The sequence below is a fragment of the Rhinatrema bivittatum genome, chromosome 18 (assembly GCF_901001135.1).
Source record: "Rhinatrema bivittatum chromosome 18, aRhiBiv1.1, whole genome shotgun sequence".
Classification (NCBI taxonomy): domain Eukaryota; kingdom Metazoa; phylum Chordata; class Amphibia; order Gymnophiona; family Rhinatrematidae; genus Rhinatrema; species Rhinatrema bivittatum.
In genome coordinates, this window is record NC_042632.1 from 59,524,837 (window position 1) to 59,646,732 (window position 121,896).

A 121,896-nucleotide genomic window follows, 5' to 3' on the forward strand; every position below is an offset into this window, starting at 1 on the left:
TACACGGTAGTCTATTATAAAATATCCATGATCAGGGTTCCCATATACCTCCTGTAGTGAGAAACTGCTCCCGTCCTGCTTTTCTTTTCTACCCATTCCCTGCAGATATTTGTAGTTTGTTTCCTAAGCAAGTCCCAGCATGCAATGGGATAAAAACCAGAAGGGGCTCAGTCTCTTCCCATAGAACTGAAGCAACATGAAACTTTCACCAGGGGTGTTATGTAAGAGAGAAAAGCAAAAGTACTTGCTCCAATTAACTTTTCAAGTGCTCCCCAAATAAAATAATCTTTTAAAAGTGCTGAAAATGACCCCATAGGAAAAGAGCTGTGTAACTGCAGCAACACTCTGGCCAGCCTGATGACATATATTTGGATTTGATGTCTGCCAGCAGTAAATAAAAGGAAGGTGTTTATTGTAATGAGCAGGCATGGGCCAGTCTGTGGGTGTGGTGAAGAGCATTAATGAAGCATTTATGGTGACATCTGGCATCCCAACTCATTGATATTTGGGATTTCACCATGGTCAAGCCATGCAGGTTACTCCAGGTCCTTCTTGGAAGCCCAGTGCAGCCATGCTACTGCAGTTAGGGTCATAACCATTGTTCCATGCAGGTTACTCCAGTGCCTTCTTGGAAGCCCAGTGCAGCCATGCTACTGCAGTTAGGGTCATAACCATTGTTCCATGCAGGTTACTCCAGTGCCTTCTTGGAAGCCCAGTGCAGCCATGCTACTGCAGTTAGGGTCATAACCATTGTTCCATGCAGGTTACTCCAGTGCCTTCTTGGAAGCCCAGTGCAGCCATGCTACTGCAGTTAGGGTCATAACCATTGTTTCATGCAGGTTTCCCAGTGCCTTCCTGGAAGCCCAGTGCAGCCATGCTACTGCAGTTAGGGTCATAACCATTGTTCCATGCAGGTTTCCCAGTGCCTTCTTGGAAGCCCAGTGCAGCCATGCTACTGCAGTTAGGGTCATAACCATTGTTCCATGCAGGTTTCCCAGTGCCTTCCTGGAAGCCCAGTGCAGCCATGCTACTGCAGCTAGGGTCATAACCATTGTTCCATGCAGGTTTCCCAGTGCCTTCCTGGAAGCCCAGTGCAGCCATGCTACTGCAGCTAGGGTCATAACCATTGTTCCATGCAGGTTTCCCAGTGCCTTCCTGGAAGCCCAGTGCAGCCATGCTACTGCAGTTAGGGTCATAACCATTGTTCCATGCAGGTTACTCCAGTGCCTTCTTGGAAGCCCAGTGCAGCCATGCTACTGCAGTTAGGGTCATAACCATTGTTCCATGCAGGTTTCCCAGTGCCTTCTTGGAAGCCCAGTGCAGCCATGCTACTGCAGTTAGGGTCATAACCATTGTTCCATGCAGGTTTCCCAGTGCCTTCTTGGAAGCCCAGTGCAGCCATGCTACTGCAGTTAGGGTCATAACCATTGTTCCATGCAGGTTTCCCAGTGCCTTCTTGGAAGCTTGATGCTTTTCTTTCAGACTGTGATGAATATCCTTTTTTGCCAAAATCAACTCTTACAACCATTAAAATTTAGGGTTGTTTTTTTTTGCCATTTCCTCTCCATAGGTAAGAAGAATGTTTGTTATGACCCTATCAGTAGTGACAAGACAGGACTGAGCTTCCAAGAAAGCACTGAGGTAGCCAGCAGTGATTATGACCCTAACAGCAATATCAAAACTGCATAGAGGTTCCAAGAAGGCACTGGGGTGACCTGCATAGCTTGACCATGGTGAAACCCCAAATGTCAATAAGGATGGTAATAAGACATGGAAGTAGACCTGTGTGTTGAATTTAGTGCTGGTCTTGTAAGAAAGATGACTAAACCTAACATGATCTCCAGTGAAGGTGGTATAAGCTTGTATTTTGGCATATTCTTTTAAGACTGGTATGGAGGGCAAGTTCAGGAAAATAAAAAGGAAGTGGGGAGCTGGTGTTGGGTTGAGTATGGGAATAATACAGTGGTCATTTTATGTGATATTACATTTTGCACATTATAAAGAGTGAATATCTGTGTATTCTTCTCTGTTCGTATTCCATGGACATTTGCTTCATTCCCAACCTCTGTTACTACTGCAGCACAATTCTCTAAGATAAAAATCATATACTGTCCAGAATGCATAATACCTCCCCAAGAAGCTGAACATGGGGCCTGCTATAGCTTTATCTGTAGTATTAAACCTCTCAGGTTCCTGCTGAAGTTTTGTCCATGGTGCCAAAGCTCTCTGCCTTATTGTCACTCTACACATGATGCTGAGCTGTTTTGCCTGTTGGTCTTCTGTCCATGGTGCTGAAGCTCTATGCAGCATTTTATATTCCCTTCACAGTGTACACCAACGGATTACATTCAGGTACTGGAGGTATTTCCTCTCCCCACAGGCTTACAATCTAATTTTGTACCTGAGGCAATGGAGGATAAAGTGACTTGCCCAAGGTCTCAAGGAGCGACAGTGGGAGTTGAACCCTGGTTTCCCTGGATGGTAGCACACTGCTCTAACCACTAGGCTACTTCTCCATGCCTGATACAGTACCCATGATGCTGAGCTGTCTGTCCTTCTGTCCATGGTGTTGAAACTAACATTTGACACACTACCCATGATGCTTGCCATATTGATTTTCTTGCCATGGTACTGTACTATTTGTAAAGGTCTGAACTCTAATGATAAAAAACATTTCTCAGAGAAAGAATGAATCCAAGTCACACATCTAACTACAGCCCTCAGCCAGAGAGCAGAAAGATTATGGAAATGAAAAGTAAATAAATAGTGATGCTGAAGATGTAATTCCAATAAGCGGATTTTCAAAATTAGCCATTTGCAAAAGTAGATGAAAAAGTGTTAAATTTTGTGGGAGGAAAGGAATCTGTTAAAGCACACCAAGGCGTCTGTGCAAGAACATTCATTCACATATGGGTTTTATTATTATTTTCCAATAGAATTGCTTCATGTTTTTAAGAAGGTTAATTTGCTATTGTGCTGGTAAACAAGCTAGCTGGAAAGGGGCCAGTGTGACTCAAAAACAGGCACAGAGCAAGCAAAGAAGCAACAAAACATTTTCCAGTTATGACAGGGAGACAAGAGGCACTAGCCAGACTGTGTTTTTTTAAAATCTAAAGTGCACCTAGTTTCCAAAGCTGTGACATTGCCAGTTCCTGCAGATACCACACCAGATAGCACCATGAAATATTCTTCCCTCTGAGACTGAAGGGTTAAGATTAATGTATTTCTTGTTTTGAACATTTCCAGCCAGATGTATGACCCAGAGTGCTTTGCCACAAATTCTTTGGCAGTCACCCATGATACCTCTCTCCTGGTTATTAAAGGCTTCCAGGAGTAAAGTGAACAAAGGGCCACAGAAGTCAACATTAGCCTTGAGATGGGCAATTAGAATTCCAGTGCAGAAAATTAATATGCACATATACCATTGCAATCAACATTGTGCTGGTCAGAATTAGTTTGGCATGAAGATATCTCTTTCCTGTAGAAGGTTGAACCCTCTGGTTTAGAGTTTGAGAAGTTGTCTTTAGTTCTCTGCTCACTATACTATTCAACTCAGAGTCAGGAGAAGTCATTGGACACAAATTTAAACCTCTTTACCTTATCTTGACCATTATTTTGCCAAATGTATTAAGGTAGGAATAATAATAATTTGCCTTTTCCCTTGTCCATCTGGAAACTTCCATGAAGAGTTGCTGCTAGAAATGAAAGTTCTTGTAGACTAGTGGTTAGACCAAGTGGTTACTAGCCAGGAGACATCTGTCAATAGATTGTAATATTTCCCATTACCACATGCACCCACTTAAGAACATAAGAATATGCCATGCTGGGTCAGACCAAGGGTCCATAAAGCCCAGCATCCTGTTTCCAACAGAGGCCAAAACCAGGTCACAAGAACCTGGCAAGAACCCAAAACACTAAGAAGATCCCATGCTACTGATGCCAGTAATAGCAGTGGCTATTCCCTAATCAATTTGATTAATAGCAGTTTTTTACTTCTCCTCCAAGAACTTATCCAAACCTTTTTTAAACCCAGCTATACTAACTGCACTAACCACATCCTCTGGCAACAAATTCCAGAGCTTTATTGTGCATTGAGTGAAAAAGAATTTTCTCCGATGTGACATTGCCAATTCCTGCAGATACCACACCAGATAGAACCATGAAATATTCTTCCTTCTGAGACTGAAGGGTTAAGATTAATGTATTTCTTGTTTTGAACATTTCCGGCCAGATGTATGTCCCAGAGTGCTTTGCCACAAATTATTTGGCAGTCACCCATGATACTTGCTAACTTCATGTTGTTCTCCCTAGTCCTTCTATTATTCGAAAGTGTAAATAACCAAGTCACATCTACTCGTTCAAGACCTCTCATGATCTTAAACACCTCTATCATATCCCACCTCAGCCGTCTCTTCTCCAAGCTGAACAGCCCTAACCTCTTCAGTCTTTCCTCATAGAGTTTCCAGTGTCAGGGAGTATGAGCCCTTGAGCTGTGATGAGAATGGCATTGCCCAGCTGGTAACACAGCTGGGCCCCCACTGACAGTAGGCGGACTCACACTGACTGGGACAAGAACTAGACTTCACCTGTACCAGCCTCTTCCTCAGCAGGTTGAGCCCTTGGGTTCTGAGGCCAGCAGGACAGGCAAGAATTCAGAGAAGGGCAGAGATCAGTATACAGGCAATGCTTGGGCACAAAAGAGCAATGTGAAGGGCAGACAGGAAGAGGAATAGAGCAACAGCAAGGTTGACAGGAACAAGATGAAGGCAGAATGGGCTGGAGCAAGGTGGAAGCAGGAAAGAGGCAAAAGCAGGTCAAATAGGAACAAAGCACTGAGAGGATGAGCAACAGGCACTGCAAGCCCAGCACGGGATCTGTTGATGAGGCACTGACTGGAATCGCAGCTGGGCCTTAGTACCAAACCATGCTGATGTCATTATCTGTGGCCACTGCAGATTTAAATGCAGCCGAGTGGCCAAGCATGTGCCTAGGGACAGCATGTGGAAGTGCAGGGAATGGTGTCGGAGCGGTGTCCATGCTGCTGGAGCTGAATTCAGCATCATAGAGTAAGTAGGCTGGTTGCAGGGCTTTCCCACAACCAGCCCCTCGTTACATCCAAAACTAGCAAAGCCATTTTCTTTCCAGTATATCTGCTTTCACCATGTTCATTGAAGTTTGGGTTTTAACCATGATCGGTTATCCCAATGTTAGCAGCAGTCCATGTAGGTTACACCTTGGCTAACCCCATGCCTTGTGGTCATGCTTTCATTGGCCTTTCTCTTTTCATAAGAAAAGATCCTCTGTGTTATCCCATAACTTTGTAAAGTATATACCATTTTTACATTCAGCAGGAAAGCATTCTAGGTATCTCACGACTCTGTGAAAAACTATTTTCTGACCTTGTTTCTGATTCTACCCCTTTGGAACATCATCTCATGTTTATGTTTATTAGAATTTATGGATCATCTATAAAAACTAGGCGATGTACATGTCAATATTTATACTAATCACAGAAAAATTAAAATACATGAAAATCAATAACACAAACCAAAACCAAACAAACAGAGTAGCTACTGCTCCCAGAAAATGAAAAACACTGCTACATAAATGTCTGCAGCATAGACTTAAAGGTCTTTGAGCACTCCATGACCCTCAAAGACCTTCAGAAGGGAATGTCAGTTTGGGGTAGCAACAGAAAAACTCCTTTCTCTGGTCTCAGCAGGTCACACTATTTTAGGAGAGGGAACATCCAGATTTAGAGGGTAAGTGCCCATTGGTTGTGCAAAAGCTATCATCTAATTGACGAGAGACAGAATGAAAATGTCTCTGACCAAGATGACTGAACATGAATGAAAACTGAATGTCAGCAGTATAAATTCTGTATCCCATATGGAAACCCACTAGCAATATGCAAATTGGTACCACATAGAGGTTAAAGAGCAACAGAGAAAGGGCAGAGCCCTGCAGGACTCCAGTGGGCACAGATTGCATTTTTGCCAATCCAAACTTGATGAGAACAGTTGGCAAGATATGACTCAAACCAATTCAGAAGAATCTCTGAAATACTGTATTCTCTTAGAAGAGAATTGAATGCTCTACAGTGTCAAAGGCAGCCAAGATATCAAGTAAAACTAACACATATCTCTGGCAGCCATCGTTATCTCTTCTACATGAAGAGAACAATAAAGTTTCTGTAATTGGGGATTTTTGAAACTTGAATTGGGAAGAGTCAAGAATCTGATATTCAGCCAAAAAATCATTCAGTTGTTACAAAACAAGGTGTTCCAAGAGTTTAGCTGAAAAAGGCAGAGCTGAGATTGGCTACAACTTTTTTCACTAAAAAGATTTGCTTCTAGTGCATTATTAATAGCGTTCAGGTATTTGCATGTCTATCATATGCCTTCAATCTCTCTTCTTCTTTCCTCTAGGGTAGATATATTTAGGTCCTTAATTCTCATCTCATACTGCTTTTGGTGAAGACCCCCACACCATTTCTGTTGCTTTTCTCTGATCCATATTCAGACTAACTTTCAGATGTGACTGAAGGTGGCCATCTGTCTACCAGCCAAAGCCTCACTGTGCATGCACCTGGTCTGAGGAAGAAGGTGTTACGTTTCCGTGGACCCTTAGGCGATAGTGTCTCACTGCCACAGATGGAATCCCTGCCAAAGGACAGTCAGGAACTTCACTTGAATCCAACCATCTTACCCTGAGTGTTGATGGCTGGCAGGGCTTCAGAAGTCCCGGAGTAAGAGCAAATCCAGAAAGCAGGTGAATGGTCAGCAGACGGCAAGCAGCAAGCCCAGAAACCAGGCAATGGGTCAAGACAGGTGGGAAACAGCAAGTCCAGAAGGCCAGGTCAGAACCAAACTGAAGACAAAACAAGATCAGGGACACCAGGAACACATGGCACAAGGGAGACTCACAAGGCACGGACAGGGAGCAACTAGAAGACAAGGGGAGCATGAGAAAGACAGCAATGCTGAGAAACTGGAGCAGCAAAGAAGAGCAGACTCACAGGAAGCCCGTTGCTGAGGTGAAGAGCAGTGGGAGAAATGGCCCTTTAAGTAATTGCTGCTGCTGACGCCTTCCCTGGAATTTCCAATGGCAGCACATAAATTCGGGAGTCGGCGTCATGCTCGCTGCTGCTATCGGCGGCGGCGGGAGAGCACCAGGACTGGGTGCATTCTAACAGTACCTCCCCCTCAAGATCCCCTTCCCTGCCTCCTAGATCTGAGATTAGATGGAAAACTTGATGAAATCCATCGATAAATTGAGGGGCTTGACAGGTGCTGGTCCTACTGATTCTTCTCATCTTTCTTCCTTTCTTGAAAATTCAGTGGAAGAAGCTGTTGTATCGTCTACCTTAATTGTCACCTGTGCCCTGGACTCTGATCGGGACTTTATTTTGAAAATGTTTTCCGTAAGAGAGATATTTCTTTCTTAGGATTAAAGATTTGTATGTTCCCAGATGTGCTAAAGTAACACAGTCTAAAAGGAAACGGTTTCTCCTTATGCATTCCTGCTGTTAGTTTGGGTGCTTTTTCTGGCAATATTTTCCCTGTAAATGTGTTGTTAAATATGTTGTTTTTTTTTATCCCTTCCAGCTTAATCTTTTACTTATTGATAAAATCAGACAGGATACTGCAGCCCCCATATCCAGCCCATAATTATCTGAGTTTGATGCATATACTTTTGTAGACTCTAGCCCTTAATATAATTCGGCCTTTTTTCCTTTTCATATAATTTATTATATTTCCTCTCATAACTCTATTGGAATCCCTTTTTTTGTGGTCTGACAGTGTACTATTGGGATCCTATATTTCCTATTACGTTAATTTCTTATATTATTTGATCTCTTTGTATCATTTCTTGTCAAGTCGTATTAACTTGTTAACTGATCAAAATGATAAATAAAGAGTTAAAAAAAATTGAGGGGCTTGAATGTTGCTGGTGGGCTTCCAAGAATTCTCCTCAGAGCCATAACCTTTCCAGGCAATGAGGTATTGAAATTCTTTCCTTACTCTCCTGATATCAAGGATCTCGTCCACCTCATACTATATGTCATCTTCAAGAGATGGAGATCATGGCGGCTGTCTAGATGGCCAAGACAAAACAGCAGGCTTGAGGAGAAATACATAGAATGTGTTATAAATTCGAAGTGTGGGTGGTAGTTTGAGCTTATATGCCAAATTTCCTATCTGTCAAACTACTTGAAAAGTTCCCACAAAATGAAGAGCGAATTTTAGTGAAGGCATTCACAATCGGAGGTTGTGGGTACTTATCCACACAAGTTCCCCTGGCCGGAATTGCAGAGCAGAACGTCGTTTTTTTATCAGCCTGTTTTTTGAATTGAGCAGTAGCCTGTTCCAGGAGTTGCTGTGTGGTCTGCCAGAGATTGTGTAGTTCTTGACTAGTGAGACTAGTGGCAGGGCAAGTTGATGGCATAGCTATTCGCATTGGTACCTGAGGATGTCGTCCAAACATTAGGTAGAAAGGCGAGGCCCCCGCAGCTTGGTTAACATGATTATTGAGGTACAGCTCTGTCTCAGAAAGCAAGGAGGACCAGTTATCCTGACGTTGGGTCACATAACATCGCAGAAAAGGTTTGAGCAATTGGTTGATGCGTCCTGCTAATCTGTTTGACTAGGGGTAGTGAGCCGAGGAGAAATCAAGGTGGATTCCAAACTTCTTGCATAAGCCCCTCCAGTAACAGGCAGTAAACTGGACCCCATGTCATGAGGGAGACTGGAACACATGATGGACAAACAACTGTGCTAACTCCGGGGTGGAGGGCAGTCCAAGTAGAGCAACGAAATGGGCTGTTTTTGAGAACCTGTCTATGGTACCCAAATTGTATCATTTCTTTTAGAAGGGGGAAGGTCTGTGATAAAGTCAGTAGCAAGGTGGGTCCAGGACTCCTCAGGGGCCAGTAAAGGTTGGAGTAGATCCCAGGGTCAAGCCTGAAAGCTCTTATTAGCTACACATGTAGGACAAGATTCCACATATTGTTTAGTATCTTTTTCCCACTGAGGCCACCAATAGTGTTGGAAAAGGAGCCCTGGATGACTGGCAATACATGAGTCATGGGCCCACAGGAGGACCCATTCTCGCAAACATTTGGGATCTGCTGTCTTCCCCACGGGGGGCCATCAAAGTGGCGTTTGGAGTGGTGAGGGAGCACCAGGACCAGATAAGTCCCATGGCTGGGGCACGTTCTAAAAGAAGGAAAGCAGTATGAACCAAAGATTCACCTCAGGGGCAGAACTCTGGCCACATACTGTATTCTGGGGTCCAGCAGTTCTATATCACACCTTCCCTGTAAGGATTCTTGCCACTGCTTCTCTGTCCTGCAGGTGGTGCTTGAACTGCTTTGAGCTGCTTCAACTGTTTAGTTCTCCCAGCTCTGTGCTCCTCACTCCACCCTTGCCTCCATCTTATTCTCTGTATAGGCCTGTACTTATATTATACTTATACTGAGGCAGTCTCAGCAGTCAGTGCCAAATCTTGGTCCTACCTTCCAATCCTTGCACTCTAGCTCTGTTCCTGTATCCAGAAGATTGCGTTATCTGCAGCTTATATCTTCAGCGCTCCTACTTGTTCTCCTATCTGGGTTCCTGGATTGCTGGTTTGTTCCTGCTTCATATCTCTTATTCCCTGTTTGGCTGGGGTCTAACCCTGCTTTTCATGCCTTGTTGGCCACCAGCACCAGAGGGCTCAATCCGAAGGGAAGGTAGCTGGCTTAGGCAGAAGTCTCTCTCTCTCTCTCTATCTGTGGTGGCCTGATTTGACTCCCCTGGCACTCAGCCGCTTGTTCCTGGGGCAACTCACAGACAAGCACAGTCAGAATCCCAGGGCTACGTACGAGGCAGTGAGTGACACCTCTCACCGTCAGCCAGCATTCACGTGCATGGAAGGTCCTGCATCTTCAGGCCTCAGCTGTGGCCCCATATCTTCTCATCTTCCACAATTAGATTGGAAGGATAGGCAGGAGATAATTGTTTAAATACATAAAGAAGTGTTGAAGAGCTCAGTTTAGACTGCAAACACACAGCTCCTAAGCATAAGCCTTTCCCCTCTTGGAAAATGATAATACAGGGCCAAACAGGTGGTTTGGAAGAGTGAGCGACAGATACAGAGATAAATATATTCAAAGCCGCTAATCTTCAGCTTCGGCCATATTTGAAGAAGTAGAACAGAAAATGAAACAACCTACAATACAATGAATTGCGGATTTGGCAAAGCAAATGAGGAAAGTGGATGTGGTACCTGAGTCTATCCTACTCGATGCAAAGGAATAGAAAACCCTTCTGCTTTTCTCTCGGGCCCTTCAGACATCGAGGAGGAATCCACCTGCTGCAGTTCTGCATTCACCAGGCTTAGCCCCATGACCTGAAGTTACAAAATGCAGAGAAGGACAGATGGACTGCAAAGCTGGGTAGGTGCATTGCCTGCCTCCCACAGGACCATGAAGGAAAGATGGGGAAACCTTCCAATCTACCACTAGGGCAGAAAATGGAGCTCCTGGCATTGTGTGTGCCGGGAGGCACTGAGGTCTGCTCCTGCCTCAGAGCCTCCCTCTCCAACCAGCCAAGCGGAAATCTCATTACAGCCACCACAATAGCACAGGGCTAAGGCTGGCTAATGGGAGCAGCCAGTTACAGCAGCCAGGACTGGTGCTGGGGAGCAGCAAACAGATGGAGGTCACTGTCAGACGTGGCTTCCTTTTCCTTCAGCAAACTGAAGCACCTCCAAGTTCAAAGTCATGGATTTTAGGAGCACCTGTGGTCAGAAAGGGAAATCATGTAGTGATTGTTTAGTGAGTGCTGACAGCTGGAAAGTAGAGAGCACAGATAAGGGTCAACCGAGATTTCTGTGTCTATGTGAAAGGATTTTTTTCATTTTGAATGAGCAGTGTTCCTATATTTCAGGGTCGGGGCCCTGCTGAATCACAAACTCACAGGAGGAAGGAAGGAGAGGAGGAGGAGCGGACGAGCCCGAGCTGATAGGGATCTTCAGAGACAGAGAGAAAGCAGCTCTTCAGGCTCTATCAGCCAGCAAACCTTATAGCACAATAGTCTAATCAAAAGGCAATTAATTTACTGATACTGGAAGAGAGTGGCAGGTCAGCCCAACAGAGGGGTCGAGCCACAGGAAGAATCAATCAGGATAGAAAAGAAGCAGACGGCAGAACTAGAAAAGCACATGCAATGCCTGAACCAGACTTCACAAACGTCCTTCAGAAAATCCATCTGAAGAGGACACGGCACTCCTGGAAAAGGGGCGAGGAGAGAGGGGCATAAAATCAGGGATGGGGAGGGAACTATCGGTCCCCCAGCACCAGGTTACCCTGAGAAATTGGCTGTCCTAGCAGGTTCTGAGGCTTCCAATGAGATTGAGGCAAATTGATGGAGGATGTATTAAATAGTCTGTGAATGTGACCCCTAAAAGGGAACGGACAATCTACATGCGCCCTGTCTCTTACACACCTCCAGTTTCCAGCAGGACACTGGGAAAGGAGGATTCATGTTGGCAGTTCTTATATCTCTTTATATTAAGTAATTTATATCCCCAAAGAATCCACATCCCAATGCACTCATACGAAGATTCACCTCCCCATCGTTGTGTGCAGTGGGATCCACACCCTCCAGCACTGGGGCCAGGATTCATGCTCCCAGTCTCCCTTCATAATGCTTTTCTGTGAAGTGCCAATCAGCTATGAATGAAAAAACCGCAATTTGCCAATGCTTAATTACAACTTAGCAATGCAAAGTCAACACAGTTAGAGTGGTGGGAGATATGCAAAGTCGCATCAGGCTTTTGGCACTTTCTTATACACACAAAAAGCAGACAGCTTGGAGCATAAGACGAATCTCCAAATATGATGCCAGTGGAGAGCAGGCTTTCCAAGGTTTGCATAATTCCTTTGCAGCGTGGGCTGCATCTTGGCACACAGCTACTGAAGCCAGCAGCAGATACAGCCAAAAGGAGTTTACATCCTGCTGTGGAGCTACTCTCTGTCTACCATGTACTCCAGGTCTAGGCTCATCTTGGTTCCTAATGCCTTACAGTATGCCAAGTCACCAGGCCTCCCTCTTCTTTATGCAAGGATTACCTCAGTACAGGCCAGTGACCCCTACTGGAAGCAACCAACAAGATCTGCATTCTCCTTTTACAGAGGAAATAGCAAGCTTGGTACTTCCTTCAGAAAGGAAATGGAATAGTCTGACACTCCCTGGTCTGTGTTCTCTAACGACCCATCATTAATACCTCCGCGTGTGTATAAGAAAGTGCCAAAAGCCTGATGCGACTTTGCATATCTCCCACCACTCTAACTGTGTTGACTTTGCATTGCTAAGTTGTAATTATGTGTATATATATGCATGCATTTTGGGTGTGTGAATACTTGTGTGTATGTATATGTGCATGCACGTTTGTGTGTTCGGTGGGGAGTGTGTGTATATGTGCATGTGAATAACTGTGTGTGTATATATGTGCATGCATATTTGGGTGTGTGTGTATATGACAATGTGTGTTTGTGTGCATGAATACCTGTGTGTGTATATGTGCATGCACATGTAAGAACATAAGAAATTGCCATGCTGGATCAGACAAAGGGTCCATCAAGCCCAGCATCCTGTTTCCAACAGAGGCCAAACCAGGCCACAAGAATCTGGCAATTATCCAAACACTAAGAAGATTCCATGCTACTGAAGCAATTAATAGCAGTGGCTATTCCCTAAGTGAACTTGATTAATAGCCGTTAATGGACTTCTCCTCCAAGAACGTATCCAAACCTTTTTTGAACCCAACTACACTAACTGCACTAACCACATCCTCAGACAAGAAATTCCAGAGCTTAATTGTGCATTGAGTGAAAAAGAATTTTCTCCGATTAGTCTTAAACGTGCTACTTGCTAACTTCATGGCTAACTACATCTACCGGGTCACCTTTATCCACATGTTTATTAACCCCTTCAAAAAAATGAAGCAGATTTGTTAGGCAAGACTTCTCTTGAGTAAATCCATGTTGACTGTATTCCATGTCTTTCTATATACTCTATGAGTTTGATCTTTAGAATAGTTTCCACTATTTTTCCCAGCACTGAAGTCAGGCTCACTGATCTATAGATCACCCCTGGAGCCCTTTTTAAACATTGGGGTTACATTGGCCACTCTCCAGTCTTCAGGTACAATGGATGATTTTAATGATAAGTTACAAATTTTAACTAACAGATCAGACATTTCATTTTTTAGTTCCTTCAGTAACCTAGGATGCATGCCATCTGGTCCAGGTGATTTGCTACTCTTTAATTTGTCAATCTGGCCTACTACATCTTCCAGGTTCACAGAGATTTGGTTTAGTTTGTCTGACTCATCACCCTTGAAAACCATCTCCGGAACTGGTATCTCTCCTACATCCTCATTAGTAAACATGGAAGCAAAGAATTCATTTAGTCTTTCTGCAATGGCCTTATCTTCCCTAAGAGCCCCTTTAACCCCTCGGTCATCTAACGGCCCAACAGATTCCCTCACAGGTTTCTTGCTTTGGTTAAGAGCCTTTTCCATAGCTGGCACCATACTTTGGAACTCCCTTCCAAATGTTTTAAGACAAATCTCTAATCATAAAGAATTTTAAAAATCATTAAAAACACATTTGTTTAAAGAGGCATTTGCAGATATTGAACAGAACAAACAATAAAATAAAATAATAGTCATTGTCATACAACAAACTATTAATGTTACTTCATTTGAAACTCTATTATTATTTTATTTGTTTTTCTTGACTATCTCTTGTTTTTTAAAATTTAAGCATAGGAGATATATATGGTGACATGAGAATAGGGATTAAATCATGAATTGTATTTTTCTCTAACAGCTACTGTTTATTTATTTTTACTTTCTTTTATTTTAAAAATAGTTTTAGTAATTTAATTAATATACTTTATAATTATTTGATATTTTGTGAACCGTTTTGGTATAAAAATGCTTTTAAATAAAAATAAAAGATATATTTTTTAAAGTTTTTATTATGAGTTTTTGCTTCTACGGCCAACTTCATTTCAAACTCTCTCTTCGCCTGTCTTATCAATGTTTTACACTTTGTGTGTGTTAGGAGGGGAGTATGTATGTAAATGTGCATGCACATTTGTGTGTGTGCGCGTGTATATATGTGCATGCACGTTTGTGTGTGTGCCATGAATAAAGTGCTGCATATATTTGTTATGCAGTATATAAATGCTTAATGATATCTGTACACACCTCAACAGCATGTTCACTTTAGTCTGCACTCTGGCCTGGTCAGTAGAGAGGGCAGAGGGGCAGGAAGGGTGGTGATGTAAGGACAGGTTCTGGCTCTCGCTTTCTCATGCATACATGAAATTAGTCTCCCTTCTTTTTTAACTCTGTGCACCAGCCCCACAGCCTATGCACAGACTCCAGTCTACCAGTTTATTAAACATTCCCCTGTCACAGACAGTTAGAAGAAATCAATTAACAAGACAGCAGTGTGGTGCGAGAGCGCCAGCGAACCTCCCTCCCCACAGTGCCCCCGAGAGTCCGCCAGCCCTGCAATGCCAACTCAGAGCTGTAGCCATGTCCTGTGGAGCTGCAGTGACAGCTACAGACAGTGCAACTTATTTATCGCCCTGTTAGAACCTGCATGATCACTGCCCCTGAGAAGTCATACACTCAAATTTAATTAGCCCCCATTCCAGCTGCCTGGCTCGTTACATCTCCACGGGTATGGGCAATGAGATTTAATCCTCTTTCTGATGCACAGTCTCCAAGTGCAAGCCTTAGAGCAGGATCCCTAGTAGCAACCATAATACCAGTAATGTCTCATTAGATGCACTGCATTAACCCTCTGCTACAAGGTTTTTAAACACGTTTTATTATATTTTAACTGCCATTCCTACTAATAGATGAATTCATTTGCAATGCTGGGACCAAAACTGGAAGCTCCAGCAGGAACGCCCTCCCAGAAGAGGTAGTGAGGAGAAGGACGGAGATGGAATATAAAAGGGCACAGAGGATTCTTAGTGGCTAAATGCTGGAGACGAAGAGACTGGGGTAACCTGCACAGAGCAACAAAAACAAAACACCAAAGATTGCCTGATCCCTTGGGTCTTTTTCTGCAGACTATCGGCCACTCTCCTTGGGCATGATTTAGTATTGGCCTGCAGCCAAATGAGGGCCCATGGTAAAAAGAGGCACTAGGGACACTAGCGCGTCCCTAGTGCCTCTTTTTTGACAGGAGCGGCGGCTGTCAGCAAGTTTGACAGCCGACTCAATTTTTCTGGCTTCGGTTCTCGAGCCCGCTGACAGCCACGGGTTCAGAAACCGGACGCTGGCAAAATAGAGCGCCTGTTTTTCAACCTGCGAGCCACGGGCCGACTTAAAATTTTTTTAATATTTAATTATTTTTTACTTTTGGGACCTCTGACTTAATATCGCCATGATATTAAGTCTGAGGGTGCACAGAAAAGCAGTCTTTACTGCTTTTCTGTGCACTTTCCCGGTGCTGGCAGAAACTAGCGCCTACCTTTGGGCAGGTGTTAATTTCTGAAAGTAAAATGTGCGGGAATAACTAATTGGGCCATCAACATGCATTTGCATGCTGCGGGCGCTATTAGTTTTGGGGGCGGTTGGATGCGTGTTTTCGACGCGCTATTACCCCTTACTGAATAAGGGATAAAGCTAGCGCGTCGAAAACACGCATCCAAATGCCGGCTAACAGTATCGGCCTGTAAGTTACTAGGAGGGAAACGTCCAGCAGCAGGAGCAGAGCGAAACCTTGAAGCCGGAATTGGATGAATTAGCAGCAAGAGCAGAGCAGGAATTTTGGATCAGAAATGTCTGTGTTTAGAGAAGGAGTCAGTCACGGCAGCAGAAGCCTTTGCTTTCAGAGACACATCTTCAGGGTAGTCTCTCCAAATAGGTTAGTTTTGTGCATCCCATAACAGGAATGAAGGTCACTTGTAAACCAGGGCTAGGGGTGTGCAGGCTAAAATATTGTTTCATTTTATTTTGTGATGGAGAGGGTTCAGATTGAAATTTGTTTCACTGGAGGGCTTTTTTCATGTGCTATTACTGCATAGTGTGCACTATTTGCTGAAACAAAGAAAGTCTGAATTTTGGCAGGATATTTTTTTGTTTCATTTGAAAAGCCAAATGAGTGTTTCACTGCGTTTTCTCATTTTGTTTTCAAACGAATGCACATCCCTTATGACAAAGTTCATAAGATGTAATACATATAAGAAACATCCTAAGGAATACTTGGAAGTTCTTAATAACCTGGCCAATGGTGCTAAGAGAATTGGAACGATTTCTGTATCTTTCTACCATGTTTTCTTGGTTTCAGAGTGCAGCTCCTTGCAGTTCATAAGCTGTGGGGAGTGGCCCATGGCTCAGGGGAAAAGCTGCTGGAGAACAGAGGAGTCTGGAATCTGGCTGTGCTGAACAAAAACTTTTATTACTTAAAGAAACCAACAGCAAATCCTGCTTACCTTAGCAGTACTTGAAAGACAAACATAGTAGTGGAGCACAGGATTTGGTGAGAGAGGTAACGGTGGTGGGGCCGCTTGGCAATAGTGATCATAATACGATCAAATTTGATTTAATGACTGGAAGAGGAACAGTGTGCAAATCCATGGCTAAACTTTCAAAAGGGAAACTTTGATAAAATGAGAAAAATTGTTAGAAAAAATGGAAAAGAGCAGCTACAAAGGTAAAAAAATGTCCTAGAGGCGTGGTCATTGTTAAAAAATACCACCCTAGAAGCACAGTCCAGATGTATTCCACACATTAAAAAAGGTGGAAAGGCGGCAAAACGATTACCGGCATGGTTAAAAGGGGAGGTGAAAGAAGCTATTTTAGCCAAAAGATCTTCATTCAAAAATTGGAAGAAGGATCCAACAGAAGAAAATAGGATAAAGCATAAACATTGGCAAGTTAAATGTAAGACATTGATAAGACAGGCTAAGAGAATTTGAAAAGAAGTTGGCCGTAGAGGCAAAAACTCACAGTAAAAACTTTTTAAAATATATCCGAAGCAGAAAGCCTGTGAGGGAGTCAGTTGGACCGTTACATGATCAAGGAGTTAAAGGGGCACTTAGAGAAGATAAGGCCATCGTGGAAAGATTAAATGATTTCTTTGCTTCGGTGTTTACTGAAGAAGATGTTGGGGAGGTACCCGTACTGGAGAAGGGTTTCATGGGTAATGATGCAGATGGACTGAACCAAATCATGATGAACCTAGAAGATGTGGTAGGCCTGATTGACAAACTGAAGAGTAGTAAATCACCTGGACCGGATGGTATACACCCCAGAGCTCTGAAGAAACTAAAAAATGAAATTTCAGACCTATTAGTAAAGATTTGTAACCTATCATTAAAATCATCCATTGTACCTGAAGACTGGAGGATAGCTAATGTAACCCCAATATTTAAAAAGGGCTCCAGGGGCGATCTGGGAAACTACAGACCGGTTAACCTGACTTCACTGCCAGGAAAAAGAGTGGAAAGTGTTCTAAACATCAAAATCACAGAACATATAGAAAGACATGGTTTAATGGAACAAAGTCAGCATGGCTTTACCCAGGGCAAGTCTTGCCTCACAAATCTGCTTCACTTTTTTGAAGGAGTTAATAAACATGTGGATAAAGGTGAACCGGTAGATGTAGTGTACTTGGATTTTCAGAAGGTGTTTGACAAAGTTCCTCATGAGAGGCTTCTAGGAAAAGTAAAAAGTCATGGGATAGGAGGTGATGTCCTTTCATGGATTGCAAACTGGTTAAAAGACAGGAAACAGAGAGTAGGATTAAATGGGCAATTTTCTCAGTGGAAGGGAGTGGTCAGTGGAGTGCCTCAGGGATCTGTATTGGGACCTTTACTTTTCAATATATTTATAAATGGTCTGGAAAGAAATAAGACGAGTGAGGTAATCAAATTTGCAGATGATACAAAATTGTTCAGAGAAGTTAAATCACAAGCAGATTGTGATAAATTGCAGGAAGACCTTGTGAGACTGGAAAATTGGGCATCAAAATGGCAGATGAAATTTAATGTGGATAAGTGCAAGGTGATGCATATAGGGAAAAATAAGCCCTTGCTGTTACACAATGTTGGGTTCCATATTAGGTGCTACAACCCAAGAAAGATCTAGGTGTCATAGTGGATAACACATTGAAATCGTCAGACATCAAGCTAGGTTGAGAGAACATTGCCCAAATCTCATCTTGGAGTGAGTTTCCTCACTCTGAAGGCCAGCAAATCTTCACAAGAGACCACTGTTCTGTTCGTAGGTGTCACGTAGAATGTCAAAGTGGCCCCTAACCCCCTACACTCTTACCTAAACCCCACCTCGAGTTACTAGGTGGGCCTCCCATAGGGATACAAATACCTACCTATGGGCCATGACATTATGGCCAGTCTCTCTCTCTCAATTTGTGTATAAAACACACCCCTCTTGCTATCACATGCAGTACTTACCACATTTTGATAAATCCACCCCTTAATTTGGAAGATTTGGCTACAGTTGCACACACTTTGGTCAACTCATGCATGGACTCCTGTAATTCCTTTGTGTTCTGGATTAGTAAAGCAGAGACGCTCTCTTGCGATCTAAAGCTAGCAGGCTCGCTCCCGCTGACTCTTCACTGGCTGCCCGTACAGAACAGAACAGAACAATGCTTAGAACTCAAAGAGCTGGGCATTTCTTTATAGGCCTAGGACGTCGCTGCTTTCAAGCCAAGAATATCCTTTGAAGTTACCATCTGGCAGGGAGGTCAGGCTGAAATCTGGGATTCATTATTCAGAAGCAATGGACGGCATTTATGTCCTGCATTTATTAGCTTTTCTCTCTGGGTGCTAGTCAGCAGATTATTATTATTTTATTTCGTTATGTGATGGCTTTGTATGCTTTTATTAGTTGTGTACCACCTTGAACCGCTAAAGATGAGCAGCACAAAATGTTAGTTGGAAATGAAAAGCAGAACTAAAGTAAAATGCGATATTATTATTTAACAAGTAATACAGAAAAAACCCAGGACCTCAAATGCCGGTGCAAAGCTTTAACCTTTTTCCAAAGCATTAGAGCAGGGAGCGGGTATAGGCCAGACAGTGCCCGAGGCACCTTGGAGCCACTCTTCAACCTTTTAAAGCAGATTTTTTTTGGCATGTGTGATGACACAGCACAGGATAGGATGAGAGCAAAAAGCAGAGAACTGGAGCTCGGACAGCAGGAGTTAGCCGGAGAGCGTTTCAGAGCAAGTAAAGAGAAATCCGAGATGTTTCTCCAGACAGTAAGTGTCAGGCTCAGGGGGCAACAGAATGAACAGGGTAACTAAAGGGGCAGATGGGGCTGCCCAGTGCCAGGGAGTGTATGGCAGAGGTAGAGCAGGAAGCTGGCAGGATCCATCTCCAGGATGGCAAAACATAAAAGGAATCCATGAGCCATTAAGATGAAAAGGAAATGGCTTCAGTCTTTGTACATCAGCTGTGGACCAGCTCTGAGCACTCCAGGAGCATCCAGGCGGGGAGAAGGATCTGGGCTGGGCAGGGTCTTCCTTCAGCCGTTATTCTATGCACGAAGGTCTGCAGAAGTTTGTGTTCTCTTGTCTCAACTGGCACATAGCCTCCTCCCTCCATGAAGGTCACAGGGAACCTGATGCTGGAAGATTATCGCATCTTTTATGCATCTAAAGGGAAGCAAGCTTTGACACTTTTTGGTTGACATTTTGGAGTCAATTAAGCATCGCTTTAATGGAAATGAGAACAGTAGCAACCGAGTGGATGTGGGGTCTTGTCCGAGCATTTCCCAAGTCTCCCCAGTGCCTTCCTCTGCTGCAGCAGGGAGCAAATTCAGAAGCCAGCTCTGCCCCTATAAGTGCCCTGCTCTGTTCAGAAAGCCATCCACCTAGCTCTAGAATTTCTAAAATCTTAGCAGAGCAATTTGCAATGTTGATGGTGTTTTAGGACACATTGCCTGTTGGAAACAATTTTGATGCATTTACATAATGACTTGCAAATTGCAGTGCAGTGAAGTAATGTGCCTTGAAAGGCTGTGAGAGAATGCTGGAAAGGGCTGGCTTTCTTACGCAAGGCTCTGCAGAGCTAGTGTGGACATGACCAAGTTGGAAGATGTGCCCTGTGGAGCCAGCAGGTATTAACCAACTTTTACCATGTACACCAGCACCTACCTCGATGGGAACTGCGCAGCCAGAATAGATAAGAGGAAGGAAAAAGAACCAAGAGGGTAGGAGAGACCTGAACCTTCCACAGAGTGAGAGGACCCCCTGCTGGGTGCATAAGACCCCCTTCCCCACGCTGACCCAATCATCCAATCACAGGGCTTGCCCACCTTTCTGCTCAGGTCTCTGCAGGCCCTCACACTCAGAACTCTGTCCGCACACAGCGGTGGCTCTGGCAGGCTGAGCATGTCCAGCGCTAAAGGAGAAATTGGTGCCTCAGAATGAAAGTCTGTTCAGCAATAGGATCTTCCAAAGCTTCACGAGACGCTCCAGGGTTTCAGATCGAGCACCTTCTCAGTTGATCAGTGTGATGCCAGATTCATCCATCAGTGGTCTGAACATTGCATGATAAAGATCCAGTGATCTTGATGACATAAGAAGGGACCCACTTGGGTCCAACCTCAAAACCTGTAGAAAATGCAGGGTCGTGCAGTGTAAATGAGTGCACAGGAGCCACAGGAGGAGTCTAGCATTCCACAGAGAGGTCAGGACTGAGACAGTCACTGGGCAATGTCCCATAAGCAGGTCTGCAGGACTGAGCCCTCTGGCATTGCAAGATGAAGACTCAGGCCAATCTCCTTCAATGAATCTTTTGTTGACTGCACCACCCACTCTGCCCAGACATTTGCCTAGAATCAGGGTCCTTGTTCGCCCTATGCCCCTCACCACTGAGTCTGGCCTTTTGTTTTGCAAAGACAACACTGCATCCAGAGCACTGCTGCAGCCTCCTCAGCCCCTTACTGAGGATTAGGATATCTACGTCAGTCACTGTAACTAACCCCGGTGCTGCAGCGCCATTTCAGCTGCTAAAGGCTTTTCCTCTGCTGTTGTAAATGTCAGATTTGGCTCAGCTGAAGGTCTTCATTCTGAATCCTCAGCCTACATCAGTGTTTCCCAACCTTTTCAAGTACAAGGCACACCTACATTCACAAAAACGTTGTATGACAGATCAGTCTCCACAGGGCACGCACCGCAGACATGGAGAGGACTCGCATGGTGAACAGAAGAGCTAGGGAAGCACTGAACACCCTACCAGTTTTCTCTTCCAAATTGTATAACAAAGGGAGAGAGAGGGCAGAGACACGCATGAACGTAGAAGGAGCCAGTTTCCTCTATGCACAAGTGCAGGACATCGGAGGTGTTTATATGATGCCAGAGCTCCTGCGCTGCTCCCAGCACTCAGCGAGCCACATCCAGTGCCCAGTGCTTGATCCCCCTGTCTGACTCAGCCTGGGGATAAGACAGAGGCTGGAAGAACTCAAAGACGGAGGTGCTGAGTGCACCGTGTGGCAAACAATACGGGGTCTGCTTATGCAAGCCCCTATCCTGCTCTTGGGAAGCAGACGCATGCCTGATTACACAGGCTCTCAGAAAGAAGCTCCTGCTGCAGCTCAGCCACAGAGGTGACCTCGATTCCGCTTGTGGAACCAAATCCTTTGCACTATGATGGATGGCGCAGGTGAGATCTGGGCCTTCAGCACTGCTAAGACTGTGAGAACAGCAAACATATGATGGTGCATGTTTCCCCCCCACACAGACAATCTGTGAAGGGATCTCAGTCTTATTTGCTATCAAACAGAATGACAGTCTCTGTGCACAAGAGCCCCGAGGGAAACGTGCTAGAGATCATGAACGGAGTGGAACAGGTAAAGGCAAATTGTTTACTCTTTGAAAAAGTACAAAGTCCAGGGGACACACAATGAAGTTACTGGGTGAGACATTTAAGGCAAATAGGAGAAAATAGTTTTTTTACTCAATGCATAATTAAAACTCTGGAATTCATTCCCGAAGGATGTGGTGAAAGCGGTTAGTATAGCTGGGTTTAAAAAAGGTTTGGACAAGTTCCTGGAGGAAAAGTCCATCAACTATTATTAAGGTGGACTTGGGAAAACTGACAGCTTATCCTTGGGATAAGCAGCATGAAATCTGAGATTTTGTGATCCTGCCAGGTACTTGTGATCTGGATTGGCCTCTGCTGGAAATAGGATACTGGGCTTGATGGTCTGACCCAGGAGAGCAAATGTTATGTTCTTATGTTCAGATCCCCAGGCACTGGGCTAACCCATATCAAATTCCTGCTGTAGCTTTGATTTGTAAGCACAGCCCTGCCCGCACATCATGCTAGACTCACGGATCAAAAACTGCACCCGCCTGTTCTTAGGCAGAATAGCTAAAAAGAGAGGAACAAGAACCAAGGAAGTGTCTGTGCCCTTCTCCTGCACTGCCCGGAAGAGACTGAGCCCATGCCTCATGCTCCCTCTGGCCATATTCAAATCCAGTTTCAACATTTTCAAAACTGCGTCTCTATAATAAAGACGCTTCTTACAGGCTCGAGCTTTTCATGCATGGAGCAGGGACTGTGTCTGACGAGGATCTGTACAGGCTAAGGGACCTGTACCAACTCCATCCTACTTGTGGGCCAGGGAGGGATCCGGACCCTTAGGCCCAGTGAGGGCACCATCTCGCACTCCTCACACCCCATTGTTTTCTTCTGTTTCACAGCATGTGCAAAGCTTTTGGAAAATGTATTTTCTGGCAGGACTATGACTTCACCTCTTTCCAAAGACACCTGAACTGCGAGTGAGAATGAGCCCTCCACGTGCACAAGCACAGTGCGCCCTGAGCGAATATGGAAGGTGAGGGCACCTCTTATCACATAAGAGCATCAATGCCTGCAGGACTGGAGGAGGAGGTCACAGTACGACTCCATTCCAGGCAGGGGCTTCGTGGAAGGCCTGAGGGGTCCTTTAGTGACCGCACCAACAGGGAGCGAGCAGGAGCATTTCCACAGGGAGGGCAATTAAAGAGATTTCAGAAAACCTTGTTTCACATATAAATGGCACTAAAATATGAAGCTTATGCAAAGAGGAATAAATCTGCAAAGTCAGGGCAGCGTGGACAATTCCAAAAGCTATAAAAACTCGGAGAACTCGGGATCCAGTGAGCTGGGATTGGTCAGCAAAACATTTCTGTCCTGGAACGGGTGAGTAAATGACCAGAACATGTTCTCTCCGCTCTATGACACTAGGAGGGTTTTAAAAATGGCATTTTGAGTTTTATTTACAATCCCACTATGGACAAGAAAAATATGAGACCCAAACTAAGAAATAATGACAAGTCCAAGCTGAACAGGCAGTCGGGTAGTGAGTATTGCACATTCTGGAAAGCAAGGAACTGAAACAATGGAGGCTATTCTGTTTCACTGCTTCAATTCACTTTTCTACACATTTTGTACTGCTCAAAGAAAAGTAAAGTAAGGCCTGACCCTACTGAGCTTCTGTAATTTCCCAAGCCAGGGCAAAATAATTTACTGCTCAAGGTGCAAAAAAGAATATTCAAATTCTGCAGAAAGTCCCTCCACTAGCAGGCAATCTGTGAATCTGGGAAAACCCCTCAGCACCAGTGCATGCAGCAGAGCTGCCACGCGAATCCAGTACGAAATCCTGGAAGCCAAAGAAGTCAAACCCCTCAGCACCAGTGCATGCAGCAGAGCTGCCACGCGAATCCAGTACGAAATCCTGGAAGCCAAAGAAGTCAAACCCCTCAGCACCAGTGCATGCAGCAGAGCTGCCACACGAATCCAGCACTAAAACCTGGAAGTCAAACCCCTCAGCACCAGTGCATGCAGCAGAGCTGCCACGCTAATCCAGCACTAAAACCTGGAAGTCAAAGAAGTCAAACCCCTCAGCACCAGTGCATGCAGCAGAGCTGCCACGCTAATCCAGCACTAAAACCTGGAAGTCAAACCCCTCAGCACCAGTGCATGCAGCAGAGCTGCCACGCTAATCCAGCACTAAAACCTGGAAGTCAAAGAAGTCAAACCCCTCAGCACCAGTGCATGCAGCAGAGCTGCCACGCTAATCCAGCACTAAAACCTGGAAGTCAAACCCCTCAGCACCAGTGCATGCAGCAGAGCTGCCACACGAATCCAGCACTAAAACCTGGAAGTCAAACCCCTCAGCACCAGTGCATGCAGCAGAGCTGCCACGCTAATCCAGCACTAAAACCTGGAAGTCAAACCCCTCAGCACCAGTGCATGCAGCAGAGCTGCCACGCTAATCCAGCACTAAAACCTGGAAGTCAAAGAAGTCAAACCCCTCAGCACCAGTGCATGCAGCAGAGCTGCCACGCTAATCCAGCACTAAAACCTGGAAGTCAAACCCCTCAGCACCAGTGCATGCAGCAGAGCTGCCACGCTAATCCAGCACTAAAACCTGGAAGTCAAACAAGGTAGGACAGCCCTGTCTGGCGGGTCCTGTCCCTTTATGCTCCGCCCTCTTTTTCTAATGCAATTGGGGGCAGGGAGATGTCCCTTTAAATGGAGAAGGAGCCCCCCCCCCTCCAGCTGGCCCATGGGCCACTGTGACTGCCAAGTGCCCCTGCCCACCTCAGCTTACAGCCTCATATGGGGAAAAAGTCAGGTTTTTTTTTCAAGCTATGTTTAGTCCATTTCTTCTACACCTGACCTTAAAATACTCCTGCAAGCATGGACTACTGGAACAATTTACCTGTGAGGCTTCCTGCAAAATTAAGAAGAAGCTGTAACTAGTACAAAATACACCCATAATGCAAGGGTCATGAGTAAGCTGAACGGAAGGCCAGGACTAGAGCCCATGGTAAGGGAGCTAGACCGACTGCCCCTACGTTCCCAGGCACTAGTTAAGCTGAGGACTTGCGTTCAGGACCGGAAGGATCCCATGGGAAAAAATTGGCAGAACTGGAACAATCTGGACTTGTGAATCCGCTGCTCCTGTGACGTTACCTAGCAGGAAACTCATTCCCTAGAGACGTTTGAAGACCTGGTATTTGCAGCAGGCTTTACTCAGCAGGGTGAAAGAGTAAGATTTTAGTAGCCTGGGGGAACAGATATATTAGAGCAATAATTGCAAGAGCCGTGGACATGCTGGAAGAGCGAGTCCCAGATGGAGTCCATGCTAGGGCTGGCCTTGCAGACAGCCTTTGATATAATTAAGCAGATGGCAGGGCCATTGCTATGCGTGGATTCCATCGGATGAAAGGCAGTCGATAGTTGGTACTAATTCAGAGCACAGTTTCTCCTGCTTCTTGAAGGAGAGGCAGCTGTCATGCTGGAGGAGCGAGGTTCACAGAGAGGGTGATGGTTGGAGATGCCATCACGGCTGGGATCTGGTCACAGAAACTCTCTTTTGCTCGGGTTCAGGCACAACTCGCTGTTTGCTGCAGAGTCTTGTTAGGTTCTAAGGACTGCAAGCTTTCTAACTGCTCTTTTGAACTCTTCCCCAAGGAATTGTATTGGTTTTATCTGCTTAGCAAGTTTTACTAGGATGTTGCTGTATTGTTTTTAATTATGTAAGACTGTGTTTTATCTGGTTTTCATCTATATTTTATTTCTTGGTTATGTTTTAGGGCTTAATCAATATTTTGTTTTTTTTATATTTCATAGGTGTCTGATTTTATGGATTGATCATATTGCTTTTTTTTTTATTTCTGGGTTCAATGGTTGTTTTTTGGGGATTCTTAACCATTTATCAGTATCCTTTTGTTGTTTATTATTCCTTTATGATTTTATTCTCTTTTTTTCCCCACCTTGAGTGAGGGAAAGATGATTACAAATCAAATAAGTTACACTGAATAGAATAATGTACTGGAAGGTAAGAGCTGTGGGTTCAAATTCTGCCACTCACAATTGTACATCACTTTATTTCCTGTTGCCTCAGCTACTCATTTTTAGATTGTAAACTCTCGCATTGTACTCAGGTGTAATCAGTTGTAGAGCCGCCCTGGATTATACAGATCTGAAGCAGTTTCTTCTGGCTTCTGCACACGGTGCCTAAATATTTGAAATATCACTTGTGAAGAATAATAGCAGTGTGCAGATAGCTGTGGAAGTCCTTCTCAACTTTAAAAGTTGGGGACCACTCAGAACAGGGTCAGGAGGGGGCTCAGAAGATCTATCTTTCAAGAGAGCTCCTACGCAACAGCCACAGTTTCCTTGGTCTCTGCTGTCAGAAAATAAATTCAAACAGATATTAGTCCTCACCAGCGGGATTTGAAATCTTTGGGGACCGTGTGCAGAAGCAAAGTGAAACTTCTGGAGGGTAAGCTGGATGTGTTTTCTTGATACCACATTTATGTAAGATTTCCAGGCTGAGAAGAGAAACTGCCCTAGGAAGGCTGGAGAAGCAGTGACTTCCACAAGATCCAAGCCCGGGCCATGCTCTTACTTACCTCTGAATCTTTAAATCAACTTTATCTGTCTAAGGAGTAACCCCTGCGATTCTCAGAGGCCAGGTCATGATTCTGCCAAGGCAAAGCAAGCGCCATAAGTCAGTACTTGTGAGGAATCCCTCTCCCACCTGTCATCTTTCACTTTCACCTAGGAGAGCCCCAGTGCCTGACGGGGCGAATTATGGAGACCCGCAGTGAAAGTCCAAAGCCAGGAGGAATTTGAACCTCATTATCTCATCCTGTTGATCAGAGCAGGATATGAATATGACAAACATAATCCATCTGCTGACAATGTGCACAGTGTGAGCAAAATATTCTTTCTGCAAGATTCCTTTCCCACCCTCTGGCAGACACACAGCTCTACCAATGCACCCCACTCCTGCCCTACAGCACCCCCTGCTATTCCAGTACTGAGACCCTCACGCACAGCTCTGCCAATGCACCTCACTCCTGCCCTGCAGCACCCCCTGCTATTCCAGTACTGAGACCCTCACACACAGCTCTACCAATGCACCCCACTCCTGTCCTGCAGCACCTCCTGCTATTCCAGTACTGAGACCCTCACACACAGCTCTACCAATGCACCCCACTCCTGTCCTGCAGCACCCCCTGCTATTCCAGTACTGAGACCCTCACACACAGCTCTACCAATGCACCCCACTCCTGCCCTGCAGCACCTCCTGCTATTCCAGTACTGAGACCCTCACACACAGCTCTGCCAATGCACCTCACTCCTGCCCTGCAGCACCCCCTGCTATTCCAGTATTGAGACCCTCACACACAGCTCTACCAATGCACCTCACTCCTGCCCTGCAGCACCCCCTGCTATTCCAGTATTGAGACCCTCACACACAGCTCTGCCCATGCACCTCCCTCCTGCCCTGCAGCACCCCCTGCTATTCCAGTACTGAGACCCCCACACACAGCTCTGCCCATGCACCTCACTCCTGCCCTTCAGGGCCCTCTGATGTTGCCAGAGAAGAGGATCTGTGAGCCTGGAGTTGAACGAGATGATACTAGAGTAATATTCTGTGACAATCAGTGAGTAACAAGGGCAGTGGGGGAGAACAGGTAGGAAAGAAGATTGCAGTATTAATTTTAGTAGAACTGAAGGGGTGGAAACCGGAAGCCAAACTGCAGAGCTGAGAGGAGGATGTGGGTGAATCTGCACTCAGAGGTCAGGCCAGTGAGGGGGAGCCACTCCTGGATCTCTTCTTGGAGCTGGCAGGGTTTGGAGTATTCAGAGAGGGGGCAGGACTTGGCTTTTCGTGGCCTCCTGCAGTCCCGATGTTGCCCTCAATACCATGCTGGCAAAATAAGAAAAATTGCCAGGGCCGAATATTAGGAGATATTTGGCTATTTAAATGGCTCCTGAATGTGGCTGAAGAGAGGCTGGGGGGGCTGTGCCAGGGCTGCCATCCATCTCCCCAGAGAAGGGAGCCCGGCAGGATCTCTCGCGCTCTCCCTGATTGATGATGTGTATTTTTGCTGTATTGATCTATTTGTTTGGACTTCTGGTAATTTCATTACTTTTATGAGACAGGTAAAAGAATCCGAGAGGAGATGTTTAAGTGTTTTTTGCCCCGTTGTGTTGCCACAGCAACACATCTTTCTGCTCTGCTTCCTAGCACTTAAAGCGCTATCCAAGATGAATAGATTACAGGGACTCAATTATCCCGCGACCCAGCTGGCACAGTTCATTTCAGGGATGGAAATGCTGAAAGCCCGTTTTGAATCTTTTCAGGCTGCCATTGCTGGGGTGTGGAGCCCCGGACCCAGGGTTCAGCTCAGGTCGCAGGCTCCGAACCCGCTGGGCGTGGAGAAGTGACAGCCAACGCATCGCGCGGGAAACCATTCCTTACGCCAGAGCCAGGGGTCTCCTCAACTTACTGCACGATATGGGGAAGGAGGATGCACCACACTGCTGACTCCCCCTCTCTGAAAGCCTTCCTAGTCCAGATGTGGTGTCCCTGATTGGCAGAGGGATTGCAACATCCTGTGCTGAGAGCAGAAGGCTTAGGGTAACCTGCACGGAGCAGCAGGTGCTACCACCCTTAAAAATAATAATTAAAGAAATGTTACAAAAGAAAACTTGCTGGACAGACTGGCTGGACCATCTTGGTCCTTATCCGTCTTCATTCACTATGTTATTATGAAAGGCAGCAAAGCGAGGGAGCAAACATCTGCATTAGCTTATGCTGATAAGGGCGACATGAGCGTCACTGTCTGAGCAGGAAGAGCACTGAGTGCAGAAGACGTCCTCTCTCCATCACGTCTGCCCTTCTTTACTCGCCGCTCTCGGCCATAAAGAGAAGCCCTGTGAACAGGGGTTTAGACCCAACCCTTTGCCGTAGCACTAATCCCACTACCGGATCTGGGTGATTGCACGGACGTTCCTAGGTAACGCTGCACACTTCCAAATAACTGCAGGTCTTTGCTGCTTCTGGAACCGCAGAAGTGTAAAGGAATTGGAAGATTTCATTTACCCCCTTCCACACCCAGTTTCACTGGATCTTAAGGTATTGATTCTGCTTCCTGCCCAATCACGCCAAGATGTCTCCGGCTCCTGAAGATGCTCAGGCATGGCCGAGCTACACAGACGAAGCTGTAAAGTCAGAACTGATCTCTGCAGAGCTGCTGCTTCTTCCAATCACTATTCTTATTCCTCTGGGTTCAGGTCCATCTCATCTGCCATTCTGCATGGTCAACCTGTTCAAGAATAATCCAGATGTGCTTCTGAGCACAACTTAAGGGTCTGATATTCCTTCATTGCTAACATCTTCTCAGTTGTAAACTCCCATAATAAATATCTCGGTGTTCACTTCCATAAGTCAAACGAGAGTTTAACTTTCATTAACTGGATTCCATTTCAGAGTAAACAAAAAAGTAATTTAGAAAAAAAAATTGCAAGCAAATAGATTATTTATTTATTTATTGTTTTTATATACCGACATTCGATCTGAGATATCACATCGGTTCACATTCAGGTACTGTAGATATAGCAGAAAGCCACAGATGGAGGTGTTCACACGAGATGCGGAGAGTTTAGGACACAGGAGGAAGGCTGGACTCTCCCAGTAGCGCCCAGCTCGCAGACCATACACAAGAGTTAGGAGATGGTACCACAGCTGCATTCTTTAATGACCTGAAGAGCAGCGATGGGGGAGGAAACCAAAGCAGAGCTACATAGAAGAGCTAGAGACTGCTTCAGCCATCTTCCAGGTTCTGCTCCAGCGTTAAGCTTTGCACTTTGCTACTGCTTGCAGAGCACAACTTAAACTGAGACTGCACCAGGATGCCATACAAACAGCCTGATCATGTCTGTATCTAATTGGCCTCTACAGACAAGAAATTAGTGGCATATTTCAAAGCACGGTAGGAAGCTAACAGGTAAGGATCTTCAAGGACTCGCCAGACATCTGCATAGATTATCATATTGGATATGCAGAATATTAAACATCAAACAGCCATGTAAAGACATTCAATCAGATGACGAAGGTGGACACTGCATTAATAAAATGAACCAATCGGCAATGCAAGAAGAGCTCTTTAAACCTGTCATGGAGTGTGAATCCTTAGCTGTGGCGGAACTGGCACTGCCCGGCTGGTGAACCAGCTAGGCCCCTACTGACAGTAGGCAGATATGCTCAAGGTGGGAGAGAAGCTACGGCTTCATCTGTACCAACGTCATCCCCTGCAGGTGGAGCTCTTAGGTTCTAAGGTTGGCAGGACTTAGGTGAGGGTCCTAAGGGAGCTGACTGCCCGTGTCAGGAAACAGGCCAAGGTCAGGGCTGGCGGAGATCAGGTGACATTCAGGCCAAGGTCAAGGCTGGCGGAGATCAGGTGACATTCAGACCAAGGTCAAGGCTGGCTGAGATCAGGTGACAACCAGGCCAAGGTCAGGGCAGGCGGAGATCAGGCAGCGTCAGGATCCAGGCAGAGGTCAAGATCCAAGTGGGCAGACAGATAGAAGGGGGGGGGGGGGGGAAAGAGAGAGAGGGAGGGAGGCAAGAGGCCAAGCAGGGGCACAAGGCAAGGGGTAGGACTGGAGCAAAACCAGGCGAGGAGCAGGAGTAACATGTACTGCAAGCAAAGCTTGGCAGGAGACCCGTTGATGAGGCGCTGGCTGGGAACATGGTCCGGGTTTAAATCCCAGGCCAGGGCTGACATTGGTGTGTGCCGCTCCTGCCTTTAAATCCAGGCCAGGGGCGTGCATAGATACCCAAGGGAAGCATGGTGGGGGTGGTGTCCAGGAGAGTATGATGGCGATGGCGATGCCACATGCAGGACTCGTGGCATCTTGGGGTGAGTGAGGCCGGTCGTGGAGCCATCCTGTGACTGGCCAGGCTTTCCAATATATTAGTGATCACTTCCCTCTGGAGTCAGTCTGGAATGGACTTGCCTGCTAGGAGATGACTGCAGGAAAGGGCCATCAGAAGCTGAAGCAAGTTAGGAGGTCTCCATGCAGGGCCGGCTTAATCATTATGCAAACTAAGCAGTCACCTAGGGTGGCAGCAGAAAAAAAACAGTAGTGCAGATTTGGTATGGCAGGTTTTCTATCTAGATTTTGAGTGACATTTTTGTAAGGTTTTGTATTACATTGCAACGTGCCTGGTAATGGAAGGAGTTTGTCTCACTATTACTGACAATTGACTTTGACATTTGTTTGTGTAGTACTAAGGGGAAGCCATTCAGAGATTACCTTTAGTCCGTGTGGCATAGATTACAAATCTATGTATTTCTTGATTTTGTTTTCAGACTACCAGCAAATATCAGATGCTGCATTCAGACTCTGTGACCTGATTTATGAAACATATTTATATTGTGTGTGTCTGATGTCTGGTTATGTTTGTACAGGATCATTCTGGGGAGGATGGTAGTGGGGTGATCTCAGGGGAGGAGCCAAGGTCCTGACAGGTAATTGGGGGGAGAGGGTGGCGAGCGAGGGGGCAGTACAAGGCTGAAGCACTGGCTCTGTCTCCATCAGAGGAAACAGTGCGTAGGCGTTTATTTAAGCAACCTAACTTCAGACGGAGGTGAAAAGCCACTGGATCTCTGTGCAGCTCCCCGTCTCAGGATGGACTGTGCATCTTTCAGCTTTAGGTTACTTTTCTGTACAAGCTGCCGTAGAATATAAAAACTGTGCTGTGATTTTTTCACCTTTATTGGATGCCACCAAGTAAACTTTGCTGCTGTTTTTCAGTGTGTGTTCACACCTCTTCCTTCTTACTGTCACACACTTCCTATCACTTTCACACCATGGAGCCATTATCTCCAACCGCAGTCACACAAAGCTCCAAGAATAGGAAGCAGGCAGAGAGATCCTGTCCCAGGACCTTGCTCTCTATCAGCAGAACACATTGAGGATTTTCACTAGCCAACCTTTTTCCAGGTTAATGGGCAGGCAGCCGTCATCCCACATGTCCAGCTCCCAGTGGTCAATCATCATACCTTCATCCCAAATTCCTCAGCTTTCTATTGTGTAAAACATCACCAAGAGCCGATCCTCCCTTCCAGGAAGTGTCTGTAGGACTGGAAGTCGCATTTCCCCCTCTCACCCCTTCATGCTAAAGGGATATTTTACTCTGGTCTTTTTCTTGTTTCAGGATTTGTACTTTTTGTGAATTAAGCTTTACATATATGCTGTTTTTGACTATTTTTGTAATGAACTGTGCGACTGAATTTTTTTAATGTTACATTGCTCTGAGCTTGTATGTATGGATTAACAATTCAAAAATGTAAATAAGCAGTCAGTCCACGTCTCCTCCAGACCCTACTAGATCTCTGGCCATCTCGCCCCTTCATCTTAGGTTTTCTTCTCTATCCCAAGCTCTTGGCCACTGAGTGAAGGGCACATCCCTTTCCGTGCATGTTCCTTGCTAAGCAACATCTGCTTTGCACCGCAGATAGACTCTCTACTCATCCCCAGTGCTGCTGATTTGCTGATGGTGCATTCTGTCTGGAGAGGGTTCAAGGCCTTCTCTGATTATGTTTGTAAGAGTTCACAATGAAACACAATTATATGTGCATGATGTTGATTGTTGCTTTTATATTTCTATGCAATTGTGGAAACTGACAATTATAGCCTTGCTGTTATTGGCTTTATGGAAGGGAATTACTTTGTGGAAAATGAGCGCTAATGAATTGCTCTTTCTGGGTGTTCAAAATGGTTTAATAACTTGAACAATTACAAGTAAATTTCTTGAGAAGTATTTGTAAAGCAGTGAAATAACTTCCATATAAATGTGCCAAAACCAATCTCTTTGTCAAATGAAAATTCATACAAACTTCTAGCAAGAGAATTGCAAATTCAACTTGTTCCCAAATTATTGCTCTGTATTTTGGTCCCATTACAAACAGAAGGGGGCTAGAAGGCAGGAAAGAGCCTGCAAAAACATTCTTGAAATTTCCATATTGCCAAATGCTCTTTTCTCTCAGCATAATCCTGTTGGCGGAAGGGACAAACCTAAATCAGAGAGCGGGGCTTGGTGAAAGCCTGCCCTGCCAGCTGGGAGTAACGCACATGGCTATGTGTGCAGAGGGAGCTGCACCTCTGGCGCTCCTGTGATTGTCTGTGAAGCAGGGTCCAACTGAGAAAATAAGCACAAGCACAGGTGCAGAATCGCTAACCAGATGATCTGCCTGACAGAGGGACGGACGGAGTCATACTTACATACTTTCAGCTGGCAGAGCCCCTGTCTCGCTAGGAAATCACCAGCAGCCTGATCACTAGTACAGCAAATATCCCCCCCAAATCATGTCTTTGTTCTCACTGAAGTGCTCCATGGGCAGGATAGATAAAGAGCCTGAACCTCACTTAGGCTTGGTAAATGCAGTCTTGAATTTGTTTTAACTGAATAAAGACAACTAGAAAGTGAAGGCCTGAGCCGAGCCAGAATTGGAGAAGTGTCTCTTCCTGTTCCCCCTACAGATGTGAGAGAAGCAAAGAGCTGCCGATAGCTTCTCTCAAACAGAATGAGCTTGGGCTGCCCCGCGCTCCAGGCTGATGCAGTCCTGTTACTACCCCAGTGCATGCAAGGGCGTTTTAGCTTGCATGCTTCCATTGCGCTCACTAGGGTGGGATGCGTGCATCCTGGATCAGAGCCACGTGGCAAGGCTGTCAGTATTACTTCCATTGGGAATGACATGCAGGGCACGCCAACAGGCCCATGCAATAAAAAAATGTGCATTCATAGAAACATAGAAACATAGAAATGACGGCAGAAGAAGACCAAATGGCCCATCCAGTCTGCCCAGCAAGCTTCCCTCATTTCTTCTCCCATACTTATCTGTTTCTCTTAGCTCTTGGTTCTAATTCCCTTCCACCCCCGCCATTAATGTAGAGAGCGGTGGAGGAGCTGCATCCAAGTGAAATATCTAGCTTGATTAGTTAGAGGTAGTAGGAGTAGTAACCGCCGCAATAAGCAAGCTACACCCATGCTTATTTGTTTTTACCCAGATTATGTTATACAGCCCTTATTGGTTGTTTATCTTCTCCCCTGCTGTTGAAGCAGAGAGCTATGCTGGATATGCATCGAAAGTGAAGTATCAGGCACATTTGGTTTGGGGTAGTAACCGCCGTGACAAGCCAGCTACTCCCCGCTTTGTGAGTGTGAATCCTTTTTTCTTCTCCCTGCCGTTGAAGTTATGCTGGATATGCGTGAAGTATCAGTTTTTCTTTTCCCCTGCCGTTGAAGCAGAGAGCTATGCTGGAAATTCGTGATGTATCAGTCTTTCTCCGATGCCGTTGAAGTAGAGAGCCATGCTGGATATGCGTCGAGAGTGAAGTATCAGGTACATTTGGTTTGGGGTAGTAACCGCCGTAACAAGCCAGCTACTCCCCGCTTTGTGAGTGCGAACCCTTTTTTCTTCTCCCCTGCCGTTTAAGCAGAGAGCTCTGCTGGATGTGTGAAGTAACAGTTTTTCTTTTCCCCTGCTGTTGAAGCAGAGAACTATGCTGGATATGCATTGAAAGTGAAGTATAAGAATGGAGTGATCAAGCTAGTTGAAAGGCATCAGGAATAGAGGTAAGGTGCATGTACTTCAAAAATCTGCATTTATTTGTGATAGTGGGACAGAATTTGGGAACTTTCCAGCAGAACCATTCACAATTTTCATGCTGGAAAACCTAGTGAAAGCTATGTGTCACCCCCTCGTGGTGGTCAAGGAGATAAAAGGGTCCAGCCCCTGCTCCCTTTCTTCTCTAATTTTGGATAGGTGAGAGACACACCATCCTGCCAGAGAAATCCTTTACCGATGCTAGCTGCGAGGATTGGGGGTAACTGTTACCCCACCTCTGAGCTGCAGAGACATTCCAGCGCTTAAAAGCAATTGGTTAGGCCTAGGGGATCTGCCCGCACAGGAGGGCCAATGACCTCATTGACAGGTGTAGGAGCTTTGCTTTTGTGCGAGGTTATAAATGCGGAAACATCCATGCTGCATCGGCTGTTAATTTTGCACACTCAAAATGCACGTTGAAGAGCAGGTAAAACTGTGTGGAAGTCACAGCGAACCTTACTGTATCGACCTGCAAGACATCTCTTCTTACTCAGGCACAGGAAGCAGGTGAGGGAATAATCCGTTTGGCCTTCCAACAGACAGTGCATGTTCTTATCTCCCTCTCAATCAAACGTAACTAGGACGTTGCAACTCAGATTCCGAAATCTACCTGGGTGAACTGAATCACAGCAAGATGGAGCTGTGCCCCATTAATCAGATATCACTCTCCCCCCTCAGACCTTCTCCGAACAATAGACAGGGAGCACTGCAAGACCTGGGACCTAGAGTCTCCCCTTTAAGATAATCCCTGTGCTTTATTCTCACTCATCAGCTGCTTCCAACTAATCCCAGAGACTCTGCTTGGCCATTCACTGAGCTTGGGTATTGAGAGGGCCGTTTGTGATTTAATGGGTCAGCACCCAGTTATATGGGCAATAAAAATATTTGTTCTTCAAATCAGAGCAAGGGCTGCACAGAATATAAAATGGGGCGAAAATATCATATAAAAGCATTGTCTGCCTTTAAGCACAGATTACACGAGACCACTCTCATTCATGCTTTGCAGAGTGGCTCTGAAATCTCAGCTCTTGCATCAGATAGCCCCTGAACCCCAGATTATCCCCCGCCATGACTGGAGGAAGGGTAGCATGCTGAGAAGGACACACATAGATCACAGATCATACGAGATCACTCTCATTCATGCTTTGGGTTTCTTGGCAGGACTCCCATGCCTGCATAAGCCCCCCCACCAACCAAGTCCCCTGCATGCCTGGCTTGCCCCCTTTATCTGTGCCCGCCTTCCTCCCAGGGGCCTGAAGGCCATGGGAATTTCTGCTCATTTACTCCGGCCTGCGAGAACGGCTGGCATCGAGCTTCAGCTAATGATGGCTCTCAGGGCAGACCCTGGCACTGCATTTCTGTACTGGGTGCAGCCTCTCCTCTGCATGGGGAGCTCACTGCCATGGATGATGGGAGTTGGGGGGCCTGGAATCAGGGCACTGGGCGAGAACATGGATTGATTAGGTTGCTTCAGCCTTTAAGGAGAGGGAAGAGAAAAAAATCAAGTTATTGGACAGGCGCCTTTTAGGAGCTGCGGTTTTAATTTATTTTCTTATATTTAGTCAATAGATTTTTTTTAAACAAGTTTATAAATTGATTTGCTCGACTGAAAAACAAGCAAAGCAATTTACCCTGTTTTTCTGTGCTATTTGTTTGAAGCCATGCTCTGCATATTCCTGAGGCTGTGAGACGGCTGCCCTGCACGGGGGTGACTGGGGGCCCTTCCAGACCTCGCCAATGCCCTCATGAAACACATTTACTAAAATATTTGCTTTCTGCGAGGTTCCAAGCAGCTCATCCACACCTTCTCTCTTCCCAATGCTCCAGTTTGTATTGAGAGCTTGCTATCTTATCACCCCCAGGAGCAGCTTTTTTGCCATCTACGTTGCTCCCAACACAATTTGCAAAATCTACACATCTTTGGAAAGTCAGATAGGGTAAGTGGAAGGCGAGGAGAAATTAAAAAAAACAGAAGGAAACAAAAATTCAAACAACTAAAGCTTCTTCAGTGGAAAGGAAGTTGCAGATTATGAAGCTGCATGAGGGGAGACTCGGGAAGGAAGTTTTCATGAAGAGCATTGGATGCCTGGAATGTCCTCCTTGAATGGGTTTGTGAAAACTAAAATGAGAACAGACTTGAAAACTTCTGAGATAAGCAGAAGCAGGACCGAGGTGCAGCACCGGCCATGAGGCAGAGGACAGGGTTACCCTGCAAATCACAGAGAGCAAGATTTGAAATGGCCCCCAGCAGACACAGAGCAGGCCAGCACAGGCTCTGAGCATGGGAGAAGGGTTCAGGAGGGGCTGCTGTGGGATTGGATCAGACTGGAAAAATCTTACTGGGTAAACTGGATGGGCCAATTTCATCTTTACCTGCTGTCATTTACTATGTTATATTTATTTTCAAATTTATTGACCACCTCTTCTAAATAGGCCATGAAACTATAAATACAAGTAAGACAAAGCACAAATGCAAATGTAAACACTAGGCAGAGTTACTTGGATTTCAGCCAGGCCTTTGACAGGGTTTTGGTTTCGCACAGAAGGCTTATAAATAAATTGTGCGCCCTTGGAATGGATCCTAGAGTGACTGAGTGGGAGGTGACAAAGGGGAGTGGTAAATGGCGATTTCTGAGGAGGCGGAGTTACTAGTAGTGCACTTTGGGGAATCGATCCTTGGACTGGTTCTTTTCAACATTACCAGTGGCCTCAAAGACAATAAATGCAGCAACATCAAAAACATGGCTTTGTTTAGAAGGCAGGGGTAAAGCCTGGGATAAGCACAGAGGATCCTTAGCTGTGGGGGAGTGAGAGGTTGTAGAGATTTTAAAGGTTTTCCTCTAGTTTACTCCACAAAAAAAAAAAAAAGTCAAATCTGTTGCAGTATAATGTTACCACTTTTATTTTGTAATGTAGCTACATGTGCAAGACCATACTTTGAGCAAACTCTCGTGAGTGTTTCCAAAATCTAGTACTTACAGTCAGACCTCTGTACATTCTAGATACAAGATCAGCAATACTTGTCTTAAATCATGATCATTTAACAGGTCAGCATGAGCTGTCCCAGTTATAAATTAGCTAATACAGCACAATTAAGAAAGGGTTATGGTTCAGATTGACCAATCATAGTTTCACTTCAACAACCTCTATCTTATGTCATTATATGAGCAGGTCAGCATGGCCTAAGTTCTAATTATAATTTATCTACAATGTAATATGTTTTGAAATGCTAAAAAAGTAGAAAATAAATAAATAGCATCCATCCAAGCAGGGCCTCTCTGTCTCTGTGATGCTGTGAGAGCTATGTACACTGCAGCCTCTCTCTCTGTGTGACAGTGAAAGCTGTGCATCTCTCTGTATGATGATGTGAGAGCTGTGTACACTGGGGCCACTCTTTGTTTAACAGTGAGAAACTGTGTACACTGGGTCCTCGTTCTCTCTTTGTTTGATAGTGTGAGACTGTATACACCGGGGCCACTCTCTCGTGTGACAGTGTAAGAACTGTGTACACTGGGTCCTCTCTGTGTGTGACGGTGTGAGTGCTGTGTATACTGGGGACACTCTCTCATGTGACAGTGTAAGAACTGTGTACACTGGGTCCTCTCTGTGAGTGCTGTGTATACTGGGGACACTCTCTCATGTGACAGTGTAAGAACTGTGTACACTGGGTCCTCTCTGTGTGTGACTGTGTGAGTGCTGTGTATACTGGGGACACTCTCTGTGTGACAATCTGAGAGCTGTGTACCTGGGGTCTCTCTCTGTATAATAGTGTGAGACTATGTACAGTGGGTCCTCTTTCTGTGTGACAGTGTAAGCACTCTGTATACTGGGGTATCTCTTTGTGTAATAGTGTGAGACTGTGTATACCATGGCCTCTGTCTGAATGTGCATGAGCTATCTACAGCAGGGCCTCTGTTTCTGTGTGACAGTGTGTGAGCCATATACACCGGGGCACCTCTCTCTGTGTGACAGTGTGTGAGCCGTGTACACCGGGGCACCTCTCTCTGTGTGACAGTGTGTGAGCCGTGTACACCGGGGCACCTCTCTCTGTGTGACAGTGTGTGAGGTGCGTAAACCTTTAGCAGAGGAAGAATGTGCAGGGCTGTGATTGATTTCTGTGCTTCAGCTGAGGGGATTAAAAGCAGCTTTCGCTCTCATTCTTTCGTTTATCGATTTACCTCCCAAATTCCTTCCACCTGCAGTGCTGACACTAGAGCAGAGGATAAGACAAACACATCCAGTGCTCTGATCCCAGAGAAGCAGAATACATCTGTTAGACTTTATCAGAGGGAAGTACGTCTGGTCTGGCTGTGCCCCTTCCTCTCACCCCCAGAGCTCCCTGTCCCACACTGGGAGGGGCTGCCTCCCTTCCTCTCACCCCCAGAGCTCCCTGTCCCACACTGGGAGGGGCTGCCTCCCTTCCTCTCACCCCCAGAGCTCCCTGTCCCACACTGGGAGGAGCTGCCTCCCTTCCTCTCACCCCCAGAGCTCCCTGTCCCACACTGGGAGGGGCTGCCTCCCTTCCTCTCACCCCCAGAGCTCCCTGTCCCACACTGGGAGGGGCTGCTCCCTTCCTCTCACCCCCAGAGCTCTCTGTCCCACACTGGGAGGGGCTGCCTCCCTTCCTCTCACCCCCAGAGCTCCCTGTCCCACACTGGGAGGGGCTGCTCCCTTCCTCTCACTCCCAGAGCTCCCTGTCCCACACTGGGAGGGGCTGCCTCCCTTCCTCTCACTCCCAGAGCTCCCTGTCCCACACTGGGAGGGGCTGTCTCCCTGTCCCACACTGGGAGGGGCTGTCTCCCTGTCCCACACTGGGAGGGGCTGCCTCCCTTCCTCTCACCCCCAGAGCTCCCTGTCCCACACTGGGAGGGGCTGCCTCCCTTCCTCTCACTCCCAGAGCTCCCTTTCCCACACTGGGAGGGGCTGTCCTCCCTGTCCCACACTGGGAGGGGCTGTCTCCCTGTCCCACACTGGGAGGGGCTGCCTCCCTTCCTCTCACCCCCAGAGCTCCCTGTCCCACACTGGGAGGGGCTGCCTCCCTTCCTCTCACTCCCAGAGCTCCCTGTCCCACACTGGGAGGAGCTGCCTCCCTTCCTCTCACCCCCAGAGCTCCCTGTCCCACACTGGGAGGGGCTGCCTCCCTGTCCCACACTGGGAGGGGCTGCCTCCCTGTCCCACACTGGGAGGGGCTGCCTCCCTGTCCCACACTGGGAGGGGCTGCCTCCCTGTCCCACACTGGGAGGGGCTGCCTCCCTGTCCCACACTGGGAGGGGCTGCCTCCCTGTCCCACACTGGGAGGGGCTGCCTCCCTGTCCCACACTGGGAGGGGCTGCCTCCCTGTCCCACACTGGGAGGGGCTGCCTCCCTTCCTCTCACCCCCAGAGCTCCCTGTCCCACACTGGGAGGGGCTGTCTCCCTGTCCCACACTGGGAGGGGCTGTCTCCCTGTCCCACACTGGGAGGGGCTGCCTCCCTTCCTCTCACCCCCAGAGCTCCCTGTCCCACACTGGGAGGGGCTGCCTCCCTTCCTCTCACCCCCAGAGCTCCCTGTCCCACACTGGGAGGGGCTGTCTCCCTGTCCCACACTGGGAGGAGCTGCCTCCCTTCCTCTCACCCCCAGAGCTCCCTGTCCCACACTGGGAGGGGCTGCCTCCCTTCCTCTCACTCCCAGAGCTCCCTGTCCCACACTGGGAGGGGCTGCCTCCCTTCCTCTCACTCCCAGAGCTCCCTGTCCCACACTGGGAGGAGCTGCCTCCCTTCCTCTCACCCCCAGAGCTCCCTGTCCCACACTGGGAGGGGCTGCCTCCCTTCCTCTCACCCCCAGAGCTCCCTGTCCCACTGTGACACTTTCTCTGGTCCGTACACCGTCTGCTTGCATCCGTTCCTGGATCCAAACCATGACCAAGCTTCCCTGGTCCCTTGGAAACTCAAATAGCAGTTTAAACGTATTTATCTTAAAAGTCCCCAGGTGGGATTTGAACCCTCACCACCTGGATGGAAGGCAGAGGCCTTCTCCACTGAGCCAGCAACTCACTTTCCAACCACTGGCTTCAGAAGTCCCTCTCACAGTCCATAGTTCAAAAGTCCGGCCCCACTGGGCCTAACTGCCGCCTCCCTCCGTAGCTCTGGGATCTCAACCCTTCCCCAGAGGTACAGCCACCCCCCGGCAGTCCTCCAGACAAAGTATCCTTGTTGTATGTCCAACAGCAGAAGTCCCCGCACTCACCTTCTCTCTGTGATAGTTGCGCAGTCCTTCACACGGTCGGGGAATGTCCAGCCTCGAAGTCTCCCAGAGCAGACAGGTAATCCCATCCTTCCTCCTCGGTCCCCCGCAGGAGACTGAGACTGCTCTGCTAGGGAGTCCTTTTTATCCTGTGGGAACTCCTCCTCCTCTGCCAGCTGATTGGCTCCAGGGAAGTCCCACCCTTAACCTCCCACACCTGTGGTTCTTCTGTCCTTGTAACATCCGGGGGAAGGAACCAAGGGACGTCTCTTGCCTGGTGTTGCTGTAATTTCCTTCCCCCCTTTCCCTTGAATCTTTGGTTCCTAGCTTTATTCTTCCTATCTAGTCTAGCATAGTGACCCAGTCACACCCACACTGGGAGGGGCTGCTCCCTTCCTCTCACTCCCAGAGCTCCCTGTCCCACACTGGGAGGGGCTGCTCCCTTCCTCTCACTCCCAGAGCTCCCTGTCCCACACTGGGAGGGGCTGCTCCCTTCCTCTCACTCCCAGAGCTCTCTGTCCCATACTGGGAGGGGCTTCTCCCTTCCTCTCACTCCCAGAGCTCTCTGTCCCACACTGGGAGGGGCTGCTCCCTTCCTCTCACTCCCAGAGCTCCCTGTCCCACACTGGGAGGGGCTGCTCCCTTCCTCTCACTCCCAGAGCTCTCTGTCCCACACTGGGAGGGGCTGTCTCCCTTCCTCTCACTCCCAGAGCTCCCTGTCCCACACTGGGAGGGGCTGCTCCCTTCCTCTCATTCCCAGAGCTCTCTGTCCCACACTGGGAGGGGCTGCTCCCTCTCACTCCCAGAGCTCTCTGTCCCACACTGGGAGCGCCTGTCTCCCTTCCTCTCACTCCCAGAGCTCTCTGTCCCACACTGGGAGGGGCTGCTCCCTTCCTCTCACTCCCAGAGCTCTCTGTCCCACACTGGGAGGGGCTGTCTCCCTTCCTCTCACTCCCAGAGCTCTCTGTCCCACACTGGGAGGGACTGCTCCCTTCCTCTTACTCCCAGAGCTCCCTGTTCCACACTGGGAGGGGCTGCTCCCTTCCTCTCACTCCCAGAGCTCCCTGTCCCACACTGGGAGGGGCTGCTCCCTTCCTCTCACTCCCAGAGCTCCCTGTCCCACACTGGGAGGGGCTGTCTCCCTTCCTCTTCTTTCTCACAAGGCAGACATCTGGCTTTTCATGCACCTGCACACCTGCTCCCTGGCCGCACTTCCATGAAAGGCTCAAGTCTTATTCCTCTGCACTTTCTTTTTTTCTCATATTCCTGATGTATGCTTCACCATAAAACAGTGAAAACGAGATGAAAGGTGAGGGACGGTAGATAAATGACTTCTATTATTCTCCCAATCAAATGAAACGCCACTCTATCTTCTCATTTGAATGATAATAAAACGCCGAGCGCTTTCCTCTTGCTATTGTGGGAAAGAGAAGCAGCTTCCTGAGCGCTGGCAGCAGATCGACCTTGGAAAGTCCTTCCCCAGCAGCCTGGAGAGACTGGAAAAACCAGTGGCAGATCAAGCCCTTCACTTAGGCATCAGGTGAGGAGCCTTCTTCTCTGTGACACCACCAGGAAGGTGGCTGCAGCTCTCCTCTGCTGCCCTGAGGGATCTCCTAGTGCAATAAAGGTGTGAAGCGGGAACAGGCGCACAGGGTCAAGTCTTTTGCCAAACAGAGCAGAAACAAATAACTTTAAACATCAATGAAGGATCAGAAGGCAATTCACCACCTTACTATAGGCAGCCTCAATATATTAATGACCTGTGATGGACAATAAGAGGGTGGTCCACACGGAGTGAGGTGCCCTGTATGATTGGACAGTCTGGCGCTGGTCCACAGGGAGCGAGTGGCTGCTTCTCTGTGATTGGATGGCCTGGCGCTGGACCACGGAGAGCGAGTGGCTACTTATCTTTGATTGGACGGCCTGGCGCTGGACCACGGAGAGCGAGTGGCTACTTATCTTTGATTGGACGGCCTGGCGCTGGACCACAGGGAGCAAGTGGCAGCTTCTCTGTGATTAGATGGACTGGTGCTAGACCACGGGGAGTGAGTGGCTGCTTCTCAGTGATTAGATGGACTGGTGCTAGACCACAGGGAGCGAGTGGCTGCTTCTCTGTGATTAGATGGACTGGTGCTAGACCACGGGGAGTGAGTGGCAGCTTCTCTGTGATTAGATGGACTGGTGCTAGACCACGGGGAGTGAGTGGCTGCTTCTCAGTGATTAGATGGACTGGTGCTAGACCACGGGGAGCGAGTGGCTGCTTCTCTGTGATTAGATGGACTGGTGCTAGACCACGGGGAGCGAGTGGCTGCTTCTCTGTGATTAGATGGACTGGTGCTAGACCACGGGGAGTGAGTGGCTGCTTCTCTGTGATTAGATGGACTGGTGCTAGACCACGGGGAGCGAGTGGCTGCTTCTCTGTGATTAGATGGACTGGTGCTAGATCATGGGGCGCGAGTGGCTGCTTCTGTATGATTGGGTAGCATGGTGCTGGGTTGGCACTGCAGGAATAAATGGATTTTGTGTTCCTCATTCTCTTCTGGGACAGTCCACTGAACTGTACTAATGAACTGTGGTCTCAGGCTCAGGTCCTTATACATCCCACCACTCCTTCCTGCAGACTGGGCTCTTAACCTATTATTTTTAGCTGCTATTCAAGTGCTTATCATTCCAGCAATCTCATCTGCGCCTGGCCCACTGTACCTTCCCTAGTGCCAAGCTCTTCCTCATACTAAACACTGCCCCATCTCATGTTCCCACTCCCAGCCCTAGCCCTGTAAGCCCTTTACACAAGGGATCTCAGAGAGGAGAGAAAGCCCTTTACTAGGCTTGACAACTGGCTCCAGGTTTTCAGGACAGTTTGATACGTTCTGGGTTTATCCCCAGAGGCTTGAGGTTCTGATTTCCCTATTGCATTCCCCAAGAAAAGCAAGATCAGGAGTCCCTGCATGCTGTCAGGCAAAAACAGGACTGGATCAGCCTGTCCTGAAAATCTGGAGCCAGCTGGCAACTCTACCCTTCACCAGACAGAGGGGAAAGCAGGACCCTCACAAATTCTGTGCTCTCTGTGGATAAAAACAAACAGTTACTTTTTCATGTCTGCTAGAACAGGAAGGTGCTGTGATACCTGCCACATTAATCTCTGTCCCACGCAGTCACCAGCTTCTGAATGTCACTGGCCAATCAACACTGCTCACAATTACTGATACCAGCATCTCTGCCCCATGTCAGAACCAGTCCAGGATACAAGTACCTGGCAATTACCCAAACACCAAGAAGATCCCATGCTACTGATGCAATTAATAGCAGTGGCTATTCCCTAAGTAAACTTGATTAATGACTTCTCCTCCAAGAACTTATCCAAACCTTTTTTGAACCAGGCTAAGCTAAATGCCTTAACCACATCCTCTGGCATGCTTTTATTAATCTTAAGCGAATCTCATGTACAGAGTGCAGAACATTTTGCTATTGTCTGATGATATGAGAAAATATGCTGTAATTTTAACCCTGTTAGAATTTTGGGGAACGTGCTGTTTTTATTTTTGTATTTAACAATTTTATATTTTAATCTGCTCTTACTATTGTCATATTACATTTTGTATGGTTTTATGATTTGGATTAGTTTTATCTTAAATGATGTATGTTGAAATGTGAGCTGTCTAGACCATTGGATTGTGCGGCTTATAAATTTTAAATTAAATTTAAATTAAAAATTCCAGAGATTAATTATGCTCTGCTCTGCCAACATCTGCCTCCAATTTTCTTGGTTAATCAGTCAGACAATATGACTGTTTTTTTTAAATCTGCATTTACTAGAATTGGTTTGCATGCAACTAAATATTCAAATATGAAGGTATTTGACTCTGGGTGTGAAAGATTTGTCTGATCTGATTTGTGGCCTCTCCATGTGCATCCCATTCCTTATCCAAACTGTAACCTTCCACCTCTTCCAGGGTCCCTCTTTTGAAATGCTCAGGTATATCTCACAACGAGCTCCTTTCTGGCATCCTCAGCCATAGAGAAGTCTCCTGGGGGTAAGAGTATTGGATGTGATCTCTCACCAACCATTCAGCTCTACAATCCCTCCCTCTCCCTCAGAGACCCCTGTGCTTGTCCCATGCTCTCTGGAATTCAGATCCTGTCCTTGTCTCCACCTCTTCCATGGAAAGCTGTTCCACACATCCACCACCCTCTCTGAAAAGAAATATTTTCTTAGATTACTCCTGAGTCCTGACTCTACCCCCTTTCACCCTCATCCCATGATCCCTCGTTCTAGAGTCTCCTTTCCATTGAAAGAGGCTCCCTCCTGTGCATGGATACCTTAGAGGTATTTCAATAACTCTGCCATATTTCCCCTATTCTGCCTTTCCTCAAGGGGGTACAGGTTTAACAGGGACAGATTTAAAGATCTCCGAGGGAGTGGTAGGGATTGCAAATCTGAATAGAAGCTGTAGATGACATGCAGACAAGACGAGCTGGTTGAGCTATTATTATGTTTCTAAGAAAGGTGATTGCTATTCTGCCTTTCAGCACGTCAGAGTGGATTACATTCAGGTACTGTAGATATGTGAGCTCAACGCTCCACTCTATGTGACCTCAGACCATGTGAGTTCAAAGCTCCACTCTATGTGACCTCAGACCATGTGAGTTCAAAGCTCCACTCTATGACCTCAGACCATGTGAGTTCAAAGCTCCACTCTATGTGACCTCAGACCATGTGAGTTCAAAGCTCTTCAGACCATGTGAGTTCAAAGCTCCACTCTATGACCTCAGACCATGTGAGTTCAAAGCTCCACTCTATGTGATTTCAGAATATGCGAGTTCAAAGCTCCTCAGAGCATGTGAGTTCAAAGCTCCACTCTATATGACCTCAGATCATGTGAGTTCAAAGCTCTTCAGACCATGTGAGTTCAAAGCTCCTCAGACCATGTGAGTTCAAAACTCCACTTTCTGTGATCTCAGCTTTATTCAGCATTTTGCCCCTCAGATACTAAAATAGGGGGAACCTTAATCTCCCTGTGTCTTAGCCCTAAACCCTGTCCCTGCCATGGACTCTCTGCTATTCCCAGGCAAGATATTATTATTTATAACTAAGTAAAGTAGAGAGACATGAGAAGAGGCCTCAATAGTGAAAAACTGCTTGTCTCACAACTCTGTTGGTCCAATATAAAGTATCACAGGCTACAGAGAGCGAGAGTGAGAACCTGCGGACCCAGAGGAAGCACTGCTGGAGTGCTGACCCTTCCCTCAGACCATAGCTGGAGTAACAACCCCTCCCTCAGTCCCAGTCTTGTCCCTCTGTCCATATCCTGAAGTACTGACCCCTTCTCTTCTCTGATATGGGGCCATTTCTCTGCACTTTCTCACACAAAGGAAGGACTTTGAGAGCTTGTAACACACAATATCCAACTTCTCAAAACAGTCAGCTGACGTCGAGAAACAGAAAAATTCATCCACATGCAACTTAGTCACAGTAGAAAATGATAGGTGAGCAAGGCAAACTCCTAAGTACATTAAAATGTAGTTCTCTGAAAGGAGCCAGTGATTAAGAGCTTGAACCTGCAGAGAGCTGAGAAAGTCCAGAGAAAGGGTGAGGGCGGTGTGCTGGAAGCTGCAGCCCTGTAGGGGAGCGCTGATCGCTTCCTTAACCCTATGCTCTCCAGCAGTCTCAGCTCTGGAGGGTGGGAGACAGAATCTCTAGCAAGCACTGTTCCAGAGAAGGATGTATGTGCTGTCCTCAGAGCCTCCAGAAGGAAAAATGGTTCCACCTGGCTGGCAACGTCCTACCAAACCTGCTGCTCCTTACTGGCTCTTCACCAATGCAAATTTGGATCTGTACAAGTTACTGCAATAAACATTTAATCAAAAACTGTAACAATAGTAGATAACAGCAGATAAAAATCAAAATGCCTCATCCAGTCTACCCAGAAAAGTGTTTAGAGCTGATACTGCTGCTACTCTCTGCAGTTTTCCCCTGTGCCTTCTATAAGGGTAGTAAATGCCGCTCCGTGCAGGTTACCCCATGCCTTCAATAAGGGTAGTAAATGCCACTCCATGCAGGTTACCCCATGCCTTCTATAAGGGTAGCAAATGCCGCTCCGTGCAGGTTACTCCCATGCCTTCTGTTAAGGGTAATAACTGCCACTCCATGCAGGTTACTCCCATGCCTTCTGTTAAGGGTAGTAAATACCACTCCGTGCAGGTTATCCCTGTGCCTTCTGTAAGGGTAGTAACTGCTGCTCCGTGCAGGTTACCCCATGGGTTCTGTTAAGGGTGGTACCTGCTGCTCTGTGCAGGTTACCCCCATGCCTTCTGTTAAGGGTAGTAACTGCCGCTCCATGCAGGTTACCCCATGCCTTCTGTTAAGGATAGTAACTGCTTCTCCGTGCAGGTTACCCCATGCCTTCTGTTAAGGGTAGTAACTGTTGCTCCATGCAGGTTACCCCATGCCTTCTGTTAAGGGCAGTAACTGCTGCTCCGTGCAGGTTACCCCATGCCTTCTGTAAGAGTAGTAACTGCTGTTACGTGCAGGTTACTCTATGCCTTCTGTAAGGGTAGTAACTGCTGCTCCGTGCAGGTTACCCCATTCCTTCTGTTAAGGTAGTAACTGCTGCTCCGTGCAGGTTACCCCATGCCTTCTGTTAAGTGTAGTGACTGCTGCTCCGTGCAGGTTACCCCCATGCCTTCTGTTAAGTGTAGTAACTGCCGCTCCGTGCAGCTTTAGGGGAAGGGAGTTTGGTGGAGAAACTTTCAGGCTGATGCAATATTGGCTCACATAAAACGTGCGCTCATGCTTGAGCATCCGCTCTCCTAACGTGCGCTCAGCACCTCTCCAGGCGCACAATGCATTATTTAAACAAGGGATTGCACTAAAACGGAGGCGCTAGGGAAAGGCAAAGTTGTGCATCCTTAGTGCCTCCTCAGCATCGGGCACTCAGGAGAGGGGACAGTCAGTGCGGGCGGGGAAAACGGACGCTCAATACATGCAATGGTTTCACCCGCTACCGGCACAAGATACACGGCCAGGACCGTCGACCTTCTGCATTTATATTGGGTGCCCAGGCTGCTTTCTGTGGTTTCTCCTACTTATAGTATTGCGAGGATACTAAGTGGAGGAATCACAGAAAGCAGGAATTGTCCTTTTTCTAATGAGCCCTTGAGCGCGGCCGACCTTTATCCCAGCCCTGGGCTGGCGTTAAATTTGCCGCATTACAATGGGCGCATTGACCGCGCGGGGAACGTTTTGACTCACGGGGATTAGCTGAAGCCTTATCTACATGGAACTTGCAGGTGATGAGCGCCATTAGCTACGCACTGGAGGTTTGGACGGGCTAATCCCCTTATTGCATCGCCCATCTGCTTATTTCCTGTAGATAAGACTATGCCGAGCTCATTATTGAAAAGGTGCTCTGGCATTTCAGATGTCTCTGGGACACTGCAGGATTTTATTTATTTGGATCTATAAACTGCTTTTCCATTGAATCATGCTCAAAGCAGAACCAGGGCTCCAGCAACCTCAGTACCTGCCTGACTGTCCAGGCAGCGCAGGGTGGGAGCAGCTGAGGTCCAAGATGGGTTGTGCTGACTTTTGGGAAAAGTCTCCCCAGTACCTGAGAGCTACAGACTGAACCCTTCCTGGCCAGGACTCGGTGCCTCACTCGTATTAACTGTGAATATCAAATGTTCATGCATTAATAAACGCGTTAATTCATGTGCGCCCGAGTGTGAGGAAGTGACAGAAGTTAGAAATATTCCTGTGATCTACTAATTGCCAAAATCAGTGGGACAAAAGCTGCCCCTAAATCTTATTTTGGAACAGAGTTGCAGAGGAGAAAGGACTGTTTTGTCCTCCCATCCCCCACTGCGGTGACTGACTAGCGGCTCCTGCGCGGTGCACTATTGCCATCTGCTGGACCCCAGGATGAGGCAGCTCCTCTGCAAGGATATAGAAAGCATGGAGATGATCCAGGGAGAGGCTTCCAAAAATGATGTCGCCCTATGACATGAGACGTAAGCGAGAGGCGTCTTAATCCCTCAAGCCTGTTTCAGAAGAAAGAATAAGAGAATCCAGGGGAGTAGAGTCAGGAGCAACCCAGAGAAGGTAGAGAGAAGGGCAACCAAAATGATAGAGGGAATGGAACAGGTCCCCTATGAGGAAAGGCTGAAGAGGTTAGGGCTGTTCAGCTTGGAGAAGAGACGGCTGAGGGGGGATATGATAGAGGTCTTTAAGATCATGAGAGGTCTTGAACGGGTAGATGTGAATCGGTTATTTACTCTTTCGGATAATAGAAGGACTAGGGGGCATTCCATGAAGTTAGCAAGTAGCACATTTAAGACTAATTGGAGAAAATTCTTTTTCACTCAACGCACAATAAAGCTCTGGAATTTGTTGCCAGAGGATGTGGTTAGTGCAGTTAGTGTAGCTGGGTTCAAAAAAGGTTTGGATAAGTTCTTGGAGGATAAGTCCATTAATGGCTATTAATCAAGTTGACTTAGGGAATAGCCACTGCTATTAATTGCATCAGTAGCATGGGTTCTTCTTAGTGTTTGGCTACTTGCCAGGTTCTTATGGCCTGGATTGGCCACTGTTGGAAACAGGATGCTGGGCTTGATGGACCCTTGGTCTGACCCAGTATGGCAATTTCTTATGTTCTTAGAAAGGGTTGTGGGTGCACGGAGTAGCTTCCGCGGGGTGGGGGCAGACAGAAAAACAGTAACAGATTTCAGTGAGGGTCATGATCAGGAAATTTGGATTAACATTTTATATGGATGCTGCCTTCAGATTCTTTTTCCATTTAATGAATCATTTGACAGGACCTTTTGGTTGTTCGTCACTAATGATTGGATGCATGCAGATCAGCAGAAATTAAACAGAAGTAAAACGGAGCTATTGTGTAGCTCTCCTATGCCAGTTTCAGTTCTGAGAGAGATTGTGTGTGTGCATATGTGTGTGAGAGAGTATGTGTGTGACACAGAGCAAAAGTGTGTGTGTTTATGCATGTGAGAGTGTTTTTGTGTGAGAATGTGTGTTTGTGAGCTTAGGTGTAAGAGAGAGTGTGTGTGGTAGCACATAAGGAGAGGAAGTGTGTGAGAGAGAATGAACATGTGTGTGATAGAGAGGGTGTGTGCATATTTATTTATTTAAAATTGTTTGTATACCACTTTTTCAATAAAAATTGGTCAAAACGGTTCACATACTGGAACATACACAATATAAAAATAGAAGAAAAATAAAGTAAAAATAGTTAAATGAAAATTAAAATAAAATAAAGCTAAGAACTAAACATCATCAAAATAACAATACAGCTCAAATCAAATATAAATACAGTTCACGGGTGTTGATGGAAGTGGAAAATCAGGTGCGTGTTTGTGTATTAAAGGCTTGTTGAAAGAGATATGTTTTTAGAGTTTTTTTGAATTCTTTTGTGTTTGAAATTTGTCGAAGTGTTCCAAATTAATGGGCCTGTGACAGAGAAAGCTCTTTTTCTGGTGATGTCTGACCTTGCAAGGTGGACCGAAGGGACATCTACCAGGTTTTTGTTCAGAGATCTTAAGTGTCTTGTAGGTTTATAAATACGCAAAGTGGAGCATAGGCAAGCTGATGAAGGATCTACGCCTGTAGAGTGCACATCTCTGTCTCTATCATTTGGGGTCCCCTCAGCAGTATCACTGCCAGGCCCGGCAGGGGGACATAAAGTTGGGATGCTACTGAGCCCAGAAGTGCAGGAGTTGGAGATGTCTCCTTCTGACCTGGATAAAGGAGGAGGGAATAGCCTCCCGCTGGGCCTCTCATGCCCGATATAGGGGGAGTCAGCCAGCTCCTGCCCGGGCTGGTCGGGAGAGAGCAGCCTCGGTTAGTGACGGGGCAGGGTGAGGCGGCCGCTCATCGCTCGGGGACCCAATGGCTCGTTGCTAGGTTCAGCTCCCATCCTAAAGAGTTTAAGCGCATGGGTACCTTTTGCACTGATTGTCAGAGATCCTCTGACTTTGCACAAATGAGCCAGGCGTCCAAACACAGATGCACCAACCCCCCCTCCTTTTGCAATGCGGCTGCCCTCCCCACCATCACCTTAGTGAAGGTGTGCGCAGCCTTTGCCAGCAGAAAGGAAGGCTCGAAACCAAAAATGTCCCCTTAGGACCAAGAAGCTCAGGAATGTCTGGTGCTCCGGCCCGATGGCTGCGTCTCTGTCAGGGCGAGAGATGCCTTGTGCACCGTCACTAGGATGAACCTCAGAGTTTCCATGCAATTACCTTCTTTAAATCCAATATCTCTTGAATTGGAGACGAGGGGGGGGGGAAGAAATAGGACGTTTACCTTAAAACTGACCTCCAGCCACTCTAAGCGTGTTCAGGCTCTGAGCCTACAAAGTCAGCAAGAGACAAAAGAGAAAATCTGAGCAGCGCCTGAAGCAACTCCCAATCCTATGCAATTTCTCCCTCTTCTAGAAGTGAAAAGGCCAATGCCCTATCAGAATCCTGCGACGTCTCGTGATCCACACCCCCTCGAAGGTTACCAGGGACGGCCTCCCTGCGGCATTTGCCTGCTGTGACTGACAAATGGGAGGCCAAGCAAGCGATCCCTTCGCCTTTGCAGGCCCTGGAATCCACCCAGGAGGAGGAGGATGGATCTGTACCGGAGCCCATAGGCCCAACCTTGCTCTCTCGGGGAAGCTTCTGCCCTCGGGGACAAGGGAGGAGAACGGACCATTGCCTCACCTCCCCCTCCAGAGACACCATAGGCCGAGGGGATGTTCCACTATGGGCAAGAGCTGTAGTAGTCAAATCACTTTGAACATCTAAACTGCGCTGACACAAATGGAGAGAGAGAGTGAGGACTGAATTTCTATCAGACAGAAGCCTCGCAGAGAGCAAGGCACTTGGACCTGTTCATCCCCGGCGCCCAGCTCTAGGCGGCCTCCTGCGCACACATCAAAGCTTACATGCACACAGGACGCAGGAAAATGTGCGCTTACAACCGCAACCTAGCCTTGAGCGCATAACTACAGACGCAAATATGTGCTCATATAGGACGTGGCCATATGCACACAAGTATCCGTGCAAATACGTGATCATATACCTGCACAAATACACGCTCAAGTCTAGGCCGCGGCCTTAAACGCACAGGTCCCCGCGCTTGCAGCTGTCACATGCCTGCGCCTACGCCTGCTGGAAAAGAAGCACTGCCATGGCCTTCCACGCAGCTCAACAAAGCCTGCCTGCACCTTCAGCGTGTTTAGGCCCGGATCCGTTCAACATCCAGCACCGAAAATCAAAGGCCTGAAGAGCTTCTCAGCAGCTCAGGCCTCTTGGCTGGCCAAGAATCCATGGAGACTGGGGCCAAGAGCCAGCATCTCACTAAACACGCTTTGTGCATAAGCAAATTAAAACCGGCAGAAGACGTCCAACCCCTCCTCAGTGCAAGGGCCTCTCTGCACCTCTGTGGGACAGGGACCTGCCGGTGATAATTGAGGAGGGGACTCCCCTGCCTCTCCCGCCGAGGCTGCTAGGGGAATCGAAAATGGCCGCCGTTTATGTGCTGACGGGGAAAGCCTCAGCGCTAGACCCCATCACCTGTGAGGCTTGTTCTACCGGTGCGGTCATGCTGGACGCAGACCCCCAAACACTTTTGTTGTATGCACGCGCTGTTCCTCACTACACCTGCGGCACCACCAGCACCTGAATAGCAAGCGGGGGAACAGTCCCTCAGCGCCATGGAGCCAACACCTGGACTCCTCCGCAGGCAGAGAAGCTGCTGAAAAACCCCATCGCTGAGCTCCCCGAGCTGCTGAGGTAGCCCTCGTCCCCCCTGGAACCCCGATGATGCACAGATTCCTCTATCGAGTTCCCTGTTCTCTTTTTTTTTTATTTTTCACTTTCTGAAAACAAATAAAGATTCATAGAAACCAATACTTTCCTTTGGTGCAGAGATTCAGGTTCCAGGATCGCAGGCCGCACAGCAAATCAGAAAAGAGCCAGACCACTGGCTCTATCCGTCTCCTTTTGCCAAACTTTAGTGACCCAGCTCAGGACAAACTGTATAAAAGGGACACTTCCCTGGCTCCACTGGACTTGCAGTGCAGAACTGCCAGCAGATTCCACTGTGGTTTCATGGGGGATGAGGGATCTGGACCAGCAGAAGTCCACCCTACCGACCTCCAGACCGAGCTATCAGAAGGGTCACAACCCCCTGTTTGTCTGCCTCAAACCAGAGCGATTGACTGCAGGTTTTACACCATCTGCCATGTGCTGGAGACAGAGAAATACTGAGGGACTGCAGGTGGCACACCGGGTTATGTACAGTGTCAGTGAGACTCTCTGTCTCCATCTGCTGGCAGGGAGGCAAAACCCAGGAGTCTGGACTGATCTGGGTAGGACCAGGGAAATCCGCTTTGCAAATTCTGCAGGTTCAAAGTAGCCAATGTGGCTACCTGAAAGTGACCATCACACAAACTCTCTCCCCAACTAACACAAGAAATAGAACTACACAGGGGAAAGGTTTATCACGTTGCTCCAGCTTTATCAATAAAAATCTCTCAGTATTTTCAACAGGAAACATGCCAGGACGAAGTGAAGCAACTGTCCCTACTCACAAAAAACACACAGACTGTGCAGACGCTTTTGTGCGCCTGGCGCTGGGAGTGTGAGCGTGCACGGGGCAGCGCAGAGAGGCTGAAGAGCACTTTGTACTCTTTCTAAGCAGGCATACATGGGGGAAGGTCTGACAGTGCCGACCCCAGCACCACACATTATAAATACCATCGGATGCATGTCCTATTTACAATCATGTGCCACAAGGTTGCCACATGCCCCCTGCTCCTCCTAGGGTAACTCTAATACAGCAGTTGGATAGAATCCAGACACGGAGCCCCTCCCCCCCAAAAATACTTTAAAAAAAATGCAAGTAATTACAATGCTAGGACCTGGAGGCATGGCTGACTAGGGCTACAGTGCTGGGGCCCATGGTTACTGTTGCACAGAGCTGGAAGCTTTTTCTGCTGCTATAAAGTTTGTGAAGCAGGGTCCATAGGCATGAGCAGCAGTCTCCTGGCATTAGCACCTAGGGAGCTCTCTCCAGGGTATGAGCAGCAGTCTCCTGGCATTAGCACCTAGGGAGCTCTCTCCAGGGTATGAGCAGCAGTCTCCTGGCATTAGCACCTAGGGAGCTCTCTCCAGGGTATGAGCAGCAGTCTCCTGGCATTAGCACCTAGGGAGCTCTCTCCAGGGTATGAGCAGCAGTCTCCTGGCATTAGCACCTAGGGAGCTCTCTCCAGGGTATGAGCAGCAGTCTCCTGGCATTAGCACCTAGGGAGCTCTCTCCAGGGTATGAGCAGCACAGTCTCTCAGTGTTAGTGCCTGAAGTTGCTCTCTCCAAGGCATGAGCAGCACAAACTGCTGGTATTAGTGTCTGTAGCTGCTCTTTCCAGGGTGTAAGCAGAACCATTTCCTGGCGTTAGTGTCTGGAGCTGCTCTCTCCAGGCTGTGAGCAGCGCAGTCTCCTGGTGTTAGTGCCTGAAGTTGCTCTCTCCAGGCTGTGAGCAGCGCAGTCTCCTGGTGTTAGTGCCTGGAGCTGCTCTCTCCAGGCTGTGAGCAGCGCAGTCTCCTGGTGTTAGTGCCTGAAGTTGCTCTCTCCAGGCTGTGAGCAGCGCAGTCTCCTGGTGTTAGTGCCTGAAGTTGCTCTCTCCAGGCTGTGAGCAGCGCAGTCTCCTGGTGTTAGTGCCTGAAGTTGCTCTGTCCAGGCTGTGAGCAGCGCAGTCTCCTGGTGTTAGTGCCTGAAGTTGCTCTGTCCAGGCTGTGAGCAGCGCAGTCTCCTGGTGTTAGTGCCTGAAGTTGCTCTGTCCAGGCTGTGAGCAGCGCAGTCTCCTGGTGTTAGTGCCTGAAGTTGCTCTGTCCAGGCTGTGAGCAGTGCAGTCTCCTGGTGTTAGTGCCTGAAGTTGCTCTGTCCAGGCTGTGAGCAGCGCAGTCTCTCAGCATTCGTGTCTGGGGTTGCTATCTTAAACATCACCAGTTAGCTTTCACTGCTTTAATATCACTCACTAGATTCTGAGCTAAACAGATACCAAAAATCTGCAAAAGAGAGTAATGAAATTAATAAAATTACATACAACCAGACCCAGAGCAAACCTTCTCTGCCCATTTCCCAGACTCAAAATACCAGACCCAGGAAGGGGGATCTGTGTGAGAAGTGTGGAGGTGGGAGAGAGGTTCTGTGTTAGGGTGGGGAGGTGGGAGAGGTGGACGTGGGATGAATGTTAGGATATGGAGGTCGGAGAGAGGATCCATGTCAGGGTGGGGAGGTGGGATGCATGTTAGGATAGGGGAGTGGGAGAGAGGTTCTGTGTCAGGGTGGGGAGGTGGGAGGTGTGTCAGGATAAGGAGGGAGGTGTGGACGTGGGATGCATGTTAGGATATGGAGGTGGGAGAGAGGTTCTGTGTCAGGGTGGGGAGGTGGGAGGTGTGTCAGGATAAGGAGGGAGGTGTGGACGTGGGATGCATGTTAGGATATGGAGGTGGGAGAGAGGTTCTGTGTCAGGGTGGGGAGGTGGGAGGTGTGTCAGGATAAGGAGGGAGGTGTGGACGTGGGATGCATGTTAGGATATGGAGGTGGGAGAGAGGATCTGTGTCAGGGTGGGGAGGTGGGAGAGAGGTTCTGTGTCAGGGTGGAGAGGTGGGATGCATGTTAGGATAGGGGCGTGGGAGAGAGTTTGAGAATGTATAGATGAAGGGGGCTGCGTGTCTGGGTCAGTGCAGGGTGGGGAGGATGTTTTAAGGCTGGGACTGTCTCTATGTCAGGGTGAGGAGGTGGGGTCTGGCTTTATGTGGGGGCAGATCTCTGAGGGTGGAGCTCTATACCTGTAGTAGTGCTATTGCCACGAAAATCCCGGCCACCACGATTAAATTATCCTGCAGCCACTTCTCAAACTGGCCCACGCAGCCTTTAGTGTAGATGTAAGTCTGCTGCTCCAGTTCCTGAGGAAAAGATGGAGAGGCACAGTGTGTGAGAGGTAAGCGATCGAACAGCGAGTGCACATGGGAGCTTTACAGGGGATATAGAGACACTGCAAGAGCCCTGAGTGCAATAAGGAAACCCTCCAGTAAAAGTGTTATTAAATTATTAGCCAACATCATTCAAGCAATCTCCTGCATGGGAGTGAGGTGTGGTCTCTGTCATTCCCCGCCCCCTATACCGAATGGGAGAGTCGCAGCTGAGTGACGGCCATGTCACCTCCCTGTGTAACTCTTCAGGGGCTCTAGGTGGCGCTGCAGCTCCCTATTCTGGGGCTGTGTATTACTGTGCGTGGTTAACAGAGAGCTGAAAGCTTTATCCTGTGCTTATGAGAGGAACGTCCTGGTTAAAAGATGCCATCCAAAGTTTATTACAGGAGGATGGCTAGTTCAGCGTTGTCTGTGGCCTTAATGAACATCTACTTGGCTCCTCACTGGCCTTGGGATGCACTATAAGCTCTATGCTGACGCTATACACATTTTCTTTGCCATTAAAACTTCCTGGAATTTAGCTGAGGAATTTCTCATTCAATGCCTCTCCACTATGCAAAACTGGTTGAACCAAAACAAACTTGCATTAAATGTAAGTAAAACCGAAATTATGATATTATCCCCATTCACAATACACAATGCTGCAAGCAGGCTTCTTTCAGAAACCCTTCCATCCGAACATCAAAGGCCATGCACAACCCAGGGGTCCTCCAAGACTCTGCATTATCAGAGAATGATCACCTTACATCACTGCTACAAACCTCTCATCACAATCTCGGGTCACCAATGACTTCCGAACCGTTTTACAATCTCTTCTCTTCTCCACTCTACGCTGCCCGACCTCTCCAAATTATTCAGAAGTCTGCTAAGTGGCAGCCCCCTGTCTGAACTCATTACCCCCACACTGCAAGCTCTCCAACGGCTCCCGATAATTAATCGGATACAATACAACGTAAGCACTGCTATACACTCTCTTGTTAACAAGTTACGTTCTCCTTGGAGCATCGCAGTCATGAAGAATCCTTTCCTCATGCCAGAATCTGTTAGCGTGAGAGCAGCGCTCCTTGATGGGCCCAGAGAACGTGCCGGTCCGAGTCTATGGAACTCTATCCTGAAGGAAATCAGAAACCGGAAGGAGCCTAGGTTCTTCAAGAAAGCTGTAAGGTCCTCTCTGATTCAGAACGCACAAACTGCCGCCTCCATCCCTCTCGGAGTTCGGTTTATCAGTTGTTTTATTGCTTTGGTTAAACATTATGGATGCAATGATGTACGGGTAAGAAATGGGGTAGCCCTTCCTGTAAGGGCTGGACATTGAGCGTGTTTTTTCTGCAAAGGTTAACAGTTTATCCTATTTCCTAAAATGGGGACAATTCTGCAGCAGGGAGCGAGATGGCCCTGGGAGGAGAGGCAGTGACCGGCAGTCGATGGCTGTAAGAAGGGGATGATGGGCACATGCGCCAGGGGCTCTGGAGGGCCAAGGGCAGTAGAGGAGAGAGACCAGTGAGGGCAGGGAGCTTGGGGGTCCCAGCAGTGCAAGAGAGGAGATTACAATTCCTGTGCTGGGGGTGGGGGATGGTTATTTCAGGAGCTGACTGTGAGGACTGAGGGCTGCAGAGAGAAAATCCAAGGCTTCCCACGGAAGAATGAGCAGACAAACTCTGAGTAATGCTGGGGGAAAGAGGAGGGAGAGCAGCGAGAGCCAAGCACAGTCCTTCCCATGCACTAATGTTAGGCCCAGAAAGCTTCCCGAGTGGGGTGGAGAGGGGCAGAGCAGTGTGTGCGGGAGAGCATGGGAACAGCTTGGGAGTTTATGGATCAGCGCTGCTTTCCCAGAGATTCTTCCTTCCTGGGGCCGTGTCACAATCACTTCGGCAATGCCCTCCCCTCCCAAAAGGCAGAGCCTCACCTGTTTCAGTCGCACGTCATAACCACACTGCGTGTTGGGAACATCTTCCTAAGATGGAAAAGCGAGAGTCAGAAACGTGCAGGGCCTGCAGGAACCCGCTGACATCTTCCCTGCGCACCCCCTCCCCACTCCTTACCGCTGGGTCCTTAACGCAGCAGGAGAAGGGCACCCCACAGCGCTCCCGGCTGGAGTTGGAATCGGTACAATTAAAGTAGATGTTCAGGTTCCAGTCATTGGGTCCATGAGCACCACAGCAAAACCACTGGAGGAGAGGAGAAAACATGAGGTGAGAGCACGGCTCAGTCACGGCAACGCCTCCATGCAGGACTCATGCATACCCTCTGCTGGGGATTATCACTCACACATACTCCCCTGCACTCAGAGCTCTGCTGGGGATTATCACTCACACATACCCCCCCATGCCCTCTGCTGGGGATTATCACTCACACATACCACTGGGACAGGAGGAGAGGAGAAAACATGAGGTGAGAGCACGGCTCAGTCACGGCAACACCACCATGCAGGACCCATGCATACCCTCTGCTGGGGATTATCACTCACACATACCACTGGGACAGGAGGAGAGGAGAAAACATGAGGTGAGAGCACGGCTCAGTCACGGCAACGCCTCCATGCAGGACCCATGCATACCCTCTGCTGGGGATTATCACTCACACATACCCCCCCATGCCCTCTGCTGGGGATTATCACTCACACATACCACTGGGACAGGAGGAGAGGAGAAAACATGAGGTGAGAGCACGGCTCAGTCACGGCAACGCCTCCATGCAGGACCCATGCATACCCTCTGCTGGGGATTATCACTCACACATACCCCCCCATGCCCTCTGCTGGGGATTATCACTCACACATACTCCCCCGCACTCAGAGCTCTGCTGGGGATTATCACTCACACATACCCCCCCATGCCCTCTGCTGGGGATTATCACTCACACATACCCCCCCCCGGCAGCCTCAGAGCTCTGCTGGGGATTATCACTCACACATACCCCCCCCCCCCCCAGGGCCTCAGAGCTCCACTGGGGATTATCACTCACACATACCCCCCCGCAGCCTTAGAGCTCCGCTGGGGATTATCACTCACACATACCCCCCCGCAGCCTCAGAACTCTGCTGGGGATTATCACTCAGGCAGACCCTCCCATAAATTCTCAAAAGTCTGCTTTGCATTTGGGGATTTGTTGGTGGCCATTCGGACATCCATATACATTATATACATTATATACATTATTGAAACACGTTTTCTTTGCAGCTTTCCCCCCCCCCCCCCCAGGATTCTGTTCCCTATTCTTCATCATCCCCAGACGTCCTTCCCCCATGCCACATCCTGGGACCTCCTCAGCAGCTCCTGGAGACCCAGCAAGAGAGAGAGGAAGCAGTGCAGTCATCCTCTCTCAGTCCACAAGCCTGGCCCCAGGGGTCAGCCCAAAGGCTCTCGAGCTTTTATTCATCGTCTCCTGCACCTCACCCCCAGTCGCCTTCCTCAGCTCTCCCTGATCCTGCCCTGCAGAGGGGACCCCCCCACTCCTGAGAATAGTCATAAACAAAGGCCCCAGTCAGATACTGCAGGCCCGAAGGTGGTCGCACGCTCAGCTCTAGGCCGAGGATGCTTCTCGCCTCCGTCAGGCCCAGCCGTTACCATGGAAACAAAGCCAGCCCTGGCCTGCCTCCTCGCTTCTATTTATAGGGTAAAAGCGTGACTCTGATACTCCCAAGGGAGAATTCCCACCGCAGAGCACCGAATGGCAGGAAGGCGCTGAGAGAGAAACGGGGAACAGCTAGAGAAGCGCCGAGAGGGCCCGGGCGCCAGAGCTCTGCTCACGTATTCCTGAGCGAAGTCAATGAGGTTCTGCAGGTCAATGTCGTCCCGGTAGGCCTTCACGTTGTTATTGATGAAGAAGTTCAGCTGATCTTTAATCCAGTCTTTCAGCACAAAAGCCAGAATCCCCGCCGTCAGCTCCAGGAAGAAGATGAGCCCCAGACACACCGAGAACTGCAGAGAGGAGGAAGCAGTTACCTTAAGCACAGAACCGCCACCTGCCACTGCTCACTACAGCAACGAGCGTGGGCGAGCTCAGAAAGCCAGGCCACGGCTCTGCCTGCTCTCAGTGCAGGAGAAACGGGCGTGGAGCACACTCAGCGGCGGAGGAAGCGGGTGCTTGTTTGCGGGAATCTCGGGGATAGGGGAGACCACTTACAAACTTCAGCAGAAAGGTGTTCTCACGTAGCGCCCCGATGCAGCCGGCGAAACCCAGCACGAACATGACTCCTCCCACCACGATGAAGAGCCACACAGGGTCGAATCCACCCAGGTCTGTGATGGACGAGATGTTTGAAAGGACACCCTGCGGACATCGGAAGAGAGCAGCGGGGAGAGAGAGTTTAATGCCACCCAGAGCCAGAGACGGGTGGGAAGCGGCACCCAAACACAGGACAGGAGGCATGGCACAGTCCTTCTGTCGCCTCTGCGCTCGCAGGAGACAGGTGACCAGCACAGACAGATGAGCAGACTGGGACATGCCTGCTGGAGGAGCGGGAGCAGGAACTGTGAGGACTGTGGCAGGGCTCGAATCCCAGCTCTGCCACAGGGCTCTACAGAGCCTGCGCATGCTGCCGGCGCTCTGCTAAGTAACCGCTGGCAGGAAAGCTGTAACAGTGCGCAGCTCTGCAGCTGATGGACAGAATTATAATCCCCCACTGCACTGCTGCGCACACTTCTCCCGGCTCCCTGCGTGGCAGGACGCAGCGTTGCAGCTGCTGGACAGAATTATAATCCCCCGCTGCACTGCTGCGCACACTTCTCCCGGCTCCCTGCGTGGCAGGACGCAGCTCTGCAGCTGCTGGACAGAATTATAATCCCCCACTGCACTGCTGCGCACACTTCTCCTGGCTCCCTGCGTGGCAGGACACAGCGCTGCAGCTGCTGGACAGAATTATAATCCCCCGCTGCACTGCTGCGCACACTTCTCCTGGCTCCCTGCGTGGCAGGACGCAGCGCTGCAGCTGCTGGACAGAATTATAATCCCCTGCTGCACTGCTGCGCACACTTCTCCCGGCATGGCAGGACGCAGCGCTGCAGGTGGACAGAACTATAATTCCCCGCTGCACTGCTGCGCACACTTCTCCCGGCTCCCTGCGTGGCAGGACGCAGCGCTGCAGCTGCTGGACAGAATTATAATCCCCTGCTGCACTGCTGCGCACACTTCTCCCGGCATGGCAGGACGCAGCGCTGCAGGTGATGGACAGAACTATAATCCCCCGCTGCACTGATTCGCACACTTCTCCCGGCTCCCTGCGTGGCAGGACGCAGCGCTGCAGCTGCTGGACAGAATTATAATCCCTTGCTGCACTGCTGCGCACACTTCTCCCGGCTCCCTGCGTGGCAGGACGCAGCGCTGCAGCTGCTGGACAGAATTATAATCCCCTGCTGCACTGCTGCGCACACTTCTCCCGGCTCCCTGCGTGGCAGGACGCAGCGCTGCAGCTGCTGGACAGAATTATAATCCCCCGCTGCACTGATTCGCACACTTCTCCCGGCTCCCTGCGTGGCAGGACGCAGCGCTGCAGCTGCTGGACAGAATTATAATCCCTTGCTGCACTGCTGCGCACACTTCTCCCGGCATGGCAGGACGCAGCGCTGCAGGTGATGGACAGAACTATAATCCCCCGCTGCACTGATTCGCACACTTCTCCCGGCTCCCTGCGTGGCAGGACGCAGCGCTGCAGCTGCTGGACAGAATTATAATCCCTTGCTGCACTGCTGCGCACACTTCTCCCGGCTCCCTGCGTGGCAGGACGCAGCGCTGCAGCTGCTGGACAGAATTATAATCCCCTGCTGCACTGCTGCGCACACTTCTCCCGGCTCCCTGCGTGGCAGGACGCAGCGCTGCAGCTGCTGGACAGAATTATAATCCCCCGCTGCACTGATTCGCACACTTCTCCCGGCTCCCTGCGTGGCAGGACGCAGCGCTGCAGCTGCTGGACAGAATTATAATCCCTTGCTGCACTGCTGCGCACACTTCTCCCGGCATGGCAGGACGCAGCGCTGCAGGTGATGGACAGAACTATAATCCCCCGCTGCACTGATTCGCACACTTCTCCCGGCTCCCTGCGTGGCAGGACGCAGCGCTGCAGCTGCTGGACAGAATTATAATCCCTTGCTGCACTGCTGCGCACACTTCTCCCGGCTCCCTGCGTGGCAGGACGCAGCGCTGCAGCTGCTGGACAGAATTATAATCCCCTGCTGCACTGCTGCGCACACTTCTCCCGGCTCCCTGCGTGGCAGGACGCAGCGCTGCAGCTGCTGGACAGAATTATAATCCCCCGCTGCACTGATTCGCACACTTCTCCCGGCTCCCTGCGTGGCAGGACGCAGCGCTGCAGCTGCTGGACAGAATTATAATCCCTTGCTGCACTGCTGCGCACACTTCTCCCGGCATGGCAGGACGCAGCGCTGCAGGTGATGGACAGAACTATAATCCCCCGCTGCACTGATTCGCACACTTCTCCCGGCTCCCTGCGTGGCAGGACGCAGCGCTGCAGCTGCTGGACAGAATTATAATCCCTTGCTGCACTGCTGCGCACACTTCTCCCGGCTCCCTGCATGGCAGGACGCAGCGCTGCAGCTGCTGGAAGTGCACAGATGGGAGAAGCGCTTGCATACACATCAGTCTGATGTATGTAAAGGTACCACCTGCACGCAGGAATCAAAGAGTCGCCTGCTGGTTAGAGGAGCAGGGTCCAAAGCCCACAGCTACTCCCTGGCGCAGGTCCCGCCACCCTCTGGTGCCTCGGCTACAATGTCAGGGCCTTTCTCCCATTCTGTGTCTGTAGGAAAATTGCTGCGTGCGCCCTCTGGCTTCCCTAGCGTAACTTGTCTTGTGCTCAGGCTGGGGAAGGCGAGTAATTAACTCCAGATCTATTTATTAAGGAGGTCCTGGCTGGAGGCATTTGCTAAGGGAAGGGTAAACCCAGATTCTCCCAGCACTAACCCTGGAGCCTCGCCCGTCTTCAATGGAGCATTGCTGCCCCCTACTGGAGAAAACGTTTACATGCGGGCGGATTCCCACAGCTGGCAGCAGACCCACAGGCTTAACCTGCTTTTCATTACTAAATCCCTTCAGGGTAGAAGATTTGTGACAGATATATACATTCTTTCCTGTTGCTGTATGTGTTGCAGATAGCAAGAACACGAGAAGGGAGCAGATCAGCTGCATCCCAAACATTTTGGTTCTCGTTCCCCCTGTTGCCAGTTTTCTGCAGTGATTTTATATTCTGCAGTGCAAGGGTGCCTGGCGTGCAGACAAAGCACAAATGAATCAAGGGCTGTGGAAGGGGAGGCAAACCTGCAGAGCATGGGTGCATAGCACAGGGAGAGGAGGAGGCGGACTCACGCCAGTCTTACCTTTTCTGCCCATGCCCACAAGCCGATGGCCAGGAACGCAGCACCCAGTAACTGCAAAGTGGAAAAAAAAAAAGACATCGCCAGTCAGAGCAGAGACGAGCAGCCGTCATGCACTGCACCTCCCGTGGTAGCAAGAACCACGAAAGAGAGTGCGACGTGAGAGAACATCTCCACCCGAGGCAGCCCAAAAGACAGCACCTCCTCCTGGTCACTAGCAGCTCCACTAGCTTTCCTGGCCTGTGCCGCTCTCTCCATGGCCTCCACTCTGTGAGAGACTCTCCTAGTCAGCTGGAGTCTGTCTGCACCTGCGAGTGAGTCATGGATCGCTGGCTAATTTTTATTTATTTATTTTTTTTTTTTTATTAACGCAACACTTGAAGGCACAACATGCCAAGACTCCAGTGCAACCCTGGGCAAGTCAGCTTATTCATCTGTAATTAGGTAATCATAGGTCCCAAGGGATCACACCTAAGCCTACACTTCCAGAAATTAGGAGGGTAAGAAGGTGGGGGCAGGGGATATCACCATAGTCCATGTTCACTCTCTCGTGGAGATCTCATTGACTCATCTCCCAGCAGCTCAGAAGATAATCCCTGAGACCATGGCTGAAGGCTTCCCTGGGCTATAGTGCCAGAGGCTGATACCGTGGCAGATAAGGACCAACTGGCGCATGCAGCCTGCCTAGCGGTTCCCATCTACACTGGTCTAAGGATATCTCCCAGCTGTCACCCATACAAAGTTGACCACCTGCAGGCTCCCACTCCTTATCTAAGTCAGATTTTTTGTCTCCTCTCCAACTCTGGAAGCATGAGCTTAACAGCTCCCATATTTAAACCAAGAGCCAGATTCCCCTCCCCTTTCCCCCAATGTCTTTTACTCTTTCCCAGGAAAGCTGGCACAGGGCTATCTCCACCATCGGTGCTGGCAGGAGATCCCGGGCCCCTCAGTAAGAAGAGACGTCTGCTCAGCCTGCAGCTGCCACTCAGGACTCTGTCCCCGTCCCTGACCCGTCCTCCTATTCCTCCGTGGCACCGTGTAGGGATCGTGTTGCAGGCCCGGTACCAGGGATCAACATTTTAGGAAAGAGTAGTACAAATCCCCTCCCTCTCACACCCCCCCCATGTTGCCTCCACGTTTTCAAAGTCTTTTCTTTTTGTGCCCCTTTTTCTAAGTGGAGTTCAAATTTGTGCACAACAAGTCCATAGGATGCAAGTGATATTGGGATTTGTGCACGGGGGGTCATGCCCTCTATGCATGGGACACAGCTTGGAGGGGGCAGTGCCCACTACCACCCTATCTCTTTGTCAGATGCTGGAGCTGGGGAGGCTGTTAGGGTCTCTAGGGGGAGGAGGTCCTTAGGGTTAGGAAAAACTTTATTTACATGACAGTTTGTACAAGTGTCGCCAAAATGACAAAGCATTTAAATAAAAGGAGAAGAAGGAGATGGACTACAACTGGTGACAAAATCAAACTGCAAGATCAGGAGAGGACGGCCCGCAGCTCCAGTCCAGGTGCGCCCGCTGCTCCGCACCGGCACGGCTCTCATTTCGTTTCAGGGCCACTGATGCAGGGACCTTCGTTTTAGTTTCTACTTTGCCTGCAAATTTTAATATTAACACAAAAATATGGAGCAGAAAAATGACTTTGTTATAACATCCAAGAGAAAAAGCCGTGGAAAGGCCATTGTTCCATGCATTTTGATATAATATTGAAATCCCCAGCAAAAATAAACTAAAAACTGAAATCCTATCCAGATTCTGCTGCTCCTCCTCTTTCGCTTGATGGTGAAGACAAAAACAGAGAAAAAATGCAGAGGCGCATGGGATAAGCACCAGGGATCCCTAAAGGTCAGAGGAAGGAGATGAAGAACAGAGTGCAGGGGGGTAACTTGCTGCTGTGGCAGATCCTACCCTTAACCAATAACAGGAGCAAGGCTTAGTGCAACTCCAACCCTACTCTCTGCTTCAGCGGGAAAAGGGGAACTGGATTCAGAAGCAACCAACGAGGCCCCTCTGGGAAACGGCTACGTATGGGGGCGAGCTGTAGGGCACGGCCGATTCTGGCACAAGCGTCCTATGTTACTCCGGGCTTTTCCTGCTCATTCTTGTGTGGGAAGCCTTGGATTTTCTCTCTCAGGTGTGGGAATGCGAGGGTGCAGCAGCTCTGATCTCTTTGCATTTCCGCTGCTGTTACCCTGCATACAGCGTTAGGCTTCTTGGGGGTTCCAGTTCCGTTTTTTGTCTGCATCTTTTTATTTCTACTCTCGCTGCCCTCACCCTGGCTTTGGAGAGGGTGGCGGTGGTTTGTGTACGAGTACTGGCCCTTGTTTTATTTTAGTTATTTTTATATGCTTGATTACTGTTGTAGTGATAGAATTATTTTATTTAGTTTCTTTCTACGCCACATTGAGCTTTTTAGGACTCAAGAACATAGGAACATGCCATACTGGGTCAGACCAAAGGTCCATCAAGCCCAGCATCCTGTTTCCAACAGTGGCCAATCCAGGCCATAAGAACCTGGCAAGTACCCAAGACTCAAGCACAAACTCGTTGCTGTGTAGGGAGCTGTAGCAGTCCAGCTTGTTCTATTATGTTAGTAGGAGGTGTACTGGTGTTCAAGGGCAGTAATCACTATTTTTTCAGCAGGAGCCAGTTTAGATCCAATGGGGCTGCAGCGGAGCCACAGTGAGTGTCCCCCTCCACCTCAGGACCAGCTGTAGATGAGGCAGCAGGAGCATGAGGGAGGCTCAGTGCAGTGCAAGCGCTGGCATTTGGCCCTCACCTAAGAAGACAGAGCTGGCTCTTAGTGCAGAGCAGGGGCCACTGGCAGAGAGCAGCAAGAACACTGCCCTTAGGCTCTTGCTACAAAGGAGATCCGGTGGCTTTAGAGGACAGAGGTCCCGCACGTGTGAGCACTGGGCAGGCAGTAGGGTCTGGGCTGCAACAGTATCTGAGCAGTCACCATGAGGCTGAACAAGGGAAGGCCCTGCTGCAGCTCAGACTGTATGAAAATGAAAAGCAGGAGGGTAGGTTCCATCTTCAGAGTTAGCACACAGGCAAGAGAGCAAGCCATCCTAGTGGATAACACATTGAAATCGTCTGCTCAGTGTGCTGTGACGATCAAAAAAGCAAACAATGTTGGGAATTATTAGAAGGGAATGGTGAATAAAACAGAAAATGTCATAATGCCTCTGTATCGCTCCATGGTGAGACCGCACCTTGAATACTGTGTACAATTCTGGTCGCCGCATCTCAAAAAAGATATAATTGCGATGGAGAAGGTACAGAGAAGGACAACCAAAATGATAAAGGGAATGGAACAACTCCCCTATGAGGAAAGACTAAAGAGGTTAGAACTTTTCAGCTTGGAGAAGAGACGGCTGAGGGGGGATATGATAGAGGTGTTTAAGATCATGAGAGGTCTAGAACGGGTAGATGTAAATCAGTTATTTACTCTTTCGAATAATAGAAGGACTAGGGGGCACTCCATGAAGTTAGCAAGTAGCACATTTAAGACTAATCGGAGAAAGTTCTTTTTCACTCAATGCACAATAAAGCTCTGGAATTTGTTGCCAGAGGATGTGGTTAGTGCAGTTGGGTTCAAAAAGTTTGGATTAAGTTCCTAGAAGAAAGTTCTGGAAGTGAGATGAAGAAAGCTTTAAAGAATATTTTTAAAGAGGGGTGGGGTATCAGACAAAGTCCTTAACTCAAACAGCCACTCCATCAGCAGACAAAATCCTCTGCTCCAGAACTTGTGGAGTCTTTTTGGGGCAGGTGATCAGTGGCTGTGGGTTTACAGCTGTGAAGGGGAGCCAGACTGACTTTGAATAGTTAGGGGAATCTCCTCTCATTGGGCCACATGGTCTCCATGGATGGAGGGGGGCGCTCCAGCCAGCAGATCTCAGAAGCCCACGAGACACCCACCAGGGGCTGAACTGAAGGCAGAAGATGACTCCATCATAGGAAGAAGCACCCTAAAGGTAAAACGTAAGAAGAGACAAACTGCTCTGTGCTGATCCTGGGAAGTGCCTGCAGGTGCCAGGGCCACCATGGGAGAGGTAAGGCCGAGCATGCAGGGAGGGAGATGACAGCAGCTTCTCTTACACAAATGAAGCGCATGGTCCAAGAGGGAAAGGCTGTGCCCTCGGCATCCCTGGCTGACCTGCACACCAGCAGCGAGGGCTGCCCTGGCCATCGTCCCGTTAACCGGCCGAGTACAATCGCAGCTCTGTGCGGCCGGCACAATGGCCTCTGTCATGCCGCTCGCAGGCCCGAGGATCATTAACAGTGCCCTGTAGGCAGGGCAGGAGGAAACCACAGGAGAGAGACGTAAGGAGTGAAGCTCTAACAGGATACCTGGGCCCTTCTGGTGAGATGTTCCCCAACACCCAAAAAGGTAAAACTGGGCATGAAGAGATGAGAGACTGCTGCCGCCTCCATGCAGGGCCATGGGCAGTGAAGGAGAGCACAGTAAGCAATGAGCTCCGGCCCCGGGGAGCCCAGCTCTCCTCACCCACACCTTGGAGAAGGTGCATGAAGAGTTTGTCCTCATCACAGCGCCTTGGTCCTGGCCCTGGTGCTGGCCCAGGGGAGGACACAGCAGGGCACCAGCACCTGGAGCTGTCAGACAGGGCATTTGCTGCAGCCCGCGTGGGTCTATTTCCAACGCAGTACAAACGGAAGAAGATGCCTGCTAGCAATATCGAAGCTGCCGTGAGAGGTATTACAGACCTTAGGACCGGTTCTGGTATTACAGACCTTAGGACCGGTTCTGGTATTACAGACCTTAGGACCGGTTCTGGTATTACAGACTTTAGGACCGGTTCTGGTATTACAGACTTTAGGACCGGTTCTGGTTTCTGCATGGAGATCTATTTACATTTTTCCTGGCGCCGCAGGACCAGGGTCCCCCTCCCCTGTGACTGGAAACCCTCGCACCTGAGCTAAGGAAGAGGAAGCAGAGGACAAAGGCAGGAAACGGGGGACAGGCAGCCCAGGCAGGAGAGTAGCACTGGACAGACAGCCAGAAGTACTTCCCCCATCCCCCTGACAAAAGCAAAAAACGTACTTCAAGCTCTGCATAATCCCAGCACCCAAAGCCAGGCAAGCCCTGCCCATCCCCCGAGCCCCGCTCCAGGGCACCGGGACATGGCTCCCATTAGGAGCTTAGCACTCACCCCCCCCCCCCAGTCACATGAATATGCATGAGAGAGATTTGCATTTAGCACAGGCAGTGCACAGGAGCCTCTCCCAGCCCTGCTGCAGCTCACGCCACATCCGTTACCCCCTCTATAACTCACCGTAACCCTTTCCTGGGGTGGCAAGGAGTTCTGCATCCAGGAAATCCTCCCCGAAGGCCTAAACTTTCTTTGCTTCAGCCCAGCCCTGGCCTCCTCCTTCTCTGCTGGAAAACAGCAGGATGACCCCAGCCTAGCGGCACCGAGAGCCGATCCCAGCGTAGCCCAAACCCTCAAGCCAAGGATGCTTAGGTAGCCCTCACTCTGCCGGTGGCTACAGTGCCGTGGGCAGGTAGCGGCACTGCAGGACCCCCCTCCCTCAGGGCTGAGCTGCTCCACAGGCACTGCAGGACCCCCCCCCCCCCCTTTCCTTGGGAGATGGAAGCAGCTTTGCCTGGCACAGGCAGCGCAGTCAGTGCATGCGAGGAGCACAGGCACCCAGCACGGCTGTGAGCAGGACAGGCAGAAGACGGCGAGCACGGCGGCAGGAGCTGCTGCAAGGTTTGCGAGAAGGGAGGAGGATTCAGCTGCATGCAGAACAATAGCCCCCCCTCCGCCAGCACTCACCCAGAACACAATGTTGAATCCAAAGAGAAAATACTTCACACAGCAGCTGACTTCAGGTCCCTTGAAATGCTGCTGCTTGCCAGACATGGCTCCCCTGCAGCAGGAGGGAGGGAGGGGGTGGAGGGGGCAGGAGCCCTGCACCGCCTTTGTTAGGGCTCCTTCTGGCCAGGGGGCTCCATGGCTGCTCTCTTCCCACCCAGGCTCCTCCCCAGGCTGGCAGAGAGAGCTCGCAGGCCCAGCCCAGCCCGTCTGCCTCAGAGCAGGGACATCTAGAGGAGACACACGTTATACTCCTTAACTCACGCATGGCGAACCTGCTCCACAGCTCCACAGTGCAACTAAACCATGCACCGTGCACCAGCCAGCACTGTATAATACCACACTGCAGCCTGCTCCCCCGTGCACCAGCCAGCACTGTATAATACCACACTGCAGCCTGCTCCCCCGTGCACCACCCAGCACTGTATAATACCACACTGCAGCCTGCTCCCCCATGCACTGTATAATACCACACTGCAGCCTGCTCCCCCATGCACCAGCCAGCACTGTATAATACCACACTGCAGCCTGCTCCACTGTGCACCAGCCAGCACTGTATAATACCACACTGCAGCCTGCTCCCCCGTGCACCACCCAGCACTGTATAATACCACACTGCAGCCTGCTCCCCCATGCACCACCCGGCACTGTATAATACCACACTGCAGCCTGCTCCACCATGCACTGTATAATACCACACTGCAGCCTGCTCCCCCATGCACCAGCCAGCACTGTATAATACCACACTGCAGCCTGCTCCACTGTGCACCAGCCAGCACTGTATAATACCACACTGCAGCCTGCTCCCCCGTGCACCACCCGGCACTGTATAATACCACACTGCAGCCTGCTCCCCCGTGCATCAGCCGGCACTGTATAATACCACACTGCAGCCTGCTCCCCCGTGCACCACCCGGCACTGTATAATACCACACTGCAGCCTGCTCCCCCGTGCATCAGCCGGCACTGTATAATACCACACTGCAGCCTGCTCCCCCGTGCACCACCCGGCACTGTATAATACCACACTGCAGCCTGCTCCCCCGTGCACCACCCGGCACTGTATAATACCACACTGCAGCCTGCTCCCCCATGCACCAGCCAGCACTGTATAATACCACCCTGCTAAAGCCCACCTCACAGCCCCACTCTGTAACTAAAAGACACCACATACGAGGCTGCAGCCTGCCTACAGCCCCACATAATCACACTACCATCATGTTGCACCCTGCCTACAGCACCAGTCTGCAACCCTACAGTACATCCATATCATTAATTTGTTTCACTTGTAAACCACTTTGATGATTTCTTTAAATAGAAATGGATATCTATAGTCAAAAATTGCTCACCCTCCTCAAGGCACCATCATGCATTCTTCACCCCACAACTTTAGCATGCAGTGCCTACCTTGCTACCTCAACAAGCCCCCTCCAGCACGCTGCATGCCCTCCTACAGCCCTAGCCTCTGCCACACTGCTGCTTCGAGAAGGGAAGGCGGGCAGGACAAGGAACTATGACCCACGCAAGGGCAGCAGCAAGACTAGAGCCAAAGGCACAGGAAGAGATGGGATGGGGCCAGGGTCACAATCCAGGGGAGCAGCTGCCCATTAGATGGTGCTGGCTGTTCCTCACCCCACTAGGACTATTTCACATTTGGGGTTAATGGTAGAAACGTTCTCAGTCTCTCTCCCCCCACCCATCACTTTTGCCTGGCTGGTTAATGGTAAGAGGGTGGCGTCCATCTCTTCCTCACGTGAGAAGCAGACAGTGTGATCCTGCCTTCTCCTGAAGGCTCTTTTAATCACTTTTCAATTTAAAATGGTGCTCATTCACTTTACAAATGAAACACAAGGGCTGAGGTTCGTGCAGGGTGGGTTTGGTTGAGGAGCAGGTCAGGCCCTTGCAGCACTAGCAGAGCTTAAAAAAACCCAAAAAAACCCACAGACTGAGGGCCAGTTTAAAGGGTCAGTTTAATAGTGGGGTGTTAGATACTCTTCCCAAAAGAAGAGGATAAAGAAAAATAGATTCAGGGGGTAGAAATTAATAGCCCAAGCTGGCAACTCAGACCACAAACTTGTTCTCTGCGATGGAGCTGCTCTTGATAGCCGTGTCGGCATGAGCCTGGTAGCCAATCACCACCTTGGACGACAGGCCGAGCCGTTCCTTGAACACGCGCCTGTAAAAGCAACAATTCTGGGATTTAGCTTGTGCTGTTTGAAACGGATCCTTCTGGTTCTCATCAGGACAGCCTCGCTCCGCTGCTAAGAGTCCAAGACTTGGGTGGATGCAACAAGCAGACTCTTAATAGCTGTGGTAGAAGGGGAAAAACAAACAGCGCTCTCTCCCCCAGCCAGAGAGGCACTAACCCTGGCAGGGAAAGCTTCGTACAGAGGCCCAGCCAGCAGACTGACGTGTGCCTCGCCCAGGGCGTTTACTTCACTACTACTGAGAAGGCTCCTAGGGAGGCAGCGCTCAGCAGCTTAGCCACTTCCATTCACAACGCTGCCGGAGGGCCCAGCCTCCCACAGGAGGACCAGGAAAAGCTGTAAACTCAAAGCTATCCTTTCCTTCTGGCCACAGAGCACCCACGCTATCCATTAGGTTCATCAATGCAATGAGAAGAGAGGGGCAGAGCAGTTACCCAATGTGCATGACTGCTTCCTTGTGCTCAGTTTCCTTGGTCCACATGGCAATCTTATCCCCTTTTGCACGGATGTTGACGACAGCACCACAGATATCGTCACTGTACTCATCAAAGGCCTCGCCAATAAGACACATCAGCTAAAGGATGAAAGAGAAATCACATGAGGGGGGGAGAAAGAGAGACACAGGTTAACCTCACTGCTCCTCTGCACTGTGCAAGAGGCCACCTGCTCCTCAACTCACCGTCTCCAGCCACAAGCGGTCAAGGTCCGTGTGCCGCTGCTGTTTAGAAAGGGTGATCAGCCATCGGCCACCTCGTTTGTTCCTGTTATCTTCCCACATGGGCGTGATCCCATCCTAAAGCAAATGCAAAGCAGTCTCAGATGTCAACCGACAAGAGTGGCTGCTGTCAGAGTCATTAAGATGCCCACCTTACCCTGCTCCTTCCCATCCACTCAGCTTCCAAGAACATTAAACTCCCACTGCAGTAAGCTGGTGTTATATGAATGCATCAGGAGTTTATAAAAACGTACACATTTTAACTCAGGGACCTCGGACACATTTTATGCGCACAGAAAGAACTTGTTTTGCTAAAAAAAAATAAAAATTGCTTTATGCATTGAAAGCACATTTAATGGTGCAGAACACATACTGTACGTGCGAGTGAATGCCAAGTACAGGTGTCTGCAGTGGAAATCCGGCCGCTGCCCACACAGATGGCCATTACCACCAGCACTCAAGAACGGAGGCGAGCCAGTGCCCTCATTAGCGTGCAAGGGCTGGACACAACGCAGTGTCGTGGGCAGCAACGTTCGCACACAACGGCAGGTTACACTGAGCCTCTTACATCAGGTCCTTAGTGAGCAAGCACAAGCGTCAGGAAGAGCAGAGGCCTGGGGTGAACCTTAAAGCAGGGACCCTCCCCTTCAACAGTGAACCAACAAAACTAAAACTAAGAGACTTCAGAGTAATGTGTCTAACGTCAAGATGCTTCTTCTAATGCCCCTGTGTAGGGGTCTCACCTTCCTGGGAACAGGAGCAGCTCAGGACAGCTGCCCTACACAGGGGCATTAGAGACTGAACACACGCTACACAGGGGCATTAGAGACTGAGCACACGCTACACAGGGGCATTAGAGACTGAGCACACCTTGACGTTATCTTAGTCCGTCTGGTAAAAATAGAAGTACAGGCTCTTATCTAAAGACTTTCATTTTAATTGCATAAAACATTTTTTCATAAAGATAGAATCAACGTGAAACAGACATTCGTGCAGCGTCAGAGAGCGTTATATACAGACAAAGGATTATAACACCTTGAGCAGAGGTCACGAGATCAGTTCCTGCAGGCCTGACATAGGAAGTCATTCATATTTTAAATAAGATTGCTTCTGAGTGATATGTGATCGCTTTTGTGCTGATATGTTCTCTCCTTGCTCAGTACCATCCTTCCCATCTATACACACCTCAGCCTTGCTCCGGCTAAAATCAAACTTGAGCTCTGTGCCATGAGCTGAGAAGTAGCCCTAATTAGCTTTCTGGGCCAAGAGCCAGCCCCTGTAAAGATAAAGGTGGGGGAGAAGGGGCAGAGTTTGATACCCCACTGCCGCTCCTTCTGATCTCAGCAAGTCACCTCACCCTCCATTGCCTCCGAAAGAAGCTTACACTGTGAAGCCTCTGGGGCCAGAGAAATACCTCCAGTATCCAAATGTAATCCAGTGTCCGAAAAGAGGAAACTGATCAAGCCAAGAAATAAGACGATAAGCAGCTCCTCAGTGGCCGAGTGCAGCCGTCAGTCTGAGGAAGCAGTCGCCATTAAATCCCCTCCTCTCCACCCCTCCCAAAAAAACGTGACAATTCAGGGCCTCCCTGAGCTCGCCAACACCAACCTCTCCTCCCAAGCCTGGGGACCTTATCCTTCACCTAGTGGTCAGTGCTGGAGAATGGGGAAGGCGTGATGTCCATTTACCCCGCAAATCCTTTAAAAGACAGCACTGGGCAGCCCTCAGGTGGATACCACGCGACCTTGAACAGGTTCTGCTCTGAAGGCTGACCAGCACCATTTCCTCCTACAGCCATGTGCTTGTCAGGGACAGAAGACCTTGTGAATGGACGGCCTTACCTTAAAGATGGAGTAGTCACAGCCAGAGGTCAGCTTGCTGGCTAGCTGGATATGGGTATACAGCCTGGGAGGAGAAAGATCAGAGGAGAGGAGATCAGACTGCAGGACTCAGACTCCTCCCAAACCAGGAACCTGAAGATCAGAGTCACAAGGAGCAGGGCACCAGCCAAGAGCAGCCACGTGGGGCCACAAGTGGAGCCCATCCCACTCCTGGCCCAGACTCAGTGGGCCAGGAGCAGCACCCATCCCGCTCACCGCCAAGAAATGCAGAGTCTCAGCAGGTCATGAGCGACGCGTGTGTGTGTCCGTGTGTGAGATTGTGTGTCCGTGTGTGAGATTGTGTGTCCACTAGACAGCAATGATGTTAGAGGGAGCCTGTGTGCATGTGATGGTGTTAGAGAGGGAGGGAGTGTGTGTGTGCACGCGTGCTGGTGTGTGTGTGTGTGCACGCGTGCTGGTGTGTGTGTGAATGAGAGAAGAACCTAAGTGTGGGTAACAGAGGGGAGGGCCTGTGAGTGACTGAGGTTGGGACTGGGGGAGCCTGATTCCCTTGCACTGGCCCTGACCCGATTCCCAATACTTATCAAGCTTCCCCCACCCTCCCTTACCCAGGCAATCCATACTCACGCCCAGAAATCTTCAACGGTGTTAAACTTCGTGACCAGACGGAGATTCGCCTGCCAGGTTTTGCTCTTATCGTTTTTAAAAAACCATAAAGCCCACCTAAGTGCAGTGAGAAAAGCCATCTTCAGTGTTCTAGCATCTACACGTCCCCTTGACCTAGGGCACCATATAGAGAGCACAACGGCACAGGCAGACAGGAACGCATCAGGATGAAGAAAACACTACACCCACCCACTGGGAACTGCAAGGAGACTGCCAAACCAGCAACCAGGCTGCTACTGTACTGCTTCATTATGCAGGACCAGCAGAGTTAGAGGGAAACAAGACTGCACAACTACACAGCCAACACAAGTTAACAACTTTAAATACTTTTTTTTTTTTTTAAATTTAAGCATGGAACAGGTGGATAAAAATGCAAGGCCACTAAAAGTAACTTCACATGAAAACGCTCATTCCATGCACCTCCCTCCTGCCCTGCAGCACCCCCTGCTATTCCAGTACTGAGACCCCACACACAGCTCTACCAATACACCTCACTCCTGCCCTGCAGCATCCCTGCTATTCCAGTACTGAGACCCTCACACACAGCTCTACCAATGCACCTCACTCCTGCCCTGCAGCACCCCCTGCTATTCCAGTACTGAGACCCTCACACACAGCTCTACCAATGCACCTCACTCCTGCCCTGCAGCACCCCCTGCTATTCCAGTACTGAGACCCCACACACAGCTCTACCAATGCACCTCACTCCTGCCCTGCAGCACCCCCTGCTATTCCAGTACTGAGACCCCACACACAGCTCTACCAATGCACCTCACTCCTGCCCTGCAGCACCCCCTGCTATTCCAGTACTGAGACCCTCACACACAGCTCTGCCAATGCACCTCACTCCTGCCCTGCAGCACCTCCTGTTATTCCAGTACTGAGACCCCACACACAGCTCTGCCAATGCACCTCACTCCTGCCTTGCAGCACCCCCTGCTATTCCAGTACTGAGACCCCACACACAGCTCTACCAATGCACCTCACTCCTGTCCTGCAGCATCCCCTGCTATTCCAGTACTGAGACCCTCACACACAGCTCTGCCAATGCACCTCACTCCTGCCCTGCAGCATCCCCTGCTATTCCAGTACTGAGACCCCACACACAGCTCTGCCAATGCACCTCACTCCTGCCTTGCAGCACCCCCTGCTATTCCAGTACTGAGACCCCACACACAGCTCTACCAATGCACCTCACTCCTGTCCTGCAGCATCCCCTGCTATTCCAGTACTGAGACCCTCACACACAGCTCTGCCAATGCACCTCACTCCTGCCCTGCAGCACCTCCTGCTATTCCAGTACTGAGACCCTCACACACAGCTCTGCCAATGCACCTCACTCCTGCCCTGCAGCACCTCCTGCTATTCCAGTACTGAGACCCTCACACACAGCTCTGCCAATGCACCTCACTCCTGCCCTGCAGCACCCCCTGCTATTCCAGTACTGAGACCCCCCACACAGCTCTGCCAATGCACCTCACTCCTGCCCTGCAGCACCCCCTGCTATTCCAGTACTGAGACCCCTACACACAGCTCTACCAATGCACCTCACTCCTGCCCTGCAGCACCCCCTGCTATTCCAGTACTGAGACCCTCACACACAGCTCTACCAATGCACCTCACTCCTGCCCTGCAGCACCCCCTGCTATTCCAGTACTGAGACCCCACACACAGCTCTACCAATGCACCTCACTCCTGCCTTGCAGCACCTCCTGCTATTCCAGTACTGAGACCCTCACACACAGCTCTGCCAATGCACCTCACTCCTGCCCTGCAGCACCCCCTGCTATTCCAGTACTGAGACCCCACACACAGCTCTACCAATGCACCTCACTCCTGCCCTGCAGCACCCCCTGCTATTCCAGTACTGAGACCCTCACACACAGCTCTACCAATGCACCTCACTCCTGCCCTGCAGCACCCCCTGCTATTCCAGTAGTGAGACCCCCGGGCATCATCTACAATCCATATCTTGTGGCCATTACTGGTGCTGTACCTGTTCTCTATGGGGTGTTTCTCCATTTCCTCAGTGGATGTCATCTCTCTTTTTGTCTTTTTCTTTTTGTCTTCTTTCTGCTTAGGGTGAAGGGGGGATTTTAGCTGTAGGTGAGTAAACACGGTTACAGATGAAGGGGGTAACAATCTTTGCAGGAATTCTAGCCTTCAGATTTTGCTCTGATTATTGCCCTCGAATTTTTTGCAGCTGAAGAGCTCCTTTCATTAAGCATAAGACACAGCAACAGGGCAGGGGTCCTTGGGGCAGCCAAGGTAGGGTTACCCCCTACCTCCATGTGACAAGGAAGAGACAAACCCAGTCCTGGTTTTACCCGATGGTATGCAAGAACTTGGGACTGCACAGAAGATGATGGAAAGAAAGGGTCATGACACAAAACTGCAGGGGATGGACTCAGGGACGTCCGGAAGTAGGAAGCATGCAAGGCCCTTCCAGGAGAGGGGGTGATGGAGCAGACCCAGGGGACCCCTGCTGGCTGTATAATGCAGGTGAAGACATGGGGTAATCGGCACTCATTTCAGGTGTAAAGTTTCTGTACAAGATAAACCTGCATAGAGCAGCAGTTTTTTTGTTTTTTTTTTTAAAGCATCCTGTTTTTTGGCACTTCAAAAGTAATTACACTCAGGTACTGTCTCCAGAGGGCTCACAATCTAACTTTGTACCGAGGCAATGGAGGATAAAGTGACAGGAGGCAGCAGTGGGATCTGAACCCTGGTTTCCCTGCTTCATAGACCAGAGCCCTAAGCACTCCCAGCTCAGGAGGCTTGGGAGTGACCTGCATGGAGCAGCAGTTACTGCTGTACAGAACTTGCTAGACAGACTGGATGGACCCTCTGGGCTTTTTAGCAGATTATTACTGTACTTCTGAGTTTTAGCTCAGATCAGTAGGACAATGAGAACTAGAAATCTCTGCACACAGAGAGCTAGAAACAGGATCCCACTCCCTATTACATGGAGCCAGGAGGCAACTGAAAGATGCTCCACCCCCCCCCCCCCTACTGCCCCCTGTAAACCACCGTTTTAGAGAAGCAGAGGGGATTTAAGACGGTAGCACAGGTAGGCAGCGCCCATTGGAGCTGTGCAAGGCAAAGCAGGATCTTCTTTGGCAATCTAGGCAGCTGTCTATGCCTAAATCCAGGCCTGAGAAGGAGTCAAAAAAATCTGAACTAAACAAAAAGGTGCAAGCCAAAGGCCAAAGCTACTAAATACCCTGCCTGAGGCTGTCCGCTAGGGCAAGGCCTGCAGGCAACCCGGACCTAATGGGCTCAGCCGAGCCAGGCAAAGCTCCCGCAGAGAGGAGGCCCGAGCACCCACCCCCGAAGCCTGTGTAATCAGGACACGGCCAGGTCACCGAAGTCCTACCAGCCCAGCTCACCTGCCCACTTGTAGCCATCCCTCCGCACAGAAAAAGGACGCCCCCGGGGCAGGACTCTTTTATCCAGCAGGAGTTAAAGGGCGAGTCGGCAGCAGGGCCAGTCCACGGGGTATTTGAAAAGGCAGCAGCAGCGCGTGAGCCCTGACCGGCCCCGCCCTGCAAAGGGGGAGGGGCAGACTCTGGGAGCGCAGGGGCGGGGACAAGTAGGGCGAGACGTGAGCGCGGGGCCGCGGCCACTGCTGACTCCGAAGTGACGCAGGTTTCCAAGCCACAAGAGGCGGAAAGCCTGCAAAGAAAGGCTACGACCCTCCAGGTCACCCGGCCTCTTCCAGGCTAGTTCCGCTGGTTTCCTATGATCGGGACTCGAGAGGACGTTACCGTCTCAGCAACGGAGCTGTTTTGCATGATAAAGTTTACAGTTAAAAAGTCCAAACCTATATTTGTTGTCTGTACTGTTTGATCATTACCTTTCTATCCTCTTCCTCGAACTTGTTCGTTCTGTAGTGAGGAAGCCAAGGAGAGACCCACGGGTGTCTGTCCCAAGTCCTTATGTAAAGATCTTTTCGTTAGGCTTCTCCTGAGCTCAGTGTGGAGGGAGGGAGGGAGGGAAGGGACGCAGAGAAAGGGACTGGGAGGGCTCCCCTATGAGGAAAGGCTGAAGAGGTTAGGGCTGTTCAGCTTGGAGAAGAGACGGCTGAGGGGGGATATGATAGAGGTGTTTAAGATCATGAGAGGTCTAGAATGAGTAACTAAGAATCCGTTAATTACACTTTCGGATAATCGGCTCCATACAGTAAGGCCGCGGTAAAAACAGTGCGGCAGTGTCAGGCGCACCCTTCCTCCCCGCACGCACAGTTCTCTTCACTAACTCCCCGATACTCTCCTCTAATCGCATGCAAATGCATGCCGCGGCTGTGAAGCGTTAGGGAAGGGTTATGCCCGCGCAACCCATTTTACTGTATAGGCGCTGTAACAGCGCCTATACAGTAACCTGGGTGCGCTGGTACCTGTCATTTCAAATGACATTTGAAATGACAGGCACCAGGAAGTGTAAAAAAGTTTAAAAAGTGTAAAAAACAAAAAACCTGTGTGTTATATAAAAAAATAAAACAATTTTAAATACCTGTCGGAGGGCCGTGGGTCCCGGTGGGGCGGCGGGCAGCCATCAGCGGCATCCGGTAGTCCCTTCTCCCTTCCTCCCTCCCTCCCCTGCCTGGATGAGCGCCAAAATTGCACGGGCGGGTCAGCAGCGGGGGGGCAGCGGCAGCAGGATCCAGGGGCGGCAGCGAGATCCGGGGAGCGAGTAGTGGCAGCGTGTTCGATCGGGCAGGCAGGTAGGTGGCAAAATAAAGATGGCCACCTGCACGTGAAAATCGTGCAATTGGCCGCTGAAGACGTGACGTCACGACGTTTGGCGTCACGGGGTGTGACGTCACGTCTTCAGCGGCCAATTGCACGATTTTCCCGTGCAGGCGGCCATCTTTACTTTGCCACCTAGCTGCCTGCCCGATCGAACATGCTGCCGCTGCTGGCTCCCCGGATCTCGCTGCCACCCCCGGACCCCGCTGCCCCCCCGGACCCCGCTGCCGCCTACCCACCGCTCCCGGATCCTGCTGCCGCCCCCCCCCCCCCCGCTGCCGACCCGCCCGTGCGATTTTGGCGCTCATCCAGGCAGGGGAGGGAGGGAGGAAGGGAGAAGGGACTACCGGATGCCGCTGATGGCTGCCCGCCGCCCACCGGGACCCACGGCCCTCCGACAGGTATTTAAAATTGTTTTATTTTTTTATATAACACACAGGTTTTTTGTTTTTTACACTTTTTACACTTACCATAGCAGGCCCGAGCCTTGCTACTTTTCCGTTTGTTTTTTTTTGCTTCGGGAGGAGGGGACCGGACGGGGCTGCAGGAGACCGGACGGGACCAGGGCGGGTAAGCAATGTTTTTACCCTACACTACACTACACTAACTCCTACTAGGGGGAGGCGGTAAACTAGCAGGTTAAGGCCGCGGCAGAACAGCGGGTTACGGAGGAGATAATATCAGCGCCCGTTACAGTATCGCAGGGGAATAGCTAATTCCTTCATTATACAGCTTTTTCGTTCATTTACATGCTGGGTGCGGAAAGGGTTTAGGAAAGGGTTTAGGAAGCGCTAAGGACGCGTGAAACTGGAGACTGTATCGCTGGATGGCCTTACTCGTCTGTATTGTGCGCTCCCAGCACGTTACAGATGGGGAATCTTTAACTCAATGTTACTGTATCGACCTGAATGTGAGGACACTCCATGAAGTTAGTAAGTAGCACATTCAAATCTATTGACTTTCTTTCCTCGGTGGCTTCAGCATTTTTTTGTTGCCCGAGGCTAAATGTTTTTAGATCTTTTGCCCTTTATGTAGCTCGGCAATTTTGCAGAATAGCGGCTGCTGTTTTCCGAGCAGCCCCAGTCTCTCTACCGTGGCCAGACTGCACTATTAAACGGGCGATATAGTAAAGTTTGCACGCGCGTGCACAAGCCAGTGTCCTGTGCGCGCGATTCAGTAAACTAAAATATTTAAATTAGGGCCCGCGGTAAAAGGAGGCGCTAGGGACACTAGCGCGTCCCTAGCACCTCTTTTTCAACAGGAGCGGTGGCTGTCAGCGGGTTTCACAGCTGGTGCACAATTTTGCTGGCATTGGTTCTCGAGCTACTGACAGCCACGGGTTTGGAAAACAGACCCCGGCAAAATTGAGTGTCCGGTTTTCAACCCACGAGCTGCATTTAAATTTTTTTAAAATCTTTTTTTAACTTTTGGGAGCTCCAACTTAATATGCCATGATCTTAAGTCGGAGGGTGCACAGAAAAACCTTTCTCCTGCTGTATGTTTATGTGTGTGTGTGTGTGAGGGAGCCTTTCTCCTGCTGTATGTTTATGTGTGTGTGTGTGTGAGGGAGCCTTTCTCCTGCTGTAGGTTTATGTGTGTGTGTGGAGGGAGCCTTTCTCCTGCTGTAGGTTTATGTGTGTGTGTGTGTGTGTGTGTGTGTGTGTGTGGAGGGAGCCTTTCTCCTGCTGTAGGTTTATGTGTGTGTGTGTGTGTGTGTGTGTGTGGGGGGGGGAGGGAGCCTTTCTCCTGCTGTAGGTTTGTGTGTGTGTGGGGGGAGGGAGCCTTTCTCCTGCTGTAGGTTTGTGTGTGTGTGTGGGGAGGGAGCCTTTCTCCTGCTGTAGGTTTGTGTGTGTGTGTGTGGGGAGGGAGCCTTTCTCCTGCTGTAGGTGTGTGTGTGTGTGTGTGTGTGTGTGAGTGTGTGTGTGGAGGGAGCCTGTCTCCTGCTGTAGGTTTATGTGTGTGTGTGTGTGTGTGTGTGTGTGTGTGGGGAGGGAGCCTGTCTCCTGCTGTAGGTTTATGTGTGTGGCGGAAAGGGCTTTTCCTGTTGCAGTCTTCGGTGTGAGGATCCTTCCTCCCTGCAGGGGAGCTCCCCCCTCCCTCCCCGCCCTCTCTGACAGGGGAGGGGGGCGGAGGGCTGAGCCCCGGAGCTGATTGCAGGGCTGCTGTTGATGAAATGCGGCTCTTGCCTGATTATAGGGCGAGCGGCCACCAGGGGGGAGAGAGAGCCGAGCCAAGCCGGGCAGGAGGGAGAGCAGCGCCCATGGCACTGCCGCACTGAGCCGGGCCGGCCGAGGGATGCTCTGAGCTGCAGCCATTGCCCAGACAGCGGACGGCGGATCGCAGGTAATGCCCGGGGGCGGGGGAGGCAGGCTCGGGGGCCGGCGACGGCGTCGTCCTTTGCTGCCCTTCTCCAGGCTCAAGGACACGCAGGCAGGCAGACGGCTTGGGAGCAGGGGGGACCGCTGGCGGTGCAGATCCCAGCCTGACAGAGAGAGATGCTGCTTCTTCTTCTTCTTCTCCCCCTCTCCAGATCTCACTGCTCACCATGGACGTCTTCATGAAGGGTTTGTCCAAAGCAAAGGAAGGGGTGGTTGCTGCAGCGGAAAAGACGAAGCAGGGGGTGGCGGAGGCTGCCGAGAAGACGAAGGAGGGGGTGCTGTATGTAGGTAAGAAGCTGCCGGCCCTGCAGGGAGCAGGACAGCGCAGGGCTGGCCCCCACTCCAGAAATGAACGCTCTAGGGACCTTTACATGGACAGTGCTGCCCCTGTCCAGCAGTTTGCATGAGATAATCCGCACTGGGTGCCCTTTTTGGAAGATAAGGCACTGTATGTATATAAGCTCTCACTGTCGGCGCTCCCAGGGAGCCTCCAAGATTCACCTATGGGCAGCAGCTCTCAGCTCTGTGGCTGCTGGTAGGATGGGTTCCCCTGGCAGCCCTGGGCCTCTCCCGTGCAGACGGGGGCAGGGACGCTCTATGGGTGACCAGGGACCTGGCACTACAGGGATTTTGCCTTCCCAAAACACGGCACTTTAACTCTAGTGATTGCCAGAAGGGCTGATCCGGCCTCTGCTGTGCTTCTGCTCTTCTCACTGTAACCAGTGACGGTTTTCTGCAGGTCACACTAGGTCACTGATCTGGAACCTTTTGCAATTTGCTTCCTTTTCCTCATTGGGAAAAGTGGAAGTTGCCATTGACCCCAATCCAGTACCTTTTTTTAGGAAATTAATTTCCAGGGAGGAAGAATCAGAACCAAGGTCAGGAAATACTACTTCTGGTAGAGGGTGATGGATGCCAGGAATTTAGGGATGTGAATCGTTTTTTGACGATTTAAAATATCGTCCGATAGATTTTAAATCGTCAAAAATTGTTAGAGGCGATATATAATAGGAATTCCCCCGATTTATCATCAAAAATCGTAAATCGGGGGAAGGGGGAGGGGGGGAAAACTGGCCCACTAAAACAACCCTAAAACCCACCCCGACCCTTTAAAATAAATCCCCCACCCTCCCGAACCCCCCAAAATGTCTTAAATTACCTGGGGTCCAGTGGGGGGGTCCCGGTGTGATCTTCCACTCTCGGGCCACGGGTGCGTTGATAGAAATGGCGCCGGCGCCATTTTGGTTCCTGTCCCCCGACGTCACGAGTGTAGGAGATCGCTCCCGGACCCCCGCTGGACCCCCAGGGACTTTTGGCCAGCTTGGGGGGGCCTCCTGACCCCCACAAGACTTGCCAAAAGTCCAGCGGGGGTGCGGGAACGACCTCCTGCACTCGAATCGTGTTGCCGGTCATATTGCAAAATGGCCATATGGCCGGCAACACGATTCGAGTGCAGGAGGTCGTTCCCGGACCCCCGCTGGACTTTTGGCAAGTCTTGTGGGGGTCAGGAGGCCCCCCCAAGCTGGCCAAAAGTCCCTGGGGGTCCAGCGGGGGTCCGGGAGCGATCTCCTACACTCGTGACGTCGGGGGACAGGAACCAAAATGGCGCCGGCGCTACCTTTGCCCTGTCATATGACAGGGCAAAGGTAGCGCCGGCGCCATTTCTATCAACACACCCGTGGCCCGAGAGTGGAACATCACACTGGGACCCCCCCCCACTGGACCCCAGGTAATTTAAGGCATTTTGGGGGGTTCGGGAGGGTGGGGGATTTATTTTAAAGGGTCGGGGTGGGTTTTAGGGTTGTTTTAGTGTGCCGGTTTTCCCGCCCTCCCCCGATTTACATGATATTTAAAAAAACAAAACTGCGACGATCCGATTCCCTCCCCCCCCAGCCGAAATCGATCGTTAAGACGATCGATCACACGATTCACATTTCTACAAGAATTCTCTTCCAGAGGAGGTGGTGAAGATGAAATCAGTGAACGATTTTAAAGGGGCGTGGGATAAACACTGTGGATCCCTATAGGTTAGAGGATGGAGATGAGGAGGGAAGTGCATGGGGGTAACTTGCTGGTGCGGCAGAGGTTATAGGTTAGAGGATGGAGATGAGGAGGGAAGTGCATGGGGGTAACTTGCTGGTGCGGCAGAGGTTATAGGTTAGAGGATGGAGATGAGGAGGGAAGTGCATGGGGGTAACTTGCTGGTGCGGCGGGGGTTATGGGTTAGAGGATGGAGATGAGGAGGGAAGTGCATGGGGGTAACTTGCTGGTGCGGCGGGGGTTATAGGTTAGAGGATGGAGATGAGGAGGGAAGTGCATGGGGGTAACTTGCTGGTGTGGCAGAGGTTATAGGTTAGAGGATGGAGATGAGGAGGGAAGTGCATGGGGGTAACTTGCTGGTGCGGCGGCGGTTACTTCCCTTAACCAATAAGCTTCATACTTTTGATGCTCCCATAAGGTTGCTGGGCAGACTGGATGAACTGTTTGGTCCTTTTCTGCCGTCATTTCAATGTTTTTCTACAAACTTACCCCTGGGGATAGCCACTTAGAAACATAGAAATATGATGGCAGAAAAAAGATGACATAGCTTATCCCATCTGCCCAGCCACACCAACGGCTGAGCTCTACAATCCCTCCCTCTCCCTCAGAGATCCCCTGTGTTTCCATCCTCTCTGGAATTCAGATACTGCTTTTCTCTCTACCACATCCATTAGGTGATTCTTCCATGCATCTGCTACCCTCTGTAAAGAAATATTTCCAAAGATTACTCCCGAGTCTACCCCATTTCATCTCATCCCAGGACCCCTTCTTCTAGATCCTCCTTTCCATTGAAAGAGTTTCACCTCCTGTGCATGGAAACCTTTGAGATATTTGAATGTCTCCATCATATCTCCCCTTTCCTCTAGGGTGTACAAGTTTAGATCTTTAAGTCTATCCTCATGTTTTAGAACAAAGACCACTGACCATTTTAGCAGCCTCCCTCTGGCCCGACTCCATCCTGTTTCTATCCTTTTGAAGGTGGGGTCTCCAGAATTGTGCTCAGTATTCCCAGTGAGGTCTCACCAGGGACCTGTACAGGGGCAATATCACCTCCCTTTTTCTGCTGACCAGTCCTCTCCCTCTGCAGCCAAGCATCTGTCTGGCTTTTACCATCACTTGATCCACCTGTTTCGCCACCTTAAGATCATCAGATATGATCACCCCTATATCCCACTCTTGTTTCATGCACAGAAGAATCTCTCCCCTCCCCTTTGCTGTACTGCTACCCTGGATTTTTGTATCCCAAAGTCTAGAGTTTAGACCATTTCTCGAGCTTCGCTAGTTCCCTCCTCATGTTTCCCACTTTCCAGGGTGTCCATCCTGTTGCACAGTTTGGTATCATCTCTGTCTATGTATCTACCCTCGGCTCTCTTCCCAGGGAAGTGCAGGGAAACCAAAACCCTTTCTACAGACACTGAGGGTTGTGGGGCTTTTCCCTTAATGAAGATCTAACTACATTACTAAGTCTCATTAGAGATGTATCGTGGGTCAGCTGAAGGGAATGCGGCCAGCAGCGTTTTGCTTTACTGAAGTAATGATACTGCAGAAATCAAATAAGAGCAAACCCCAAGTCTGAGATCCCTCTTGTTACGCACGTGAAACATTTAAGACTAATTCTTGATCAAAGTTTGTTGATGCACTGATTAAACCTGGCTATTACAAAGTGTGTTTATTACATCCTTTGAAAACATTACTGCGACACTTTGCATTTCGATTGCTTCTTCCTAGTTTGGATGCCTGGGACCCCCTGTATATTGGCTTCTGACATCTGTGCTACGCACCTTTAAGGTGCTGCAAAATTCAGCCACCTGCTTAATTTCCGGGCTTGACAGGAGCCTCATATTAAAGGAGTTACATTGCCTGCAGTTCATTTGTAGGTTCAGTGTAAAGTTACTCTTCTGAATGAACTCAATGCTACAAATCTACAATCCAGCATGGGCTCGGCGGTTATCCCGATTACATGGCCCTTCAGTCTGCTTTGTGGCTCACAACAGAGGGTCCAGTTATGTGATCTCGCTACCCGAAGCTTTCCACCTGTTTCAAAATGTTTTAAAGAATGCTGAAGGCTTCTTGATTCAAATGATGATGTGCAGTGAGCTAGCAGGGGATAACGTGGACATGGGCATGGACAAGGATTGGCCAGCAACTTCTCGGTTTGTCTCTTGTGTACGTTGTATTTCTCTCTGCTGCTCAGAGCTGTTGTTATAAGCGACTTGTAAATATTTTTAAATAAAGAAGTAAGCTGCTCTTGGATCTCGTTGAAGACTTAATGTTTACTGAGCTTACATTGTGGTCTGATTGTTCTCGGGCACTCTGTGTGCAGAAAGGTGTGCACACGTGCTTATGCTTCCCAAGATGTCAGAGGAGGGAAGATCTTTCCTGTAGAAACTGTGGCATACAAGTGAAGTGAAATAAATACATTTCCATTGCATACTTTGCGACTGCTTCAAGGTAAGTGCGAAGGTTACAGATATTCTCTGTGCACCTTTGCAGGATTTTGTAAGGGAAATTCACTGAGCTTGAGTCCTGCGAGTTCCACGTACTCAGAGTCCGCAGTCCTCGTGAAGAGACTCATTATTTCTCATCAGAGCACAAAAACCTTAGGGGCAAATCTTTCAGGGTATTAAGGTCCTCAGCAAAAATGATTCTCTTAATTCTTTGTACTGTTGTTTGATATTGCAAAGACAGATTGGGCATCCAAATGGCAGATGAAATTTAATGTGGATAAGTGCAAGGTGTTGCATATAGGGAAAAATAACCCATGCTATAGTTACACAATGTTAGGTTCCATATTAGGAGCTACCACCCAGGAAAAAGATCTAGGCATCATAGTGGATAATACTTTAAAATCGTCAGTTCAGTGTGCTGCAGCAGTCAAAAAAGCAAACAGAATATTAGGAATTATTAGGAAGGGAATGGTTAATAGAACGGAAAATGTCATAATGCCTCTATATCGCTCCATGGTGAGATTGCACCTTGAATACTGTGTACAATTCTGGTCGCCACATCTCAAAAAAGATATAGTTGCGATGGAGAAGGTACAGAAAAGGGCTACCAAAATGATAAGGGAATGGAACAGCTCCCCTATGAGGAAAGGCTGAAGAGGTTAGGGCTGTTCAGCTTGGAGAGGAGACGGCTGAGGGGGGATATGATAGAGGTCTTTAAGATCATGAGAGGTCTTGAACGAGTAGATGTGACTCGGTTATTTACACTTTCGAATAATAGAAGGACTAGGGGGCATTCCATGAAGTTAGCAAGTAGCACATTTAAGACTAATCGGAGAAAATTCTTTTTCACTCAACGCACAATAAAGCTCTGGAATTTGTTGCCAGAGGATGTAGTTAGTACAGTTAGTGTAGCTGGGTTCAAAAAAGGTTTGGATAAGTTCTTGGAGGAGAAGTCCATTAATGGCTATTAATCAATTATACTTAGGGAATAGCCACTGCTATTAATTTCATCAGTAGCATGGGTTCTTTTTAGTGTTTGGGTACTTGCCAGGTTCTTGTGGCCTGGTTTTGGCCTCTGTTGGAAACAGGATGCTGGGCTTGATGGACCCTTGGTCTGACCCAGCATGGCAATTTCTTATGTTCTTAGAATTGGAATAGCAGGAGGTGCTGCAGGGTAGGAATGAGATGCATTGGCAGAGCTGTGTGTGAGGCTCTCAGTACTGGAATAGCAGGGGATGCTGCAGGACAGGAGTGAGGTGCATTGGTAGAACTGTGTGTGGGGGTCTCAGTACTGGAATAGCAGGGGATGCTGCAGGACAGGAGTGAGGTGCATTGGTAGAACTGTGTGTGGGGGTCTCAGTACTGGAATAGCAGGGGGTGCTGCAGGGCAGGAGTGAGGTGCATTGGTAGAGCTGTGTGTGTGAGGGTCTCAGTACTGGAATAGCAGGGGGTGCTGCAGGGCAGGAGTGAGGTGCATTGGCAGAGCTGTGTGTGTGAGGGTCTCAGTACTGGAATAGCAGGAGGTGCTGCAGGGCAGGAGTGAGGTGCATTGGTAGAGCTGTGTGTGAGGGTCTCAGTACTGGAATAGCAGGGGGTGCTGCAGGGCAGGAATGAGGTGCATTGGCAGAGCTGTGTGTGAGGGTCTCAGTACTGGAATAGCAGGGGGTGCCTCAGAACAGGACTGAGGTACATTGGAAGAGCTAGTACTACTAAACATTTATATAGTGCTACAAGCTGTTATGCAGCACTATGCAGACACATAGAAGAGAATGTCCCTGTTCCCTGGAGCTTACAATCCAGTTGACAGACAGACATTGAGGAGCAAATATATCTCCTGAAGTGTTGTCAGGATGTTAAGGGAGCATGGAAGGTGGAGGCTGCTACTGACTTTTTATGTTTTAATGAAAATGCCCTTTGCTGGCAGCAGTTTGAATGAAACTAGCAGGATAGGGGTTTTTAGTGGGGTGGATGGGGGATTCCTCCTGCTGCCTTGGGCTTCCAGCTCAGTCAGAACCAGGCCTCCCTTAGGCTGTGGTGCCATGAGAGCATCTGTAATGAGCCTCTTTTTCCCTATTTACATCCCTCCCAGCTCATCCACGCACCTCAATCACAGGCCCTAAATCTGGCCACTAGATGTTGCTGTTGCACAATGGCTGGGACCCCCTCCCCTTCAGGAGCTGTGAACACCACCTCCACAGCATCCCTCGTCCCAGCCGACCCAGGGAATGAAAGAGCTGATCCAGGAAGTAGCTCTGAGCCATCGCTCTGGCACTTTACCCAAATAACCCATTGTCTTTTCTCTCTTTCAGGAAACAAAACTCGAGAAGGCGTTGTGCAGGGCGTGGCATCAGGTACCTTGATGTTCTTCTCTTGCATGTTTCAAGCATGTAATAGTGGCTGAATCACCAGGCAGACACGTGTGTGTGCTCACCAAGGAATGGAAAGCATGATCTAATGAGATCAAAGGTTAACGAGGTTACTGGTGGCAGCAGCTAGTGCTAAAGCAGCTTATAGAGCCTGGAAAAGGGAGAATTCGTGAGGGCCTTGGCTGGATGTGTAGGATTAGCAGTCCAGGTCCATGCCCAGTCCCACGTGTCCAAGGCCTTTGGAAATTAACTTGCTATAGTCCTGCTCTGCAGTATCTCCATGGAGCACGAGTCATCCTTATAGCAGTCTTGGGGATTCAATGTTAGGGACTTGAAGCAGCCTTCCTGCCCCAGCACGTGCATCCCACTGACCCTCAAATGACCTGAGCACTGCCTAAGGATCCCTACTCCTCCATCTGAGCTCTCCTTCCTTTCTTTCTTTTCTCCAATTTCATATTTTGGGGGTAATCTGAGGGAGTCCCTACCTACTTGGGGATTTCAGGGATAGGTGTGTTCTAGGGACAAAGATAAGTAACTTTAGAATAATCTGGAGTCCGAGGCTTTTATAGATCCAACAAAGAGAGGCTGCAGCGTAAGAATCACCCTACAGGGGTCGCTTCTTCAGATGTCATGCCAATAGGACTACTAGACGTCCACAGTAATAAAAAACCTCATCTGACTGTGTGATTGCGTATGGATGACTATGACTGTGTAAGACTATATATGGCTGAGTGTGATTGCGTGTGACTGTGTTTGGCTGAGTGTGATTGTGTGTGACTGTATATGGCTGAATATGACGGTATACGACTGTGTTTGGCTGAGTGTGATTGTGTGTGACTGTATATGGCTGAATATGACGGTATACGACTGTGTTTGGCTGAGTGTGATTGTGTGTGACTGTATATGGCTGAATATGACGGTATACGACTGTGTTTGGCTGAGTGTGATTGTGTGTGACTGTATATGGCTGAATATGACGGTATACGACTGTGTTTGGCTGAGTGTGATTGTGTGTGACTGTATATGGCTGAATATGACGGTATACGACTGTGTTTGGCTGAGTGTGATTGTGTGTGACTGTGTGTGACTGTATATGGCTGAATATGACGGTATACGACTGTGTTTGGCTGAGTGTGATTGTGTGTGACTGTATATGGCCGAGTGTGGCTGTATGTGGCTGTGTGTGACTGTGTGTGACTGCATTTGGCTGAGTGACTGTGTGTGACAATGTGTGAATTCAAAAGAGCATGGGACAAAAACAGGGGCTCTCTGAGAGGGTGTATAACGCTGGAAAGCTCTGAGCACAAATGCTCGTAGTTTGGGCAATAAAATCCCAGATCTGCAAGCCCTAATGGTGGAGGCGGACTTGGACATTGTGGCTGTCACGGAAACGTGGTTCAGGGATTCTCATGATTGGGATACGGCCACACCGGGCTATAACTTGTTAAGGAAGGATAGAGAGGACAGAAAAGGGGGAGGAGAGGCTCTTTATGTCAGAAACCATATCCAAGCATCTGAGCTGCAAGGAAGATGGGGCAATGAAGAAGCTCTATGGCTCGACCTAAAAAAAGATGACAGGGCATCCATTTTTATTGGCGCGGTTTACAGGCCTCCAAATCAAATGGAAGTACTAGACAGAGATCTGATTGAAGACATCCAAAAGATGAGTAAGAAGGGAGAAGTGGTGATCATTGGAGACTTTAATCTGCCGGATGTAGACTGGAGAATCCCATCTGCAGAATCTAACAGTAGTAGAGAAATAATGGATGCCCTGCAAGGGGCTTTGTTCAAACAAATGGTAATGGAACCCACAAGAGAAGGAGCTATACTCGACTTAGTGCTCACTAATGGAGGTAATGTCTCTGATGTTCAGGTGGGCGCCCACCTCAGCACCAGTGATCAAACGGTATGGTTTCATATCACACAAAAGATACAGAGAAGAAGCACGAAGACCCAAGTTTTACAGTTCAAAAACAGGGACTTTGAGGAAATGGGGAAGTACCTGGAGGAAGAACTAAAAGGCTGGGAGAACGAGAGAGATGTGGATCAACAGTGGACCAAACTAAAAGGAGCAATTATCAAGGCAACTGCTTTATATGTTAGAAATGTAAACAACTGCAAAAGAAAAATGAAACCTATCTGGTTCTCAAAGGAGGTGGCTGACAAAATAAAGGCTAAAAGAACAGCATTCAAGAAAAATAAAGGATCCCAAAGGGAGGAGCACAAAGAAGAGTATCTGGTAGAAGTGAGGGAGACAAAGAAATTAATCAAGAGAGCAAAAAGTCAAGCAGAAGAGAGGATTGCCAAGGAGATAAAGCGAGGTGACAAAACATTTTTCAGATACATCAGAGAAAGGAGAAAAGTTCAAAGTGGTATAGTGAGACTGAAAGGTGGAAAGGATCAGTGGGGAAATCAGTCCCAGTTCAGTTTCTCAGTGTTAATGCCCCTGAAGCTGCTGTGAGAAAGCAACGTGCTCATTGCTTCGATATTTAGGAAAGGATTCCTAGGGGGGGAAAGCTTAGTAAGTGAGGGCCAGGCAGAGCAGCTTCCTACCTTCGGATTGTGCCTCTTTTCTGCAAGCGGCAGGAGGCAGTGCTGGGGAGGATCAGCAGTTATGGTTCGAGGGTCCTTTCAATGCTGACTTCCTTCATTAATGCTTTGCCAGTTACGCTTTTATTAAAGAGGCAGTACGACAGAGGATGTTAGGCTTTGTCTCACTAAAATGCCAGAAAGGGTGGGGTTGAGCCACTTGGATGCCCATCCTTCCCAGACTGCTCACCTTGACGCGCGCTGGTACATTTGGCTGATGATTTGAGACAGGGATTGGATGAAGGGAAATCTCCTCTCCGCTGCCTTTGATGCTGCTGACCAGAGCATAGCCTTGTTGAGAGTCAGGGTCGCCCAATGGCTTTAGTCTTCTCTAAGCGGCTGTTCCCAGTCAGGGATGTGAGAGGAAACCTCCGTCACCCGCACTTCAAAGCAGGTGCAATGAATACGGGTCCCCTGTACCCTGCCAGCTTCCAGAGGGAAAGGAGCAGCGAGGTTTCTATCGGCTGCAGGGCTTGTGGGCACAAAGCATCCATGGCTTTTTGGAAGATTTCCTCCTCAAAGTGCATCTGTGAGGAGCTGACCCCTCCCCTCGGGGGGGGGGGGGGGGGGAGACCTTGCCTCTGCAACTCTCATCCTTGATGCTTCTCTCCACACAGTGGCTGAGAAGACAAAAGAACAAGCTTCACAACTTGGAGGGGCCGTTTTCTCTGGGGCAGGAAACATCGCAGCAGCCACTGGACTAGTGAAGAAAGAGGACTTCCCCACTGACTTAAAGGTGAGATACCCTACAGTGCTCCTCCTCCTCTCCTAACCTAACTGTGAGACATCCTACAGTGCTCCTCCTCCTCCTAACCGTGAGATATCCTACAGTGCCCTTCCTCTTCTACCCTAACTGTGAGAGATCCTACAGTGCCCCTCCTCTCCTAACCTAACTGTGAGACATCCTACAGTGCCCATCCTCTCCTAACCTAACTGTGAGATCCTACAGTGCCCCTCCTCTACTAACCTAACTGTGAGACATCCTACAGTGCCCATCCTCTCCTAACCTAACTGTGAGATCCTACAGTGCCCATCCTCTCCTAACCTAACTGTGAGATCCTACAGTGCCCCTCCTCTCCTAACCTAACTGTGAGAGATCCTACAGTGCCCCTCCTCTCCTAACCTAACTGTGAGACATCCTACAGTGCCCCTCCTCTCCTAACCTAACTGTGAGACATCCTACAGTGCCCATCCTCTCCTAACCTAACTGTGAGATCCTACAGTGCCCCTCCTCTACTAACCTAACTGTGAGACATCCTACAGTGCCCTTCCTCTACTAACCTAACTGTGAGACATCCTACAGTGCCCTTCCTCTACTAACCTAACTGTGAGACATCCTACAGTGCCCATCCTCTCCTAACCTAACTGTGAGATACCCTACAGTGCTCCTCCTCTCCTAACCTAACCAAGAAATATCCTACAGTGTCCATCCTCTCTTGAACTAAATGTGAGATACCCCACAATGCTCTTTTCACTTCAGATCTTAGCATGAGATACTCTATCCTTCCCATCTCACTCTTTTCTTCCCCACATACTTCTCCCACTTCATTTTCACTCACCCCCTTCAATGTACATTTGGAAGAGACGGTGTATCTGTCCTTTGGGGCAGAAAGCAGAGATGCTATTTTGGACCCACCAGATACAGGGCTTAACTTGCTCAGAGAGACGTCTCCAGACCTGCTCTCCAGCGTAGCTTAAAATAGCAACAGCTCAGGAAATGAGGGCACAGCTGAGCTGAGCATAAACACAGCAAGAGGACCGGAGGGTGATCCTGTGTCACAGCGTCTTCCCTGGGTTCACTCCCGCTGCCCTTTGCATGGTGCAAGTGCAGTCACCATTCTCAGTGCTTCACCCAGGACAAGCAGAAGGACCAGTCTGGCATTTAAATGTCTTAAAAACAGGTTAAGAAAACAAGTTCCCAAATATGGCAGAACCACGCGCATGATTAGATTCTCAGACCCGCCTTCAGGAAGGTTACCCCTAACGAATATGCAAGAGGCATTTCCTTGTGCTGGGGTTAAGAACTGGTTGCTGTACGTAAATGGATCTCATGCATACTTCTCAGGAATATCCTGAAAGGCAGACTGGATAAGGCTGGGGAGTGATAGGACCAGTGCTGTTCAGGAGGGGGGCTCCTAAGAACCCCTTTAGAAAGCTCTGGCACTGCACCACTGGATAGGACTCCAGCAAATTTTCTTAAAAATAAGCCCTCCACCATCACCACCTTTTACCCACGCTTCTATTATTACAGCTATCGTTTTATTTATTTATTGTATTTATTTATTTGTTTTTCTATACGCATGTTCATCAGACATATCGCACCGGTTTACAGTGCAACAGGAGTCTTATTAGCATAGACTTCTTGTTTTACATTGGAACATTGTGGCATTTAAGATTGAACTAATTAACATTTTCCATAGAACTTTGTAACATCTTGCATTGAACTTTATAACATATTTCATTTAGAAAGTAACTAGAGAGAGATAGAAGTGTCTCTTTTGTCATATCCGTGTCCCACAATCCTACCCCATGAGGTTTCCACAGGTCTGAAGGTAGGCGAGCAGCAGAACTGGGAAGCGACACATTAGGGAGAGAGCAATCACCAGGCCAGTTCTGAAAGCCTTTTGCCCAGGCAGATTGACCTTTCTGGGATTCTGTGCCCAGAGCTTGCATCGTGGCAGCCAGATTGAGAGGATCTGTTCCTGGTGGGGGGGAGTGGGGGTTAGCTTGCATGTAAAAGTCATTTTCTAAAGTCTGGGTGCTGTTTTCCCTCATCCCCACCCTCAGGAACAGCAGGGGTGAGCTCACCGAGTACGTCCCCTTTAAAATTAGCTCCAAGGTGCCCACACATGCAGGTTTCTCCAGGTCGCCTTCAACTAGTCCAAGCGATGTTTTCTCTGTTTGCACTGCAGCCTGAAGAGGTGGGTGAAGAGGCCTTTGAAGAACCGTCAGAAGAGCCTTTGCTGGGGCCAGAAGGGGAGAGCTATGAGGAGCAGCCTCAGGTGAGGAGCGAGTGGCCTTGGCTAGCATGTGGGGATGAATAACTGTGACATGCACTGGTGCCTCTCATATCTCACCCAAGCAATTCTTCTGTACTACACATGCAAAGGCAAACACAGAGAAACGTAATGGCTGAAGGACCAAATGGCCTCTTCAGTCCTCCCATTCATACCATCTGTTCAGTTCTACAATCTCTACCAAGCCCTCGGAGAGCCCATGTGTTTATCTCATGCTCTCTGGAATTCAGATCCTGTCCTTATCCCCACCACCTGCACAGGGAGGACGTTCCATGCATCCACCACCCTCTCGGTAAAGAAATATTACTTAAGATTACTCCCGAGTCTACCCCCTTTCATCTCATCCCAGGACCCCTTGTTCTAGAGTCTCCTTTCCATTGAAAGAGGCTCACCTCCTGTACAGGGAAACCTTTGAGATATTTGAATGTCTCCATCATATCTCCCCTTTCCTCTAGGGTGTACAAGTTTAGATCTTTAAGTCTGTCCCCACATGCTTTATAACAAAGACCACTGACCATTTTAGTAGCCACCTCTGGCCCGACTCCATCCTGTTTATATCCATTTGAAGGTGGGGTCTCCAGAACTGTGCTCAGTATTCCCAGTGAGGTCTCACCAGGGACCTGTACAGGGGCAATATCACCTCCCTTTTTCTGCTGACCAGTCCTCTCCCTCTGCAGCCAAGCAGCTTTCTGGCGCTTACCATTGCTTTATCCACCTGTTTGGCCACCTTTAGATCATCAGCTACAGTCACCCCCAGATCCTGCGCTTCCTTTGTGCTTAGAAGAATTTCACCTCCAATGCTCTACGTTTTCCTTGGGTTTTGCAGCCTAAATGCATTTTTTACATTAAATCTTAGCTGCCAGAGCTTAGACCATTCCTCGAGCTCGCTACATCCCTCCTCATGTCTTCCACTCTTTCCAGCCTCTTACAGATGTTGGTATCATCAGCAAAAAGACAAACCTTCCCCAACAGTCCTTCAGTTAGGTCACTCACAAAAATGTTGAAAAAAAAAAGGTCCTAGGTCCAATCCCGGAGGCCCCACCACTAGCAACAGCCCCCTCCTCAGAGGAAACGCCATTTACCACTCCCCTTTGTCGCCTCCCACTCAGTCACCCTAGGATCCATTCCAAGGGCGCACAATTTATTTATAAATCTTCTGTGCGAAACTGTGGCCTTGCTGAAATCCAAGTGCACTATGGGGCCAATTTTAAAATTTAAGCGTGCGGGCTACATTTGTGCGTGCTACCCGGCGCACACAAAGGTACCCCCGATTTTATAACATGCGCGCGCTGCCGTGCGCATGTTATAAAATCCGGGGTCGGTGGCGCAAAGGGGTGCACACGCTGAGCCCAAGGGGAGCCCCGATGGCTTTCCCCGTTCCCATCAGAGCGGCCTTGGAGGGAACTTTTTTTTTACTCCCCCCCACCTTCTCTCGATGAGTTACTCCTGCCGGTGGCGCACCACGCCCCAACACAGGTCGCTGTGCCGGAGCACTCGGCCCCGCCCCCGGACCACCCCAGACTGCCTCCATGCCCCTGGACCACCCCTTTTTCGAAGCCCCAGGACACATGCGCATCCCAGGGCTTGCGCGTGCTGCCAAGCCTATGCAAAATAGGCTCGGCGAGCGCAGGGGTAGGTTTTCGGGGGTTACGTGTGTATCTTACATGCGTAACCCTTTCAAAATCTGCCCCTATGTCTAACACCTTCCCTTCATCCCACTCTCTGCTCTTCCAATCCAAAAAATTGATGATATTCATCTGACAAGATCTAACCTTGGTAAAACCCTGCAGCCTCGGATCCTGCGATCCATTAGATTCCAGAAGCTGCACTCGCCTCTGTTTCAGCAGCAATTCCATTAGTTTGCTCCCCACAGAGGTCAGACTCACTGACCTGTAGTTCCCAGCCTCCTCCTTACTTACACTTCTATGAATAAAAATGTAAGAACATAAGAACATCCATACTGGGTCAAACTAAGGGTCCATCAAGCCCAGCATCCTGTTTCCAGCAGTGGCCAATCCAGGCCATAGGAACCTGGCAAGTACCCAAAAACTAAGTCTATCCCATGTTACTGATGCCAGTAATTGCAGTGGCTATTCCCTAATTCAGTTTGATTAATAGAAGTTAATGGACTTCTCCTCCAAGAACTTATCCAAACCTTTTTTAAATCCAGAGTGGCCATAACGTTACAGAATATAACTTATTCCAAGCTGCTCCCAGAGTGGCCGTGTAAGTTACAGAATCTTCTGATGGTCAGAGCAAATATTGTAAGATGGCACAGATCACTTTCTTAAATTGATTTGGAAAGGAAAGAAAAGAAATCTAGGATGCAGATAAAAGGATTTCAGGTTACAGTGGAAGATGGCAGGCTGGCCTGCTGGATATTAAGTTATATAACAGGACTTGCATGATGAGCATTGTAAAGGTTATTGAAGGGAAATCACAATTCAGTGACACTTGTCTAGAAGAGCAAATAGTGCAACCCTTGAAAGTTTCATATTTTAGATGCAAAGGCTTCAGATCTGTCATTAATGATTAATAGTATGTTAATTGATGCAATCGTAAAGCCTAGGTATTAGCAAGGAAAAAATTTGGGGTATCTGTTCATCTTCCATTAGAGGAAACAAAGCTTTTATATCAGGTCTAGAGAATTGCATCATTATGGGGCCAATGTAATAAGATCTGCAGTGAAATCAGCATGGATTTTTCTGTACAGATTTTTTAGCACGAGTAGCAAAAGCCCGTGGCAGCGGAGGATGTAATAATGGCCACGTATGCTAATTAGATACACAAAATTCATGCACAGCAAATATATGTGCCATAATGCTCGCAGCAATGCATGCTAATGGCCATTTGTACTAAAACACGCAGACATCCATGCAGAAATGCTGTGCGGACACGTATCACATCTGAACTCTTGAGATTGATTCTCGGGGTGAAAGCCTTTCTTTTTCAAATAAATGAATAAATTAGTGGTCCAGAAGTTGATGTGAAGGTACGTCCAGCAATATCTAACCCCTTCATGATTGGACTCTGTCTGCTGGCGAGAGCCTGAAATGCAGATCGGCAGTTCTGCCTCACTGAGAAGCGTTCCACCTGCCGCTTGGCTGACCTACAAAAGCACAAAAAAAACCCCAGTCTCCACACCAAACCTTTCACTTACCTCCTGCCCTGACCAAGCACTAAAAACCCCGCATTAAAAAACCTGCTCTTACCCGATCTCCCTGCTAGCATGAGTCCATGCAATGCCCATAAATAGAGAATCGCGTCCTTTGCATGCCATTAGCATGCATGCACGCAGAGAAGCCATGGGGCTGGAAGCACATTTATACGTGCTTTTATCCTGTGCACAAAACCCTTATTACATACCCGTATAGTGCTTTGCGTGAAAAACGTGTGTGGAAACGCACAAAGAGGCATGCGTAGATCCGCAGCAGCTTCAGCGCACCTTTTATTATTTATTTATTACATCAGCCCTTGTGTTTTGAAGGCGTAGTGGCACTGGCTAGTGATATTTGGGCAAATACTTTCAGAGACTAAAGAAACATTACAATCCTTTCCGCAGTTAAAGACAGAGAGCAAGGACTTGTATGCATATTATATAGAGTGCATCATGGGGAATTATGGGAGGATTTTTAAGTCTGGAAACTTTGAAGGGAGTTAGGCTGATTTCCTGAATATGCAAAGGTGTGAGGTTCATGGACCTAAGCTCCGCTACAATAAGAAAGTGAGAGAGAGATCTCAGAGGATGACTTTAGGTGAGGGTTGGAGAAATTGTATAAATCTGTGGAGAGTGCTAATTTGAGGGACTTACAGTTTAAACTTCTACGAATATTATTCCTACCTGTATATGTAAATGAAGGCTAAAATCACTGATTCTGAGAATCATCTTAGGTTCATATATACATTGCGTATAGGAGCTTAAGGATGTATTTGTCCCTGTCTGCAGTATTACCCATGGGAAAGTTATGTAGACAGAGGAGTTGTATCTTTTGAAGAACAGTAGATGATGCTGCCCTCTTGCTATTATTAATAAAGTCAGGCATAATGGTTAGGAGTTGTATCACAATTCAATAGATGGAGAAAGACCCCGCCTAATTGGACAATGTGGAGAATACAAATGCAGAAGAGTAGGGTAGGAGCTCTGGCAGCCTTGGACGCAGGATTTTTCTTTACTATGTGATCTGACAGTCCACTTAATCCATATTCTCTAGAATGGCTCAAATCTTTGACAGGAGAAAATATGGATTGGCATTGCAGGACTGTTAATACCTTGCTTGCAAAGAGTTTCTTACCAGTAGCTCTTAAGAGATCAGTGGTGTAGTCCGTTTAGAAAAAAGTTGTAAAAAATAAAAAACCAACCCTTTGTTGGACCCAGTTGTTTGAGAGTTATAGGTCAATCTCAAATTTACTTTTTCTATCCAAAATTATTGAGAAGGTGGTGAATGGCCAGTTGGCAATATTAAGTCAGAGGAACGAAAAGGTTAAAAACATTTTAAAAAAATATAATTTAAAAAATGTGCCAGCAGGTCAGGTTAGGAAAACGGACGCTCGTAAAATTGTGCGTCCGTTTCCTGAACCCGCTGACAGCCACCTCTCCTGGGTTTTCGCTGTTAAGGAGGCACTGGGGGCGCGCAATTGTCCCTAGCGCCTCCCCCTCATTTAAATACAGTATTGCACGCCCAGGAGAGGTGGCCGGGCGCACGTTAATCCTGAGCCCGTTTTCCACGTGGGTTTACAGTATCGGCCTGAAGGTTATTTGTAGAGCCTTCCTAACAAGCTTACCTGAAAGCAGCAGAAGGCATTAACCACAGAAAGGTCTTATCAGGGTCCCAGAACAAAAGCTGCCTGTTGGGTACCTATAGACACACATAAGATCAAATATGCTCAGCTTCAGCCAGGGCACCGAGCCTACCCGAGTCGGAGGATGTCCAGAAGGTACAGTCATCAGCCACATTTTGCATACATTTAGTTTTTATATGTTACAAATACCTGAAAACCTGCGGGACTTTAAGTATCAGATTGCATGGGCCAAGTTCCCTCCTGCATGCACACTGGCCTCTAGTGCATGCTCTGAGTAACGGTCACAGTGCTGAACAACAGGGAGCGAGAAGCAGATATAATCCTTTAAATTTAATCCTTTTAATTCTTTGGTTATGTCTAGCTATCCTGTTTATGTTTATTAACGTTGTTCGATTCATTCAGTTACAACTTCTTAACAGTTACGTTCTATTGTTCGGACACCTTGTTATAATGTAATGCCTTAACCGCGCCTGTTCTGTTATAATGGAAACCGATCTGATTTGATATTTGTATCAAGAATGTCGGTATACAAAAATTCTAAATAAATAAATAAGGGCAGGTTTAATTCAGATTCCATCTGCAGCAAGAGCTCCTGCAGGCTTCTCACCTCTGGGTCCAAGCCTACTGGTGAATTCAACCCACCAGGGCCTGTAACACAGAGCCTTGCCAGGGATTGTAACCCCATGCCAAGCCTTGGTGGGGACTGTAACCCAGGGCATCATCATAGATTGTAACTCAAAGCCAAGCTGGAAATTGTAACTCAGTGCAAAACTGCAGATTATAATTCAGAGGCTTATCAGGGATAATAACCCAGTGCATCATTATGGACTGTAAATCCGAGACTCAGCAGGGATTGTAACCCAGTGCATCACTGCAGATGGTAATGGAGAGCTTTGCTGAGGATTGTAACCCAGTTCATCACTATGGATTGTAACAAAGACCCTTGCTGGGGATTGTAATTTGTGTTCAGTTGCCTTTGATCTTACAAAATATTTCCTGCAGTTCAATCAGTGACGGCTGCAGCTGCAAAGTGATCGTCTGATGCACTGCTTACTAAACCGATACTCCTCATGTTCCCCAATGTTCAGGGCGAAGAGGTGTGGCTCAGGGCTGGCCAGTCCAATAGCACCAAGAGGAGCGAGCGTTAGCCGTGCATCGCACACTTCTATCCCCACACCGTCAGGGAGAGGTCAGGCTTGGCTATTCAGCTAGGCCTTTACCTAAATTCTATTAAACACTGTGACCAGGACAGCAACAGGGACTCCCTTCTGACTCTTGAGTGCTGGAACGTGAAGGCGCGTCATCATCCTCCATCCAACTTCCTTGTCCTTGACTCTGCTTCCTCTAGACTAGGTGGCTGTGCAACGCGTCTGCTTCTCCCGTCCATCTATCAGACCTGTTTTATACTGCGATCCTTCTCCTACCTCTAATCATACCTTAGCAGATATTCTGAAGCTGCTCCCCTGAGTTTATTGTAACAGGAATTTAATTAGAAATGTGAATGCAATAAGCCTTGAGAGGAGCTGCCTCCCAGTCAGAGTAATAAGTGCTTTCCCCCTCCCCCGTCTGTGTTACAGGACCACTATCAGGACTACGAGCCGGAGGCCTGAGGAGCTCAATCCCTGCCTTCTCCACCACCAGCAGCACAAGAAGACTAAAACGTGGGTCATCTCCTCCTCCTGCTCTCCTTCTCCAGAAGCCCCAGTGCAGCCTCTCCCAAAGCCATGTTCTTCCTCCTGATCACCCTCCAGGAATCTCACTTCAGTGTCTCCCACCCTGTACTCTTAAGATGTAAAACGCTCTTCAAAAAGAAATGAGGAAAACTTGAAGTAGATCAGGATTTCTGTGTCTCTCCCGTTGCTTATTTCCCTGTTTCCCTCCCAGAGAAATAAGCCTGGAGGTCTCTGTGAACTTGTTCATTTCCCGCATGTTTTATCTGGTTTTAAACTGGAAAAGTAGTTGTAAATGGCCTGTGTGTGGTTAGAGACGATCCCAGTTTTATTGTGCACATTCTATTTTCTTGTTCTTTTTTTTATATAAATGGTTAGCGTGTTCTTCTTCATGTGTGTGCAGTAACCCATCCCATGTGTGTTCTGAGTTGTGGCATGGAATCCTGGCCAGTGGCTGATCCGTGGGTGACCTCTGCTCAGACACTGCCCAATTAAACTAGTTCTGTACTTACCAGTGGCCTCTCTCCTGCCTTTACTACCATAGCACATGCACATATGAGAAAGTCCCAGGCAGGGCGAGAGCAGATCCTGCTCTAGGAACATCACTGCTGGGGGGGACAGACAGTCAGTAAGAAAACAACATTGTCATATCTTGTGAACTTAAACTTGTGATGAATCAGGTCAACTTTAAATTTGTACAGTTTAATGGGCGGAGGATCTAATGGACATCCCATCCCAAATATCTAGCTAGCCTAGGGCTTTGCTTGCAGGACATGGCGATGATCATACACCAGGGGGAAGCCTTCAGTCACAGCACAGTACTGCAGTGCCTTCAGAGATGTGAATCATGAGTTTCCAGGGCTCCTGCTACTCGCTCGCTGCTCATCTTCAGCCAATCTCCCTCCTCCTCTTCTGTACCCTTACCCACCCACAGGGCTCAATATTCAAAGGAATTTTAGCCTGAGAACTCAAGTTTTCCAGCTAAATATTGAGCTACTTATCTGGTTACATTGTAGCTGGATAAAAAGGAATCAGTCTGGGGCAGAGTAACGATATCTAAGCTAACAGCCTCAGAGCAGAGCTAAAGTTATTCGGATAACCTGCCACCCAAGGCCTGATCACTTTAAACCTAACCACTCATATTCAAAACATGGCTGCTTAGGTTTAAAGTTAGCTGGATAACTTTAATTGGGAATATCCCACTGAACATCCGGATCAAGTCTACTGGCTGCCCCCACAGTACATAACATAGTAGATGTTGGTCAATAAGGTAGAAAGATGACCAAAATGGTGTGGGGTCTGCATCATAAGACTTATGAGCTGAAATTGAAGGACATAAATATGAATACAGTGGAGGAGAGAAGGGACAGGGGAATATGATACAGACTTAAATACCTGAAAGCTATTAATAATGCACAAGAATCAATCCTTTTTTGATGGAAAGAAAACTGTAGAACAAGAGGTCATAATATGAAGTTCCAAGGGGGTCGAGTAAGGACCAACGTCAGGAAGTATTTCTGCATGGAACGCCCTCCTGGAGGAGGTGGTGAGGACAAAGACGCTGATGGAATTGACTAGGCATGGGAGAAACAGGTAAGTGATAGAGATGAAGAAAAGGATAGCCCAGAGCAACAATTACCCTAAAAATAAAATAAAACATAATTAAACACAGATTGCTGGGCAGATTGGATGGACCACTTGGGGTCTTTTTTTTTTTGCCAACATTTACTATGTTAAGGTTCAACTGGACCATCCAGGCTTCCTACCTGCTCTATCTAAGGATATGCCAAAGCTTGACTGCCTGCAGGATGGAAGGAAGGCCAAACAATTGCCGGCATGGTGAAAGAGGCTATTTTAGCCAAAAGATCTTCATTCAAAAATTGGAAAAAAGATCCATCAGAAGAAAATAGGATAATGCTAAACATTGGCAAAATAAATGTAAGACATTGATAAGACAGGCTAAGAGAGAATGGCCAAAGAAGTTGGCCCTAGAGGCAAAAACTCATAATAAAGTCTTTAAAAAATATATCTGAAGCAAAACACCTGCGAGGGAGTTGGTTGGACTGTTAGATGATCAAGAGGTTAAAGGGGCACTTAGAGAAGATAACACCATTACGGAAAGACTAAAAGAATTCTTTGGTGTTTATTTGAAGATGATGTTGGAGAGATACTAGCTCCGGAGACAGTTTTAAAGGGTGATGATTCAGATGAACTGACCCAAATCACTGTGAACCTGGAAGATGTAGTAGGCCAAATTGAGAAACTGAAGAGTAGGAAATCACCTGGACTGGATGTATATACCCCAGGGTTCAGAAAATGAAATTTCAAACTATTACAATTTATGTGTACCCTATCATTAAAATCATCTGTTGTATCTGAAGACTGGAAGGTGGCCAATGTAACCCCAATATTTAAAAAGGGATCCAGGGGTGATCCAGGAAACTATAGACCAGTGAGCCTGACTTCAGTGCTGGGAAAAATCATGGAAATTGTTATAAAGAATAAAATCACAAAACATTTAGATAGACATGGTTTGAGGGACACACAGCCAGCATGGATTCACCCAAGGGAAGTCTTGCATCACAAATCTGCTTCATTGGTTTGAAGGGGGTAATAAACATGTGGATAAAGGTGAACCTGTAGATGTAGTGTACTTGGATTTTCAGAAAGCATTTGACAAAGTTCCTCATGAGAGGCTTCGAAGAAAACTAAAAAGTCATGGGATAGGAGGTGATATCCTATTGTGGACTGCAAACTGGTTAAAAGAAAGGAAACAGAGAGTAGGATTAAATGGTCAATTTTCTCAGTGGAAAAGGGTAAACAGTGGAGTGCCTCAGGGATCTGTACTTGGACCGGTGCTTTTCAATGTATATATAAATTTTCTGGAAAGGGATATGACGAGTGAAGTGGATGACACAAAATTATACAGAGTAGTTAAATCTCAAGTGGATTGTGATGAATTGCAGGAGGACCTTGCGAGACTGAAAAATTGGGCATCCGAATGGCAGATGAAATTTAGTGTGGGCAAGTGTAAGGTGATGCACTTAGGGAAAAATAACCCTTGCTGTAGTTACACAATGTTAGGTTCTATCTTAGTAAGTACCACCCAGGAAAGAGATCTAGGCGTCATGGTTGATAATACATTGAAATCGTCAGCTCAGTGTACCATGGCAATCAAAAAATCAAACAGAATGTTAGGAATTATTAGGAAGGGAATGGTGAATAAAATGGAAAATATCATAATACCTCTGTATCGCTCCATGGTGAGACCGCACCTTGAATACTGTGTACAATTCTGGTCGTCACATCTCAAAAAAGATATAATTGTGATGGAGAAGGTACAGAGAAGGGCAACCAAAATGATTAAGGGATGGAACAGCTCCCCTATGAGGAAAGGCTGAAGAGGTTAGGGCTTTTCAGCTTGGAGAAGAGACGGCTGAGGGGGGATATGATAGAGGTCTTTAAGATCATGAGAGGTCTAGAACGGGTAGATGTGAATCGGTTATTTACTCTTTCGGATAATAGAAGGACTATGGGGCACTCCATGAAGTTAGCATGGGGCACATTTAAAATAAAGAAAATTATTCTCCACTCAGAGCATAGATAAGCTCTGGAAGTCATTGCCAGAGGATGTGGTTACAGCAGTTAGTGTAACTGGGTTTAAAAAAGGTTTGGATAAGTTCCTAGAGGAGAAATCCATAAACTGCTATTAATTATTAAGCAATAGTAGCTTTGGATCTTCTTAGTGTTTGGGTACTTGCCAGGTTCTTATGGCCTGGTTTGGCCTCTGTTGGACACAGGATGCTGGGCCTGATGGACCCTTGGTCTGACCCAGCATGGCAGGTTCTTATGTTCTTAATTGGGGCTCCTGTCTGCCCTTTGTGGGTTTCTCTACACAGAATATCTCATGTTGATCACACACAGAACATAAACCCCTCACCAAATACGTGATCACAAAGTATAAATAGAAATATGCAAAAACTAGACTTTTGTCCACTCCAGACACCCTTTCCTTCCATCCTGTTCCCTGCACCAAGAGAAGGGAAAACAACTGGTGAGAGAGAGAGAGAGAGAGAGAGAGAGATTATAACTGAATGGGGAAGCAACGTGTGTGTCTGAGACAATGTATTCTTGCATGGTGGAAGCAGTGTGTGTGTGAGAGAGATAGAGACAGTGTATACCCGTGAGGTGGCAGCAATGTGTGTGTATGTGTGAGATAGTGTATACCTGTGTGGTGGCAGCAGGGGTGCGTGTGTGTGTGACACAGAGAGAGAGTGTGTATACCTGTGTGATGGGAGCAGTGTGTGAGTATGTGTGAGACAGTGTATACCTGTGTGGTGGCAGCAGGGGTGTGTGTGTGTGTGTGTGAGCATGTGCTCTGCATATTAAAGTGACTGCTGACATCTCTACAATCCTGCAGATGGCTGTAATTTCATTTCGTCTGCTTCTGATGAAAGAATTTCCTGTTATCACATCTCCGCATAGACAGAGAGTGTGGCGCTTACTGAACCTGCAACGCCCCTCACCACTAGTACTGATGTCCTTTATTCCTGTGCACGTGGGTGGTAGCAGCCTCTGTGTTACTGTATGGTGGAGGGAGGGAAACACAACCGTACCGCCTGTCTCGTCTGCCCATGCACGCACTCTGCTCAGCATCACAAGGACTCACAATGCTGTGCTCCATCTGTTCACCTGGTCCTGAGCAGAAGAATCAGGGCATCTCTCGCCACGTACCCGTGGATGTGCTATTGCTGGTGCCACGGAGCTGCCCTCCTGTAAGCCCAGTCCTCACTAGCGGGAGGAGCAGGGAGAACAGCCTCAGATTTCTTCTAATCCCCCTTGTGGAAAGGGAATGGAGGAGAATAAGGATTTGAGCAGCTCTGGGGAGCAGGAGCCCCTGAGGTCCCTGGGAAGATGAGGATTTAATTCCCTTTCCTTAACTGATAAGGAGGTGGTGAAGGTCCAGCGCGCTCCCCGCACACAGTGTGTCCAGTCTGCCCCCTCAGCGGCTCACTAAGCCCCAGAACGATCTCAGGACTAGGAGGGGTCCCTTCAGCCTGCCCCCCCCCCCCTCTGTTCTCACATGAAGCACACAGCTGGATACAAACACGTACATTTAAGCACACATCTGCACCAGCAGTCACATACTGGGAGCAGCATCCGCTTTACCACCGATTCTTGTTGCTAAGCAACCAAGTGCGCCAGAAATACTTCTTGGCTGAGAGAGCAACGTGAGCAGTGATAATAACACACACACACACACACACACACACAGCTCAACGGCGACAAAAACAAAACACGCACAGACTCAGATGCAGAGAGTCAAAGTTATAAACCCAAAGCCAGGGGCACAGGCAGATTTTACGTCTTAACGGAACTGCAGGCTAGATTTGTACGCCAGGCCTGTGCCTATGGTGGTACAATTTGAGAGGCAGCAAATTTCCTGCCCCTGACCACCCTGCAACCCTTCCCCAGACCTCTAAAGGTGCCCCCCAGAAGTGGACTCCAGTGAAGCAATCCTCACAGTGCAGTGCACTCCACTGCCAGAACAGAATTATTGCTCATATGGATAAATGTGGTTTAACCTTATTCATCTCTAGGGATTCTTTCAGGGCATGAATAAGCCTGTGGATCAAGGTGAGCCGCTGGCTGGATAAACCCTTCCCGTTTCCTGCATGCAATGCAGCTCTGCTCCACCCCACCCCACTCATGGTTTCATAAACTTCTTATGCCCTCCTTCTACCAGGTGAAGAGCCCTCGCCCGGGGAGCCGTTCCATCCCCTTTATCATTTTGCTTGCCCGCCTCTGTATCTATTCTGGTTCTCCTATATCTTTTTTGAGATGGGGCGATCAGAACCGCACACAATACCCTGCATTGCACCCTGGATTGATACAAAGGCAATGTGATCTTCTCTGTTTTATTTTCTATTCCTTTTTAGTTTGCTGCCACACATTGAGCTTCAATGTATTGTCCACAGGGACTTGAGGATCCTTCATAGGGAAGCCAGCATCATGCACCTATAGTGTGGATTCTCCTGCTCCGAGGCTCAGGTGAAGCAGAGAGTGGGTGTTACAGTTTGCAGAAATGTACTGTGGGTGGCCATGCAAAATTTTCTTTTACTGAGAGCTCCATGAGGGGGAACAGAGACCTGCTCTGAAAGTAGGAGAGTAAAAGACAAACTCAGATGCCGAAGCAAGCCCACGTCTGCAGTTTCCTTACCTGCCTCCAGAACTAACCAGTGAAACCTGTGTTTGAAGGCAGCGCAGGGTTCTCTCAAGTCAGCTGAGCTCTGCCCATCAAGTCTGGAGTCAAGGGCTTGTGAAATCAAACTGGTACAGGTAATGCAGATTCAAAACCAGGGATGGTTTTAGGAGGCGAGGGGAACTAGAGGAGCTGGGAGGGGGGGGCCAGGCAAAGCTAATGTCTCTGATCCAGAGCTACAGGGCACCTGGTGCTGGCTGGGCTCACTCCTTACTTTTTGCCTTCAGCTTGGCTCTGTTCCAAACTATCTTCTTAGGAAGGCTTTTGTGTGTATTAACAGATTCTGTATAATCCATGAGGTTAGAGTATATATAGATGGTCATGAACGCAACGGCCAGAATTCTTACAAACACCAAAAAAAGGGACCATATCACCCCCATTCTCCAGCACCTACATTGGCTACCTATCAAATACAGAATTCACTTCAAAACCATTATGATGATTCACAAGGCCCTACATAACATCGCTCCTCTCAATTTAACTTTTCAACTGCAGCTTCACACCTCCAAGAGACCGACAAGAAGTGCGTACAGAAATATGCTACGCGCCCAGCCAGCAAAATCCTCCCTGAGGAAACGCGCACTATCCACAGCTGGCCCCATACTCTGGAACGCGCTCCCTCTAGACCTTCGCCTCGAATCGTGCCACATTACTTTCAAAAAGAAACTAAAGACTTGGTTTTTTGCACAAGCTTTCCCAGGAATCTAAAAGCCGGAAGAAAACAATATCAGCCTGGCCTCTGACCCAACTCACCTTATGTACATTGTTTACTGTATTTTGTATATTTAGTTACCTCTATTTAGCTATTTATGCTTAATCTCTGTATCCTTTGCCAAGTTCCGCTGCCCCCCCCCCATATTATCTGTTATCTTGTTGCAATGTAAACTGCCCACTGAGGCGTCAGTTTGAGTTCCTTGTAAACCGGTGTGATATGTATATTATACAGGAACATCGGTATATAAAAACTAAAAATAAATAAAATAAAATATATGTTAGATGGTTTTATTTAAGAAGATAAGAAACACCATACTGGGTCAAACTAGGGTCCATCAAGCCCAGCATCCTGTCTGACAGTGGCCAATCCAAGTCACAAGTACCTGGCAGATCCCATAAAGTAGATCTAATTCCTGCTACTCTCTCAGGGATAGCAACAGATTCCACAGCTTCATTGTGCACTCAGTGAAAAAGTTCTTTCTACTATGTGTGTTAAATCTGCTGGTTCATAGAGTATCCCCTTGTTTTAGTATTACTTGAAAGGGTAAATAGCCATCCTCTCTTTACCTGTATCACCCCTCATGATATTTAGTCCTCTATCACATACCTTCTCAGCTATCTCTTAGCCAGGCTGAAGCATCCTACCTGGTGTGAAGGAGCAGACCTCACGCATCATCTAGACAAGATTTCAGAGAATGCTGGAGAGAAGCTAACTGTTGTGGTACATGTGGGTACCATTGACATAGGAAGGTGCTGGAGGCTAAATATAGGATTTTAGGTAGGAAATTGAAATGCAGAACTTCCAGGGTTGAATTCTCAGAAATGCTCCTCATTCCATGTGCAAGACCCCAGAGGCCGGCAGAGCTTCAGAATCTCAATGTGCGGATGAGACAATGGTGCAGGGAAGAGGGCTTTATATTTGGTAAGGACTGGGGAAAATCTGTGGGAAGGGAGAGCCTATTCTGATGAGAAGAGTCCACTTATCCAGGTTGGAACAAGGCTGGTGGTGATAACATTTAAAAAGAAGATCGAACAGCTTTTAAACTAGAATATGAGGGAAAGTCGAGAGTTGCTCAGGAGCTCATGGCTCAAAGTGTATCTTTGAAGGATACTGGCATAACAAAAGATGGCATACAGTCAAACAGGATAAGCGTCCTGCAGGAGACAAAATGCATTGCGGAATCTTTATGGCTAGCAATTCCTTGTGTAGTGAACAAGAGTATAACAGTGGGTGTATACTACCATCTACCTGGCCAGATGAAGAATCAGGCAGTGAAATGCTAAGAAAAGTTATAAAGGCAAATAAAATTGGCAACAAAATAATAATGGGATATTTCAATTACCCCAATATTGCTTGGGTAAAAGTTGCATCAGGATGTGTTAGGGAAATAATGTTTCTGGATGCCATAATAACTGCTTCATGGAACAGCTGGTCCTGGAACAAATGAGAGGGGAAAACTATTTTAATCCAGTAAGTGGAATGCAGGTCCTCGTGCAAGGGGTTACAGTGATGCTGCTGCTTAGCAACAGTGAATATAATGCAGTTTCTGGTTAACAAACTGGAATGGTATGTTCTTCAGTGGAATTTGCACTGTGGTCAAGGAGCACTTCTTCATGTACCTTCTTTCAAGGCAGTACAAGGCTCTCAGATTAGGGCAAAGGTTTTTTCTGTTATTGCTCCAACTTTATGGAATACATTCCTTGTGGAGATAAGGCAAGAGATGAATTATCTTGCATTTTCAAAGAAGGCAAAGACTTGGCTGTTTAGGAGGGCTGGTTAGGTTCAGTGTGGGTAAATAGGTGCCGGAAGTTGGTGGATTCTATTTTTGGATTTGTGGAATTAATTTGGGATGAGAATTTTATGTTGTGTGTTTAGGATAAGTTTTATTAATTTACGTTTTATTTTATTGTACACTGCTTTAGACAATTTGGGAAGGCAGTACAGACATATTTTAAATAAAATAAAACTGCAGAAGCATTAAATGTAAAAAAGATAATATATGATAAAAGAAAAAAAAATGTGTTTTAAAAAAGTTAAAAGAAGACGTTACAAAGGCTAGAAGGTTGCATGAGTTGTGGGCATTGTTTAAAAATGCCATCTTGGAAGCCCAGATAAAATGTATTCCATGCAAGAAAAAAAAATTGTTGAAGGAAGACCAGATAACTGCCATTATTGTTAAATGGTGAAGTGAAAGAGGAAATTAAGTCTAAAAGGACATCTTTCAGAAAATGGAAATCTGCTCCAATGGAGGAAAATAGGAAACAGCATAAGCTCTGGCAAATTCGATACAAAAAGCAGGCCAAGAGAGAATTTGTAAAGAAGCTAACCATAGAGGAAAAATCTAATAACATAAACGTTGTCAAGTACGTTAGAAGCAAGAAGCCTGTGAGGGAGTCAGTTGAACTGTTAGATGACCAAGAAGTAAATGGGGTGCTCAGGGATGAGACCATAGCAGAAAATCATAATTATTTATTTTCTTCTGATTTTATTGATGAGGATGTTGGGCTGATACGGATACTGGATTCATTCTTTGATGTTGATGATTCAGAGGAACTGAAGCAACATACTGTGAAAAAGGAAAAGAAATAATAGATCAAATTGACCAACTAAAGAGATACAAATCACCAGGACTAGATGGTATTCACCCCAAAGTTCTGAAAGAATGCAAATATGAAACTTCAGATCTGCTACTAGTAATCTATCTATCATTAAAAATAGTCACAGAACTTGAAGGCTGCAGAGTGGCCAGTTTGCAAAAAGACTCCAAGAATGATCCGGGAAACTGTTGACCTGTGAACCCAATATTGATGCTGGGCAAAATGATAGAAACTATTCTTGAAAACAGAACTACAGGCTATATAGGCAGATATGGCTTAATGAGGAAGTCAAGATGGTTTTAGCAACGGGAAGTCTTGTCTTACAAATCTATTTGAAATTTTTATGTTAAAATATTGTTATTGAAGTTGTGAAACATTAATAGACACAGTGATGTTTGCTCTGCATACACCATGTTATCATAAAGAACAGATGATTTTTTTAAGTGTAAATAAAATGTAGATAAAGGTGAGCTGGTTGATATACTGTATGCATTTGGCAAAGTCCCCTATGAGAGACTTCTCAGCAAATTAAAAAGTCATGGGATAGGAGGCAGTGACCTAACATGGATTGACAACTGGTTAAAAGACAGGAAACAGAGAGTAGGACTAAATAAAAATCAGTTTTCACAATGGAGAAAGGTCACGTATTCAAAAAATGATCTAGAAAAGAAAGCAACAAGTGAGGTGACCAAATTTGCAGATGACACAAAATTATATGAGCAGATTGTGAGGGTCTGGGTATCTAAATGGCTGATGAAATGTAATGTAGACAAATGCAAACTGATACACATGGGGAAAGAAATCCAAACTATATATACAAAATGTTAGGAGTCCACTCAGTGTGCAGCAGTGGTCAAAAAGCATCAGAATGCAAGTAGTGATCAGAAAAGGAATGGAGAATAAATAAAATGGAAAATATGATATTGCCTCTGTATTGATCCATGGTGTGACCATACCTTGAGTATTGTGAGCAATTCTTTTCACCCCTGACTCAAAATAAAATGCAGCTAGAAAAGATAGGAGAAGGGCAAGAAAAATGATCCAGGGGATAGAATGGCTCCCCATGATGAGAGGCTCTGCAGGTTTGGAGGAGAGGTGATATAAAAGAAGTCTATACAATTATGAGTACCCAACTTGTAAATTGGACTTTTACTAAGACTAGGGTACACTCCATGAAACTAACATCCAGCACATTCAAAACAAATCATACAAAGTACTTTGTCATTCAGCGCACAATCAAGCTGTGGAATCTGTTGCCTGAGGATGAGGTCAAAGCAACAAGCATAGCGGGGTTTAAAGAAGGTTTCGACAAGTTCCTGGAGGAAAAGCCCCTTAACACATTAGAACATGCCATACTGGGTCAGACCAAGGGTCCATCAAGCCCAGCATCCTGTTTCCAACAGTGGCCAATCCAGGCCATAAGAACCTGGCAAGTAGCCAAAAACTAAGTCTATTCCATGTTACCATTGCTAATGGCAGTGGCTATTCTCTAAGTTTATTTATTTAAAAACTTTTCTATACCGTTGCTAAGTTTAAACACCGTCGCAATGGTTTACATGTAGGCACATATTTAATGTAGGTAAAAGTGTACTATAGTACATTCTAACAGGTGCCGTCAAAGGTTCGGTTACAATATATCATTAGACAGTCATTTAGCGAAGTAGTTCATGACCAATTGTACCAAGGTACTTACACCAGTAGTTTTGTCACACATAGTATTATAGTTATGTTTTATTGTGGTGTGGAGTTCATAGACTAATCTACTGTATAGTCCTAAGGACTGTATGTCGGTGCCTTTGTCTTTTCCCGAATAATTTCTCTCTATTCTCTCGTCTCTTTGTAAAATGCTTGTTTAAAAAGCCATGTTTTTAGGTTTTTCTTGAATGTCTTGAGATCACTTTGTAGCCTGATTTCTGGAGGCATTGTGTTCCAGATTATGGGTCCTGCTAGTGATAGGGCTCTTTCTCTCACTTGGGTCAGTCTTGCTGTTTTAACTGATGGAATGGTTAGGAGTGCTTTATTTGCTGATCGGAGGTTTCTGTGTGGCGTGTGTACCCGTAATGCTGTGTTCAACCAGTCTGATTTCTCATCATAAATTAGTTTGTGAATGATACATAGGGTTTTGTATTTAATTCTGTGTTCAATTGGTAGCCAATGTAACTCTGCTAGGGTTTCAGTTATATGGTCCCTCCTTTTTCCAGTTAGTATTCTAGCTGCTGTGTTCTGAAGTATTTGCAGTGGTCTTAATGTTGTATTAGGTAGTCCTAGCATAAGGGCATTGCAGTAATCTGTGCTGGAGAAGATTAGTGCCTGCAGTATTGTTCGGAAGTCCTTTTGAGTTAGTAGTGGTTTAAGTTTTCTGAGTACCATGAGTTTTGCATAACCTTCCTTTACTTTTAGTGATATGTGTTGTTTCAGATTGATTTCAGGATCTATAATTATTCCCAGGTTACGTACTTTTCCAGTTAGTTCAATTTTCTGGTTGTATTTGAGTATTATTGAGGTTTGACTGATTTCAGAATTTTTTCGTTCTAAGTGAAGAAATTCTGTTTTATCAATATTAATTACAAGTTCCATTTGTGTCAGTAGTTGTTTTATAATGCTTAGGTACATGTTGGCTAGGTTTAATGTTTTCTCTAAAGTGTCCTCTATGGGTAGAATTAGTTGGATGTCGTCAGCGTAAATGTAATGTATAATTCCTAGTCCTGCAAGTAAGTGGCATAATGGCAGCATGTATATGTTAAAAAGGGTCGCAGATAGGGCTGATCCCTTAATAGCAGGTAATGGACTTCTCCTCCAAGAACTTATCCAATCCTTTTTTAAACCCAGCTACACTAACTGCACTAACCACATTATTTGCCAGGTAGATTTGGGAAGGCCACACCTTATACCTGGAATGTGCTGCCCAGTGCTTGTAACCTGGATTAGTCGCTGTCGGAGATGAGCTGTTGGGCTGGATGGACCTTTGGACTGACTCAGCATGGGGTCAAGTGTAGGACAGGACCTGCATAAGTTGGAGCCAAGGGGAAGCCGCAGTTACCCACAAAGCTGATGTTAAGGGTAAGGTCTGGGGGTGACCTGCTGGGCAGACTGGATGGTCTTTTTCTGCTGTCATTACTATATATATGGAAGGGTTGCAAACAAATATGGCTTTCAGTACAAAAACATTGTACATTCATAAAGTCCTTACTAAGGTTAGGGCCATTGTCAGGTCAGCTTCCCTGAAAAGTAGGAGCCTTTGAGCAGCTGCGAGAGAGGGAAGGCAGTGTCTGTCCCCTGAGCAGTCTCACCTTCCTTCTGGGGTATCCAGCAGGCAGTGCCAGGCACATTCCCCAATCTGCTATTGTGTGTGATAATGTGATGATGGGAGAAGCTTTTCTTCTCTCTCTCCTGCACATCAGATGCCTCCCACACGCATGCTCGCACAGGCAAAGCATGAAGGAGAGGAGCGAGGCAGGCAGCAGCTGCTCGGTCCCTGCACTTCTCAGCAGCAGGTAATGACATTATTCCCATCCCCCTGGCTGCAGCTTTGCCCAGCTCTGGAACAGGTAATGCTGCTTTCCTCTGGAGGAGGATGCACGTGGGTTCCTGGGAAAAGCCTCTCCGGTCTAGAAATCCTGTTGGGCTGTTTTCCCGAGATCAGGAAAAGATTCAGCTGCCCCAGAGGGGAGGAAGAGTAAGATGGGGGAGGGGGGCTTTGTTAATGCTTCGAGCTGAGATGTGGGGGGGGCCTCCTGCTGCCCCCATGGTCAGCATAACACCCGCCTTGCATTCAGATGCTGTCACGTAACATAATCTCTTTAGCATGCATGCATGATGTGTTTGGAGGTGTTGGGCATCATGTAGTATGTACATTGTGCCAGTCGAGGATGTGTTTTAGATGTATTTTTACATTTCAGCAAAGGGGATTCCATGCATTTGTTCAAAGTCAGATGTTTGTTTCCAAGGAGACTGTTGCCTCCATCTCTCTCTTTCCTGCTTCATTTTGTGTTATATAAAACTCCCCCAGCAAGCCTCTCATGCGGGCTGTCCTTCACAGACTAGGGCTGAGTCCCAGCTACCCTTCCCTGGGCAGGGAATCGGCTCTTCCTGACCAACTTTGTATCCTCTTACCCATTTGCCCTGTCAGCTTTTTCTTCTCTCGGCATTTTGGTAGAAGAATATCTCAGAGTCAAAACAAACACAGCTCTGGAGAACAGGAAAAGCAGCCTGCTCCCTCTGCTTCATGCAGCTCCTCCAAATCTTCCAGCCGCCGACATGGAAACATCCGGTCTTTCCGATTTTAATAGAAGGTGAAGTCTCCCCATTCCCCAGGGCACTGCATGAGATAGGTGGTTGCCCAGAGAGCCCACATTTGTCTTGGAGGGGGGAATGGCAAAGTCTCCAGGTGCCAGCTACCCAGTTTGAAGGCAAAGCACCACAAGAGAGAAGGGAAAGGATGCTGGGTGTCTAGGGGAGTGGAGAGAGGACACTGAGCATTGCAGAGAGGGGGAAAAGAGATTGGGGTGATGGTGGTGTGCTGAGCAGGGAAAGGATGCGGGGGGAGAAGGGTCGCTGGGCACTGTGGACAGGGGACAAAGGGAGAATGCTGGACTTGGTAGAGCATAAAAGATTGCAAGAGGATCATGCTGAGCAGAGCACGAGAGGGGTCGCTGTGCCAGTCCAGAGCAGGTGTGCAAAGAGAGAGAGAGAGAGCGCGTGTCAAGGCTCGCCTAGGGCAGGAGTAGGCATTTCCAGTCCTTGAGTGTTGCAAGCTGGTCGGGCTTTCAAGATGTCCACCTTGAATATGAAATGCATTGGCATGCACTGGCTCCATCAGTTTGTGGCTTAGGACACCTTAATACCATTGTCCCACTCCGACCTGGAATCAGCGAAGCAGCTCAGGGTAATAACAGGGAAGAAGGAGGGAGAATAGAAGAGGCTTTTGTCTCTGCTGATAATCAGGAGCTGTTTTCAGTTTCTGGGTTTCTCATGTATAGGGATTTAGTCACACACTGCACTGGTGGGACCAGGAGGGCGTTTCATTCCCACAGTGGAGACCAGAAGACAGCTGGCCGCCAGTGTTAACGGGAATATGTACTTTCTGCCTATGTTTCAGATCCCCTTTCTGTCACTCTTCCTCAAAGCTTGGCCCTGGCAGCATCAGTAGATGTTGCCATGGCCGCTGACGGAGCAACTTCAGATCAGGAGATATCAGACAAGACCCATGTCCAGCAGCAGCAGCATTATAGAGAGGATGTGCCTTAATTACCTCCTCTATACTGCCAGTGATGTTTTTCAAATGTCATTCTTTAGGAGTCTATGTGATTGTAGAAGATCTTTTGTTTCCTACCAACAAGGAGACATTTTCTTCCCCTATCAGATACAATTGACTTCTTTCTCTTTTCCCTTTCTGTCACTCATTTTAGTGGCATCATTAGCCAGAGCTGTGACCTCAAAGCCAAGAGTGCATAGACACAGGCAGGATGTGTCTGGTAGGTTCTTCCTCCTGCACCATCCACCTCCCCTCCCAGGAGGTTCCCTCGGGTAGGACTTGAACAGGAAAGTATGAAAGCAAAGCAGAAAAGCTGGCAGCAGTAGCAAGCATTATCACAGGAAAATCAGGAAACATGAAGGGAAAGTAAGACCAAGCTTTGCCAAGCTGCAGACTAGAAGCCTGGAATAAGTGTCCAGGCAGGAAGAAGATGGCTGCCTACAGGAAGTGTGGGCCATAGAGCTGAGAGGACTAGCCAGTTAGTCCCAGGGACTCACCAAGGTCCTCTGCTAGTAGAAAGTGAGAACCGCACACTAGGACCTCACATTTATTTCATCATTACACTATGCAGAAGTGGAGAAACCACTCTTTAAGGGATTGAATCAGAAAACAAAAAAGACAAGTGACAAATGCATAAATACGGCTGGAAAAGCAATGTTACATCACACAGGGATGTCTAAACAGAAGCATTTAAACCTAAAGAGATTAATAATTGCCAGGCAGGACTGTAGACTATGAACAAGACAGTTCACAGCCTGCATAGAAAAAAGGCCTTGGAAAAGAGACAAATGCAAGCTCTGTCACACAGTAGTGGAGACAATTTCCCGTCGCATGGTTGGTTGTGTCGTGCTGTATACAGAAAGGCACAACCTGGTAGCACGGCTCCTGCACTGCAAACTGAGTAACTTGTACCAGAAAACCCCTGGGAGAGAGCTGCAGAGAACGAAGAAGTTGTGATCACCTGGGGCATTCCCATGCCAAATGATAAAAAGCTGACAAAGGGGAAAGGAGAAAAACCCCAAACAGCATTGCTGATAGAAGTGTCAGTACCAAATGATTATTCTGTGGTACATATGGAGAGAGAGAGAGAGAGAGGCCAAGAGAAGCCATCAGAGGCCAGGAAAATGCGATACAAAGGTCCAGAGATATCCCCAATCATAATAGGCTCTACCAGCCTGACTGAAGAGAATGTCCTGCAGGAATACCGTGACATTACATCCCTGCACTCAGAAGGAGGCGCTCTTTAGCACAATGCGACTGAGAATGAGGTTTCTTCCAGTCATGCTATGTGTAAAACAAGCTCATTTGGAAACACTAAGCTGAGAGAGTTTTTTCCATGTCAATTATTTTATTATAGAATAAAAATATGACAAAAAAATGTGTTTGAAAATTCAAACACATGCTGCAGCTTTTTCTACAGTAAGATCCCAGTGCATCTCATTGGCTGTAGCTTTTTCCTTCAGTAAGAGATCCCAGTGCACCTTTCCCATTGGCTGCAGCTTTTTCTACAGTAAGATCCCAGTGCACCTTGCCCATTGGTGGGATTGTCCTTTAGTTCAGAAATAAGAAATCACTGACACCCGAAAGACCACGCAGCCTACACTGCATCTATGTTGTTTTTGCGGGTGGGGGAGAAGGGGGTGAGAAGGAAGTAGGATGAGTCTGGAAAACGTTCACTCTTTTGGCTGTTTGCCAATATCTATATACATGTTGGATCTTTGTGACCTTCAGTAACAAATAAATTATTTAAGAAAAGAAAATGCCAGAAAGTCCCATAAATAATAAACTCCTCAAGTAAAGAGAAGTTGCTCCCTATCTGTGCCTTCATAGCAGAAGAAGTCCCTTTATTGTACTCTGCCAACTTCAGTAACTGGAGGCGTTGCGTACGCAAACCTGAATCTGCTTTGGTTTGTAAATAATATGGACATATTCTAATCTGATGTACTCTATTCTATGCTGCAAATAACATGGACAGATTCTAATCTGTTCTAGTCTATTCTATGCTGCCTTATACCCCCACAAGGGAATGCAAAGCTATTTACATCATAGAAAAACTCCATCACACAGCATAGCACAAACAATGTAAACAGTCCCGAATGCAGCCCTACCCACCCCCCATGTTCACAACTACCTCCCAATTACATTATAATAAAAACAAACAGCAGCAGACAAATGCAGAACCCAATATAAAAAAAAATACATCATAAAACAATCAGCCGCACTCCTAAAACACCCCTAATAACTACTAGCAAGTGCCAAACTCCCAATGGTGTTAATTCTTGTATCATTTGTGGTGTTTTGCATCGGGAGCAATATCAAGTACATGACAACATTTTATTGCAGACTTTATGCAAATTTGGATGCCTACCAATTAAACATATGTTTGGTAGCAGGTAGGTCCAGTGCTTTCACTAGGTAAATTAGGCGGTCACCAGAGTGCCAAATCTAGGAGGGCTGGCAAAACCCCTAATGCCAGCGTTAGAAAGATAGAATGGCCCATCCCGCCAGCCAGTGGCCACCGGTGGCAAAAGCAGGAGGCGGCCTGGCCTTGAGAGATAAGAGGGGTAGAGAGTGTGCTTGGGGGTGAGTTAGCATGGGGTGGAGAGAGAGCATGTTTGCTGTGTGGGTGGTGATAGAGAGGATGCTGGCACTGAGAAATGATTGGGGTGATGCTGGAATAGAGGGGAAGGAGGAGAATGCCGGGTAGTGGGAGAGAAAGTTGATGCTGAGCATTATGGACAGAGGCAAAGAGGGAGGGGCCACACCAGAGCTGCTTTCACTAAAGCAGGGACCAGTGAGCTAATAAGCCTCTTGGTAGGGGGAGGTTACGAGCCAGAGGTTTGCCTAGGGCACCCGATACGCTTGTACCAGCCCTCCCAATCCCCCTTCTCATCTGCCCAGCCTTAAGAAAAAAATCTATCGGGTGTCAAACCCTGCAATCTTTGTAAAAGGAGGTGACTTCGGATACACTGGGACCTCTGATCGCCCCCATCCCCCAACCCTCCCAGAGCCCCCATTACCCGCTTCTCACTTGGTATCTCGCGCTCCCTCCCATTTGTCCCCGCGACCAGTCCCGTCCTGCAACAAAAAAAGGTTCCTTACCCATGCTAGAGGTGCGAAGATATACCAGAAAGCAAGCAGACAGTACAATACATTCAATCTCTGGTATGAGGAAAAGTTAGAAGTGGTGCGTGGCTCCATGTCATGAGAATTTGAGTCCATTTCTGGTGAAATTCAAAATAATAATTCTGGTTGCACGCTTCGTGTGCGCGCAGTATGGATAGACTTTCTAGTGAAATTCAAAATAATAATTCTGATTGCACGCTTCGTGTGCGCGCAGTATGGATAGACTTTCTGGTGAAATTCAAAATAATAATTCTGGTTGCACGCTTCGTGTGCGCGCAGTATGGATAGACTTTTTGGTGAAATTCAAAATAATAATTCTGGTTGCACGCTTCGTGTGCACGCAGTATGGATAGACTGTCTGGTGAAATTCAAAATAATAATTCTGGTTGCATGCTTTGTGTGCACGCAGTATGGCTCTCTCTAGGGATAGGGAAACAGATCTGGAGGATAGACCCATCAGTGAATGGATGATCGGCTTATTTTATTGATGACAGAAGTGGCAAGACAGATCATCTGTGATTAACCATAGCCCTTTTCATATCCTGAAGATCCACAGCTGTGTTGTTCCTTACTGAACAGTGCAACTAGCACACAACACAGCTGATACCATGCTATCGTTCCTATAGAAACAGCCTTGAGAATAACATTTGCCAGATTTTTCTTGTAGATTCTATTTTGCGTTTCTTCATTAGTCTGTGTAACATGGTTGGTATTTATTTCTGAAACAGAGAACATGAGGGCAGATAAAGACCCTGTGATCCATCCAGTCTGCCCATCCACACTTTCGGCTCAGCTTTATTTATTTTAAAAATTTCTAACTTGCACATTTTAGTGCCGTTCACAGTGGCTTACATGATTTACTTACATAATTGTATAAAAACAAAACCAAAAAAAAAAAATCATAAAAACAGAGGTAAATATACAAAGGCCTGGAGGTTCTTAACGTAGGCTGTAATTCCTGAGTCTTTAAAGGCATGGGGTTTTTAACGGCTTTCTGAAAGAGTCAGCGCGACTGAAGCGTTTCTGGTACAAATCGTTCCAAACTCGTGCAACAGAGAAAGGCCCTGTTTCTGGCGACATCTCTCCTTGCTAGTTTGAGGACTGGGATATCCAATGAATGTTTATTTGCTGAACGTAGATGCTGTGATGATTTGTAATGGCAGAGGGTAGATGCCAGCACGTAGAAGACTGTAAATAAGGGTGAGGCCCATATAATCGGCAGCCAGTGCAGGGGTGATGTGGTCTGCACGTTTCCTGCTGGATAAGATAGTGGTGGCAAACTTCTGAACAATCTGGAGGGGACGTACCCTATAGTGGCAGCTGGAAGACCGAGGTACATCGAATTGCAGTAGTCTGGGGAATTTAGGATGAGATAATGTAAACTATGCAGAAATCTTGAGCGTCCAGTAATGGTTTCAGGTTTCTCGGAAGACGAAGTTTATAAAAAGAGGATATATATTCTTTCATTGAAAGGTTGTGATCAAAGTTACACCTCGATTTCTCACAGCTTTTTTAATGAGGAGATACTGTCCTTCTTTAATGGTTGTATTTAAGCTGTTTGATAGGATGGAACTTTAACTGAAGACAGCAGCAAAATTGCAGTTTTTGCCACATTGAGTTGCAAGCGGTGATGAGTGAGCCAACATTTAACAGAAATTATTTATGCATAAACTTACCAAATCAATAGTGTGAGACCAAGATCATACGGTACAAAGTTTTATATGACATCTGCATATATATTACAGTTAACGCCTTACAGAAAGGAGCTAGGTAGATACAGTTAGTCCCTCCCACTCCCTCAGAGATCCCCTGTGCTTGTCCCAGGCTTTTGTGCATTCAGATCCTGTCCTTACCTCCACGGGGAGGTCGCTCCATGCAGCCACCACCCTCTCAGTAAAGAAATATATAAATGCCTCCATCATCCCTCCTTTATTTCACCTTTCCTCTAGGGCAGTGGTTCCCAAACCTATCCTGGAGGACCCCCAGCCAGTTAAGTTTTTCAGGCTCTCCGCAATGAATATGTATGAGATAAATTTGCATGCAATGGTGGCAGTGCATGCAAATCTACCTCATGCATATTCATTGTGGATATCCTGAAAACCAGACTGGTTTGGGAACCACTGCTCTTTAAGTCTGCACCCATGTGCTCTAGAACAAAGACCACTGACCATTTCAGCAGCCTCCCTCTGTCTCACCTTTCCTTTAGGGTGTACATGTTTTAGGTCTTTCTGTCCCCATGTGCTTTAGACCAGAGATCAGTGACCATTTCAGCAGCCCCCTCTGGAGCGACTCCATCCTGTTTATATCCATTTGAAGGTGGGGTCTCCAGAACTGTACTCAGTATTCCCAGTGAGGTCTCACCAGGGACCCGTACAGGGGCAATATCACCTCCCTTTTTCTGCTGACCCTTCCTCTCCCTCTGCAGCCAAGCAGCTTTCTGGCTTTTATCATTGCTTTATCCACCTGTTTGGCCACCTTAAGATCATCAGCTACAATCACCCCCAGATCCCGCTCTTCCTTTGTGCTTAGAGTACAGAAGAGATTAATGTTTGCAGTAGGGTTGCCTTTTTAATGGACACTGCCCCCAATCCCCACCCAGCACCTAAACAGAGAGCATGGATTGAATGGAGACATGTGCTCTGCTCACAATCTCCCTTCTCCTTCTGCCTGTTGTCATCCAGTGCTGCTCCTATCATTAACCCAAATTTTAGGGGACACTTTGTAAGTCTGTCACTTTACCTAGGTCGGTTTGAAAAGGCTTCTCCCCATCATACACATGAACCCCTACTCCTAGGTTTCCTTGGAAAAGCTGAACTACAATTCCAAGCTTGCAGTGTGGGCAAATCAGGATTGGCTTGGCTTCTCTACAGGAAGCACCCACTGTGAAATGCTCCTCTCTCTCATTGCTATTGCCGCAGTTCTCCTGAGATAAAGCAATGAATGAAGAACGCGGTTATTCAAGAGCCCAGCTAGAAATGCAAAGATTCTTTTACCTACACACACACAAGATCCCACTGACAGCACAGCGTACATAACATCTCCTCTCCCTAAATAGCTACATAAACTCAAATCTTCCTGTATCCCAATGCCTATAGAGGGCCCCACTGGAATCCCTAAAGGGTAAGCCCCAGTAGAAAGGCCATGATCTTCAGTGTAGAGTAACCCCCTCCCCCCCACACACACACACAGACCTGGGGGTTGTTCCAGTCCAGATTTTACATTTTCCATCAGGGACTGGTTCCCTAGTGGCTGTGGATTTTTGAGTTGAAGCTTAGGAGAGAAGGAGCTTTCACCTCCTGTTCTTCATTACAGCTTTGCTGTGGAGGATGGACATTGGGCAAGAGGTTTGTTGCTAGTTCACAGCCAATGGCTACTTTGGTACTTATCTATATTAGTGATTATTGTTTGGAAGGAAGTTTTACTCATCTTTCCTTCCCAGCAGTCTTCTAGAAGAACAGAGTTTTGTTTTTGCAACTTGGGGCTGTTCTGAGGTTTTTGGAACGATGTCCTTCAGGCCAAGAGACTCAGTTGCCCACCTAGCCTACCAGTGGAG

General features: G+C 48.1%; 3 protein-coding genes across 4 annotated transcripts; 1 reads left to right on the plus strand and 2 right to left on the minus strand.

Moving 5' to 3' along the window:
• Nucleotides 1–45,019: 45,019 nt before the first annotated feature.
• Nucleotides 45,020–69,065, minus strand: TSPAN17 (tetraspanin 17). Of its 2 annotated transcripts, none has more exons than XM_029583718.1 (8): nt 68,867–69,065; nt 63,064–63,114; nt 59,858–60,004; nt 59,482–59,652; nt 57,775–57,900; nt 57,639–57,686; nt 55,589–55,705; nt 45,020–46,583 (listed from the first exon to the last, which is right to left on the minus strand). In XM_029583718.1, the coding sequence occupies exons 1-8, from the start codon at nt 68,951–68,953 to the stop codon at nt 46,581–46,583; spliced, it is 750 nt and encodes a 249-aa protein (XP_029439578.1). In that variant the 5' UTR covers nt 68,954–69,065; the 3' UTR covers nt 45,020–46,580. The 2 variants fall into 2 exon arrangements, with proteins under 2 accessions (XP_029439578.1, XP_029439577.1); XM_029583717.1 differs by lacking the exon at nt 45,020–46,583 and adding an exon at nt 53,230–54,802.
• A 1,791-nt stretch (nt 69,066–70,856) lies between these two features.
• On the minus strand, nt 70,857–77,878 carry EIF4E1B (eukaryotic translation initiation factor 4E family member 1B). Its single transcript, XM_029583704.1, has 7 exons — nt 77,724–77,878; nt 76,331–76,434; nt 74,296–74,391; nt 73,669–73,732; nt 71,792–71,905; nt 71,547–71,686; nt 70,857–71,081 (listed from the first exon to the last, which is right to left on the minus strand). Exons 1-7 carry the CDS (start codon nt 77,739–77,741, stop codon nt 70,967–70,969), a joined length of 651 nt encoding a protein of 216 aa, XP_029439564.1. The 5' UTR covers nt 77,742–77,878; the 3' UTR covers nt 70,857–70,966.
• A 3,342-nt stretch (nt 77,879–81,220) lies between these two features.
• On the plus strand, nt 81,221–100,903 carry SNCB (synuclein beta). Its single transcript, XM_029583678.1, has 6 exons — nt 81,221–81,425; nt 81,613–81,748; nt 88,257–88,298; nt 91,520–91,638; nt 93,815–93,904; nt 100,297–100,903. The coding sequence occupies exons 2-6, from the start codon at nt 81,628–81,630 to the stop codon at nt 100,327–100,329; spliced, it is 405 nt and encodes a 134-aa protein (XP_029439538.1). The 5' UTR covers nt 81,221–81,425; nt 81,613–81,627; the 3' UTR covers nt 100,330–100,903.
• Nucleotides 100,904–121,896: the final 20,993 nt, after the last annotated feature.

What these genes read in the sequence shown, in the direction of transcription:
- TSPAN17 (XM_029583717.1), bottom strand. Translation starts at nt 68,953, where the DNA reads ATGTCTGGCAAGCAGCAGCATTTCAAGGGACCTGAAGTCAGCTGCTGT. An exon ending in ACACCTTTCTGCTGAAGTTT is followed by an intron (nt 59,653 to 59,857) that starts GTAAGTGGTCTC and finishes TCCTCTCTGCAG; the next exon opens with TTCTCGGTGTGTCTGGGGCT. An exon ending in TTGACTTCGCTCAGGAATAC is followed by an intron (nt 57,901 to 59,481) that starts GTGAGCAGAGCT and finishes CCTCTCCTCCAG; the next exon opens with TGGTTTTGCTGTGGTGCTCA.
- EIF4E1B (XM_029583704.1), bottom strand. An exon ending in AAACACCCCATAGAGAACAG is followed by an intron (nt 74,392 to 76,330) that starts GTACAGCACCAG and finishes CACTGCACTTAG; the next exon opens with GTGGGCTTTATGGTTTTTTA. An exon ending in ACCGCTTGTGGCTGGAGACG is followed by an intron (nt 71,687 to 71,791) that starts GTGAGTTGAGGA and finishes TTCATCCTTTAG; the next exon opens with CTGATGTGTCTTATTGGCGA.
- SNCB (XM_029583678.1), top strand. Translation starts at nt 81,628, where the DNA reads ATGGACGTCTTCATGAAGGGTTTGTCCAAAGCAAAGGAAGGGGTGGTT. An exon ending in TGTGCAGGGCGTGGCATCAG is followed by an intron (nt 88,299 to 91,519) that starts GTACCTTGATGT and finishes CTCTCCACACAG; the next exon opens with TGGCTGAGAAGACAAAAGAA. An exon ending in GCTATGAGGAGCAGCCTCAG is followed by an intron (nt 93,905 to 100,296) that starts GTGAGGAGCGAG and finishes TCTGTGTTACAG; the next exon opens with GACCACTATCAGGACTACGA.